General features: G+C 42.2%; 2 protein-coding genes across 12 annotated transcripts; both read left to right on the top strand.

Annotated features, from left to right (window-relative positions):
* Positions 1 to 2,154: 2,154 nt before the first annotated feature.
* On the top strand, positions 2,155 to 74,868 carry dgkh (diacylglycerol kinase, eta). 6 transcript variants are annotated; one of them, XM_061723240.1, is made up of 30 exons: positions 2,155 to 2,394; positions 3,577 to 3,750; positions 17,347 to 17,457; positions 25,368 to 25,448; positions 36,765 to 36,869; positions 38,212 to 38,344; positions 45,857 to 45,963; positions 47,071 to 47,196; positions 49,363 to 49,465; positions 51,894 to 52,056; positions 52,196 to 52,304; positions 52,480 to 52,701; positions 52,901 to 52,992; positions 54,589 to 54,688; positions 54,817 to 55,138; positions 56,733 to 56,864; positions 59,842 to 59,976; positions 60,179 to 60,296; positions 60,498 to 60,608; positions 60,830 to 60,926; positions 62,308 to 62,415; positions 63,863 to 63,976; positions 64,064 to 64,198; positions 64,365 to 64,525; positions 64,617 to 64,722; positions 66,371 to 66,463; positions 66,566 to 66,685; positions 68,142 to 68,247; positions 69,331 to 69,461; positions 73,396 to 74,868. In XM_061723240.1, exons 1-30 carry the CDS (start codon positions 2,347 to 2,349, stop codon positions 73,480 to 73,482), a joined length of 3,750 nt encoding a protein of 1,249 aa, XP_061579224.1. In that variant the 5' UTR covers positions 2,155 to 2,346; the 3' UTR covers positions 73,483 to 74,868. The 6 variants fall into 6 exon arrangements, with proteins under 6 accessions (XP_061579224.1, XP_061579222.1, XP_061579223.1 ...); XM_061723238.1 differs by lacking the exon at positions 2,155 to 2,394 and having other exon boundaries at positions 3,453 to 3,750; XM_061723239.1 differs by lacking the exon at positions 2,155 to 2,394 and having other exon boundaries at positions 3,453 to 3,750; positions 68,120 to 68,247.
* A 7,160-nt stretch (positions 74,869 to 82,028) lies between these two features.
* Positions 82,029 to 113,291, top strand: akap11 (A kinase (PRKA) anchor protein 11). 6 transcript variants are annotated; one of them, XM_061723230.1, is made up of 12 exons: positions 82,029 to 82,349; positions 90,454 to 90,584; positions 92,139 to 92,249; positions 92,347 to 92,400; positions 92,560 to 92,691; positions 93,643 to 93,907; positions 94,214 to 98,612; positions 98,821 to 98,961; positions 105,033 to 105,116; positions 107,956 to 108,002; positions 108,440 to 108,639; positions 110,868 to 113,291. In XM_061723230.1, exons 1-12 carry the CDS (start codon positions 82,238 to 82,240, stop codon positions 111,051 to 111,053), a joined length of 5,862 nt encoding a protein of 1,953 aa, XP_061579214.1. In that variant the 5' UTR covers positions 82,029 to 82,237; the 3' UTR covers positions 111,054 to 113,291. The 6 variants fall into 6 exon arrangements, with proteins under 6 accessions (XP_061579214.1, XP_061579213.1, XP_061579217.1 ...); XM_061723229.1 differs by having other exon boundaries at positions 105,030 to 105,116; XM_061723234.1 differs by having other exon boundaries at positions 82,233 to 82,349; positions 90,477 to 90,584; positions 105,030 to 105,116.
* The last annotated feature ends 10,538 nt before the right edge of the window (positions 113,292 to 123,829 follow it).

The following is a 123,829-nucleotide window of genomic DNA, read 5'->3' as shown; positions in this document are numbered from 1 at the left end:
GGACATAAAATAGCACAGAACGATTTTTGTCAACAATGTGGAAAAACTGTAGGATGAAAATTACAGTTCTTTGTTCGCTGACCTATTTTTACTACTAGTCCATGCTTGAACAGAAGGTGGCTGGACTTAGTGTCCCAGATGCTTTCTATTTGAGTAGAAGAGTGGAAAAGCTGTGGGATGTAGTTCTGAGAATCATCACAATGTTTTTTTCTCAGCTACTTCCATCCATTTATTTTTAAACAATATTTAATAATACAAAATACCAATGTACAATAATGAGCAAAGTAGGTTAAAAACAAATGCTTCCAAATTATGGTATGAAAATGGGCCTTTGTTTGTCAAATGGTTTTAATTGCAGTTGAATAAGCGTATGGTTTTCTCAAAGAATATAAAAAAACATTACGCATTTAAAAGAGACTGATTGTCTGCTTAACTTTCCAGGTTGTCCTACCCCCACCTGCATATGTGTAATCTTTACATTTGTCTCAAAATGTAGCTTACTCATTAAACACAAATTTTTCTAATGAGCTTTTCATTACCTCGCTCTGCTATGATCTCAGGCCAATCAAAAGTGTTGATCATTGTCATGGTGTTGAAGTAAGAATCCAGGATCAGTTAATGCTGCTGTCCCCCAACTTTTTAGGGATTGCTGTTCTGTTCTCCCCTTCCGACCGATATGCCCAATTGAAACTCCTTGACGTGCTTTGGCTAAAATACTACAGATTGGAATTATAGCAATGGATGTTTTTAATTTTTAAAACTCAGTCTTTATTTATAGAAGCCCTTTAAGAAGGTGGAGTCAGCCGCAGGTTTGACTCCACTCTCTGATCTGGGGTGACCACCTTTTAAAATCGGTGTACTGTTAGAGGAACAGGGAATAAACATCATGCCAAGTTGGGTTAATGATGAGTTAATGAGGCTGTGGCTGAGTGATTGTAGCCTCGTATACAGGTCTGTGATGTCACAGTACCCTGCTCCTCTGAACAGGTCAATGAATTGCATATTTTCAGACTCAGCCTGCCCAAAGTTACTGACTGGGCTGTGCTATGTCAGAGTTTTGATAAGGTAGTTACTTCAGGTATCCAAATAAATGCAATGAACACCCCCACCCCCCCTTTTTTATCCCCATCATACATCATATCGGATTTAAGAGCTAAAATGGCCCAAGTTTCCTTATTTTATCCAATGGTCCGCTTTATCTGATTTCGCCCTAAAAATCAACACAAATGTAAAATAGGGACCCTATTCTACATTTGTGTTGTGATTGATTGGTTGATTGATTGATTGATTGATTGATTGATTGTATGATTGATTGATTGAAATCTTTATTTCGAGTATATTAATGTATATTAATATGAGGTCCTACCCCTTGTTTCTTTTTCAATTTTGCTTGAATACAAAATAAAAATAAATATAAATAAATATAACAGCAAGCTTTACTTTCTCAAAAAATATACCTGTTATTACATTATAAAAATATTACAGCACTTCATTGCAATATTATACCTGAGCATTCTAAATATTATACCTAATTAAATGATATAAATAAATGATATACCAGAGCACTTATAAATAATATACCTATACAGCACACACACATATACATATATATATATATATATATATATATATTATATACACAATCATTATCATATATACCATTTTATATACGTATATTATCCTGAATCCCCACACAATCACTACCTCATGTCTCCTCTTCCCTGTATTTGGCAAAAATCTTTTCTTTGTATTTGCTTTTGAACCTGTCGATGGTTGGACTTTGTTTCAGCTCTTTACTCAGACTGTTCCATAGCCTCACTCACTCCACTGTTTGAAATGCAAAATGTTTTGCCTTTTAGTTCTACATGTCTTTAATTTAAAATTAATTGATTCCCTTAATTCATACATTCATATTTGTGTTGTGTGAAAAAAGGGAATCAACTGTTATCAAATTTGATTTAAACATTTTTTTGGGAGATGATGGTACTACAACATGAGACACGCGCACGCGCACATAGTTGACCTATGCAACCCGTGCGCGTGACAAACCGCTCGGAGCCGCGCGCGCTTCTGAGAGGGTTTGACATTTATCACGTGGAGCGGGATTAGCTCGGCCCTTGGAAGAAAGAAAGAAAGACAGAAAGAAGGAAAGAAAGAAAGAAAGAAAGCGAGAGAGAGAAGCGGAAGGAGAGCAGGGGGGTGTGGGGGGAGAACACGGCCACTTCCACGTCCCATCACCTCCTCGGAGCGCAGAGTGGCGTGACGCCAGGGCGGCCAGGCGGCTCTCAGTTCTCCATCTCCCCCGACCCGTCTCTCGTCTCTCCGGAACGGACGCAGGTCTGGACTATGGAGGATGTGTACCATTACAGCCGCAGCCCTGCCTGGGAGGAACTGGTGGGTAACATCCGACTATCAGCCCGCTACCCGTCCACACAGATCCCTCTCCGTTTGCCCAAAAGAAAAGAAAACGATTCAGACTCGCGACATTTATTTGGTGCGTTTTTGACACTTTTGGAGATGTTTCTTCCCGAGAGGTCTCGTGCGTAAAGCGTCTTTTCCTCTATTTCCTTGACTTGTACGCTGCGGTGGCGTTTTAAAAAGACTGTTAAATTTACTTTTAAACCATTTCAGTGTTATAGGGATAGTTAAGCAAAATAATGCAAACAGCTTTGACTACGAGGACTTAAAACTGTTGCGTTTTCACGGATGATTCATTTTCTTCTCGTCTGCTGGGAAGTGAATTGACGTTTAACTATTAACGTCAAATGAATTGAATCTTTCAAGTGGGTCTAAATCAGAAACCACTCATTACCAAGTGATAAAGTCAGATTTTTATACCTCAATTGTACTTTAATTTGTAATTTATACCTCCAAATCTTTGATCACATCAACCTTTTTGTGCATTTATCTAATAACTTTCCAATTGTAAGAAAACAGGCCTCTAATGTTTTTCGTGCGTTAAGCGTCTTTTTTTTTAAATTAAGTATAAACAAATCCAATAGCCAATCGTTTTTTTAGAGTTATGTATTAGTGAAAAGTAATTTTTTCTAAGCGTAAATACTTAATAATTTGTAATATAGTCCCGCAGCATGTCTAATAAAGGCTGATTTATGGTTCCGCGTTACACCAACGCAACGCCTACGGCGTAGGCTACGCCGTACCCTACGGCGTAGGCGCTGCGTCGATTTAACGCGGAACCATAATTTAGTCTTAATAAGCATCATTGATTAGAAAACAAATGAAAGTGGTGTGCTTCTCCATAATATTTTCCGTGTGTGGCACCGGCCGTGTGACTCGGATGTTTAAGTGTAAAAGCAGCCACTAGGGTCCGTCGTGGCACGGCCGGGTCCGCCGGTCCGCGGGGTGGATGAGGCGGTCTCTGCTCGCCTCTGGTCGGAGCCGCAGACACATGCCGAGCAGCGGGGACGGGGAGCCCATCCCCGCCGCACCGACGCACGCTGCAGACACGCAGAGATGACAGCGAGGAGGAGAGACGCTTCCTCCCAGCCGCTCGGCAGCTCTCCCCCCCGGGATCGGGCCAGCAGGGCTAATAACCCCGGCTGGTTCTCTCGACAGGAGCCGGAGAAGGGGCCTGCGGCGTCCGCGGCGGGGATCCATGCCCATGTGCTGGGCGCCGGCACCGGCACCGGCCCCGGCGCCAACGACGAGTCCTCCGACAGCGAGGCGGAGCAGGAAGGCCCCCAGAAACTCATCCGGAAAGTCTCCACCTCAGGACAGATCAGGAGCAAGGTAAGACACGGCTTTTTTTTTTTTTTTTTTTGGCGTAAATGGGTGTGTGGGGATCGCTTGTGTGATCGCGGGTGGACCGTGATTCCCCCCGAAGGCGCACGGAGCTCCGGGGCTTGTGCCCGGCCGATCTGCTGCTCTGCCGGCGGGGACATTCAACAGATCCGTGCGGGCTTTGTTAGTCTCTAAGTTGTGCTGATGTCCAGGGCAAAGGGAGAGCACTGGTTGCTGTGTGTGCGTGCTCTGCAGGCTATACTGTTCTGCATGTTTAAAAAGCAAGATGCAGGGATGTTGAGCACTGACAGTTAGAAATGGGAATGACTCAAAACCCTTCCTCAAAACCTGTTGCTCCTCTTAAATACAATCTCAGTGCGACCAGATTATTCAGCGTTAATAACATAGCTTTACCAATGTTTTAATGAAATTGAAGCAACATTGCACCATCACCTTCAAATCAGGAACGTATTCTTGCATTTTATACTTAACTAACAGACCATTTTTGCCGCATGATTTGCTGCTGTTGTCCTGCTTCTGGCACACTGGACTGAGTAAGAAGATCTCCAACACCTAATCTCACTTATCTTTTACACTCCAAATGAGTGCGATCCTCCCACATCCATGGATTCACTTAATTATTGACTGCTCCTCTCTTCTCAACCTACATTATTTAGGGTTGGGGGGTCACTTGGAGACCAAGATTTGCTAGTATGCAAACGTTAATGCTCTTTTAATCAAACAATTGTTGGAGAGTTTAAAGAGCAAATTGAAAAAAAAAAAAAAAATTTTCCAAAAGTGACAGAAGACAATAATATAAAATGGTCTGTTTGTTGTGAATATATCACATACTCAATTTCCCCCAGAAACCCCAAGAAAAGTTGGGAAGTTTTCTAATAAATGAACAAACAAAATGTTTTAATCAGCTTCAGACTTGCTTCAACACAAGAACGTACGAAGAAAGGGATTTTCAGTGTCTAGATTGATCAACTTTATTGTATTTAGGGAAAGAAAACTATAAACTGATGGCAGCAGCACACTAAAAGGAACCATTATGTTCCATCAGTCTTTCGTTTTTTTCAATTTGAGGATGCCAGTTGTTGCAGATTGCAGTCCATTTTGGCTGAACACCAGACTTAATCAGTCCAACAATCTGTGGTCATACATTTTTTGGTCATACATTCATACATTTTCAGCAAGAGTCACATTTTCACTGCAGGAGGTCAAGCACAGATGCTCCGTGTTGACAGTGTTAAGCTGGTGGAAGTGAAGCAGACTGAGGTTTGATATCATCTTTCTTAGACAAGTATGGACCTCCTAGGAAAAGACGCCATCTTCACAGTATTCCAAAACTTTTGCACACACTTGCCACGACCCACTGACACTCTAATACACCCTTGTACATCCCGGGTGTTAGCTTCTGACGCTTTCGCCGATATCAAACTGGACGGTCTTTATCATATTTGGTGCGTAGAATCTGACATCTGTTTTCCCCAAAACCGGACACATGGACTCACTTGACCACCGAACATGTGTTCGACATCTTTCTGACCATCTGAGATTAGCTTGTTTCCAGAGAGCTCAGTAGTGTTTCTGTACAGTTGATATATGGCTTCCTTGTGTAACTGAGTTCCAGGTTACATTTCTGAACACAGCAGTGGGCTGTTTTGAATAATAACAGTTATCTAAGGTACTCCTGAGCTCATGTGGCTTCAATGATAACAGTGGCGTGATGGTTCTCATACGGTGCGGCCTGGAGACTTGAAGGTTCAGAGATTTTTCACGGACTCTCAGAATATTTTCTCAGTATTATGGTCTATAAATAATGAAAGACCTTAGTTCTTTTTTATTACCCTCACCAGCCAACACCCTCACTTCGTCTTTGTTACTTGTGTACTTTTAAAGTTTCCATCTTTGTTTCAATTGTGCTCTGGTATCAAATTATATGTTTATGTTTATATTTTATAAATACAATTATACAGTGATATAAAAGTTTTAAACACATACTGTATGTGTGTATATATATATATATATATATATATATATATATATATATATATATATATATATATATATATATATATATATATATATATATATATATTTATTATTATACACATCACAATACTTGAGTAACGATATGATACTATATTGCGATATCCAAATTTTGCGATATATTGTGATACATAGTGTGATAAATTATACATAGTTCGCTGAAAATTGTAAAAGGCATTATGTATCTTAAATTCCGAGTTGCAATATATATATATATATATATATATATATATATATATATATATATATATATATATATATATATATATATATATAAATATTATATATATTAACATTTACTTTTTGTTCTATTTTAAGAATACTCTCCCAAGTTTTATGAAAATGGAATTCATAAAGGAAAAAAAATGTTTTGAAAGATGATAAAATTAGAGTCTAAAACAGAGGACATGTCTTTTGCCAAAATTCCACATTTATATGTTGGAGTCTACAAAAGGATCATAAGATAATAAGTGAAACTTCTGATATTTATTCAAATTTCCTGGAAAAATTGTTAAAGTTGGTTAATTCTTACGTGCAAGCAGCGATTCTGCATTCACTTGTTGCCTCTGCATTTACAGCAGGAACTTCAAAAGTGGTTAAAAGTCAGGTTGATATGAGTCACGATGTACACTCTGCCTGCAGCAATGCACATATACCGAAGGGATGCTAATTACATTGGCTGGAAGAGAGCCCAGGTAGATGTAATCTGTTCTGCACAACTATTTACAGCATGTTGCAGGTCACCATGGAGTCACTTCTTACTCCTTTTTGCAAAAGTATAAACCACTTTTGCTGCAACTGTATCAGCGGCCTTAGCATGTTGACTTTGCGCTGACAGAGGTCTCCGACTTATAGTGTGCATGTGTGTGTGTGTGTGTGTGCGTGCGCTGAGAGTTACTAATGGATCATGCAGGCACCGACTCACTGAGTGTTGTTCCACTGGGTTGTTTGCTTGACTCTACATGCATGTGTGTGTCTGCATGAGTGTGCATTGTTCCTGCCCCTCCATCTCTCTGGTTCTCTGGTTGCCACAGACAACCACATCATCCATGTCTTATTGGTCGACTGTGTGCAGGCCATCTGGTTTGCTTGAATGGGCACATATGCCACACAGTCCATGTCATCTATGGTCTTCTTCTCAGATACGCCCTCTTTCTGGGTTTCTATTTAAGTCTGGCTGACAGGTTATTTTGTAAACAAACATGTCAAAGCAAAGGATGGGAAGGATAGGACGGGCACTTTACAGAAATGTGCAACTCATCTAAAGCAACCTGAAGTTTTTCCTGATTGATGAAATACCATCAAAAACACCCAGGGGAGTTGCTTGCATATTGTTGACATTCTGCAGAATTAGACGAGCTTAGAAATGAACATTTAAATAATCTCATAGGCAAAAAAAGTGCAGTTGTATAATGGATAATGATTGGAATAAAAGTGATGGCCACAGATAGAAGTGAGGCCCTTAATTATTGTGATTTGTAGTCAACTTTTCAATCTGTTTGACTGCTGTCAACCGCTGTTATGAACCTTCAGCGGAAAATCAATATATTGGCAGCTGTAAATAGTTGTTGTTGAGCTGCTGCCTAATGCAGAGATGAGATAATGGGTATCATTTTTTGTCTTTGTCTGCCTGATGAGTTGAGATCTCTTCTCATGCAGAGAGAGGATAGAGGATATATTACAAGGGCATTTTCCCCCTTACTTTCTTATCCAGGAGAGTCCGAAACTAGTGTCGTCATCATAAGTGCATTTATTAACTACAGGAATCACGGAAAAATACCTGTTAGGCATGGGCTCCATATTTGATTTCTTATGAGTAAGAGTCTTTTCATAGCCCGTGCTCTCCCGTCACCTCCACTGTCAACCCCCTCTCTGTCACGCTGCAGCTGAAGAGAGCTTATAAATTTGTGACTAATACTGTAGCTGTGTGATTGAAAGCAGAGCTAATGACGTTCCGGGGGTCTCTGCTGCTGTTGCTCGGGGTTTTTGGGAAAGCTCTGCCAACCTGACACGGAATAATTCAGTACAGATAGATGCTGAATTAGGGGGGGGATGGATGAGACGTTGTAAAAAGAGGTGACACACACACACACACACACACACACACACACACACACACACACACACACACACACACACACGCACACACTGTGATTTCCATTTATGGAAAATGTAGGACTGTCTTTGGGGATACATACTTTTGGGAAATCTGTATTTTATTTTGCAATTATCTAAGCAAAACATCTTAGGAGATGGGTTGTCTTTTATTTTCTAATGAGTTTTGACTACTGAAATTATCTTAACATTCATGTTTCAACATGTGAAAAAATGCATTAAGTTTTAGTCTTTCTTAAAGTGACTTTTATTCTCAGACTGAGCAAAAAAACAAACAAAAAAAACCTACTTTGCAATATTTAGACAGGAAATGTCTTCAGACATTGCTGTTGGATCCTTCCTTTATCAAAATACTCCTGTAAAAAAGTAGACAGGACACTCTTCAGCCTCACAAACAAGACATTCCTAAGCCCACTCGGAAATGCAGAACGGGCCATATGCCACAATGTATCGCAGTGATGAAGAACACCTCCTCAGATTGGGCGATACTTCCAGGGACCGTGTTGAAGATCAGAAATATAGCTTACTGAGTAAAATAAACTTCTCTTTTGTTTTAAAAAAAATCATAATATTCCAATATTTACCAAACTAACATGAAAAATAAGAAGTTACATTTGGATTGGAAGTTGAGGAGTGAGAGCTGGTAATGATGTCCTGCCCAAATTTGAAAAACCCAGTTGGAGTTTTCTCGCTGACTACACTTTTCTGCACGATAAAAGTGAATTAAATTAAAAAAAAGAAAAACACATTTTCAGTATGCATGAGGAAACAAACCGTGTTGGAATGTGTTGGTTGGCATTATGTATGTCACTGATATAATGAGCTAATAAATGGTTTATTACTGCACCTTTCACTGCTTTCTAGTAACCATCTTTGTGAGGTCCCTCTGCTTTTATTAGCCAGAACACAACTGACGTAGTGAGTACCCAGACACAGTCGATGCTTAGAGGCTAAGGACTGGTCGAGGTTTGTTTCCCGGATCTGCTGGAAGACATGTTGGCCAATCCAGCGAATTACCTAAACAAGTTGAGAGCCAACAGCTCTCCACTTGCTGATGTCTACTAGATTTGTGCTCACTGGCTCTAGGAATTCTTGAACTCGTGCATGTTTGTTGAACCTGCTCAAGACTTGAGATGATGAGAATTATAATCGTAAAGTGAGGCCTCACTCAATCAGCTAGAAAAAAAACTCTTCAGTGTCTGAGTGGCAGTGGTACAACGTATGAGATCGTGACATGGTTAAGGTATGTCATTAACATCCCTTAACATCTCCTATACCTATGAAACGGATGTCTAACTCCCCATGTTTGTGGTCCAGATGCACAAAGGAGATCACTGACTCTGGATCGCTGCCTCCCACTCTCTGGATTGCAATTTTCCCATCACTTCGGTTACATTTTAGCATGTGGTGGGAGTTGGAGGAGGAAGGTTACAAAGTGCAAATTACACTCGGAAGAGGAGACAATGCAGTCACGGGAACATTGCGGAGCCCAGGAAGAAATGGGGAGAGAATTTGAGAAATTCAGCACTGGTGTCTAAAAGGCTTGATTGTTCAGGCTCCACAGTCTTACTCGGCGATGATGAATGCCTCGGTAATGGATGCAGGACAGCGCCTAATTGCGTGGAATGATTGCTGAGACAGTGGACTCCTCTAGTCGGCCAGCGAGGACAGATGTGTATGCCATCTCCTTTGTGGACAGGCCAGTAGCAGCAGTTCGGGGTCATTGGTCACAAGCTGAAATCACCAAACAGGGAAAGGCTTTCTTCTGGCAAGCTGACATCCTCCACCACCAGGCCAAGTGCTGAGGGAGAGGTACTACGTGTTAACTGCCCTTGAATATGTCTTGTGAACAATGGCCTCTTCAATGTTGATCCCACGCACAGTTAATTGAGACACAACATGATTGAATATTAATAACGTCAGTATGTGAGGCGGCTTGGTGCATTTATCAGTACCGCTGAGGGGCCCTGCTCCCATCTAAGGCCTTTATTTAAAGAACCTTTAACCTTTGTTTTAGAGCACAATTAAGGTAAAGAAAGAGGTGGGAAGTCAAGGATCAGATTAATTAGACCGAAGTCTGAGCGAATCCAAGAAGGGACAGTAATTGGTTTAGGACACAGGTCTCTGAGTCTTTAAGGTAGGACGGGGAGGCTATATCATTAGAAGAAGGAATTGTTGACTTTAGTTAGCTGTAGCGTGAGTTCATAGATGGTCAGCTTGGACTAGATAGTTGGATGACTGCTTTTCTGGGTATTATCGAGGCCGGATGAGGGCCTGCTCTGCTATCTTAGGAGGGAACTCCTGCTCTGCTCGTGTCCACCAACCAACAGCTGCTAGAGTCATTTGAACTGCTGTGCGTTTGTCCATTGTGTGAACTTGTGTGTGTGTGCGCTCGTGCTGTTTCGAGCCTGTGTGTCACCCTGTCAGTGGCATGCAGAGTGTGGACGTAAGGTACACTGTGCTCAGGTTACTCATTTCTCTCCGGCACAGGATTTGCTCTCACAGTTTAGCATAAGAGAAGAGCAGTGCACAGAGGCAAGCGGCAGGCTATTTATAGATCACTTCTGGCCTACTTGGCAACAGGAAGGAGATGAAGACAAGGAAAGGAACTATGGAGGCCAAGGAGGAACAAAATAGAAATTTGAACTGGAACAAAGTGACTTCTGCTGCTCCGGTTGATCGGAGGGGATTAAAGCTCCACTTTGAGACTTTTCATGCATCTCCACCAACAGCACGCAGAGCATTAAGCCTGCCTCAGAATCTAAGGTTTAGGGAACACCAGACAAGTTAAGCAAGTTGATGTGTGATGCTCCTCCCCGACAATGTGAGTTTTGGTCACACAGCCCTCTTCAGAGCAGCCAAAACCACTCGTTATCCAGCCGTATAAACATCAAATCTGTTAATGTTGCACATTTCTACGGGCTGTGGGTGTTTTTATTTATGTGTTAATGCCTAAAAAAAGTCAGAAATGGCCATCCTCTTGCTCAGACTGAATCCTTTCTCATCCAAATTCGGAGCTCCTTTAAGTCCAATCTGTTGATCTGTTAATGCGACGCATTTCTACATGTTGTGTGTTTTATTTCTTCCTTAAAGGGAGAGCTTAATATTTCATAGCTTTAATTTTTCATAGCCTTTTTCTTTTTTGGTCTCAACTGTAATTCTCTCTTAATTATTGTAGAGGTGACGCCGCCACCGCAGTTCACAGAGTCCGCTGCGTCTTCTCAACCGATCGAAAATCACGAATGTCCAACTTTAAATCCTGTTTGCTAGCAGTGACAACTATTCCAGTGGGGCAACTTCATATGTGAGACGCGTTATACTTGGGATGATCGAAACAGAAAAGCAGGAATGAAGTGCTGGAAATACTGGAGCAGTCAGAAATGTTCAGCCCTGCAAGCCCCACCCTGGCGGATCCCAGCAATCTCAGAAGGGCTGCCTCCCTACCAGGGCTGCTTCTGGGGATAAAACCTCCCCTCTGGGACTCTGGCTAACCCCTGGTTCCTAGGATTGAAATGGAGAAAGCAGAGGAGAGGACCACCTCAATGGAAACGGTTCCTTTGGTGGAAACCCAACTTTTAAAGCCTCAAAGGTGCTTCTCTCATGACATCTTTTGATACCTGTGCACTTCAGCTCTGCTATGTGTGCGTGTGTGTGTGTCTTTTCCAGTTTTTCCAGTCATAAGGTGTTCTTTATATATCTCAGTCATCACTCAACTATTCTTGCTGGAGTATTCATCCAAGCAGCCGGTTTCCGAGCGAGCAACAAGTCACGAGTCCTACGTCAAGCAGGAACCATAAACACTGTTCTATATTGAGGTTCCTCATAAATGCTGGTTCTGGCCAAATGAGAAACAGCTGAGGAGGTTCCTGATCATGCTTTGTCATTTACAGTATGTGCTGGTATAGCCTAACTATCTAAATGAAGAGATGACTTCACCCACTGTGTGTGTGTGTGTGTGTGTGTGTGTGTGTGTGTGTGTGTGTGTGTGTGTGTGTGTGTGTGTGTGTGTGTGTGTGTGTGTGTGTGTTACCGTACTACGTTGATTGTAGTCACAAGCAAGTCGCCCAGGCCTTATACGGCAGTGAGCATTGAGGTATTTCACCTTAATTCACTGCAGGAATGTTGTCCTCAGGCTGCAACCTACAGAAACGCAAGCGAGGGAATTAACATAAGTGGACAGCTGTTCTGAAGAGTTCTCGCTGCGTCCTCTTCTCAGTCAGCACTCCCATCCACAACATCAACTATTTTACAGCCTACAAAGCTCACTGGGCTGATTGCGCACGTGTAACATCCTGAGTTCTGGTGAGTTAATCCTCACAGCTTTTGTTCAGATCTTCTGAAAGAGAGCTTTGCCTCCTCCTACAATCCACAGCAAAGCTAATCTTCAAGTTTTGCTCAAATTGGCTCGCTCATATTTGATGATCACAGATATGTTGGTCTGGTATTTGCATACATGTTTGCCAAATATGAGAAGTTACTTTATATAACTTAATGTATAGGGTAGATGACAAAAATAAGGTATATGTTTTCGGATGACAGAAAAAAGGGGAGAGGAAACTTTGTTATTTCAAGGGGAATAATTATTGCAATTATTGCTCCTGCTTCTGATTCAGAATGGTTCGATTGTGGTTGAAAATATAGAGGCATTTTTTTTACCCGTCTGTATTTCTGTCTGGTTTTTAAACCTCAACCGATCTAGGTTTACACATGGGTGCCACACATTTTGAAAGATTTCGTTAAGCTCTAATGAATGCCAGAAGATGTTAATGCTACTTTGATTTATTGATATTTTTGTAATTTTTCTCTTCCAAAAATAAACATTTTTGCGTGGTTTTAGTTGTGTGGATGAAACCCCATTAAACTCCAGTGTAGCCAACATGCCAATCAACATCTGGAATACTGATTCTTCTGACCAAAATGCAAGTTTCCACTCCGGATGCCTCCGAGCCCAGAGATGTCAACGGCATGTCTGGACAAGGTAAACAGAAGGCCTCCTTTCTGCACCATAGATTTAGGTTTGTGAGTCTGTATTGACGTGCGTGACAAAGGTTTCCCAAAGTAACCTCTTGTCCATGTAGTTATATTATATCAGCTACTGATGAATTGTGATTCTTGACAGTGCAGTCTGAGGACCAGTGATCACAGGCGTCCAGTGTAGGCTTGTGCCTTTGTTATCTACACACTGATTTCTTGATGGGTTGGAACTGAATTGCATATTTCTCCTTATTTAGTACATAAAAATGTACTAAATAAGGAGAAATATGCAATTCAGTTCCAATCTTTCTTAGAGCTACATTGTTTTTAACAAATTCAATGATTTTCACACAAATTTGAAGACAAAAGTGGCTCAGCCTTTCATGGATACCTATTGTTTATAATAACATTGTTATCTGCTTCTTTAACTTTATTATCATCGCCATAATGCCTTAGTACAAACTTCGAAATGTGCTACAGGCCTAAAATACAAAACTAGATGTATAATAATGAATGAAAGGACGTCGATGCTGACGTTCATACCATTTACGAGGAAATCATAATGAAAGTGACTGTAATTCTCCTTTAGTTTTTTAAAATTGCTTCTTTTATATTGCCCAAACCTCTTCTTCTTCCAAACCTCTTATGATTTGTGGTTGTAAATTGGACGAATCCAGGCCCTAAGTGGAGTGGAGTTTTCTTTAATGGGTATGATCTCCAATCACGTACATTTTTGAATCCTTATAGTGTGACTTACTCCATGTGTGTGTCCGTGTGTATTTGCACAGTGTGTCTCCATACTGAGCCGCTATTCTGCAGAGTTTTCTGTGTTTAAGTTGACACAGCTGGTGGGCAGGATGTCAGCTTCAGGCCTCTGTGTCTGTTTGTAATTCTCCCCAAAGAGAGCAGCCTTCCTTTGCTATAAATAGCCTCAACATGTGTGTGTCTGTGTGTATGCTCCCCACCTCACCTCGTCTGCCCACAGAGAATGTTGTTATATCCATGTGTGCGTTCGGGTGTGTGTTTTATCTTTTGTATTTGACCATGAATCTGCGTGTGTGTGGAGGATGATGATGACTGTGTGCATCATGCTGATGGATTTGCTGCGACGCGCTCAAACGCTCTGTAGAAGAACACCATTAGCTCCTCATAAAAACATCCCATTTCACTGTCTTATCTGTCCACCTTGGCGCTATCGTCCATGTATCTCATCCTGCGCTACACTCATCTTTATTTTATCTACCACTCGTGCGGCTTTACTCTTAAAAATGCCCTACATCTGACTTGCCTCAGAGAATATAGTGATGCATCTTTTGAGAACTGTCAAGTCAAGTTTAATTCTGTTTTCCTGCAATAATCAAAACAAAAAACGAACTAGTTATGTTTCTCAATCTTAAGCCAAGTACCACATGCAAAAAAAACAACATATCTTCAGATAAGTTGTGAAGTTTTCAAAAATTTACGAAAATGTCCATCTGAATTTATTTTTTTTTGTAATTACCAGGAATACACCCAAGAAAAATGAAGGAAAGAGGCCTGCTTACTCTCAATTTTCCCTTTCATCAGCATGAGAAATCCAGATCAGCACATTTTATAAAGGTTATAAATGAATTTGATCAAATGAAAATAGGAATTGGAATTGGGTTTTGAGGCTGTTGTTCAGCTCAAAGCATCACGCTCCCTCCTCAAGCTTTCTGTAGGTTTTGAGTCTGGCCAGGCCACGCTGGAAGACCGATCAATGACCCATACTCAGTGTTCTCGTTTAGGAAGGGACGTTCATGTCTATGATTTCTCAGTGTGGTGAAGTTGCCGAGTACTCTTACCATTACCCAAAAGCATGATGTCTCCACCTCCGTGCCTGACAGTAGGGTTCATGTTCATGGTCATCTGACCACATCACATTCTCCCTAGCCTTTTCTGAATTATTTCCATGCTCAGGCCATCTTCACATGGATCTCTTGATGACTGTGGCCCCACCTGCTCTGGGCTCTTTAACAGCCATCAATCATATCCTCACATTTGCACGGTTCATCCAGTAGACGTAAAGAGAGGTTTACTTTTGTTAAATGGTTTAATGGCTGCAGAGACTTGAAGTACTTTTATTGACAACTGAAACACCAGAAAACCTATTTGAGTACTTTATGTTTTTTATTTTAGTGCAGAATAATACTTTCTCACCAGAAAAACACCCCATGCCCCCTTTTGTTTCCTGGTTTTTCATTCAGTTAAAATGTTTTTTTTTTTTTTTTTTTCTTGCTGCAATGTGTGATTCTTGTTGAATTTGGAGGAAACATTTTTCATGGTGAGGTTGTTTACACCTGGTATTATCATTGATCATCAATGAATTTTGAAAGCTCACCATGCGAATAAACACATACCCAGTACTTTTATAATGTGATCTGTGAGCAACAAAGATGAAAGATAAAAAAAACAAACTAACAACAACAGTATGATTACTGATGGTTTTAATTATTTCACTGGCCTCAACAATGTTTATCAGAGTCAGATATTTCACTGCAGTTTTCTGAAAAAGAGAGCTGCGAGCAAAGCTTACTTTGATTGACATGTGGTGGCCGTGTTTCCATCGGTTTCTGAAGCACTATGGGCTGCAGTCCACATGAAAAGAAAAGGGTTTCAGAACCGGTCTTCAGAAACCAATGCTTCATCATTGTTTATAGTCTATGGCTGCAGTACAACCGTGTTGATAGGGAGTGTTGCCACATAACAATAAAACAGAATAGAATACACTTTATTTTCCTCATACTGAATACTGAATAAACAGATGGCCGAGGCCTGGCCAACTCTGGAGAAACAAATATATCACTGCGTCTTTGATTTTCTCTCATATTGCAGCCATCAAGTGAAAAAGTCTGAAAGGAAATTCAATGAAATTGAATAAAGTTTTTCAGAATACTGCGGTAGTACTGCGGTAAAAATATCTGCAGAGCTGCCATCACACGTTTGCAGCGGGACACACTGTTTAACATGGTGAAATCAAAAATGACCATTGCCTTTAGCCGACGCTGGGTAAGTGGAAACGTCTGGTTGGTTCGCTAAGCGTGGTAGCATGATGATTACAGATGAGGAAGTGACACAGGTGAGCCATTGGCTGGGCCAACTGTCAATCGGTCATATCAGAAAAACATGCAAAAAAATTCACCCCCCTCAGAGTTGTCATGGATGTGAAATGAAACGATTGAGCCCAAACTGTTTTTTTTTTTTAACCAGGCTGTTTATTTCTGCTCTGAAGTTGTATATTTTAACATGGAGATTGATTGATTGATTGCTTTTGTAGCCAGCCTCTAGCGGTCAGTCAAGGAACTGCAGCGTGTATTTGCTCTGCATGAACCTCAGGGCAGAAGTAAGACGGTTGGCGCCTGCTGTCAACCTTTGCAGAAATATAAACCCGTAAACTGCTCTTGTCATAAAAAGTAACTTTACACCCCAGTAATGAGCAATAAAATGTTCCCCCATCCCTGGAGCTCAGCACCTTTTTTTTTCTGTTGTTGCAAATTTTGAATGTAAATGAAGAGCGTGAGTGTTTCCGTGAGTTATACATCCCGAGTGTCTGGTTCAGTTGAGCCATTGTTAGTTCCCTAGAACAAGGAAAACACTGAGCAGAACCATCACTTCTCAAGTGGAGTCACATCAGGTGTTTTCGCTTTAAAAATGCGACCTTAAGCATCTCAAATCCGCATCTCCATTTTTGTTGTAAACACTCCATACAGGATATAGAGGTAAAAAAGTCATTGAGGTATTTAAATAGTCAGAATTACAAGTTTAAGATGCCTGAAATAGACTAATCTTGGCTCATCTTGTGAGATTTGTTTCTCTTCAGCTGGAGCTAAAACGGATACTAAATTCCTCCCCAACACAAATCAAGAGCTCTAAACATGTCTATTAAACACGTCTGGCTTTCTAAACCGCCATAAAAGTACCTGAATTATGGAATATTCATAATTCAATTGGCATATTATGATGCAGGTCTCTTTCAAACTTGGAAGAGACACAGTGTTTGCATTTAGCTGGAAGGGCCGCCGTGTTCCTCAGAGTTCAATGTTTGTCCGAAGCAGTTGGAGCTGTCTGTGGGAAACAGTTGCTGCCTTCTCACTCTCTCTTTTTTCTCTCCTTCTCTGTCCATCACTGCGGGTTTCGTGGGTGATGTGTGTGCTTTAAAGCTCTTTAGAGAAATGGGGGGCGTTGTGTGTGTGTAATGGATTTCTTTCTTCTCTGCTTTTTTGGCTAATTTCTTGTCTCCCAAGCGTAAAATTGCAGCTCACACACAAACGGACGCATAAACAGTAAGCACTTTTTATCTCGACGGTTTCCTGTAGACAAAAACGCGAGGGTGTTCTGCATCTGGGAGTGTAATGCGGCGCGAGAGTGGAGCTCTGTGTTGCTCTGTGACTGAGGGCGTCATGAAGCCGTTGTTTATTGCTGTTGTATCTCTTCTTCCTGCAGACCAGTATAAAGGAGGGATTGTTGCTGAAACAGACGAGCTCCTTCCAGAGGTGGAAAAAACGTTACTTCAAACTGAGAGGCCGAACTCTCTACTATGCCAAAGATGCCAAGGTCGGTCCACTCACAGTTTCCCTACGCCACACACACACACACACACACACACACACACACACACACACACACACACACACACACACACACACACACACACACACACACACACACACATGCAAAAGCAGCCACAGGAGAGCTGCATGTACAATGATCCACTCAAATGCTCTTAATGTTTAACCTCAATTCTGTCATTTAAAGCCACAAATGGCTCGCTTTAATGTTTGGAGACAAAACTTTTACAAGTTCAGACACACTAAGACTAATACCACGCTCCTATCTGTTCCTTGTCCTGCACAAATCCTGGAAACGGGGAAGGCTGTAGCAGCCCCGGGTGAATTATGGACCCCTGAAATGATGGTTCGCATAAAGCTTTGAGGTGAACACAGCGAAAACGGAACTGTGCCATCCAGTTAAGGAAATGAGATTCATTTGCTCTGATGTTCAGTAAATAAGGAGCTCAGCTCAAGCGTCTAAAAGTGGCTCCCATGAAACGCATTTAAACATGAATTCTTCCTTATCTGATCCTCTAAAGCAGAGTTTCTAAAGGGTCGCAAGATATTTGGTGGCATTTGCCTGAGGGCTCATAACTTTGTTAAGTTTGGTAACCACAGCAGAAACAAAACCATCTTTGCTCCGTCCAAGTTGAACTTGGGTACTTGCAGCTAGATGTGCACTGAGATGCGATGTTGCCTGTAGATTGGGATTCCCAGAGTTCAGAAGAGTTGTCGTCCAATCAGAAAGCCCGTGCTGGTGGTTCAGTTTCTTCACGGCCCGTTCAGTTCAATCCCAGTCATTGGACAAGACACTGAACCCCACCATGAGTCAAATGTGTTTGCTGCTCCGTGACAGATTAGGAGAGTGCTACATACGTGTATACGTGGATGAGTGAACGTAGCTTGCAGAGTAAAGCTGGCCACACTAAAAAATCCTGACTTAAATACAGTTTATATTAACTAACCTTAACTTGACAAAGAAAGTTAGCAGAGGCTGCAGGCAACTTTTATTTTTAATCTCTGTTAGTTTCGCAGTGTCCTAAATGTATATGTGTGTTATAATTACTGTCAATATTCCCAATGAATACACAAATTTCTACATTTCAAAGCTGTGCATGTGATGATAAAATGATAAACTGATTTTAGTGTCAATATAAGTTTATAACCTGTCGGAGCAGATTGAATGAAAAGTGAGCGTTTCTTACCGTCAGGCATCAATCTGTACCTGCAACCCAAAACAATGAAAACTTGTAACACCTTTTTGTCCTTTAGCTTCATTTAAAAAGTGCATTTGTGTTCTCCTCCTCGCACCAGCGCACTTTCTCTTTCAACGCTTAACATTACTTTCCGAATTAAAGCGTGAACTTCAAAATAAAATTAACAGAATGTGAACTTAAGAAAATATCTGTAAAAGGAGCAGGGATGAAATAAAAGAACAACTTTTTAAACAATAGTTTATGCCATCCTGAACGTCATTTACAGGAACCTATAAACTACTTACCTTTAGTCTTTTTGTTTAATCTTTGCAGGAATGAAAAATGAAAAATGTTGATGTTTTATTGGGGGCAATGCTCTACACTTACACTTTGCTGACATCACTAACTTCCTGAAGCCTCCGCTTGTTGCTTAGCAACTGGTGGCAGGCTGTTGTTAATTTGTGAGCTTTACGAGGTGTATGTAGTTACCTTTGGGCCGGGCCAGGCTCAGGGATTTCCCTTCTGTTTCCAGTATTTGTTCAACAAAAAAAAAAAAAAAAAACAACATACTAGATGGAATTTGAGATTCCTCACACAGAAATGAGAGTGGTATCAGTCATCCTTTTTACTGGACAGATCACATTTTCTGTTCAAGACTTCCCTTCCATAATCCCTCTAATTGGCATCTCTGCTTTTTGGTCTCCTGTTTCCTTTACTTTTATTCGCTATTAAGTTCTGAACTTTTCACTCTTGTTGACGACTCTTTCCCCTTTGCCTTGGACCTAACCCCGCCGGTGTGGAACGTTGTGTGTGTGAACGCTACAGTCCGGCAGTGCCTGGGCACGCTGGCAGGAGCGGGCGCTGCGCAGAGTGTCCAGGAGCCGCGTGTGCTGGCGACTTCTGTCCGTGTGCTGGTCGGGTGCACGGCGCTCCCCCCCACCTCTGGGTGTCAGCGGATCTGAGGAAGGCCTAGTGAGAATCCGGGTCAGCACAGCTCAGCCAGACCTGCCAAAGCTACTAACAAAATAGTACTCGTTCATGCCATATGGGTCTGATGGGTCAGGACAGGCTTAATGTCCTCTAGATTCACTTCTTAGGTTCACTCCAATGTTTCACGTAATAAGGTGTCTCATTAAATCCCTTGACATCCCACTTACGACTCCGTGCAGGTGTTTGCAAGTCCAAACCCTGATTAATACTATATGGCATGAATGTGTTGCATATAATGATGTAACTCCAGGCTGGAGCTTGAAAACATCTGTAGACACTAAAACCTTGATCATCGTAGCTTCATTAAAGTAAGTCATCTTCAGTGAAGAGTACGGTTTCTATGGTGCAGAGAGGGACAAACTTAAAGCACTTTTTTTTCTTTTACAAAGGTTAAGTGGGTGTCCTGAGGTCTGTTACATGCTTTGGCCAAAGTACCACAGATATATATTACCACAGCTCTGTTTTCACTGCTCTGTGTAGAGCAGCTACTTTCAGGGGCCGGAGCCTAACACCAATGCAGGCATCAGTTCACATCTTAAGACTGGTATTTGAGGTGAACTGAAGTGGAGAAAAAGGTGGGGAGGCAGGATAATTCCACTAAATTCAGTTTTGATGCCACAGTATCCAGTAAATATAAACATTTCAATTTTTTAATTACATATTTTACTTTATGCTAAGTGATGTTGAAGGGTCGGATTCAGTAAGACAGTCAAGACACCTAGAAAAGTTTCTTCCTTAACACCCCCCCGTTAAGACCCCAGAGGAGGAGAATATATCCTTGTCAAGCGAATGATCTGGCCAGGGATAGGCGAGTATTTGAATATGAGAAGACTCAGGTATCAACTTGTGCATCCAACTCAGAAAGCTGTTGCATCAGCTACTTCCTCAAATGGCCGCGAGCACAAAGAGGGAGGTCGTCTCACTGAATGAGATGGAAAAGTCAGCTAACATTCACGTCTCGTTGGTCAAACCAGCCGCCTCTAAATTTGGAGCGATGCTCTCGCAGCCACGTTCTGGTGAAACTGGTAATACCTCATTCCCAAAGCTCCTGCCGTGTCCCTGTCAGAGGTCCAAGCTTATTAATTTAATTCATAAATAATCTCATTTTTTCCATGATGATCAAAAAGGAGAGGAATAGTTGAAACTTCCTCCATTTTGCTCTCCCTTATTTTTCTACATTCACAACATCTCTTCTTTGATTCATCGGGGTTTAGAGTTTAAGTCAGTTTTTTACAGTACTTAGTCCTCAGAAAGCTGCTCCAACATGCAAACAGATTGTCCCTTTGTCATGGCTATTCATCATAATAAATGTTAACAACTGACCAGCAGACACTGTGTTCATACCAGGGATTTTCAATTTAAAAAATCTGTGTTTTAATAAAAAAAAAAAAAAAAAATCTACAGCAGCAAGATACAGCAGCAATACATCGTTATGACATCAAAATATTCATTGACAAAGTGTGTCACTTCAGTCTGTATATTCCCCCCATTTTGAAAGCTGAACACATTTATATTTATAGAGCTGCACTAATATAATCAAATCAGGTGCATACTGCATACTGGGTGAAAATAGGGAAATGAATGAAGAAAGTCACAAATTCTGGATTTCAGCTCAAAGTGTGTCATCAAATAATGAGCTTTTATTTCAATAAAAGCTATAAATCAAGAGTATTCCAAATCTTTGATTGGCTGATTCAACCACAACCCTGCCCGTATCGTCTAACTTCTCAGTGCCATCCGGTTTTATATAGTAAAGAATCTTCCAGTTAATAAAGGATGTTGGGCCCATATTTGGCCCTAGCTGAGCGCATTGAGTTGGGCTTTCTAAATTTAGGAATATATCCAGTAGATATGAGCCAAATCTGCATTTTCTTTTTGCTCTTCTTGCCCTTCGAGCCGTGCCTGGTCCTTTGTGAAAGCTGGCTCATGAGATGCCACAGCTAAATGACTCTTGGGCCACATCCGATTCCACATAACATTCCCCAGAGTGTGAATGAGTCACAAGTTGACCCGGATTTGGTTCAAATATGTCTGATGTCTTGAGTAGGTTGCCATTTCCCACTCATGACCTTTTATTTACCACCAGTGGTTTATCGCTGGTCGTTCAGCTTCAGTTGATTTCCAAGCAGCTTTAATTTTGTCCCTTTTACTGCACTGTAATCTTCTGTTGTGGAACTATTCAAATACCGTACTAAATGAAGTTACGGGAATGTTGATTCCTTGAAACCTCTTTCTGTCATGGCCGGAGAGCGACATTCGTCTCTATAGATAAGTACTCACTGTCTTATGTGTGCATTCACTCCGCTGCCGACAAGGTGGCCTGGCTGGCTGTGCTGCCGTGCGCTTAAGAACCCGACCTCCTCATTGATCCATGGGAGACGCGTCATCTCAGCAGCCCCTGCAGCGTGTTGTAGGAGCTCTTTCCTTCCTGACGTGGGTGGTTTAGGGAATGGGCCCGTTGGAGAACTAATACGACTAATCATATCAAATAAAATTGCTAAAAAGATGCTAAATCATCATATTTGAGAGCCAGATAGTCCTTGTATTCAATGAAAGCATTGTTTTTAATCCCTTTGAAGTAATGCAGGGGATTTCATTTGGCTCAATTGCCCTTTGCAGCATGATCTGTCAGTTTTTTCAGACTAAAAGACAGAAAACAGCTAAATAAACCGAGCACACTTTGAATTGAAAAGTAGTTCTGATGTGTTTAAAGAGAGGACCCAAACACGGGAGTCGCAAGATAAAGAACAAAATTGAACTTTAATAAACTTGCAGAAAGAAGAAAACAAAGGGACCACTTTAAGCTTTGATCACGGCATCTATTTCTGTTCTTGAGGTGCGTGACTGTTTTTTTTTTTTTTTCAAGCTCTCGTATTAACTGTGGCACCAAGTCCTCTCCAGCGTGAAGCTTCCCAGTGGGGTAAAGGTCCTGACACTTTGGTCACCAGTCCATCTGGGAAAACGATGTCTCATCTTCCCTGAATAATAACTCCTGACATTGGACTGGCCATGCCAACAGGAAAAAAAAAAGAAAAGAGAAATAAAGCCGGTCGTGCGTGATAGTCAGATCATCAAGTCAGCCGACCTGATTTTTTTAGACATTTAACATTGCTGAACCTATACTCAGCTGACTGAAGCAACCCCAGATCATAGTTCTACCCCTGCAGGCCTGCACTGTCCGTGCTAGGGGAGGAAATCATACAGTCTCACAACTGTTTGCAGCCATAACTATTTCAAAGCAACACCAGGTTATTAGGATAAAGTGACACGGACTGTACTTTATGTGTATACAGTAAATATAAATATGAGAAATTAAGAGTGATAGTAAATTTAACTCCACTTTAGACTAACATGCTCCGATAATAAAGTCCAGTTTTGTCTGACAGCCCTTGAGTTTGTTTTAATTCTTGTTGCAGCACGCTCATCTTTTTTAAATCTTTAAAAATGTTCCTCCAAAGTCTGACTGTATGAAAATGAGTGTCGAGTGCAATGATTTCATGGAGAAATTGTTTTAGGAAAATACTTTTTTGACCTTCCCCTGTGAGTCAAGGGCAGCGAGTGAAGCTAAGTGGTGCAGACAAGACACGGAAGCGCTTTAAAAATAAAATAGGAAGTAAGCTGAACCAAAGGGTGGAAGGGAGGAAAAAAAAATGTAAACAAAGTCAGCGAGAACACGGAGGATGGAGCAGGAGCACGGCTGATCCAACAAAACCAGACGACTTTAACAAAGCACAACACCGGAGCCAATTTGGCTCGTTCGAAGTTAAGGAGAGGACAACCCCAGAAGGAAGGAAAGGAGGCTGTCTGAGGTTGCTGAGATGCTGCCGCTGAGCTAAGCTCTGGATCGATGGGTAACAGAGGGTCTGGATGCTTGCCTTCGTCCAGCATTCACTGTCAGCTTGCATTACAGCTTCCCTCGAGACATTTAAGAATATGACATGGAAAGTGTGTGTGTGTCACAGTGTGCACGGGACTGGTAGTGTGGTGTATGAAAGTGAGTGAGAAGAAGTGTTGAGAGAGGAAAAAACCCCAAACAAACCGCCAAAAGTCATCAAAAACACACGTGACATAGCTGCAACTGGTATTTGTGCTGGCATGCCAGTCGTACAAAAGGCCTCCTGGCTGCCGTTCCTCAACACACACACACACACACACACACACACACACACACACACACACACACACACACACACACACTGGCTGGTGTCCCTCTGCAGTCAGGCTTGAGAAGAGCATCCTTGACGGGGGCATTCCCTGTGGCAGCTGCAGCAGCTCCTCCCACAAACAAACACACGCGCAGCAAGGCGGCATTCCTTTAACGCCGTCTGACTTTCAGCCCGTGGCACTTTAAAAGCTGCGTGCTTTAAACATCACAGCGCTTCACACATAACGTTGGTGGTTGTAGACAGACGGCGTCTCTCTTCTCCGTCAGGCTCCAGCTCCGACGCCACGCAGTGACAAGCACCGTCATGTTGGCTACACACGTCTTTTTTAGACATAAAGACCAACAAGGAGGGAAGAAGAGGTCTCACTACAATGAAGATGTGTTGTGGTGAAGTGGTTTTTACTGTCAGATGACCAAACTGAGTCATCTGTCTCTGAGCAAACACTTTTTTTCACTTCATCAACTTTTTTTTTTTTTAATTATGCAACACAGTTGTTGTGTAAGTCAGTTTTATGGGAGCAAGTGGTGAGAAGATATTGTATGCTGGAAAAGCAGTTCCTAATGCTTCAAAACAATGCAAAGGTCTGTATTATAGATGCTACATATGGGACTACAGGGAGCAGCTTCCTTCACGTTGGCTCTCTGGTATCTTTTGAAGTTTGATGTTGAGTTTAGACCAAACATGAAGCAGACTACCTAGATAGCAAAACTCAGCCCCATCCCTTGAGCCACAGCTGGCTTTAACAGCATGTGCCACAGTCCACCTCACCTCTCTCCTGTCATTAGCTGAGGTCCAGGCGAAGTTTGAAAGGGCTACCAAGATGTTGGTGGCGTAAAGTCGCATGACGTTGGTTCCAGAATGCTAACAAGATTTTTAGGGAGTGATTTTGCACTCATTTTACGGATTTCCTACTTATGCTTTGGTGATGTAATAAATAGCAAAGGGTGCTGGGCTCTCCGGGGGCCAGTGGGAAAAGCAAGCCAGTTCTTTGTAGAACCTGGTTGGAATTAGCACCAGCACCAGCACCGATTTTGAGTTGGTAAAATGGAGGTAATCCCTGCATGGTTACTGAATAATCAGTCATTGTCAAATATAGCTGAAAGTACGCAAGTATCACAAAGCGAATATTCCCTTTCAGTTTGGTCTGAACACACTAAAACAGCAAAGGTGTTCTGTTTTTTTTTAAGTAAGAAATAATTAAGAAAACAAGATCACAGTTTTAGACAAAAAGGCCGCAGAGGAATTGCCAAAAAGCTCAAGTCCCTGCAGCCTGGACTCCTTCAGCCTTGTCTCCTGCAGCAGCTTCCATTTTATACTGTAAAGTTTCATTTAACGTCTGCTTTGTGGCCATGGCGAGCCATGGTGAGCCATGGCGAGACATGACGAGACACGGCTCTCACAGCTTGTTAACACTGTCTTCATGGCATAGATAACAATAAGCTAAGTTCATCCCATCCCCTGAAAAGAGACGTCAGAAAGCTGATTTTATTTTCCTCCTCTGTGCCCTTTTATCTCTCCGGGATCTCCATCCTCCTCACACCCCCTCGTCCTCGTCTCCGCAGTCCCTTATCTTCGACGAGGTGGACCTATCGGATGCCAGCGTTGCAGAGTCCAGCACGAAGAATGTCAACAACAGTTTCACGGTAAGTGGATTTTAACACTCACTCAGCGTTGGAGGGCCGATGACAGACGTGGATCATGTGTGAACTGATCAAAACCGCGTTTGCACTTCTGCAGCCTGCACACCAGCTGCGGTTTATGTTGCAAAATGTTATGAAAGCTATGATTCTATGATTTCTTTATTACTATGCTTAATTCTGTAGCCTACGGTTTTGCTGAGTGGCAATGCGATTCCAATGCCGTCAGAAATTGGATCTTTGGCTCCTCATGTAAATTAAGTCATTGGAAGGTAAAGTGCCAATGCATGGGTGTAGGGACATCCAGAGGCACAATCTACCAATTACAAACAAATAAAACATATATCCAGGGACTCCCAAACTACTGTGGCTTGACTCAAAATGCCTGCTGCAAAAAATACTTAAGATCCTGTTTAGTTTGACGTATTTTATCTAGCTCATTGCCAAGAGGACGGGGCTTAGAGAGGGTATTTGTGAGTGCAGGGAATGGCTTGGATCCCATACATTGTCTGTGGAGGGTGAGCTCCTCTGTTCCTCTGCTCTGTGGGTTTTCCCAACAGTGAGTAAGAAGTAGAGCACCCAAAAAGATTTGCCCACCCTTATGCAAATGAAGGCATCCAGCATGAAAGTAGACGTTGTTCTCTATGTTGTTGTGACCAGTAAGACGTTTCTCCTGCCAGTTGCATTAGTAGCTGCAACAGAATGGAGTATGTGACAGCATACGTGCATGTGTTTTAGGTAGACGCCTGCGGTGCATGCCAGTGCAACAGTTTTCATTTTAGGATAAATAAATTGCAACTGTTTTATTTTACCAGTGAATAGACAGCTGTGAATATGTTATTACATTCCTGCCAGTAAATCGTATTGGAACCAAGTATAACATATTTAACTTGATAGACACCTTTTACCTATTTATCAATGCCCCAGTCAGAGTTCAGCTTATCAATCATTTTTTTTTTGGATGATTCAAACTTATATTTTTCAATATATATATATATATATATATTACAGGAGCTTTAGTCAATGTTTAAAGGAAAAGGCAGGAAGTAGGCACTGCTGCATTTTAGGGGAGCAAAACACTATTTAATAAACCTGTGCCTGTAGTTACTTCATCTCTCGCTGCTATAACCCATCTCAAGGTCTTTAGTTTTCACCTTCAAGGAAAACTATATACTGTTCAGTTCCAGTTATTCATTCAGCAGAAGGCCCATCAGGGTTAAAAAAAAAAACAAAAAAACAAAAAAACATGATTGGCTGTGATTAATAATCCACGTCACCGTCTCTCCCCCTGGAAGTACCAGTTCCAGTTATATTTAGATGAAATTTGATTACGACTCTCAGCATGGCTCCTTCTTCTTTTGTCACATGCTTCTCATCAGGACACACATCCTCTGGAAGGAAAACAAGAGACGATGCTGTGAATGGATGCTTGTTCTCAGAAAGATGGAGCAGCTGAGAATGCGTGTGTGTGTGTCTGTGTGTGCGTGTGTGTGTGTGTGTGTGGGAGCTCGAGGTAAATGAACATGAGGATTATGAGCAAGTAGGATAAAAACAGAAAGTGAAAGAGCCAGTGGTGCCCCCTTGCTTTCTATAAATGTCTCTCCTCTCCAGGGATGTTGCTATAAATAGAAACGAAGAGGAGGAGGAGGTGTAGGAGGAAGGGGAGCAGAGCCCTGAGGGGAGCACGTGGCCTTGAAACCGAGTGGCTGGCTTGGCTTAACGTCTGCCATATTTAAAAATGAGATTACGTGCGCCTGCCGCGTGTGTTGTGACAGAAACCGGGGTCTTATGTACTTCCTGGGAACAAATCTTTTTTCGATTCTGCCTCTGCAGTTCATGCGCACACATGTTTTATGTACACCGCTGCATGTGTGAACCGGGCCGACACACTCAAAGCCCCTTCTCTCCGGATTACGTAAAGGTTGAACACATACAGAAAATGCCCTCAAGAGCATCAGCATCCCGCTGGGAGGTGGGAGGGGGGTGGGAAGGAATAAGCTGAGGAGAGCCAAAAATAGCAAGCGAGGAACAAGGACGATGGAGACGGGAGAGTACGTTAGGATTGTTATTGGTGGGCAGATGCTGCAGAGGAGCTGGGGACGGTGAAGGTGGATACAGCGAAAGGTAGCACAGCTGTGGAAATCCTGGAGTGATGTCACTTGGCTGCTGACCGCATTTGCTCCTTGGGAGAGGAGGTGGGGAGGTGGCGGGGGGGAGAGGGGGATAGCGGGAGTGAGGCAGAAGCGAGCAGTGAGAGGAGGGAGAAAAATGGGAAATGAAGACGAGACAGGCGGCTGATGTGAAGGATCGGTGATATGCAGAAAGGTAATGTGACATGATGAATGGCAGTTCACTGTGATGCTCACACACACACACACATACACACACACACACGCTCTCACACACACACACGCATGGATGCGGATCTCTGTAGTCCACACAGTCGTTGGACCGCCGCACAGTTGTCTGGTCCCCGTCGTCCTCTGTGGAGGGCGGTTAAGTAGCTCATTATCTCAGTGCCGAGATGCTCAGCGCTGCATCCAGATTCACGTAGGCGTCCCGCAGAAGCGTCCTCGCCGTGTTTCATGAACACGCCTGTGTTTGAACCCCGTGGGGGACCAAGGATGTGTTAGATGCACCTTCCACAAATGGAATAATCAAACAAGAAAAGGACTCGCTCTCACGCCTCTGGTCCTGTGGGTGTTACGTAATCGCCATGAGATCCCCACCAGCAAGATGTTTATTTGTCAGGAGAGGGTTCCCGGTTAAGGGCAAAGAATCTAAAGGTGTGAAAAAAACTGACTGAGGTGAGTGGAGATGTGTGTGGCTTCCTCTTTCTGTTCATGCGTCTATGAAAGCGTACAACCAACTGATCCTTTGACATCTGTTTGCAGTCTTTCCACTAGTTTAGGCAATATTCCTCTGCTTGTGTTTTGGAAATGAGCTCGTGCATGTGCTGCTGCTGCTGCTGCTGTTGGTGTTTTGAGTACATGGAGCACCTTGAGGTCCACGTGAGCGAGCGCTCTGCCCAACCCGACAGGACTGGGCAGGAAAGACCGCCTCTCACACTGGCTTGTTTTTTTGGACCGACTCCGTTGTAGCGTCAGGAAATCCACACCAGTTCTGAATTGTGCACTCGCATTAGTCATTTGTATTTGAAGGAAAGTGGGGTTTTTTTTGTTTCGGGAGCGAGCCGCTGCGACTCTTTTCATCCACCTCTTTTTTCCCTCCCCGTTTCTCTTGAAGACACAGTGTCTGCGCAGGACTCCTGCCTGTGTGTGAGTGTTTAAAAGACGATGGGCGTCCCTGGTTTTCTTTGCTCTGTATCAGGTGGTCGCCGACTTCTTTGGCTCTTTTTTTGTCATCGCTTGTGACATCAGAACACGTGAAGACACGCACTTCTCTCGTGGTCAGTCATCAAGAGAGGTTTTCCACACTTGAGGGATGCCTAGAGCCATATTTGGAAACAGCTACTCCCTGTTTCCCCTGGCAACCGAGCTTATCGCTACTCTATTCCACACACGCACGTCAAAAGAGACACGCACACGGCAACAGTACACCAGCGTTGAGAGACAGGATGATCTGTGTCCAAAGGGATCAATTTGACTGCGTACATGCGAGGAGACACTCTACTGCTGAAGTGCAGGGCTGCATGCACACCAATCCCCACAGCTCCTGCTGGGAAAAGAAGGATGCGCTGCAGTGGTCTCTGAGAAAAACAAGGAATTCTCCGAAGAGTGAGGGAGAAGAGGGACATTCAGGCAGAGTAACGCGTTTACTTGTACACACAGAATAAATTAAAGATGGCTGATAGGCTGAAAGTTAAGGATGCTCTGCAGAGGCAAACACACACACACACACACACACACATGTGCACACACACACAGCCATGTGAATGCAGCGTCACAAATCACCCGCAGAAATTTGGGAGTAGTCGTCTCCACTTAAAAGAGGACGAAAAGGCTAATGTGATTAGCTTTATTATCGATGTAGGGTGAGGAATCATGTACAGAAAAACACACACAGACACAGTTGATACTCAAAGGGAGGGCTTTTTTTGTGCAGCTCTTTTTCTGGGCTTTTTTTTAAGGAGCAAACAAACTGATGGGGGACATTTATTTATGTATTTTTTTTACATTTTGTACAAGTCCAAGGGGTGGCAGATGCCGTTCAGTGGGAAACAGGAATACGAAAAAAATCCCAAAACAGTTAGATACAAATTATCTTAAAGGGACATTAAAAGGATCCTGGGTTTGTTATTAATTGATGAGTAGTGTAAACTGTCATTAGGGACCAAAGTGATGTGATGTGGCAGTTTTGTAAGTGTACACAAGATCTAGGATAAGGACTCGTTGTACCATATCTGACATTTTCTTCTGGCCCCATGGATGGATGGATGGATGGATGGGTGGATGGATGGATGGATCGTTGGGTGGATGGATGGATGGATCGTTGGGTGGATGGATGGATGGATCGTTGGGTGGATGGATGGATGGATCGTTGGGTGGATGGATGGATGGATGGATGGATAGATGGATGGATGGATGGATGGATGGATGGATGGACGGATGGATGGGTGGATGGACCGATGGATGGATGGATGGATGGATGGATGGATGGATGGATGGATGGATGGACAGATGGGTGGGTGGGTGGATGGATGGTTGGATGGATGGATGGATGGATGGGTGGGTGGGTGGATGGGTGGGTGGGTGGACGGACGGACGGACGGACGGACGGACGGACGGACGGACGGACGGGTGGGTGGGTGGACGGACGGACGGACGGACGGACGGACGGACGGATGGATGGATGGGTGGATGGGTGGATGGATGGATGGATGGGTGGATGGATGGATGGATGGATGGGTGGATGGATGGATGGATGGGTCACGGGGGTCTGCTGCAGCCTCTCCCAGCCCCATGAAAGGCAGGGGTTCACGTCATCACTTCCTTTTGGGGTCATGGACAAACAACCACACAACTCACCCATATAGGCAACTGAGAATCTGTGCTTAACTTAATATACATGTGTTTGGACTTGGGGTGGAAAACTACATGTGCTTGGAGAAAACCCATGCAGCCAGGGGGAGAACCAGACTCCCAACAGGGATCTCTCTGTGTTCGGATGTTCCCCCTGTGCTTTTGTGGATTCTTCCATTATTTTTATTAGAGTTTTAAATTAATCGACTGAGAACTAAGGCTACATTCACACGATCCAAATCAATATTTTGGCCCATATTTGATTTCTGTTCCATTCTGGTCTGAACAGCTCAAATGACACAAAATCGGACTTTTTCACATCAGACTTGGGTCTGAACAGTCAGATGGCATCTCATCCGTCTTTGATGTCACTCTTGTGCGAGTAATGTCACAATTCTGTACTGGTGGGAGTTTAGTTTGGATGAAATCTGCTTCGGGGAATCAATCCTCCAATCCCTGCTCCCATGCCTCATCCACACACGTCGTCGTCATGCAGATGTTGAAGCCATCGCTCCACACTTGGCCAATGTTGAGAAGTTTTGCTCTCCTTTTCCTCAGGTTTCTTGAGGAAGGTTAATAGTTAATGGATTTATCTACGTCCACTGCACAAAAATGTCAAAAAGAAATCCTACATGCTCCCTGATGCTGCATCTCTAAGTGTGAATAATTATTCATCCAGTCTTTAAAGTGCTTTTGCAAAACCTATGCCTGCAAGTCTCTTGTATTGTGTCTGGTGAATGTAGCCACTGGAGGTTTTATGTCATTCCTGCAGACGCCGTCCAGCTTCTTCTAGCTTGATGGGTTGTGCCGTGTCAGATTGAAAGCCATGCCAAGACAGTTAAATGTTTTCCTTTAAAGCACTCAAATGTAGGTTCAGCCGTAAATTCATGTCATCCTGAAAGGTGAACCTTTGTCTTCCACTTAATCCTATAAATAGAATTGGATGTGAACTATGATGTGCTGACGTCAGTTAAAATCACACACAGGTGGACTTAGCTGAAGTTCTACTTCTGAACGTACCTGGCAGTTTCAAGTTTCAGCTTCACAGAAACTAATTAAACATACAAATATATTTTATGAAATCTCGTAATGACGACAGTTTCAGACGTATAGACCAGTGGTCTATACGTGGGCGTGTTGGAGCTGGGAAAGAGACATGCTGGACACTGGGCTCCGAGGACCAGGGATCAATACCACTGCTATACGCCGTCATTCAAGAATGATTTTGAACAAATATAATAAATGTAAGTAGATTGAAATGAAAATTCTCTGAGGATATTTAATTTAGCAAATAGAGAACCTGGACAGAAACAGGTATTTCTGTGGTAACTTGCGCACACTTGATTCCTCTCAGCGCTCTGTTTTTATTCTTTTTTGGAAGCATCTAAGCCATGTCGTGTTTTAGATTAAATACAGTCATGTTCTTGGAATAATATTATATGGTTAGTAACATTTGTCTGGCGGCAACTTGTGGCTATAAACCAGATGGTTAGCTGGGAACATCAGGCCTCATGCAGAGAGGGGAAAAAACGCAATATACAGCAGATGGACCTCACTAATATACACAAACAGGCAAGCACTTTAGCCAGAATGTGAAAACTTGAGCACACAGTATTGTAGATGTGTGCTTTCTTTTCTTTTTACACCCCACGGATTCAACAGGTGCTGCTGCTTAAAACACGCCTGAGATCAGCTCGTGGCATCTGTGTACGTCACGGTTAAGGTTTAACTGTAATGCTGCATTTGTTATGACATGATTTGTTGAGCTGAAACATAAAAAATGAGACTTAACATTTGGCTTGGAAAAGGCAAAGTTTTATTAATGAAAACAAGGCACTGAGAAACAAACAACCCCCCTGTCCCCCCCAAAGAAACATGACAGCACGCCACCATAGAACACGTTTCAGCTCTTGGCTTTTCACTGCATTATCGATCCATTCACAGTTGCAACCATCTTCAGACAGAGACCTGCATCCTGCAGGTGATTAACAACCCGCTGATTGGATTCAATTAAACAAGTTCAAACCATGAGAAGAAACACACTGACCATAGTGTATGCGGACAATACCCTAGCTCATTATGAAAGAACAAACCATCCGATTAGCAAATGCCTTCTCATGCTGACCAACCATGGTAGTTGCTGCAGCTGTCACGGGACATATTCTTCCGTGCATCCATTTTCTAAACCTGTTTATTCCTATTTAGGGTTATGGAGATCTGCTGGAGCCTATCCCAGCCCTGTCCTAGCAGGAGGCAGGGGTGCACCAGGTCTCCACCATGGGAGAATCACATATAGACAAACAACTACACACACTTATCCCTACAGGCAATTTACAATCGCCATTTAACCTGACATATATCTTTTTGTGGTTTATGAAGGATAAGTGCTAAAAACCTTCTGCTGGATCAGAGATTCTTTGGGCTTCTTTGCTTATGCCACAGCCTCTGCTACCCATGGATGGATGGGTAGATGGATGGATGGATGGATGGATGGATGGATGGATGGATGGATGGATGGATGGATGGATGGATGGATGGATGGATGGATGGATGGATGGATGGATGGATGGATGGATGGATGGATGGATGGATGGATGGATGGATGGATGGATGGATGGATGGATGGATGGATGGATGGATGGATGGATGGATGGATGGATGGATGGATGGATGGATGGATGGATGGATGGATGGACATTTTTATCTCTGAAATGAGCACACAAGTTACCAGCCTTAAATTAATCTTCAAAGCTGCATATCGATGTTTTGAAGTTGCAATACCTTCTGCTGCCTTTAGGGACACCTCTACGCCACATATTTACGGGTAAAAAATGAAGAAGAATCTTCTTTAAGTTAGGAGGGAGTTAACGTAATAATGTAAATAGTTTGTTGGGTTTTTTTGGTTTTTGTTTTTCTTATGAAAAAAGGGTTTCTATAAGAGAAAAATTGTCATATTCCCTGCATGTTGCTAGTAAATGCAAAACAACAATTTTATATTTCCACTACCACTTATAAATTTGGGGAAATGGCTAGTAATGTAAACATAATCCACTTCAAACTTTCCCATAAATCATTTTGGCCAGCTGGGACTGACAGGATTGCAAACTGAAAACCTCTGTGAAGCGAAAGGTCTTAACCAAACGAAAAATGATTTTTTGTTTGGGTCTATTTTGAATCTCATAAATCTGTGGATGAAATCTGCTGTTCTCTTGTACATAAATAGTAGTATAATGACTGTAATTCTTCTTTATGGGGTACATTGTGTATCACAGAAGAAACATCAATTTCCTACAAACGGTCAGATTAAGAGCTCTCAAAGACCCTCAATTTCCTCAAACGTCAGATATATCAGATGTACAGGCGGTTGAGTTGCCAGTGATTTGATATGGAAGAATACAAACTGGGAAATATGCTCCATTCCAGAAATAGTCAATCTGAGACAGAGTCTTGACAACTTTAATGAATCTCTGGTAATAAATCAAAAATTATTGCATAAAATGGTCTCGTGATAAGAATGTATGTTTACGCTGTGATGTTTGCAACCTACTTAAAACCGATTTCTAATCTCTTTGCAGTGTTTTGTTAAATAAAGAATCATTGCACTAAAAGATAAGCATCGCACGTTGTAGTAGTCTCGTCATTAGCTGTTTGTACTTTCTTTCACACATATTTGGCTGGATGAGTTAACAACTGACACCAGTTAGTTTCTCTTTTCTAGACGGAGAAACAAACAGCCCCCCACAGCCATCTGGATCTGTTAGTCCGACAGGAGGAGATAATGCAGTTCCTAGCTATATGTGTAAATGCTGCATGCAGTCTCAGTTCTGAAACGGGCAGACTCTCATTTCAACATGTATTTAGCCCATTTTTAAATGCTAAAATAAGCATTAAAAACATACAGGGGGATTTTCCTTAATGGCGTTTGCACAAGCATCAGATCTTTATGGGTTGAAGAGACATAGTTATCTAGTCGCGTTTCCATTAGCCTTAAATTTGCACAAAACACAAATATCGGAAAAGAAAAGCTGAAATAGAAACGGCTCTAATTCGCAAACACTCCCAAATATCGCAAAAATATATTTAGGCGTTTCAATAATGTAGTTTATTGCAAAAGTGTCATGGAAACGCTTATTCTGCATTTCCATGTCTCTGGCGGTGCTGGATGTGATGTAGCCGGTTAATCTAAAGTCATCAAAATGTAGTTTCTAGCTGTTTTTGGCCTAATTAATACGATATATTTATATGAATTGTTCTGCATTACTGCATTACATAAGGGCTTTGCCTCTGAAAGATCCTTTAAATGATCCTCCACTGCCTTAGCCTTCTGACCATTTTCAGTTGTCGGTTGCGGTAATAATAATAATTTGTGAAAGATATTTGTGTCCATCTTCTTTAAGACTGAGATTTTCTTTTTCACTGTTTTTGAAGAGAAGTCTCACAGGACGAGATACAAAGATTTGCGGAGATACAGCGTTAGTGAAAGAAGACACAAAGCACCCACTTATTTTCAACTTATTTTCTTGACAAAAGATGTCAAGTTGCCTCTAAGGTCTAAAATCAGGAATCCACTTGCGTATTATGTAAACACTCAGCTTGACTATGATCTGTATGGTTGAGAATCAACAATAATGGAAGTTTCATAGGTAACTAAGGTTCTTTCTTTTAACATTTTTTTTTTTTCCCATTTTACCTCTGGATGGTGTCACAAGAGGGTTGTCGAGTTCTTCTTATACAGTCTAAGTGGCTTTTTAGTAGAAGGAATGTGTGATCTTTTTCCAACATGGCAATGTAAATGAAATGCCTTAACTTATGCAGTGATTGAGAAAGTTTTTTATGTAAAGTTTTGTCATATAACATAACTCTAAAGTTTTGAATTAAACAAAAAAGTAGACAAAGCTTTTTTGTTCTTTATCCCTACTGTCACACAGATGTACTCGCCCACAAAGTCCAATAATAACGACACCAGCACATACTGGCAAGCAGATGCCCAAACCTAATTACATCTACTCATACAGCTGACTTTTTTTAAATAATTCAAAGCCAATAAGAAACAACATATCTCAACACAATGACATGAGATGAAGCAGAACAATCTAAGAGATGTAAAGTAAGCTTGAGTTAGGTGTGTTAGAGTTTAGTGTTTCGGAGATTCTTGAAAGTAAAGGGGGTGCACCTGACCTGATGGCCTTTAGTTTTTCACCTCTGTGGAACCACAACTCAGAACAGTCTGGACTGAGACCGCCTTGTTCATAGGGACGGCAGAACCGGATGACGTTACAGAGAGGGTTTAGATGGCTGCCTGCAGCTCCACAAGTCCCTCTGTGGGCAGAATTAGTGTGTTAAATTTCAATCATCTGAAGAGATGGATGGATGGATGGATGGATGGATGGATGGATGGATGGATGGATGGATGGATGGAAGGAAGGAAGGAAGATTTTGAATTTACTCTATTTTCCCTGCAGAGGAAAGACTGCAGTTCCAAATGTTTTCAATTTGTATTTCAGCTGTTTGGTCCGCAGGAAAAAAATCTCACAGTTTTATCCCACTAAGGGGAAGTTTGGTGAGGCACTCCACCTAAATCAGCAAGCCATATCAACCTTCCTTTGTTTCTTTTTTGCAACACAGAGAACAATTATTCTGGTGTTGTCAACTGGTATAAGACCGCAATCCATCATAGACAGCATTCCTCAAAGAGAGTGAGAGACGTCACCTGTGGTACACGTATATTTTTTCAGGGGTGTGTGTTTCTGTGTGTCTGTGTCCGTGTGTGTGTGTGTGTGTGTGTGTGTGTGTGTGTGTGTGTGTGTGTGTGTGTGTGTGTGTGTGTGTGAGCACTGCGTTAGTCCAATGAGCAAAGATAACATGAGTTAGAAAGAGGAGAAGGAGGAGCATGAATAAGTGATGCAGGCTACAGGGATTGTCCATTAAACACACATGAGATGGGTAGGTGGAGGGGGTGGGGGTGGAGATGGTGACGATGGGGGGGAGGAGGCTCTTTTTCACCTGTCACCACACATCTGCCTCAGCATGGCATGGGAACAGAGCTGGAAACGGAGAGAGGGGTTCAGAAAAGGATGCTGAAGCGAAGACAGCAACTAACTCAGGAAGGTGTGAGTGAGCATAGTTAACGAGATATTGGCAGAGAAAGATGGCAGGGAGGGAGGGGGTGAAGAGAGGGGAGGGTCCCCTCTTCTCTCTGTTTTAAAGACCGAAGCGATCGCGCTCTCCGCTCAGAGGCATCCCAGACAGGAGTGGGAAAGCACTGGACACGCTCCTCTCGCTGCATCCACAGGTCCGTCTTCAGTCCCTCAACCAGATCGCTGCTTTTTCTCCCCTCCAGGTGATCACTCCGTTCCGTAGGCTCATCCTCTGTGCCGAGAACAGGAAAGAGATGGAGGACTGGATCAGTTCGCTCAAGTCCGTCCAGTCCAGAGAGCACTACGAGGTAAGAGCCCTCCACATCCACACGCTGCCAGAGCTGCATGACTGTTTTGTAGAAGTGTTAGTGGCTAGGATGGGAGATAAAAGACAAGACAAAGGGGGGTGGACTGAGAGAGCTGAAAGAAAGTATCACTGCACCAGCGCATCTGGCATCAGCCGCTCCTGATTGCGATTCTGCAGCGTTAATAGTCTCACTGTTGAATAAATGCTATGCAAATTCTGCTTGTTATCAAAAAAGAGCTACAAAAAGTTTCTGTATTGATGTGCAACGCATCAGAGCACCCGCAGGAGTGGGCATGGAACAACATGTGGATACACCTTGTTACCGCTGCACAAGTGTCGTATCTGCGCCGAGCGATCAGTGACAACACTTATTGACTCTTATGAGTAAATCTACAATAACCGCAGCCTTTTAGACAGAAAAAGACGAGATGAAAACGCGCGTTTTCCATTCAGTGACACCCCCTTTTAATGCACATCTTTATCGTGCAAGACTGAATCTGGCAAACAGCCCATCACCACAACAGTTGGCTTCTGTGAAATCCCGTTTTCACGAAAAGAAAAAAAAAGTCAAGCATCACTGATTCTGATATCCAGCTGTCAACTGAGACGCGAGCTCCAGGCTGAATGTTGACAAAGAGGGGATGTGCTGAGCTGGGAGGGGAGGGGGGGTGGCAGAGGCAGAAAGCGGCAGAAAGCGGCGCTGCATTTTAATGGTGCTGATTTAAGAGGGAAATCTTATATAAGACCCCATCCCTCACCCCCTCTCCGCACCGCAGTGCAGCAGCAACCCCCAAGCTCGCACACGACAGGGTTACACACGTGTGTGCGCACAAACACGCCCCAGCCGAGATGTCAACGCGACGGCACATCTTCTTCTCCCGCGCAGCGCTGTGAGAAACGCCAGTATCCCACTTTTTACAAGCACTTGTTCCAAGTCTTACGAAACACCAACTGTGTTTAAGGCTGCGGCAACTGCTGCAGACGCAACGCCCACGCTAGCACAGAGCTCTCACATTAGTTCCAGTGTCCATACAGCAGGGCTAAAGAAACTTCAGATAGTCCAATAGCTCTTCTAAACTCATGGAACAGGAGCCCTGATGTTTTTTTCTTACACTAATCAGTTCTACTGATGCGCCTCTGTAATCAATGCACTGAATGTGGAAAGGTGCTTTATTGTGTCTTCTGCAAAGAAAGGAGTCAAGTGTGACATATGTGCCTCATATTTAATTGCTATTAATAAAAACACAAGGTTGTGTATGTTGTTGTCATGTAGTGGACTGTATGTACTTTTCTGCGACTGTCATCCCAGAGCTGCCAACCTGTTTTAACTTCTCCTTTGCCAGACTGCACAGTTTAATGTGGAACATTTCTCAGGGATGCACAACTGGTACGCCTGCTCCCATGCACGGCCCACCTTTTGCAACGTCTGTAAAGATAGCTTGTCGGGGGTCACATCTCATGGCCTCTCCTGCGAAGGTGAGTCACGCACAAAACCAATACTGCACCTCCTCACTGCCACTCAGGGGAATTTTGAACTTTGAATGCATTTTTGTTTGTCAATCTGAAAACCCTCCACGTGCCTTTACTGATTAGAGGGTGATTTTTTATCAGGGAACAGTGTTTGGTGCAATCTCCAGACCATGTGTGCAAGCATGTTTAAAGGCAGCGTTCTGGCTCGGTGGTTAGCACTGCTTCCTCACAGGAAGAAGGTTCCTGGTTAAAATCCCGGCAGAGTTCTTTCCATTCGGAGTTTGCATGTTTCCCCCAGTGGTTTTGTGGATTTTCTCTGGTGCGTTGGGCTAGCTGGTACTTCTGAATTGCTAATGGGAGTGAGCTCTTTCAGGTTTTCTGGCACCAGATGATAGATGATGGTAAAAGAAAGACTAATTTAGCGAAAAGATGAAAAGCAAGTGATCAGTTACGGGAAGTGAAGCTACAAGAGATTTGTCTTCCTGTGCATAAACACAAATCATTCTTTTTTTTCACATTCCTAAAACTGATGATGAACGGGGACGTAAAGATAAAAGTGAAAAGAGAGCTTCAAACGATCTGATATTTTGCACCGGCAGACTTATCCTCGGGGGATCAGGACATTTGATCGGGTTATAGAAAAATCTTACCCCATCTATGGAAATAAAATGTTTTCAGCACATTGTCAGATTTTGTCGTTCACGTATGCATCTGAAGAGAATGACTTGGCGGTTGTGTTGCGGCAGATCGTTTGCAAAGCTAACGGGCCGGCGGCCACTTTGAGAAGGTGTACATTGTATCAGGACTGTCCGAACACTGCAGATTGGACCGACACAGATAGTGGGTTGTGGAGCAGGATGTCCATCAGGCTCACTGCTTTAGGTTCAGACAGAGCGGACACTAACACCACGCCAGCAGACGCGCCATCCTGCATCCATATGCTTTTGTGTCACGCCGTGTTAGATAAGTGTTGACTCAGACTTCTTTTCCAGCTCTCCTTTTATCATTAGTGGAAAATAAAGCTGTAAATGGATCTTGCGAATGACGACGCATCTCCTCACCTTACCTGTGAAAGCATTGTGAGGAGGGGTGTTAAGGAAAATGGGGTTGATAAGGGTGAATAGGACTATTTTTGAATCCTTTTAGCCGGTGTTAAGTGGCGGTGACAGGCAGCAGAACATAATGAGCACCATCTGCATATTCCCTCATGCTACTTTTTCTAATGTTCACCTGCGGGTGCGGGTAAGTGCGTCTCAGCCCTTGTCTGTGTGTGCAAGTGCGAAAGGACTGAGAGCCTCTCCACTCAGAGCTCATCATCATAAATGAGGCCATCTTTATTCAGGGGCGACAGCAAAAAAGGACCAAATCATTACAGCGGTAACTAACTGTTGTGATTTAAATGTGCTAATCCCACTCCTCAAATATACGTCCAAAAGTTGGTCCATTTATTCAGATAATCAGGCCTTGATCAAAGCAGGACTGATGCGTTAAGATGGACATGAAAGAAAACTCTGGAGCTGGTTTGTTAACTGGTTACACAACGGTTATACAACCTTTTTAGCAACCGCTTAAGTGTGTCACCGTAGGCGTGGCCGCACCTGAGAGCCGATGTGAAGTTACAAAAGCCTGCCTTCTTCTTCCATATGGACGTTTTATAAATCTGGTCATTTTTGCATCTTTACGCCACAGTCGCTTATATTTACAATAATCCATGAATGCCTTCCACCCATCACCTTACTTTCTTTCTTGCTTTCCTCTGTTTTGATTAAAAAGGGACAGACATAATATGAAAACTCGGAGCTCCGGAGCAGGTTATTGCAGATCCCTCTGCCCAGTTCCAGTTACACGCTCGTTTTGAAGAGTCTGCCTTTCTGTCGGGATACTTTTACAGAAACTGTGTTGTCACAGTCGTCATCATGCAAACACACAACTAGCTTGTGGACCAAAAGAGGAATAATAACCATATTAATAATGAAATAAGGGATGAATAATTAATAATGAACGTTTTTATTACAAAAAGATGCAGTGGGATTGTGGTTTTAGTAATCCCATGCTCCCAGTAAGAGCCAGAGTAGAAGACGCCGGGACAATCTTGGTGTGTTATTCACTGGAGAGAGGAGAAGGGGATATGATCTGATTTGAGACTGACCTACTTGTATTGAACTAGAGAGGTATGAGCTCTTTAAAGGCTGCTCATTAAGACGAGTAGAGAATACGCTGTTTTTTCTGTGCCATTGGGTTGTTGTATTTTGTACGCTACACGACATGCTTGTGCTGAGACTTGGGGTTTTTGAGCCGTGGTGGGTTCATACAACGAGACTGAGCAGCGACATCGGATCAAAACTAAAAATTGTACACTGGAAACAACAAGTGTTGGTGATGTCACCAAAGTTACGCCACATTCCACTCAGTCAGGCCGAGCAGCTTATACTTTCCTCACCATATTGTGTCTGTTCTTTCATTTTCTGGGCTTCCTTCTCTCAAGTCCCCTCCCCCACCTCTTGTGGGCTTATTGATTACAGATTATTGCAACCTTCTTTTAACGACTTCCCCCCCCCCAGCAACTCCTGCACAACACCAGCTGCATTATGTGAGGAAGCTTCACAAATCACATCTTTGACACCTTCACAAATAACAAATTAGATCCACTGATCAATTTACCTCCAGTCTGGGCCATTTGTCACCAAAGTCCAGATTATTACCGCCTTCAAATAGACGGTGGAAGTCACTGATTTAACCTGAACGTGGTTTATCTGGATGCATTCACAACACTGAAGCCGGAACAGTTCGCGACTCAGCATCCCCTTACGATCATGAAAGCAGAGTGTATGGCGTGCCGTGACCAAATTGTGCTGTAACGTAAATAAGGACCGACACATAAGAGCAATGTGGTGGAACAGAGCATTCAGTCAGGAGTGAAGCAAATTTGTAAAGAGAGAAAGCAGGAAACTGTAACGACAGAGACCAAGGAAGTGCTGCTTTATCATTCACAGGACAGCATTTCTTGGCACGTTAGTGATACTATAAAGTGATGCGGTCGTCTAAAGCGCCTTTTACATTGCCTGATAACCTGTGTCCATTACCCCTATTTCATGTTTCGCATGTCCATAGAGCTGGCCGCTTCAGTAACCCGCCTCCGAGGGTACAGTTAAACGCAGGTCAGGTGTTGATGTAACAGAATGATGAGGGATGGCTGGACCTGGGTGTGATTTACTGATAATAAGAGAGGAGGCCCGCAAGCTCCTTATCTTCAGAGCCGAGGAGCCCATAGGCTGGCAACTGACAATGACAATGACAGCAGCTTTGCAAAGAATAAAACTCAGGTCATTGACAAATTGGAAAGACACGGAAAGAAGTTATTTGCAGAGGAAAACTGGACTGGTCATATTTAGATTGGTGCTACAAAATTTGGGGGAAGCCACTCTCTGCAAATCCTGTTGCAATTCAGTATAGCATCTGGCACCTGCTCCAACTCTTGCGACCCAGCGCTGAATCAGCCACCTCTTCTGAAGTTGGTGAATCAAACCAAACATTTACATTTACAATGCCAAGAACATGAAGAACATGAGTTCTTCATCCAGGGAAAATTTTGGGGTCCAAAGCCGTTTTCAGAAAAAAACAGTTGAAAACTCTGGAAAAGAGGCAAAAATGGCAAGTGATTAATAAACTCATATTCGTCTCTCTCTCCCATAGAGTCTAGTCTTGAGTTTATTCTGCAATGGGAAAAATCAGGTTTAAGATCTTGTAGTGTAAAGGCTTTATATTTCACTTATGGGTTTGGCTGTGTTTGATTTTTTATTCAAAGTCGTTTCCTGAGATTGAATGTTCATTATGCTCTGCATTTAATTTACCTGCTCCAACCTTTCTCAGGGAAGCCGGTTAGGGTAAATCGGTCACATGGTTAGCTAAGGTGTGCTCCACTGTACAGCTTTCTGCACACTAGATGACTAGATGAGTTGTGTGATAGAAACTCTTATTTATTTCTTGTGTAGCTACAACGGTGTTCAGAGGTTCTGTGACCTGCTATGGTCCAGGTCTACATTTATGTGGGCATGGATACCTTAAATAGTATTTTAAAACCCATAAGAAGGTTCTCTTTTTTTGTTGCTGCTGTTGTTACTTACCAAAGCAAAGATGGAAACAATTGTTAAGCACAGACTAGCCAGATTGTTAGACTGACTTATAGCTAAATGTGAGGTGCGAGAAGTGAGGGATAAAGGCAGAGAATAGAAGGAACAGCATACAGGAATGAAAAAAGAATGGATGAGAAGAAACAACAGGGGAGAGCAGGACCATGTCTTTAGTAAACTTTGAGCACAGCCAAATGGTTCTGTAGCAATCAGCACAGCTTAAATTTCCACCCGATTTCCTGCACTGAACATTGAGTGGTGATTGATTTATTCGACCTAGCCTCACACACAATCACACAGATTTCTTCTGCCTTTCCGTCTGTATCGTGTTCTCACAATGACTCTCACGATCCCAGACGCAGTGCTGTCTTTCGTCTGGTCTGTGAATGCTCGGGGTCCGGCCCGGCCATTAACAGCCAGCCGTATCGTGTCGTCTGACTTCTCCTAATGCTCTGCTAATGCCCTCTAACAGCATTTAGTGGTGGACGAGATTGAAACATTACTGTTGCTCCCGGATATGACTTTGACTCGTAGTATGTGTATAAACTTCCTAACGATAGCATTGTGTGTCAGTATTGTGTGTGTGTGTGGGGGGTGGGGAGGAGGGGAAAAGGTTCCCAAGGGTGCAACAGTCCGATAAGTGCCATCATCTCTAATGGAGAGCAAGGGTGTGCAAACCATCTGTCTATATCAGCATTAGAAATATTTGCGTGTTATTTAAATTTCGCTCACGTTTCTTATTCAGTTGAGCCGGCTTTAAGCACATGCAGGTCTGGGCTTCTTCAGACACGCATAGTAAACCTTAATAGAAGGGTGTGGCAGGATGGATGTCACTGTTTTTGAAAGTGACTTTGTGACCAACTGACGTTGTCTTTATCCTCAATATCCTTAATTAAGATGGATCCTGATTGTAACTTAATCCTTTACAGAACAGAAGCATGTGATTAGAAGACTTAAAGCACCTCGTATCTGTCCTTGAATACAACGCTTGAACCAGAAGCTCAGCTGTAGCACATCTTAGAGCATAAACACTGGAAGTATGGGGAAAGAGTGGGCATGGCTCCATGCAAAGGTGGAAATGAACTACAAACCAGCACAGTTATGCTTACTTACTGTAGTATTGGCTACCTTGGATTAAAACCAAATAACCACGAACTTCTGATACTTTCACTGGGAAAGTCTGCTATGAAATGTGCATGATGTGATGTGATGTGATGTGATATGTGCACCGTTCTAAGAGAGCTTGTGGTGATTTAAGATATTTACTTTGTAGCAGCTCAAAAAAATAAAGCTCTCATTTAACTGTCATTCGCAAACCAAAACACATTTGGATACAAACACAACCGGCAGCTATTCTAAAACAGGTTACATTGTACTTAAATTCTTACAGGTTTTCTAAAGTCTCAAGACGTGTTCCACAATAAATAATCCACCAGTTTTTCTCAGAGTAGCTCTACATTGCTTCTTAAGCAAATGGGCCATTCTTTCATTTATTTATGTTGCTTCTACATTTAGAAGTGTATTATTTGGGACATGAAACACATCTGCTAACTTATTTCATGCAAATCCATCCACGAGTATATAAATAATCCTGCTTGACAAAGAAACAAGCCACACCAGTCCCATAACCACCTTGGGACTCCTGCTTCGGTTCTTTAAAGAGGGGATATTCTATTTTCTTGGCCATTTGTTCTTGCTGTCATTAACAGCAACCTTTCATAAGGTGTTGTCCCAAATATTTTCAAACAGGCAACAGTGCAACCATTGAGCAAAAAAACCTGGCCTGGATCCATCTGTGTTATCCAACTTAAGCCTTATTTCTAAGCTTCCTTTTTTCTCAAAAATTTAAGCAAATTGTCTCTATTTTAGGTATCTAAATTGAAATGTAATCTTGAAGGTTTTCAGTCTGGTTTTAAATCGCTTCATATCATAGAATTAGCGTTGCTGAGGGTTTTTACTGACATCTTCGTGGCTACATATCAGGTGGACTGTGATCCTAGTTCTTTTCTAGTAGCCGCCTTTAACACAGGGGATCATAATATTTTAATATCTTGTTTAGAGTACTGTGTAGGGATTGTCTCGGAGAAACCAATGTGTTAGTCTACATGCTTTTAGATCCTCATCTGACATCTGCTTCATTGTCATTTGGGGTCCTGCAGGGCTCAATTCTTGGGCTACTGCTATTTTTCTCTGTATCTGTTGCCCCTTAGTTCCATTCGTAGAAATGACAAAATTGCTCTCCATTGTTATGCAGATAAGAGTGTTTATGTGCCCCTAACACAAAATGATGGCTAAATTCCAATGAAAAGAAGACAGAGGTTATTGTTTTTGTCAATGTATCACCAATGGGTCTTCTTCTCTGGCACAGTACGGAAAGCCAGTTGTCACAAACCTGGGTTTTGAGATGGACAAGGGTTTTAGCAGTGGTGAAATCTAGCTTCTTTCAGCAAAGACAGTTGGCGAAAATTAAAAACATTCTGTCAAGAGATCACTTATACCAATGATTGATGGTTTTCTGTAACTTAGCTGGGTTACTGTAATTCTTTGTATGTTGGTGTTAGCCTGTCCTCCCTGTCTCATCTTGAGCTGATGCACATTTGCTGCTGCACACCTTTTTACTGGAACATAAAAGAGAGTGCACATCATTCCAGTCCTCATCCTTCCTGCACTGGCTGACTGCCCATTTTACAGTTCATGTTCCAATTATTTTATTTGTTGTTTAATCTTTAAACGGTCTTGCCCCACCCTACCTCTCTGAGCTGCTGCGCTTCCACTCCCCTTCTGACTCTTCTGGATGTGCTGAGGACACAGCAGAGACTCAGGGGGTTAAGGCTTTTGCTATTGTGGCTCCCAGATTGTGGAATATGTTGCTGTTACACATTAGACAGACCTCTTCATTGGCCATGTCTAAATCTGCTACTAAGACTCCCCTCTTCTGCTTGGCTTTTGGATTTTTGTTTGGAGCCGGATAAACCTGCTCTGGATGTCCCAGTGATTATTTCTTTCTTTCAACCTGCTGCTGTATGCAGCTTAATTGTGCTTATTATTGTGGAGCTACAAAACAAGTTTATGAAGAGTAGTAATTACAGTCACTGATATCTAATTAGGGCTTGATTCATTACAGGATTGTACATTTTAGGGTGTCTCTGTTTCTGAGTTACATAACTGAGTCACATAGCCATGTTTTTAAGCTTGTAAAAAGACATTTCTTCTACAAAAGTAATTTTACAGTGATAAATGTTGCTAAACTATATCACAGTTTAATCATCTAATAATTTTTTCCTCCAAGTGCTCCAGGTGTGTTTATCATATATGTCCATCAAGGGCAGGATGATGCCTCCCATGGATGGAAAACATGGTTAGACTCATGTGTGTTTGTGTTTTTCAGTGTGCAAATTCAAAGCTCACAAACGCTGTGCTGTCAGAGCCACCAACAACTGTAAATGGACGACTCTGGCCTCCATAGGGAAGGATATTATTGAAGATGAGGATGGGGTGAGTTTCATTAAATTGGATATTTTGCTGAAATAGATTTGTGCGTTATAATGCAGCTGGTTTTTGCAATCTATTTAACTCTTAACTTGCAAAGAATGATAAGATTATGGGAAATAAATCTTCCAGGTACGGTGACTCTTGCATTTGCATTGACGTTTTTCTTGTCAGTGTCTTGGTGCAACTTAGTACTGTAAAGGAGGTAAAAGAGGAAAAATCATATTATTTAGAATGAGTGATTGTTTGAGTTGGTACAAGAGCAGTATCCATAGAAGGCGGAGCCTTTGGTGAACAAGCGTGGAAAGAAGATCTCCACTTTGTTGACAAATGCATGAGAAAATCATTTAAGTGGGATCCTCAATCACTCAGCACTTATCAGAACCATTACTCATCAATAGCTGATATAAGCACGTGAGCAAGAGATTACTTTGGGGACCTTTCGCCAAGCAGTGCACTATAGAGCTACAAGCACTAATCCCACTTAAAATGTTACTGTGAAAATGAGAAGCCTTATGTAAACTTTGTCCACTATTTAGGCTTTTATCACCAACAAGTCCAAAAGTTGTGTTCTGCTATGGTTTCAGGTTTTATTGGTGCCCTTGCAAAAGTTATTTCCACCTCTGTGTTAGCTGCATTGGTGCAGAAAAGTACAGCGAAACATCTCTTTCCAGGGATGTCCGTGCATTTTCAATAATGCAATACAAAACCATATTCTGCAGACGAAAAAAAAGGCCTGACCGAGGAAGGAGAGTGTACAGGTAGTGCCTGCAGTCCTGATCTGTCCCTAGCAGAGAAGGTGTGAGGAACTTTAAAACCGAAATATCTGACAATGACATCGTTCTGTTGCAGACCTTAATAAGTGTTTGCAGAATGACTGGGATGGAGTGAAATAAATCTTGTGATCGAAGCCCATAAGAAAGAGCAGGAAGATTGGACATGTGCAAGAATAAGCTTGCATTTTATAAGCCGGACGTTTCCACACTCACGTCCAGGACAGGTGTCATGTTAGTTGTGCACTTCTTCAAGTGATAGTAGGTGATTGATAGAACTAGATAGTGGAAAGTCTTTGGCATTTTTTAACCTGTGTGTCTCTGTGTGTTAAATCTACAGATCGCCATGCCTCACCAGTGGCTGGAAGGCAACCTGCCTGTCAGTGCCAAATGTGCTGTGTGTGATAAAACATGTGGGAGCGTGCTGAGGCTGCAGGACTGGCGCTGCCTTTGGTGCAAAGCTATGGTAATGCATCTTTCACACGTACAGACGAGCTAAATGGTTGACATTTGACTGCTAAACTACGGTAGCATTTATTCAAGGTTCTGTTTGGCTGTTTGGAACGTTTCATGAAACCAAAAACAGAATCTCAGCATCAAATACAACTCAGTTATTATCTGGACTTTATTACCTGGCCCATAATAACATCTCTGTCCTTAATCAACCACTCTGCGTGAGGTTTGCTGGTGTGTTGATGATCCTTTTGCCCTATTTTATGAACCACTTTCAGACATCTTTACCCGTCAGATCGCTCTGAAATACTCTGGTATGCAGAGATGGTCATGGTCAAGGACTGACTGGCTGCATCAAATCATAACCCCTCCACCCCCATGCTTGACAGTTGGATTGAGGCGTTTGAGTGGATATGCTGTGTGCCCGCTTTTCAACCCTGGCGCTGTGATCTCCATTGACAGGAAGGCTAGAAACAGCCTGGAATATTTTCCATTTATGATTAATCCTCCTCTCCGTGGAATGACGGTTTCCAGATCTTTTGAAAATGGAACCGCTCCCAGTTTTATGAGGAGCAGCAGTTGCCCCCCCTGCTGATGATCAATGACTCCAGCAGAGTTGATGAGTAACACCTGGCTGCTCCTTACCCTGACCGCCACTTACACTCTCACCGTACTTAGTTTTTTGTGCATTTTTGTCCAAAACATACACACAGTTTGGAATGTCATGTTTTTCTGTTTGACTGAGGTTAAGAAATTGTAAGACCTGGTAAGGACCAGATGATTTTAGTTTTTATTATTCAATTAAATTCAGTTCAGCTTTATTGATATAGAACCGAATCAAAACAAATGTTATCTCAAGGCACGTCAGCAATGCAGTATATAGTATTAATATAGTAATTATGGCTTTACTAAGGAAACCAACAGGTTGCATCAAAACTTGCTCAGGACGGGGGATTGTTGGATATAATCCCCCGTCCTGAGCAAGCACCAGGCAACTGTGGAAAGGAAAAAGTCCCCTTTAACAGGAAGAAACCTCTGGCACAACGAGACTCAGGAAGGGCAGCTATCTGCCGGGAAGAAGAACCACAGGTTAATAACAACAACAATGATGTCATCAAGACAGTTGGAGTAGAAGAGAACAGAGTGAGGAGAGGTGCATCATGGGAGGTCCCCCAGCAGCCTAGACCTACCACAGCATAACTGTGCCTCTCCTGTCTCTCTTCTTGATTGTCTCTTTCCTATATCCCTTTTCCTCAAATCAAATCAAATCAAATCGAACTTTATTTGTATAGGGCTTTTCATGCATAAAAATGCAACACAAAGTGCTTTACATAAGACAATACACAAACATAAAACGTATTAATGCCCTGATGATCCAGGTCCTTGGTCAAGGTTTCTTCCTGCTTAAAGGGGAGTGTTTTTTGCCACTGTTTGGCTTTGGGTATTAACTTGCCATTGTTTATGTAACAATTGCTCGGTCATGTTTTAAGTCTCTGGAAAGCACCTGGAGACAATTTGGAACAGACACTATGCCAATAAAATGGAATTGAATCGAATTGATGAATGAAGGTTTTACTTCCCCTTCTACATTTATAAACTGGGAACCTCTCTGTCTGAGCGATATGGTGGCGCTTGTTCATTTAGCACTTTACATGTGATGGGAGGAATTTAAATTCTATTCAGGATTCAGTTAGTAGCCAATGAAAAAAAGCTAAAACTGGGGAAATGTGATTTCTTCTCCTAGTTCTCATCAGAACTCTGGCTGCAGAATCTTGGATAAGCTGGAGTTTTTTTTTTTAGATTTTTTAGGACGGCCCAATAATAAAGAAAATAATAAAGAATCACAATTGTCCAGTCTCAAAGTAACAAAGACCTGGATTTGTTTTTCTACATCAGTCGAAGGCAAGGAAAGTCTGTTTAATATGTGACTTGAAGTGAGAGATTCTGTACAAAAATAACTCCTAGGTTCTAACTGTAGGACTAGAGGCCGAGGTAAGGCCATATGGAGTAACCACATTGCTGGACAGCATGTCCCTGAAGTGCTCAGGTCCAAATACAATGTCTTTCAACTGGTTGGTTTTGCCTGGTTTCATGGACAGGTTTAGCTGAGCTATAGCTATTATGTCTCGAACAGAGTGCTGTTTTTTTACTTTTTACGTTGTCTCCTTTATTCCACTAGGTGCACACTGCTTGCATGGACCTGTACCCTCGTAAGTGTCCTCTAGGTCAATGCAAAGTCTCCATCATTCCACCTACAGCGCTCAACAGCATCGACTCAGATGGTAGGCAGCACACACACACACACACACACACACACACACACACACACACACACACACACACACACACACACACACACACACACACACACACACACACATGCACATGAATCCTGGCTGACTCTCTCTGAACGGTCAGAGGTCCGTGCCAGACTCCACCTGTGAGCATCATTAAATCTCAGAAGCAAACACACGAGATTTCACCCCATTTGGTCAGCTGATGTCTTCTCCCTGACCTGTGACTTCCAGCTCCGTCACACGGAAAGGTGGTTGCGAGGGCTGTGAGGGAGGGAGACGGAGAGGATTTGCTCCGATTGGGTCAAGCCATCAAAACCATTCAGACGAATGTTATCGTTTTGCCATTCTGGGAACTGCTGACACCATTAAATCCATACTTTATAAAGGGTTTCTTGCGGGTCATTAATGCTGTTGAACAGGCCTGTTTTCTGGGAAAATGATCGTCTCTTCCCGGTGTAGTGAAGCAGTTTAAAAACGACCCCGTCTGACAGGTCGAACGACAGCTTTCTGAAAATAGACTGCGTGACTAAGAACACGCTATTTAAATGGTGCTTGACGGCTACGTCGCAGAGTCAGAGGAGATGTGCAAGTGGCTGGCAGCAGCCCCCGCCCTCTGCGCGTGAGCTTGTATTTATCTGTTCATATACGCTTCTTGTGTGTGACCGTTCCTCTTTAGGAGGGGTAATTGTTAGCCAGAGCTCACTTTAAAACCATTGTTGATGGAGATCAGCATCTGCGAGGCAGAGCCAGATAAGCATGTGCGATTGGATTAATGTTGTCGAAGCCAGGCGGCTACGTCTCGCTCTCTTTTTCTCTGTCACACGCACACACATCGACACTCGCAAGCGGTCCACACACAGAGCCCACTGAGTCTGTGAAAATCTGGCATCTTCCAATTGGTAGTGGGGATGAAAAGGGCAGAGTTAGACGGAGGATGGGGCATCCACATGAAAGGGGGAGGACAAGACAAGAGCAGAGAAAGGATGGATGTTGAATAAGATAGTAGACTTGTGCTTTATCTCGCTTTTCTTTCTGTGCCTTCAATCTCAACGCCTCTCCTCGTGTGTTCAGGAGCCCCTCTGCCAAAATGTGGGATGAGGAGAGGGGGCTGTTTGGTTGTAATTGGCTGGGGGCGAGCTGTAACACGTGCTCCAGCATCGTGACTCCCTTCCTCCTCTTCTTCCTCCTCTTCTTCCTTTCCACTCACCCTCCCTCCCTCCCTCCATCCATCCTTCCATCCATCCCTTACCGACAGTATCACAGAGACGGTGAAGCATAGACAATAGGAGGGTGCAGGTGAAGACATTTAAGAGCAGGATGAAGGGGTGACTGGAGGAGGCAACAGAGGGAGGGGATCCAGGCACATGCAGAGTGGAAACTGGAGGATGAACAAAGCTTTCAATGCAGTGGTGGTTCACAACATAATGCTGGGAGGGGTGAAAACTTGCTTTTACCTCCCACAGATGAGCGTACAGAGCACCACACGTACTTTTGGCATGCGCTGTCCTCCCATGCATTAGCACATTCAGCTTCACATTAATGTAATACATTTGGCTGCTCCTTCCAGCACGGCTGGTCGGTGAGCTCTGAATGTCAGCTGATCGCATCTGGAGCCCGGGTTTATCTGAGCCCGGTTGGTGGTGGAGGGGGGTCCACTGTTGCTGACAGCATCATCTTCTGCATCATCCCTGTTTTTCATCTGAAGCCTCCTGCTTTCCCTCGAACGCTGATCCTTCCACGTCTTTCACAAAATCTGAGCACTAGCTTTTGGGTGTTTTAAACACCTGACACACCGTTCAGCGCAATAGCAGGACTGCTGTGTTTTACAACTCTAAATGTGTACACTGATAATTACACTGAGGCTCTCTATCTGTCGTCTTACCGTCTCTCGTACTGCAGCTGCGTTTTTTCTGATGACACCATTAGGAAGGTTTTTTTTTAAGCTCATCACTTCACTCTGTGTGGATTTCCAGTGTGACTTCCAGTGTGAGAAAAGTTAGATTGTGGTCATACAGTATCTGAGGTATATAGACATGGAAACATGTTGAGCGAGACACAGCCAACCACTATTATTCCGTTTAGTTCAGCTTTATCTACATACCAGTGCCAAATCATGACAAATGTTCTCTCAAGGCCCTTCAAGAATACAGTTGAACTCATTTCAAATGAGTCAAATTATTTTTTCAACATTATTTTTTCCTCGTCCTGAGCAAGCACCAGGCGACTGTGGAAAGGAAAAACTCATTTGTAACAGGAAGAAACGTCTGGCAGAACCAGACTCACGAACAAGGAGAGAACTATAATCTTCATCAAAAAGGACGTTTCAAAGCTCGATCTACTAATTTATTCAGTTTAGTTTCAAAACATAAGGATGTGCACATTGGTGTACAATCTCATGTACTTGTTTCCGCAGGCTTCTGGAAGGCCACCTGTCCCCCAACATGTGCCAGTCCCCTCCTGGTCTTCGTCAACTCCAAAAGCGGCGACAACCAGGGGGTGAAATTCCTCCGACGCTTCAAGCAGCTCCTCAACCCGGCTCAAGTCTTTGACCTGGTCAACGGTGGGCCGCACCTGGGGTGAGGGATCCCGACTGCTCCATTAATATTTACGAGCCTAGGCCATCTGGGAGCGTACGCAGGCAGCACACTTCGTTAAATAATAAATTAAAGGCAGCGCTTTGACCCTACAGCGTAAGTAATTCTGTGTCTCTGTCAGTCTGCGCCTGTTTCAGAAGTTTGACAATTTTCGGATCTTAGTGTGTGGCGGTGACGGCAGCGTGGGATGGGTCCTCTCAGAGATCGACAGACTCAATCTACACAAACAGGTAGAGCAGACATGGACAGAATATATGAAGTAAAGAGATAGAACCAGTGGTGTGTTTGTCGCTTTAGGTCTTTACCTACTGCCAAGTTTACATAACGACACAAAGTTGTTGAACACAGAAATACACACATCAGTCTGAGTGCAGCTGCCAAATAATCCCTCTATGTGCCTTTCAGTGCCAGCTGGGGGTGTTGCCCCTGGGCACGGGTAACGATCTGGCCCGGGTTCTGGGTTGGGGCCCGTCCTGCGATGACGACACCCAGCTTCCCCAGATCCTGGAGAAACTAGAGAGGGCCAGCACCAAGATGCTGGACCGCTGGAGCATCATGACCTACGAGATTAAGATCCCACCCAAACACAGCTGCCCCACCACGCCTGAGGGAGCCGACGACTGCCAGGTACTCGCAGGAGTTGACAGATAATCACACGCATCAACAGACACATTCAAACGCAGCAGGGCTTCCAGACAGGCAGGCGTGGGTCGGAGCGCGTAGCACCTGACATTTTTAATTCGGCTTCACCTCAGCTCAGGTTCGCAAGTGGGCAGACGAAAGCACATTATTTTTTTATTCTCTTTTTTTTTTTTTCTTTCCACAGTTTCACATTTCAGCCTATGAAGACTCAGTAGCTGCTCATCTAACAAAGATCCTCAACTCGGAGCAGCACTCTGTGGTCATCTCCTCCGCCAAGTATGTGTTCCTCCCACGCTCTCATGCCTCAGAACAGAATAACTAATAGCTCCCTAAACATACAAACAGCTTTCACTTGTTTGTATGTTGTTGTTTTTTGTCCTTGAGAGCATATATTTAGGTGGCACCTACTGATGAAGGGCAGGTAGAGCCAAGTCAAATGGATCGGTCCACCCGGAAAAACAGCTGCTGTGAACAGAGCTGTAAAAGCATGTCGAAGGCGGAGCTGTGTCCGGCACCTCTGTGGTGTTTTGATCAATTTGACACAGACTGGTCATTAACACCTCAGGTTATAATACGTGACGATAAAAAAGGGTTTTATTTCATTGCTTTTGCAGCCCTGCACATGAAGACGTGCAGGTGTAGAAGTGATATCAAAGTGGGCCAGTGGGCCAGTCGTATTTCAGACCTCAGCCTGATTAAAAGGACTGAACTTCAAAAGAGCTGTGCAAGAATTAACGCATTCGAACCTCAATGAGCTGAAGCAACTTTGAAAAGAAATGTTCAAAATTCTTCTACAATGATGTGACTAACTGATAATATAATATTGTTTTTAAAGGCGGTTCTACAAACTATTAAACCGTGTGCATGCTGAGCTATTCACACACCCTCCTATTTTCAGCTAATTTTAGTTTATTAACTAGGATAAGCAAGGGTGTAGGTACTCCATTTTATAACCTGGTAGGACCAGATCACTTTTTTTAAATCAATATGTATCATGTTATTTGATAAAAAATCATAACTCAGAAGTTAAAGTGGGTGTACTGACCTTTTATAACTGCTTTACGCTCCTGGATCAAGAGCATTTCTTTCTTCTTTTTTTAAGTAGGGGTTTAAATACAGCAGCTTTAAAAGCCTGCGATACATCTCCTGCCTATAAAGACAGATCAATTAGATACATGACAGTATCGATTAATGGAAAAAGCTCATTGAGCAGTCTGGTTTTGATGGACTCGGACAGACACAAGGAGGCTGAGTTGTTTACCGTCTGTGACCAGTATCAGCCAGTATTAGCTGCTCCAATCATCCGCATCATATGCAGAGCCTTGAAATATTTCATTTTCCTCATTTATGTATTTATTTGGGGGGGTTGTGGTGAGGCGGTGAATGTATCGATAAAATATAAGTTTGGAAAACTGAGAAATCCTCATTTCTTTTCCCCCATCAGTGAGTACACTACGATGACACAGTCCCTGGGAAGCATGTTGTTGAGGTTTTTACACAGCTGGTAAATGTTTGGAGGCTAGCGAAGGTGAAGAAGCTAAAAACAAAGCCAGCAGTGTATACATATTGTCTTTTACCATTCAATAAGTTAATGTATAGAGTCAAATATATTTGTGAGAAAGAATAACTGGAATCAACATGCCAGGCCTTTAAGAATATCAGCAACCATAATCAGCCAAAAAAACATAGCAACGGAGACATTTCTGGTGTTAGATGTTACTTCAGAAATACAAATATATGCTCTCGAGTACAGAAATAACTTTATTTTTTCAAGACATGTCCCCTGTAAAAGGCACCTGAGCTTACATCTCTTATATGTAACTGATGTGCAAATACTAAAACGTGTAATTACATTTTTGTTTGTTTTTGTAGGATCTTGTGTGAAACAGTGAAGGACTTTGTTGCCAAAGTGGGGAAAGCGTATGAGAAGAGCTCTGAAAATGCGGACGAGTGCGACACAATGTCTCTCAAAGTAAGCCTGAAAGACCACCCAAAGCCTCCATCATCCGCCTGTGATCAAAACAACCCCCTTTTTTATTACATTTCTGCTCTTTGGCTGCTGCCTAACCTCTCACGTCTGTTCCCCTCTGCGGCCACCAGTGCGCCGTCCTGAACGAGAAACTGGACTCCCTCCTCCAGACCCTCAACGCAGAGTGCCAGGCTCTGCCTCTGCTGCCCCACTCCACTCCTCCCATTGTGGAGGAGGAGCAGGAGGAGGAGGAGGAAGAGGAGGAGGAGGCCAGTGAGGAAAGCCTGACGGAGCTGAAGGAGAAGCTGGAGGAGGAGGAAACGGAGAAGAGAGGAGGAGGAGGAGGAGGAGGAGGATCCCCACACCAGCTGTTCAAAAGCAGGGAGCAGCTGATGCTCAGGGCAAACAGTCTGAAGAAAGCGGTCCGGCAGATCATAGAGCAGGCTGTGAGAGGTAAACGTGATGGGAAGATCCGGTTCGCTGAGCCTCTCATGTAAAAGGCAATACTGCCCCAAATCTGAAAAAAACTTGAGATGATATGGAAAGTAGAAAAAGAAACTCAGCGATTCTGTTCCTACTTGGATCTTTTATGTTTTTATTCTCATTAACTTAATTTCATTTCAGTACATCCATTTTTACACGTTAAGCCTACGAATCCTTCAAAGAACTATTGGGACATTCGAGCTTTTACCACTTTCTGTTGTTGCCATTCCTTCTCTCAGCATCTAAAATCACATCTGGCATGGAGACCAAGCAACAAAGCTCTTCAGTTGTAATTTTGCCCCATTCTTCTTGAACAGATCTCAAGGTTGTCATTGCTTGCCATGCCTTTGTAATGTGGACACTATGTGTTTTTGCATTGTCTTTTTCAAAAATGCATGCACGTCCCTGGAAAAGACGTTTCCTTGAAGGGAGCTTATGTTGCTCTGCAATCTCACTGTTATGTTCTGCATTAATGCAACCATCACAGAGGTGGAAATGAGTTTTGCCAAGGGCATTGACACGACAATTCCAGTCCTGACTTGATACCTTTTACCTGCTTGGCATCAATGCACCCTGTACTTCCAGTCCAACCTTTATGTTTGGATCACCCTTTTGATCTTTTGTCCAGGGCACATGGCACGCATTCCTAAAAACAGATCTGGAATACCTATTTGTCTGACCAAAATGCACTTTTTACTCCATTCTCTATTCCTGTTTAATCCTACTCAGGGTCACGGGGGTCTGCTGGAGCCTATCCCAGCTCATCACAACTCACACCTATGGGCAATTTAGAATCATCAATCAACCTAGCATGCATGTTTGTGGACTCTTGTAGTCCACAAACTACTCCTTCCTGAGAGCTCGGGCCATCCTCGCTGTTTCCGTTCACCTAAACTGGTAGCTTGGTTCAAGTTCAAGTACACCAACAAACTTGCAACTACTTCTTCCCTTCATGTTGTATTATGGCCGTTATGTTGCTCGCTACTGCCACACATGACAGAAACTGGTATTGAAAGACTGGACGGAAAGAAGCTAGTTATTTAGTAGGCTAACTCGATATCTCGATATCTCAGCAGCCAAAAACACAGTCATCATTGTTGTATTTCCTCTCAATCTCTTGCCGTTTCAGGGTTATTTTGGGATATTTTAATCTAAAATCTTACGCATTGCTCCTTTAATCAAAGATGTCTCTGAGTCTAGACACGTTGATATAAGTTCAAGCAGCGTTTTTTTTATTTTTACATTTTTTACTTTTTGAAATATAATCTTTTAAACATTTCCATGATTTCCTCACACATTTGTTCCCAAAGTGGAGCTTCTGAGCCTTTCATGGATGCTGCGCTTGTACCAAAACATCATTACAAACACCTGTTTGAAATGCCATTCATTTTCTTTCCTCTTTCATTTTCTTTCTTCCATATTGTCTCAACTTTTTCTGATTTGACATTTTGATAAACCACTATCTAATGAGGAAAGTGCAGATGTCGCTGCTTTCATTAATGCAGGAAGTGAATGTTACCGTATGTGTATTTTCCTCACTCTCCTCACGTTTCTTCGTGTTCAGTGGTCGATGAACAGAACGCCCACATGGAGGATACCGAACTCCCGTCTCCACTGGAGTTCAGAAAAGACAGCGAGGAGGAGAACAGAGACAGCGAAAAGGATGAGGACACCAAGGAACTGGAGATGGTGTCATGTGAGTGTTGCAGCTCCAGTACAGGACCGGCTTCCAAACCTTTTTCATCCGTTAATGCCTTCTACATTTTCATCACACTGAACTTTCACATCATTTGCTGTGTAAGATCTTTTCATTTTATCCACAGAACCTTAGAGAAAGGTCTTCAAAGACAGTTTGCCTCAATATAGGTTGAAACCTGATTTGAGAGAGTAGAGGTTGATGTAAAAAAGCCCTATTCTCTCCCTGCCATGCCTGTGAGGTATGCAAACATAAGCATAGTCTAGGATATGAAAGCCAGGTTCATTCTTGAAGTCTTTGGATAGGTTGTTGCGCTCAGGATTTATGTTGCCACCTTGTGGGAATTGTTCTCCCTGCACCACACACAACCAGAGACATAAGCTCATGGAAAAAAAGTTCTGCTGACGCAAATGGTGTTTCCTTTCATAAATAAACTCAGGGATTAGCCCTAAAAGTGAGTGGAGAGACTGCTATTCCACCTCTTGCCTCCGGCTGAACTGTTTATCTGCTGGTCTTCGGGCTTCAGTGTCCACAGTCTGTTGAGAACTTATTTAATGGTAAACAAGAATACCTGAAGACACGATGCCACTGCCATGAGGAAGTCTGCATGCAGCTGTTTATTTGCATTTGTGTATGTGAATGCGTTGGCAGGTTACGTTCAAGTGTCTGCGGGCGGCGTGGTTCGTCCACAGGATGTGTTATTGTCTCAGCGGCAGAAGTTCTTCCTGTTTATTTCAGGGCCGCTTCCTTCCTTCCACACATTTTCCAGCAGCTAGAAGGCGAGAAAGGATCCGTCAAGCCCTCTGCTTCGTGTCCTTTCTTTATTTCCTTGTAGTGCCTCCTTACGTCTTCCTGATCTGGAAGCGCAGCGATCTGAACAATGAGGGGTTCTTACACGTGGTCCAGCTCGGTAAATCAGCCAGTCTGGGAAGTACTTGTTTCGTCATGGAGGACTCACACGCCGGCAGTATGAGTCTCTTATGAATATCTCTTAAAACAGGAGCAGAACTTGAAAATACAAGTTGTCCACAAAGGGCGTGCACAAATCAAGCCGGGCATCTTGAGGAGGAAATGAAAAATAAGGCGAGAGAGAATCTAAACAGAACTTCATATCATAGACGGGTCATAAACAAACGCCTGTATTAACAGTTTGGACCAGACTGTATTACGCCTGCTGTTATGTTTCCACTAGATGGAGGTTATATGATCCTTGTCTTTTGATAGCTGAAAAGATTGTGCGAATAAGGTGAATTTGGTTTTGGGTTGGCAAAGGAACATACTTTTGTTAAAACTTCAAACTGATAAATTTTCCTAAAAAGTAAAAGTTGCGGGCAGTGAGGTCTTGTCTTATTGGAGGAGCTTGAACCTCTGAACAGTTTTAAATCTGATGACCGCCCTCACAAATTACCACTGGTACTTCCGTGACCTCGTCCAGTAGTTTATGGTGCAAACAACATGAAAATTGTGCTTTTGGAACTTTACAAAAGCTCCTTCGTCGGGAGACATGAGCTTCATCTGTACATCTGTCCATCTCTGCCTTACAAGGCTGAATGAGGCAAAACACGAGCTATGCAACCATCCAGTGCAGATAGAGAAGGATTTCCACTCCAGCTGACTGACCCCCCCGAGGCCCCCCATGTTATCATTCATCTGTCTGTTGTCCAAGAACGATAACTAAATTATAGGTGGATGCTTTTTTGTGCCCAAAAAGTTAGCGGTTTTTCCACCTTCATTGAAAATAATTGTGAAATTGAGGAGGAGTTATCTGCTCTTAGTTGAGTTTTTTTTTTAATTGATTACGTAAAATGTTTGAAGAGGGTTTGAATGGTGAAATGTATAATCATTTTACTAAAATATTGGGAGTGGCTGTGAGGACGCCGGATGAGGACTTGGCCTGAGTGAGAGATGTGGCTCACTGATGGATTCTTATTTCGTAAAGGCCTACGTCACCACTGCGCTGCAAAAACATATTAAGTAAAAATACCTTGTATTAAGAACACTAGAAGACTATTTGACTAGTTTTAATAAGTCTACTCAAGAAAATGCTCTTATCCCATTTGTGGAAATATTTTTGCTTAAAATTAAGATTATTTTAAAAAAAATCTTTTTTTTTGTTGCTCTAGAGGCCTTTATTTTGAAAATGGTTAGAGAGGAAACGAGTATAGGTGTGAGGTAAGCAATAAAGAGCGACAGGCTGGGATTTTGAACCTGAACCCCCTGCACGAGGGTGAGAGCCTCTGCATATGGTGCATCATCTCGATGGGAACTCTGGGCCCCCAAAATAAGACAATTTTAACGAGACTTGGGAATATTTGGCTTCATTTCTAGAAGGTCCATTTTTGGAGTGTGGCTTTCCAGTCCTTTGTTTTAACCTCTGCAGGTTCATTGACTCTAAATTTTAAAGAGAGTTTTGCTTCTTACGATTCCAGAAGAGGAGATTACTGAATAAAACTTTACATGTTCACATTTAGTAAAAAGTACACTTGCTGTTTCACTTGTAATAATGTCTGTACATGTACTGTACGATTCACAGCGTGTTTTACATACTAAAAAGTAATTACAGCGCCAGCACCCTGATACGTCTAAAATTGAGGGGAAGTCAGCCTTGCAATTGTGCATAAAATTCATGATGGATGAGATCCCAGCTTTATAAATCTAGTAAAAAGAATCATTGTGCACCACTCTTCCTTTGTGCAAACATGGTTTTCATGAATTTATGATTGTAGCCACAGTTGTTGTAGACTTCAGTGTCCATTCAGACGGCTTGTTCCCCCTGCTGATTAAGTCATGCAGTCATGCCCACTGACAGCAGCTTTATCACATTTTATTACTCAACCCCCTCCCTTAAGTGGAGCTAGAAGCTCTATATCACATGAAAAAGGGATTATATTTAGTAGCCCCAGTTCTACTCGACCTCAGGAAGCATGCAGTTCCCTGGAGGAACGGTACTGAAAAGTTTTTCTCTGTTCGTGTCCAGCTGCTAAGAGTCCCTGTTCTCCGACGGAGAGGAAGGTGAGCCGCAGCACCCAGTCGTACGGCTCCTTCACCATCACCCCCTTCACCACAAGCAAAGAGAACCTCCCCGTGCTCAACACACGCATCATCTGCCCCGGTAAACACAAACACACACACACACAAGCAAGGCCTTTGCACAATGCATCAACAAGGGCACGATCACTCTGATATTTGCAGCACAGCACTATGTGACAGATGTGTGTGTGTGCGTGTGTGTGTGTGTGTGTGTGTGTGTGTGTGTGTGTGTGTGTGTGTGTGTGTGTGTGTGTGTGTGTGTGTGTGTGTGTGTGTGTGTGCAGGCTTGCGAGCAGGGCTGGCTGCCTCTATCGCTGGCAGCTCCATCATTAGCAAGATGCTGCTGGCAAACATCGACCCCTTCGGTGCTACGCCTTTCATCGACCCCGACCTCGACTCGCTGTGAGGGCCGCTCCTCCTTTATTGCCTTCCTCCGTCTTTGTCACTGTGGTGTTGTTGTTGTTGTTGTTGGTCTGATTGGTTCATCAGTGTTTCTTCATCATCTCTGCAAGTTTATAAGCATGCCTCTGTCTTCTTCTCTCTGGTTCTCCTCAGAGAATTTACTGACTTTCCAGATGTTTATGTTCCTGTTTCTCCACGTAGAGAGGGCTACATGGAGAAGTGTGTCATGAACAACTACTTTGGCATCGGCCTGGACGCCAAGATCTCCCTGGAGTTTAACAACAAGCGAGAAGAGCATCCAGAGAAATGCAGGTGAGATCTCCTATCGCCTAGGGGCATCGGTTCTTATTGATTCAACCTGCCTTGTAGCGTTGTTAATGGGAAGCATCGGTTTCTTTGTGGTTTTGTAACTGCCGCCTCAGTTTGTAGACCTGACGCTTCTTGAACTAAACTGAGAAAAAAAAAGATCCTTTAAACCAAAGACACGTAAAGACACAGGTGTTCATCTCACCTTCTGCATTTTCCTCATGCAGGAGTCGCACTAAAAATATGATGTGGTATGGAGTTCTGGGTACGAAGGAGCTCCTGCAGAGAACATACAAAAATCTGGAGCAGAAGGTGCAGTTAGAGGTGAGACAAGGAAACACTGCAGCTTTAACTGTTGATTTGTGATGATTTGTGGAGTGGGAGTCAGATCAAACAGCCATCAGTGCTCATGTTGAAGCTCGCAAAGCACTATGAAATGTTGAAGATGTAGTACATGAAGCCTTTTTTTTCTGCTCTTAGATATACTCACATGTTTAGGAGTGGCAGTAGTTCTCCATTATGTGCTCATTTAGGCTGTGTTCTGGTTGACACTTTCCCCTGAGGTGAAGGACTTCTGAAGGTTATTTCCTTGACCACTTGCATCTCAAAAGCAGGAATCGGATCCTTTTACAATCAGGAAACGTTGTCGTTTAATTATTTCACAACCATTGCATTCCAACCTATCTAAGCACAATCCTCTTGGAAATTGCAAAACTGCCACATTTTTAGTGAACGCAGCTCAAGAACACTCGTTTTCACAAGTTTCAAGCTAATTTTCCTCATCTTTCCAGAACTGTAAACCTCAGTGAAAACGCAGAAAAGTCTGAAGAAATCTTGTGGAGAACTTCTCTGCTTCCTTGAAAAAAAAATCTTTGTCCAAAAGCCGTCTGTACTTTCAGTCCAAATACGTTATAATCCTAATTTACAGTTATTTTCAGCAGTTTAATTCCTAGATAACTGCAAATGAATACGTTCTCTGCAGTTCAGACATATTTAATCCAGGTGATGAAAGAGAAATATTTTATCTGAAGACAAAATCCTTCTGAGACATGAATAGAATATTAAAACCTATGTCAATGCGTTTTGTGTTAGATTCTTCATTAATTCCTCAGGTGTATCGTGCTTGAGCTTTGGTTATGTCTTCAATTGGACATTAGTGTACAGATTATGGACCACTATGTCTCTTCAATTCTGTCAGCTTTGCTTGCATCAAACCGAGTTTCAGTTATTGCCATCACATGCTTGTTTGTCCCATGTGGGTCTAGTCTAATCTCCTCCACTCTAAGTCAGCAAAACAATTCAAAACTACAATCCCTTCCCTTCCAACCTTCCTCTGAGGACACACGTGTAAAGCACACAAACATACTTTTTACTGAAGAAAATGACAAACCAGCGACCCAATGACTGCCAGCCACACTCACAGTGATACAAGCTGTGTTTTTGGAGCCATGGTGCTCTCAGAGGCGATTTTGAGAGCATTTAATTCTTTATTCATGGCTGATGTGTAAAGAAAATTTCAGGCAATAACGTAAGTAATGCTTTAGAAAAATATATTCTACTCATCCTTAATAGTCTTTACTGTGGACGTCGTGAAAGACCATGAAAGGAAGCAGTAAAATATGTTAAAACTAACAACAGATCTGTTATATCTGTTACGGTATATATGTTAAGTCACAGTCTCTCCTGGTTGTTGTGCCTCTCCCAGTGTGACGGCCAGTACATCCCACTGCCCAGCCTCCAGGGGATCGCAGTGTTAAACATTCCCAGCTACGCCGGTGGAACCAACTTCTGGGGCGGCACCAAAGAGGATGATGTGAGTACATTTACGCTCCAACAGTCGCGCGCAGTGAAACGACTCTCAGCGCCATGCTCCATCCTGCTGTCATGCCCTTGGTAGGCAACTTAGATCACCTCTGGAGAGGAAGTGGGGTGTTTTCCTCCACAGGCAAGAAACTGGCCAGACTCCTGGAGGCTTTTTTTTTAATTTCTCCTCTATTGTTAACTAATGAATGACAGGGAGGACGCTGGTTTTACATGACCCGGCTGACCTAGAGGAGGGATAGCTGGGGAGATATGCGCGCTTGTTTGTTTAAGGCTCAAAGCACAAGGGCTGCTGAGGGATTACAGTGTCAGTCTGCACACCGCACACCCCAGAACGGGCCCCTGTGGAGGACACAGATATTATACATGTTAAATGTGTGTCTGGTGTTATGTAACTGGTGCACCAGAGAGGAAGAAACAGAGACACGGAGAGGGCATTTAGATAAACTTTGTCATTGTTTTCTTAAACACAGACTCATAGAATGTAATCAAAGTTTCCTCTTTTGCTTGAATAAATCAGAGGCGTCGACACTCAGTGGCTCATTTGTGGTTTCGGAATGAAATCAAATAATCACCTGACAACGAAGACGAATGCTAGAACGAGTGTTTAAGCTCGGTTTACAGATACACTTCTCGTTTCCATCTCGTGGCTTGAGTCTCACTTTTCACAGAGTTTTTTATACCCTTTTCAGAGTTTCTTTTCTTTTGAGAACCTGTTAATTCCTTTGGTCAAAGACTGAGATTTAATTCTTCAGTTTATACTAAATGTTTATATTTATTTTAGCTATTTGATGAAATTAATTTGTTTTTAATTTTGTTTTATTTTTAGTGAGTACATTTTATCAGGATTCTCTTTTTTAATTTATCTTTCATTTGTCTTGGAGGTTGCAGTTATTTATTTAAAATTTTCTTACTTGTTTCTTTACTTTAAGTTTTATTGAACTAAAGGGATGGATAGCCAATCACTCGAGTCCCCGCCCCCTTCCACATTCCCAGTTAAAGAAATAAAACAGTTTTGAACTGCATTTCATTAACGTCCTCTCATTTTTTCCTACATCGACTTACTGTTCAGTATTTGCAGGTACTTACTATATCATATAAATATTAGCTGAGTTTAAGCCAGCTTTCAACACCTCTGCTGCTCTTAGGGGCTTCAAGACGTGACAAATGTCACTTTGTCCTTTAGTGACACACGTGAAACATGTGATCCTTCACAGCCTGAGTGATACAGTGTAACATCATCCCTATCCTGGGAGGTAGTTACTGGATGTGACCCCAATTCTCTCACTATATTGTCACCCTAAGAGGACTGAGAGGAACACTTCGTTTTTTTTTAGGAGAATGACCATGTCTAGATTCTAGAAATGCTGCACACAACATTAGCTTGTACTACAAATCTAACACCGACGTCTCATGAATTTCTTTTTGCTGCTGTGCAGATCTTTTGTGCGCCATCGTTTGATGATAAGATCCTGGAAGTTGTGGCCGTATTTGGGAGCATGCAGATGGCTGTGTCCAGAGTCATCAAGCTGCAACACCACCGCATAGCACAGGTGAGCAGACACGCAAACAGCATCCGGAGTTCACAATGCAAATCGGTATCCAGGAATCTGATCCGATCCCTCTGCCTGAATCATCAGTGTCGGACGGTGAAGATCACCATCCTGGGGGACGAGGGGGTTCCAATCCAAGTGGATGGGGAGGCCTGGATACAGCCTCCTGGAGTCATCAAGATCCAGCACAAGAACAGAGCACAGATGCTCACCAGAGACCGGGTGAGGAGGATGGTGGAGTGGGGAGGATGAGTGGGCTTTGTGTGGAAAAGGCCTGGAAACTTTGTATAATAGAGATAAAAGAGACCGGAATTTCTCGAGGGTTGACGATCATGCTTTTTTTTCTTCATTTGTTTTGATCCTTTGTCTGCTCCGTTTCTTCCTGCAGGCGTTTGAGAACACGCTGAAGTCATGGGAGGACAAGCTGAAGTACGACAAGCCTCCTCTGCGGCCTCACCTCTACCCACAGCAGTCTGTGGATCTGGCTACAGAGGAGGAAGCTGCCCTGGTGCAAATGTGTGCCCGAGCTGCAGAGGAGCTCATCACAAGGTAACTGTGTCCCGCCATCACTGTAGGCCATCAGTTTGAAAATGCTCAGGCTTTGAATAAAGCCCGCTGACTGCGCTTTGTCAAATCACAGGATTTGTGAGGCTGCAAAGACCAACGGGCTTTTGGAGCAGGAGCTGGCTCACGCTGTTAATGCCGCGTCTCACGCCATCAACAAAACGCACCCAAAGTTCCCAGAGGTGAGCCATCAACGCAAATATGACAACATTCTGGGCTTTTTTCAATGGGTTGCATTTTGGAGTTCATAGGCCATGAAGTCTTAATGGAGGGTCTATGATGCTCTTTGGCAAAAATATTACAGAAATAAAGTATAGCAGCTCTCTTTTCAGCATATTTTTACAGCTCCAGTTTTAGTAGGTGAGGCCAGCAACTCACCTTGACTCTACCCATTTCTTCTGCAGAGTATGCATTATTTGAAAGCGGCGTTGCAGTGTTGTGCTACCCACGATTGTTAGATGGATGGACGGGGGTAAAACAAATGCTGTGGCTGGATAATTCTCCCCTAATCTTAGTCTGTGATGTCACAGAACCATGCAAATCCCAACAGCCTACTGAATGACATATTTTCACACTCAGCCTGTCCAAAACTAAGGTTCCAGGTTTGAGTTTATGTTAGAGCTTTTATTTTGGTAGTCACGGCAGACACCCAAGTATATCCAATCAAGCACAGAAAATGTTTATTTCATTAGCTGTCCCCTCTAAAATGAGTTTAAGTTAACACAATAACGTTTTCATCCATCTCCGCAGCTATTTGAGGCCAACCAATGGCATGTAATGCAATACTACAGCATAAGCTACAACCACGTGTCCATTTTCATTGCTGCTGAATCTTTCTTTTTTGACATTATGAGAATTTACATTAAAAAAAAGAAATGACAAAAACAATAGCAGTAATAGTAATAGTACTATTGCAACAACACTTTTAGGACATGACACACACACATACTGTACATGAGGTTGTTTCTTCTTAATACAGTTATTCATTTAAGAATTTCCATCAGTCTTTCTGAATAATTCTTTGTCTTTCAGATTTGCTCCAGATGTAATATATTTCCTAATTCATTTAACCATATATCAGATGTTGGGGATGTGAATAGGGAGATGGGCTTCAAACGCTTGGGTGGTTCCAAACAAGGCAGCTGCAGGGGAAAGAAGGCCTCGGACGAACTAATAAATAAATAGATAAAAGAGGCGGGTAACACTGTACAAAAAGGCTTTATTCCGAAGTGGCTAAATGTGCATTTTTTTATTTCACATAGAGGCAAAGCTTCTGGGAATACAGTGTCTTATGTTACCTCTTTGGACAAAAAGATAATCTGTGAAGAACTTTGAACTTTATGAATTCATGCTTGGCTTTTTTTATTAATATGATATTTTTCCACACTTGCGTCGTAATTTTGATACCCACTTCTATTAGTGAATTAGACAAAGCTCTGCAGGAAACTGCTGAAACGAGGTGTCTCTACGGGTTCGGAGGGAACTAGAATGTTCACTGTGGTCAGCAGGTGGCGCTAGAGGCCACGTTTGAAACCAATTGGCACAAAGTAAACCAGTGGTTCAGGGGTTAGTTTACATTAAGTATGAACAGTCATCAAACAATTTTAACAAACTAGAAATACACAAAAAAAAATCCACTTCACGATGAAATGTTTTGTATACGTGGCGTTCTACAGCTTGTACCTTTTTTGTGTTGTTTGATATTAAAGCTGAGTGATTAAAACAGCTACTAGCACTGTTTTATAAAGTATGGGGGTTTTTTCTGCACGTATTGAACATGTGGTGTGATGTTTATACTGGGACTGAGTCATGGTTGTGTTTCCTCTCCAGAGCCTGACGAGGAACACGGCCATTGAGGTGGCCAGCACCGTCAAGGCGCTCTACAATGAGACCGAGTCTCTCTTGTTGGGCCGAGTCTCTTTGGTGAGTCCTGATTGTTCATCACCTGCTGTTAAGACCTTGTTAAAACATTAAAGGGTTATTTTAGGACTCTATTGTTGACTTTTTTTCCTGCTCCTCCTGCAGCAACTGGACCCACCGGAGGAGGAGCATCTGTCCAGTGCTCTGCAGAGCGTGGAGTTGGAACTGGGCAAACTGGGAGAAATCCCCTGGCTCTACCACATCCTTCAGCCCAACGATGAGGAGGTAAGCCATCTCAGAGAGCACACATGCACGCTCCATTTCTGCATCAACGGTGTGTCGCATTTTATTTCTGTCTCATAACTCAAATCTGTCTATAAATGTCAACAGTGATGTGAACAACTAAAAGAGCATCTTCTGCTTTTAGTCATTATTTATGGTCAAAATTCTTCAAAAATGACTGAGAAAGTGAGAAAATAGAATTTCCAAACAGGTTTTTATAAAGTTATGGCAAGGATTCAATTCAATCAGGTAAGGATGTCAGCAAGCATCTACCAGACATCCATACAGTCACCAGTCAAAAGAAAACTGGGACAGAAGTCCAGAGACTGCTAGAGCTTAGACAACACTTCTAAAAAACGATAAATATTCCTTCAAATAAAATGAATAATTTAAGATGAAAAACTCCTTTATGTGTAAAAGGGGATTGTATTTGTTTTCTAATCAGTAACACAGGAAAAAAAAATGAAAGTGAAATTTTATTTTCTCACTTGACTTTCAGGATTCAGTTGATCTGCGTCTAAATTAAAATCATGAGCTTCTGCTTTCACAAACAAATCAGAGGCTTCTTGTGTCCATCATTCACATGTTGACAATGTTGGCTGGAAAAATTAAGTAAAGTCCTCCTTTAGACCAACGCCTTCACCGAAGGTGAAGATCTCAGAAGAAAGGTCAAGAGTGGAGGATTTGAATAAAGCTGGGGATCTTTAAAGTGATCTCAGAGAGGAGAGGTCTTCATCACTTCACAGAAAGACAGAAAAACTCAGCTCTGAATATCAGTTAATATGCATTTGATTATTTATGTCAAATGCTTTTGCTCTGAAGCTTTTTTAACTCATGAAATTGATGTTGTTTGGCAAAAACATGAGCCACAACATGTAGCTTAATATCCACATGGAAGCATGTGAGGCATGGTGGAAGCAACACAATGTTTTCAATAAAAACACAATAAATGGGTAGTGTTATTGGCTTAAACACAAAACGCCTGTCTATCTTTGTGCTTAGATGAAGGTCAGATATTGTTTAATGACAAATGAATGCAAATATACAGTTACTTCCAAGGAACTCGCATCATTTCTTCTTCAACTGTGTTTGATGCGTGATTCGATGCAGGTTGTACGCTGAGGAAAAAGAGCCAGATGATTGTAGGTTATTGTTTCTAAGCTGCATCGGTTTTTTTTTTTCCTCCAGCATTGTCAACTTTTGGGAGGTTTTGTTGAAAGAAGTCAAGAAAGATTTGTGTATGAAAAGCTGAAGAACATCATGATTGCATGTTCCTGTTCCTCTGACTGAGATCACGTTATCAATGCTAAAAATAAATACAAATGTTCACATCCTGGGTTATTGTTTTTTTCTTTTTGATTTTTTGTCTACAAAACACTGTTAAATGTCGCATGGCTGAAGGTGTCGAGAGCTGAGTAGCTAAATGAAAGGCTATAGGTTCACTCTGCTTATGTACCAGGACCACTCTCTGGGTTACGGCAAGAGGAACAGTCGCAGCAGCATGTTCCGCATAGTTCCCAAGTTCAAGAAGGAGAAGGCGGCCAAGAAGACGAGCCCTCAGTCAGGTAGGGCCACTTTACCGTCAGTGCTGAGCAGACAGGGTTGCTGCACCTGCTCAGGAAGTCGAGCTGGGCAGGTTTCAAAACAGAAAACCGAATGGCACGGATTTCATTTTTTTTCCTTTCTTTAGCAAAGCAGTTAAACCAACTCTCACACGACATGTTAAGATTTTGAAAAACTTGCTGGAGGTGCTGCCATCCATTGTTCTTCCATTAATACCATGAGGCAGTGGAAGACCAATGCCTGGACTAAACCTGACATGCACCAAAGCAAACTGGGCTCTTTCGATCCACACAATCAAGGTGTTACTGCACTGTGATCCCCTGAGTCAAAACGCAAAGGATGGATGTGTGTTTGAGGTGTTACATCCCACAGTATGAACCCAGCCTTCAACTTGCACCCTCTTTCCTCCATCCATGCCCCCATCCAGTTGCCAACGTGATCTAGGAAGGCACAGAGTCTGTGCAACATGGAGAAGCCTGCAGGGATTCGTCGGTTCTAATGAGTCAGAATGAAACCATTTCTTAGAACGTCAGCATCGTCCTTCCAGAAGACCGAAATGCTGCAGCATACTGGGTGGCTTTAGATCTTAAATCTGACTTTGCAGGCTCGGCCCTGCTTAGTCAGGCTGAACTTCCTGCAGACCACACAGGCTTCCACCTTCCTGCACCTCCTACTTTTTCTGTGTTCTGACAACGGTTGATCAAATGCATGACCCCCCCCCATCCAAGTCTTCCCCAAACACGGCCTTGTTCTGACCAACTTTAAGTGTCTTCCTCCTCCGCCAGCTGCCGCCACTGCTTTCTCTCTTCCCTTCTTCCGATGCCCCCCCACCCTCCTTCTTCTCCACCCCGTGATTTTCCACAAGTTGTGCCCATCTGTGAGGTTGCGATGACACATTCACATCTGTGTGGGAAAGAGCATGTGTGAGTGGGTCTGAGATTCAGGTGGAGCTGTACGTGGTGGTGGGCGCTCTGAGCCTCTCTCTGCTCTGCTTTGTGTGTGTGCACGTATGCGTGTGTGCGTGTGTGTGTGTGTGTGTGTGTGTGTGTGTGTGCGTGTGTGCGTGTGTGTGTGTGTGTGTGTAGTGGAGAGATGGGGCACAGAGGAGGTGGGCGTCTGGCTGGAACAGCTGAGTCTGGGGGAGTACAGAGACACTTTCATCCGACACGACATCCGCGGCTCGGAGCTCCTGCACCTGGAGAGGAGGGACCTGAAGGTACACACACACACACACACACACACACAAACACATACACTTGTTAACTCCCCTCAGTGAATTGGTGTGAAACCTCTCCTCCAATCAGTTCTTTCTCTGTGTCTCTTGTCGTGCTGCGACGCTCTTGCCCTGTAACCCATTCGATGCCTCCCTGTTTCTGCCACCTCTCGTGCTGCGCTGCATCGCTCTGCTTGGCTTTTACCGTCTGGTTGTTGCTTGGTGAAGGTGACTTGTTCTAACCCACTAACACTGTGCATCTGCTGAAGAGGAGGGAAGCCTAGAAGTGGGAAGTCCAAACTGAGCTGGACTGGTTGTAGAAGTTCAAAATGATGTAGCAAGGTGAAACTTGTGCTTCAGATCAACCAAAAATATTTCATTAAATTACTGTGGGTATGGGAGACGTTTGGGAAATGACTTCCAATAATTTTCTCATCACACAAGAGAGAAGAGCGTAATGTGTGATGGATGCAAAACAGATTGGTGCAACTTAAAACAGGCAAAAAAAAAACTTTTGTCTTCTACCACCACAGTTTCCCAGAAAATGAACAGTATGGAAGTGTTTACTTTCTACTTTTATGTTTCAGAATATGCTGCCTGTGGACAACATAAAACGTTTACATCCAGATACGACAAAAACCACTAACAAGAGACATACTGAAGCCTGACAGAGACCCATTTTTTTAAGTTATATTTTGTGCAATTATTATATTGGACTTCTCTTACAAATGGATTGAATTAATTTCCCTTTGGGAAAAATAAAGTATTTTTGAATTTAAAGAATAAACAACAAAAGAAATAAACAAGCAAAAACTAAATTCAGAATTTCAGAGCATAGATTTGCATGTCCGAAGTAACTACCAACTCAAACTCCTAATATGACACAGTTGTGCCACTTTGTTTTGGACAAATTTGTCTGAAATGTTTCCAAGACACCCAAAGTAGTTTTACAATGTCCTCATCTTTATGGACACCTGGCTTCATTTTATGCAGCACTATCTGTTTTTTACAAGTGTGTGGTGGGAAATTGAAAAGCTGATTTAAAAAAAGGCATCATCCATGGAAGAGTAGAGTGGACTGGAGGTGAGATGCTAACTGCTGGGAACGGAGCCGAAAAGACATGGTTGTAAAGGTTGTTTTACTACTGTATTCCTGAGGTATTTCTGTCAAAGTAAGCCAGAAACATTTCATTAGAAACTCAGGAAATGTTGTTAACTTTTGAAAAACAAACGTCTCAATTAAGTCTCCTTTGATTAAATTGTTAAAGTTGTAGGTTGTTCAGATTAACTGGTGAAAGGTTCATGTGAAGTACATTTCCAAATTTTACAAACATTCTCACCCCTCACAATCTATGAGGTAAAATTGGGCAACAAAACAATGAGCTCCCCATTATTATTGAACATTAAAGTTGTTGTGCACAATCACCACGACCTGATTTTTTTTTTTTTTTTCATGGAAGAACTACTTAGAATAAAACTGTAACAGCCTCCAGGGCCCCTCCCACTCAGATCACAGACCCTTTGAAGTGTTGCCATGAGGCAGATGCAGATTGACAATAAACTCAAGAAAGAACTTGCACTTTTTTTTGCCAGAACGTCATATTTTGCGGTAAATGCTGCTATAACTTATTTACAAGTACAGTATCCTTCATATGCTTTTACATCATTACAATATTTGTTTGCTTTTGCTGTTTTATGGATGTGGATTCATCTGGTTTATATCACTGTTTTATTTATATCATTAGAAATGTACAACTTTTACAAGCGCTTAACTTTTTTTATGTTCGATTAATGTACAAATAGGAATGACATACATGTTCATTGCAGATGTACAATGATGTTAAATTAAATGTACAATTCTTATAGGCACAGATGAGTTTTGGATGATGAAGTTAGGATTAACCCTGTAATGCTGCATATATCATATTTGATACATGAATTTTTGAGACATCTCTACCAGCCCCATAATAACAAATAAAAAAACAAACAATAAATTCAAAAGTACATAAAATTATCCAATGTATCCATAATGATACAACAATTATTATTTAGAAACTGTTATAGAATTGGGAACTATTACATTTTAATTTCAATATATAATAAACACAAAAAATTGGGAATTTATGTGTATGATTTTGAATGCAAGGCATAATGAAGTGGAATCCAAAATCTCTAGAACATTTAAAAGTACATTTAATTTTCCAGACTTGTAGAGGCCTTTATCATGCTAACGTTAGTGTAAGTTTCAGTCCACAGCCACAAACGCTGCTTAAGCATATCAGTAGCCTGACATATTTATAAATCCATCCATAGTGTTGGCTTGCAAATGGATTTATAATTGCACCCTTTTCTCAATTTTATTCAAATGTAAATTGCTTCTATAAAATTTGATGCCGGTGATGACGGAATATTTGCAGAATAGTGTGTAGAAAAAGATTTCTAGAGTAACCTGAAGAGTTATAACGTAGCATATTTTCCCCCTGGGATATTAAAGTTTTTTGATTGATTGATTGATTGATTGATTGATTGATTGATTGATTGATTGATTGATTGATTGATAACACAGTGCAGAGACACGTTTTCACACCAGCGTATCCAGGATGTCACTATAAAGGAGTGTCTATGCACCCAAATATTAAATGGACATTTCTTCAGCAATGTTACTGTTTCATAATTGTTTTGTTCTTTAGGTCCTCCACAAAAAAATAGCCTAAATAAATGTGAATTCAGTTTGTGGTGGTGTGGGGTTTCTGCTTGAAGGCCGTTTTTAGATACTAGTTGTAGCGACAATATTTATGTGACATTTTATTTTCAGTTCTTTCACAGACAGACACAACAAGTGAAGCAAATGTTGATTTATTTGATTCTTTTCCAAGTAAAACACATGGCAAGTAAGTTTCAGGTCCTTCCCTTTTTGGTTCCCAGGGTGCTACTCTGTGAATAAGAGAGGACTTATTAGTGATTTTGTGCAGCTATGATCATTTTTGTCCTCCTGGCACTGTTTCCTGAACTACTCCCTCACACCTCCCCCTGCAGCTGAGCAGAAACCACACACCACAACACAGTTGTTTTAAATCAATAATCCTGCAGAAGCCATTAAGATGTTTGCTGCTGTCTCATGGACTGTCTTGAGGAAAAGGGATCCATCTAGTGAACATCATTGACATTAGTTAGGTGTCTAAATAGGCTTTAAAGAAGACAAAACCCACACGTCTCACACCCTGCTCACCCGATTCGTGACTTCTGTACTGATTAAAATTATAACTCTCCTCTGACCGTGAGATATCCAAACAATCAGAAATAATATATGGATCTGAAAAAATAGTTAATTCATTCTCTTAAATCTTTTAGTTCGTTTTATTAAAGTGAATGAATTAAATGCCTTAAATATGAATGAGCTGTATTCTGTATGAATGAAAGGTGGACTGACTGGACATGGGTATATGCTTTACATGACTTTACCTCAAAATAAAAGCTTGTAAACCATATTTGCAATGCTGCAGTATGAAATGCTTTGTTTTAGTTCCTGTCTCGTCTAGGTCCCTCTGGAAAGTCCCACTTTCATCTGACTGATTATTTCTGACCCAGAATACAGTAGTTTAATGCAGTTGTTGAGTCTTTGTTTGGCACATGCAAAGCAGCCATTCAAGTATTCACTGTAAACGATGATGTCATTAAGTAACAGAGGAAAATACTGGACCGCAAAGAAGTGTTTTTTGGAAGATCACAAACAACATACTCACATAGGATAAGTTAATTTGATGTTTTTCTTGCAAATATTTTTCCATCCTAAAGAGCAATACAAGACAGAAAGAAATGAGAAAAAAATCATGATATGACCTCTTGAAATGCCCTAAAGGTCGGTGTTTAGTCATTGATGTGGAGCAGAGCTTTCTCTGGGTGTTTATAATGTGTTGGTTTTTCTTGTTGGTTCTCAGGATTTGGGGATATCGAAAGTGGGTCATATGAAGAGAATTCTCCAGGGAACTAAGGACCTGGCCAAGGCCTCAATGGTTGACCTCTAACCTGGAAGCAAAAACTGCCAGAGATGACAAGTACTCCCTTAAGGTGACTGGACGCATTTGGTAGCACAGAAGACAGTGAGGAGGTTTTCAAGGAGAGCTGGATTTTTAATCCCTCTACTGAGAAAAGGTGAATGTGGTGCGGTGAACAAGATCCATTTGCGTGTTTGTGCTTGGTGCCAAAATGACACTCAAGGATGCCGATGGAAGTGTGAAGGGAAGTCATGGATCTTCACAGCAACAAAAAAGCCATTTCTAAGTTAATAACCACTCATAGCACATGACCAGGTATGCAACTAATCATAAGTGACGACTAGATCTCTGAGTTGTAGTCACAAACTAGTAGCAAAACTAAAACTTCCATGATTGTGGGGTTCAGCTTCAGTCCAGTTTGGCAGTGCAATCTGCAGATGCAATAAAGCATTTAAAGCAGCCTTTGGGTTTCCTTACAGAACATGAACATCACCATCTTATTCTTGGTGTTAATGTTGAAGTTATGGGATGCTGTCGCATGCTATGCTTGCTCAACTTTAAGTATCTTTAACTGCATGATTAAGTGACATGATTTTTTTGGTGTGTGCGTGTGTGTGTGTGTGCGCGCAAAGTAACACTTGAACAAGTTTTACATGACTTAAGTATTATGATGCCATTTGCTACTACTGAAAGCATCCTTTTTGGTCAAAATCAAATCTTTATTTTGTTTTGTTTTTTTTTTTGCTTTAAAGCTTTATTTTGTTTGCATGACAATGATGTGTCAAGTTCTTTTGTCAAGTGCCATACTTTGAGTCATTTAGTGTAAAATGTGCTTTATTGGTAGTCATAAGATTTAAATGAGATATGGCTAAATGGAGTTAGTATCTGTAAGTTGACATCTTTTCTGTGGATGTGAAATCAGTACCAAAATGAATGTCTAAGAAAACACATTGACCAGATTATTTTGTTCAGACTCTTATTTAATAGACCGGTAAAGTCTTAAGTCTTACTTCCATATAAGACGGGGAAAAGATTAGTTTTAGCCAAGGAGAAAGTATAATTGTTGGTCAGGCGCCTACCACACATATTGTAGGGTTCTTAAAATTTTTAAGGAATACTTTAAGGCACTTTTCACTTCTTGCTTTATGCAAGTGGAAATCCTCATATCATTACATAGAATTTAAAAAAAGAAATTCACCTCAACTTTGTACCTTTTTGGCAGTTTGACACAGTATTTAACACTAATAGCTGTAAGATATCAGTTTTGAATAAGTAATGGGGCAGTTGATCTGCAGCCTGCATCGCGTCGTTCAAGTGCAGCTTTTCTTCAATTTACAAATGAGATGTTGATAGGACACTACTTTTACCTGTTAGTTTCTAAGACTGGTGGCATTACAGGGTATATTTCTATGTGTGATGCTAAGTTTATATATATATATATATATATATATATATATATATATATATATATATATATATATATATATATATATATATATATATATATATATATATATATATATATATGCACTGTACATACAGTATACAAGTGTATGCAAACAATGTTTGTAAGTGTTGTAGTCTAATACAATTGTAGTTTGCTGACATGGCATGCATTGTCAACAACTCACACATTTGATTGTGTATATTACACCATAACAATTGTGTACTTTTGATTTTGTTCCAATCTCTTGTACATGATAACTCTGTTGTATTCTAATGATGGTGCAATATTTGATCTCTTATTTTGATACTGTCTGAAGCTTTTTGACATGTTGTTTCTCAATGGGGGGAAAAATATATTGAAAGGGGTGGGGTTTTATTCTTCTCTTCTTTTTTTCTCCCTTTGTATACGAATAGTCCTCAATGTTTGAACATTTTCAACGCTAGACCCACAGACGCTAGACTGCTTTTTCTTACAGACCCAAATTTCTTCCATATGGTTCCCACGTTTGTAGTTTTGCTCCTCTGTGCTTCCAGGATGATGATGGATAGATTGGGTTAGATGGTTAGATTGATGACGGGACTGTTGTGCGATTGTGTATCACTGTGTTTTTGTGTGCATGTACAACAACAGTGAGATCTTGTAAACTATCATGCAAATATGAGAAAAAGTACACCCTTATTCACTTTTAAAGTGTCATGGATCAGGAAGTCAAAAAAGGTCCATATCATGTCTTTAAAAATGAGGTCAATAAAACCTCAGTTTGACAACACAATGACAAAGACTAAGCTAAAATGCAGAAGCAGTGTGTGGAAAGCCTAAGTACACCCGTACTGCTTCTGTAGGAACTAAGGTGGTAAGTAGCAGCCAGATCATCAGCAAGTCAGAGCAGCTGTATGAAACTGGGATTTTTAGCTTGCAGGTCTGGAGCATTCCGGTGTGTTACATCAATTCAAAGGAGGAAATACGTGAGCGATGTTATTAGAAAAAAACATTTGTACAAGCTTATTCGTCTGGGGAGAGTCTGTGAGAATTGTTATTTACCGGTAGAAAACATTTAATATCCACCCGAGCAAGTTCACCCTGAGGTGCAAACTTCCAGTTCTCAGAGAAGTTGTATCAAAACCCAAGAGTGACCTTTCAGACTCTTCGGGCAATTGTTTGCATATGAAATGTAAAAGTACATGACGGTAAAAACACAATTACAATCGTAAATGTATGGTCTTTTTCGATGGGGGTTTGCGAGGAGAAGGCGCTCTCAGAAAAACGTGTCAACATGGCTTAGGTTTGAAAAGTTAGATCTGAATAAACTACAAGGTCTCTCTAACCATTTCCTTTGGACCAAGGGGAGATGTTTGGCCACAAAACACAGCACCATGTTTGGTGAAAACCATCCAGAGCATATCAGCACAAACACTCATACAGATATCAGATTATATCAGATCATCTGAGGTTTTTTTTACTTTTGCAGCCAGAGGTCCTGAGCACCTTGTAGCCATTTAGCTGATCATAAACTCTTCTATATGCCTAAGTATTGTATAATCGAATGTGACACTGTCAGTCCAACATTAGTTCATGTAATAGAAGAATTTGAATCCCAAAAACACACAACAAACCTGCAAAAGAACATCTGAAAAGAGTAGATTTCCAGGTGTTGTGAAAGCCTTTCCAAAGTCAGGACCTCCACCTGATTGAAATGCTGTGGCGGGACCTTAAAAGAGCTGCGTAGAACACAAATGTTGGCAAACAGAAGCAACTGTCTAAGGGTGAGAAACCCAAAAGTCCTCCACAAGGATGTGGGAGACTGATAAAACCATCTATGAAACAATTAGTTATCTTAATACTATTAAAGATGGTTCTGCAAGCTTCTGAATCCTGAAGCGTTTTGAGTCTTTCATGCAATGGTTCTGCACTATGGCATAGTTTTATTTGATAAAAACAGTTTAATACGTACTGTGCTGTTCATCTTAGGTTTTATTTATTTCATTTTAAAACCTGACTTTTTTTTTGTTGTTTCTTTTTCACATAACTCAACAATCATATTTTTCATTCAAAAGAAATTTTTCACTTTGGCCTTTTTGTTTCATAGTTTTTTCTCCCCAACCTGTTGTAAAATCTAACAATATGAAAGAGTGGAGCTTTTAAAGTAGATGCAGGATGTGACCGAATCAAGGGCATGTAATGTTTCTAAATCTCCACAAGAGGGAGAACTCGCATATCTCATGTTTTAAAGTCCCACATTGAACACCTTTTATCTTCCAGTTGCTTATGCCGACAGTCACTTCATCTTGTCATTCTGCTCATCAGCAGGAAGAAATTAACAAATCAAATTCCAATGCAAGATCAGTACTTTCATGTACGTATGCATGTGTGCTGTACTTAATCCTGCAGCCAGAGAACTGTTCAATCTACCAATTTATAATCCACTTCATCGATTCGCTCTGATCCTAGTGAACCTCAAACTCACAGAGTACATATGGTCCCATGCTCTTTATTAGTTCAGATTTTATTACATAATCAAACTTTTAGCATATGTTTAAATGTTAAAGCTTTTCTGTTGTGTCTCCGGACAGTTTTGAACTGCTCTTAACCTTGCGTCGCTCATGAAGTTTAACCTCACATCACATTACTCCATCACGCCAGACACCAAAACTGAGCAAAACATCGTTCTGCAGCTCTCCAGCAGAGTCACTCTACATTCTGCATGTCTTAATGATGCGCGAGCACTTCAACTTTCCGTTAAAGAAAAGAAAAAAGAAAAAAAAAAAGGAATGTTTTCCAGTGGTCTGTAAAAAAAAAATACAAAATAATGCTGCAAACTGCCTGGTTTTCTAAAACCACCAAAACCCATGCAAGGATCTCAAAAAGACAGATTAACTCGTAGTCTTTGACATGGTTTTCAAAGTGAGGGGGGAGTTTAATTTGTTTACATTATGTTTACAATGGCACAGTTTTAATTTTTAAGAATATATATGTAGCTATAGACAATATTTGCATATTTATTGCCTAAGGTTAATGATTTGATGTGTATTGTGTTTTCACATTTGGGATATAATGTTACAGTTGTCACCTGTATTATCTGGATGATTTTGGTAAAGTAGTTGATCATTTTTATGACTACTATAAGTGACTGTTTTCTGTGCCTTTTTATGGTTAGAATGCATGGTTAACTATTTATTACAATTTGGAGTCACCAAGATGTGTATTTTTGTATTCTGAATAAATAAATGGTTGAGCTTTTGTTGTACATTTAAAGGTGCCTTAAAACAGGCTACCTATTCATATCTCTTATTCAATAAAACCCAAATACATATGCAGTGTATTTCTGTCTTGTTTTGATTTCACCTTCAAGAATGAAACTAAATAAAATAAAGGAGGCTTTAAAACCACTCTTAAGAAACATATGGGTCATCCAGTAACTTTTATGGTCAAAGAAAAACTATCCAAAGGAAATGTTTTAAGTGAAGGTAATAAAGGCCTGTATGCCTCCTGAACCCAAACTAGGACATGGTTCCACATGAGATGAGTCAGAAAACTGAGGACTCTGCCTCCCATTCATTTTTCTTTATGCAACTCCAGAAACCACAAATAAACCTTCAGTCGAGGGCAGAGTGGTCCTTCGGGAAAATACAGCACTCATAAGCTCTGTAAGATACAATGGAGCTTTATGTGCGGGGATCATGATTTTAAATGATACAGTGGATTACACAGGACGCCAAAGAATAGAGACTCAGAGAATCAGACTTGAAATGAAGAAATGTGATCTCCCACCGCTTATCCTTTAGAGAACTCCCCCCACACCATTTTGCATCATCTGATCGTAACTTTGAAACAGCCCAAGAACAAGGAACTCCAGTGGTCCAGTCTTGAAGTCACATGTGCATGGATCACAGTGAAACGGGATTTAGTTTCAGCAGCATTACAAATATGAAAGAGGTCAGTCTTAGATTAGAAACTCATTCAATGTAAAAGTTAAAGGACAATTATGGCTCAAAAACAAGTCAAGGGTCCCTACAGGGGGCAAAGGCGATACCATTGAGAGTATCAACATCATTGGATGTTAATGAAGTGTTTGGATCCTAAGACAATAACATCTGTTCTATCTGATTTTACAAGCCAAAAAAATGTCATTGAGGCCTTTATGTCTAGAAGACATGCTTGAAGTAACTGAATGACTTCGGTAGCTGGTTAAGACTTCTTGTTTCATCTGAATATGTATCTGTTGGCTAAGATTAGATCAGCTATAAGATGAATATGATGTACATAGTACAAGTACAATCAATGACATAAAACAAGTGGAAATTACAGAGATAAGGTGAAAGGTATCGCATCCAGACTCCATGGCCGGTGCTGATCTCTAAGGAGACCCCTTGTTCACGTGAACACATTGGAATCTGGACATATATTTCTAGAATCAGATAAACATGGTTAACTACGGGTTAAAGAGGTTCCTTTAATCCCAATAACACATCTAAGCCTCCGAACAAGAATGTTGTGATGGACTGTATCGAAAGCATCGATGACGCCTAAAAGGATGAGTAGAAAGACGAGTCAAGACCACGATGAAATCAAAGGTAATTTAGAACTGTGCTGTTTTAACATGTCTCCCACAAAGAGTGTCTTCTTTGCTGCTGTGAGGGTTTTTTTTTTCTTTAACAGCGAACCATGAAGAAAGCACACTTCCAAACCAGGAAAACCTGAGCTACTCTGGCTTCAAAACTGTGTTGGGCTAGTTGCTAGGACCATTTAGAGTCGGTGCCCATCCCATCTATGCAGAGCTAGGAGAAAAGAAAAAGAAAAAGGAATTAACAAAGAATTGACACCAAATCAGGCCACAGCCATCCATGAAGGAGATAACTGCTTACTCTGCAGTAAATGACCAAACAGAAATTACATAAAATAATGATAAAATAAAAAGAATTAGAGCCACTGCAGCCTATAATCTGCTTGAATAAAATAGGGGTGCAACATTTTAAATAAGGTGGAAGCAGCTGTGCAAAAACAACTTTTAGTGTTTTCAAATTGGTTGCGAGTGTTTGTGAACACTATCCGGTGCATGATCATCCTGTCCAAAGCAGCAGGTAAATGCAGAGCGGCTTTATTGATCTGTGTACAATGTAATCTGCTTCCTTTGTGGACTGCTGTCCTCTACAATTCAGAGTACAGTAAAGGAAGCTTCAAACAACATCGGAAGAGCCGTAATGACATGACTCTGTAGTAATCCTTTGTGTATGCAAAAGCAAACCAGTTCTTAAAATGTCCCAAAGTTGATCCAGCTCTGAACTGGCTCCAGCGCCGGCCCGGCACCTGCTGGACGTTTGTTAATAATGGACATCAGTCTCTTCATGTGCCTGATATTTCATGTGTCTGCTGCTCGAAATCAGGGAAGCAATTCAATTCAATTAAATCTTATTTATGTAGCGTCTATTACAACAGAAGTTGTCTCTAGGATCTTTCCAGAGACCTAGAACATGACCCCGAGCAACTATTACATAAACATAACATAAACACCTGCAGGTAAAAACTCCCCTTGTGGGAGAAAAACCTTAAGCCAAACAGTGGCACTGATCGAAACTGGCCTGTTGTTAATTGTTGATTTCAAATTAAAAGCATTTGTAGCAAAACAAAAGCTTAACCACGGCACTGTGACAGTGAGATAACTGTATTTCCAGTCTTGCTGTTCCAGTCTTTTTTATGATCCGTATTTTGGTTTCTCAGGGTGTCCCTTCTCTTATACCTCTGTGGCTTCACTTCACAGGAATGAGCCAAGTCAACTTTTTTCTAATGTCCAAGAAGCTGCAACCCACACATAAACTATCCAAACTTTAAATGTTGTAGCATACATACATGCATACATACACACACACATGCACACATGTATACACGCACACACGCGCACACACACACATACATCATGCACGAACGCATGCACGCATGCACGCACGCACGCACGCACGCACGCACGCACGCACGCACGCACGCACGCATGCATGCATGCCAGGCCCGGTTCTACGAGGGTGCATAAGCATGCATTGCACCCTCAGTTTATGTGTTTGCATGCTCAGTTGAAAAGACGAAAAGAAAACTGCCAAATGCGCGCGCGTTAAGCCTGATTTATGGTTCCGCGTTAAATCGGCGGCGTAGCCTACGGCGTAGGGTACGCGGCAACGCGCACTGTACGTTCGCGTCTCCGCGTATCCTACGCCATAAGCTCTGCGTTGGTGCAACGCGGAACCATAAATCAGCCAGTGTACGTCACTCATCTGCGTCCAGCAGTTACGTGCACCAGAAAGACACTGCTCTCTGCTGCTCCGTTAACACAAAGTAACGATGGATATTCAGAAGTGGTTCAAGCACAACGACGCAAGCAAGTTTATATATAGTTATATTTATTTTTCTATGTTTTATTTTATGTTGCTAGATTGTCTGATGGGTGAGGTAGCCCAGACTAAATGTAGCATTTTCTTTGTTCTGCAGCGATATTGCTGCAAAAATGCACTTGAAAGACACTTTAAATATTATTGTTTGACTGGTATCATTCCACTTGAAATGACTGTCATGTTTAGTGATGGTTTTGAGCTGTATAGATAAAATTAGTTTGAATTTCTATGTTTTATTTTCAGGGTCAGAAACATCTGTTGCTAGATTGTCCGATGGGTGAGGTAGCCCAGACTAAATGTAGCATTTTCTTTGTTCTGCAGTAATATTGCTGCAATAAAGCATTTGAAATACACTTTAAATATTCTTGTTTTGCTAGTATCATTCCGCTTGAAATTATGGGAAAATGCATAATTTAGTGTTGAATAACGTGCCAGGCATGTGCACCCCCTCTGATCTGAGATGCAGCCCTAGTCATCATTTTCTAGAACCGGCCCTGATGCATGCATACGAATCAGAATGTCTTATTGATCTCTCTCGTGAAATTATTTTGAAGTGCTCCAATTTACGAAACAAAAATAAAAAAACAAAACAATGGATATCAGTAAAATAGAATAAAATGACGCTTATCATCAAGAATCCTTACTGGTTTGGTCATTTCCCACCAGTGTGCTTGTGTGATGTAATGCGGCAGATCGAGTGTTCGTCGTGCCACTAGTGCTGCCTGGCGCTGTTTTCATCAGCCTGATCGTCAGGCCGGGGACTGGTTATTCTGGGGGGGGGGTCATTAAACGCCTTTACAAATCAGAAAAAAACATTTTTTTTTACATTTTAATTCAAATTTTTTGTATTTTATTTTGCAGTGAAGAGTAAATGAATGTCGTATTTTAACTAGGTATGAACTGTCGAGGCTGTGCGAGGCGTTTGTAGGTGTATTGTTTCTCCGGTCGGACGTGCAGCTCCATGTTGCCATTTTGTGGTCGGAGGAGAGTCCCGGACGGACACGTCTCGCTCCGGCGCCGCTCAGCAGACCCTGCGGCCGCTGTCAGCTCTGCTGGAGCCCCGCTCCCGGGAGGTGAGGCCCCGGTACACACACTAACGCTGGTGGGTTGGGGTCCAGCTCCAGCTGGACGGGTGTTTCTGCCCCATGGTTCCCTGATGTCACCGTTAGCAACCGTTGCTAGCCAGCAGCAGCTGACAGCTACACGGACCGACCACGGTGCTGGTGCTGACGGGGAGGAAGAGATCACACCGTAATGTCCTCGTTTAATGACCTCCAAAGGGCTGCTAGAACCGACTGGATTGCATGGTGTTATGGCTGAATTATGGTTCCGCGTTAAATCGACGCAGTAGGCTACGGCGTAGGGTACGGCGTAAGCCCTGCGTTGGTGTAACGCAGAACCATAAATCAGCCTTTACGTGGTGTAATCAGTACTGGAGTTGAGGGGGGATGAGGGGGGATGGCATCCCCCCCTGAAATAAAAACGGTCAACATCCTCCTCTCTGTAAAACTGCCATTCCCCCTTTCCATCCCTTATGTCATTTCATCAATGAATGTGGTTTTACTGCTATTTCAACATTTAGAGTCATCACCAGAAAAATAACACCAGAAAAATAACTTATTTGACAATTTTCACCTGTTTCAAGTAAATTTTCACTTGAAATAAATAGGAAAAATCTGCCAATGGGACAAGATTTATCTTCTCATTACAAGCAATAAAATCTTGTTCCACATGCAGATTCTTCTACTTATTTTAAGTGAAAATCTACTTGAAACAGGTGAAAATTGTTTTTTTTTCCAGTGATGAGTCTTGTTTTAAGTGTAATGAGATTTTTTTTACTAAAATGAGACATTTTAACTAGAAAAAAGACAAATATTCTTGTTAAGATTGTGAGTTTTTGCAGTGATCCATTGTACTTATCCTGTGAAGGACAGAGTCATATTGATAAGTTCAGAAAACAGTTTTTTATTTTTGTGTTTTGATGTATTTGATGTAAGCCCAGTGGATATTTAAAGCTTACAGAAGGCTGCATTTAACTGCTGCTATGTCATTCCTGCAGTATTTCTGCAGGTGTTTTGTTCAGTGCTATTATTTGTAATATATTATATTATTTGTAATCAGCACAAATTATCTGTCCCCATATGATAAAATCCACCATCCCCCCTGATTTTTTTTTTACAACTCGAGTACTGGTTACGTGGGCTGACCAACCTACGCGTACCCTACGGCGTAGGCTCTGCGTTGGTTGAACGCAGAACCCTAAATCCAGCCGTAAACATGTCTAACCACAAAACAAGTAAATCAGCATCTTCAGCCTGCTCGCTTCCAATGTGCTCTGTTGCGATGGAGGATGTGTATGGCAAGCCGTTTTAACATTTAATGGCTAAGTTTGACTATCCAGAATTAACCTTGCAGATATCTACAACTGCATTTTGACTATAGTCGTAATTACATTGTGTCTAGTCAGAATTGTCATTCAAGATATCTATTAACGTCACTTTGACTGGTCAAAACTCTAATCCAGGGGTCACCAATCCTGGTCCTCGAGGGCTGTTGTCCTGCATGTTTTAGAGTTTTTCTCTGCTTTAACACACCTGATTCTAATTAATCATCGTCATCAGCTTGTCATTGCGATCTGCACAATTCTCTTAACGACACAGTCACTTTTATCACGGTACAATGAAGCAGCAAAACATGCAGGACACCGGCCCTCGAGGACCAGGATTGGTGACCCCTGCTCTAATCTATTCAAGATATCTGTAATTACATTGTGACTAGGCAGAATGGAAGTTAACGATATCTCCAATTTGACATATCTCTTTAATTAAAATCCATTTTAAGATATCTATAACTTGATTATAGATATCTACAATTAAATTATGGCTATCCGTAATTCCAGTTTGAGATATCTACAACGTCATTTTGACTAGTCATAATTCCAGTTCAAAATATCTACAACTTGGTTCTGACTAGTCAAAACTTAATTTAAGATATCTAAAAAGGATGATGTAGATATATCTAATTGAGGGGAATTAAAGATCTTAAACTGGAATTATGAATAGTCAGAATTAAATTGTAGATATCTGAAACTGGAATTACGCCTAGTCGTAATTCAGTTGCAGATATCCGTAATTCACATTGCACATTCACATATCTGCAACTGAATTGTAGATATCTGTTTAGAAACCCCACACACATGACTGGCAAAAGTGACGTCATTTGTCCTAGGCAGAATGACGTTGTGGATATCTGAAATGACAATTGTGGATAGGAAGAATGTAATTGTAGATATCTGAAATGCTCTTTTTAACTAGGAAGAATTGAACTGCGGATATCTGCAACACATATCCAGTCTAGCTGTTGAATATTAAAACGGCTTGCCATAGGATGTGATATTCAGGCGGCTGCAGGAAGGATGTCAACAAGTCACGGGGGATAAAACAATAATCATAGAAATGCAGTTGTTATCACATGAAGGTGTTTGCTGCACTGATTCGTGACACACAGCTATGTCCGTGTTGTTCTTCCTGTTAGTGTTTGTTTACACAGCAAAACCTGTCACTTCAAGTAAAACACGACCCTCACAGAAAATCACCTTGTGGTGCAAGGATTCACATCAGGATTCAGTTTAGCTACAAGACTATTTCAATACCCACGTTTTTTTTAAACATGTTACATAAATGCCTCTACCTTAAACTACTATACTATTCCTACTTTTATGATTACAAAGTAATTACTATTGCAGATGTGTGGCAGACATGTTCAAATCTGGCTTCAGGCCACTGCACAAATATTGGCTCATCTCCAATAGGCAGAAAGATGTTTTGCTTCCCATCTGTCTTTAAATAGCCTTCCCTCTTCATTTTTTTCCCTTGTAAAGTGTTGTTGCAAATCCATGACTTAATAAAAAAAACTGTTGGAGGAAATAGCTTAATATTAGATACCGCCACCCACTGGGTACAGGCAGGAAATTAAATCAAGATGTATGGTAGAACATCTCGTGTATTTAAGTCTAAAACAGTATAGAATTGTGTTGTAAATGCATAGTTGTCTTTTGTGTGTTTTCATGGTCAGATAAAATAAAAAAACGAGGGCTGGATGTGGCCTGCAGGGCTAAAGTTAGAAAACATCTGTTGTGGTGGTTTTAGACACTGTAACTAATATTCACATGTGACAGGCCGAGATTCTGATTTTCTGCCTTTTATTAGTAAGAATATTTGACATTTTTATTAAAACACTTTTTTGTGTAATTAAAACACAAAAAACTTGTACAATGCTAGGCCACACCTGTATTAAAAGAAGAAAAGGTGACTGAGATTTAAATAAGTAAACAGATAAGAGTGTCCCTTTGGAGCAATACTGCTATGATGAATATGTTTCCGCTGGTAACTAGTTATTCAACCTTAACTGATGAAGTTAAGGTTCTCAAACAGCCATGTCTGAAGATGTGTCCTGTGGTCCTTGAAAAGATGCTTTTCCATGTTGTAAGGGTCATATTTTTGGTTTTCATCAAGCAAAAAACTTCTTCAAGGAAGAAATCAGGTTGAAAAAAGATCTTAAATGAACATGATCTGCAGTTGCTTAAATATTAGGTGAAACCTAATCAGCAGCAGAAGTCATGACAATGTGTAATAGTGAAAGTAAGAGGATGCTTTCCTTGCTTTGTAGCTTTGTAGCTTTAAGAAAATCCTTATCAGTGAAGCTAATCAACCCAAAGGTTTCACTTTTGCATACCGGTAATTTGAATCAAACAATGGAAAATGTCACATGTTTGAATGATTCTGGATTATCCTGCTCCACAGTGATGGGTGCATCTGAGTAAGGATTACAGTGGATTAAGGCATACAAATAACAATGTAAACAAGCAACATTTGAAAAATAACTACAGCAACCCACAGGCAAGGCGAGTAGTCAGCGATTTACATGTGACTGGAACAACTCACAAGAATGAATGTCCCACAAACAGTTTATACACCCGGAGCTCCTCAGCAGTCTGCTGGAGCTGAAGAATCCTCTCAGAGTATGCTAGAACCAGCAAATCGTCCACTTGCCTTCTACTTTAGATTTTTAGGTTTAATATTTAAATAAATTAAAATACATAATTTCTTCCCTTGCAAGATGATACATTAAATCACTTTTTATTTATAGCCAAAGTGGGCATGAGAAAATTCAGCATGACACTGTTTCTTTGTTTTTTCTATCCAAAGCTTTGCTGTTGCTTCTGTTATTACTGCTGTTCATGCTTCACTTGGGCTTCCGTTGCTAAATTAGACACATTATTAATGTTGATAACATTTTCAAGATGTTGTGGGGGGGGTTTATTGCAGGAAAAGCATTACTCTGATTAACACGACTAGAATTAACTGCATTACATTTAGTTAAACTTTTGCTGCAGTCTTTTTGTTGTGTGTTTCATTTTACTCTTATGGCTTAAGCCTGATTTAGGGTTCCGCGTTAAACCTACGCCGTCGGGTACGCGGCTATGCGGGAGGCTCTCCGTAGCCTGCGTCGTAGCCTGACGTCCACCTCCCAAAAAATGTGCTGATTGCCTGGAATCCGTGCAGCTCAGCGAGGTCAACGGACCAGACGAAGCGAGCGCGACTCCCATTGGTCAGTCTCTCGCTAAGCAGAGACTGGTTATCACATTAAGGTAAATGAAAAAGACACAAGCTTTAGATAATAAGTTGTGAAACTTCCAGCTCCCTGGCGATCTCCCTCCAGCCAGCTGCCACTTTATTGAGGTTTTTGTAGTGAAATGAGGAGGAATCATAGAGATAACTTCTCATTTCAACTAACTGGATCAGCCGTTCCTCATCCATGACTGTTTCCTACAGCGCTTTCAACCGGCTTTCAACGCGAGCGACAGGAAGAAAATAGAAGCAGGGCATCCGACAAATGTTCAGCAAAAAAAACGGTGCGCCGCGTCGCAATGGAATTGATTTTGTCGCTGATGCTCGCTCGCATCGCATGCAGTTATGACACGGTGTCAGGCTTTAGTTGTATACTTATTGGTAATTATTTATGAATTTTGCTTCACTTACACAGTTGTAACCAGAAGTCTTCATACAATTCAGGAGAAGAAGAAAAAACTACTTTTTTCCACTCATATTTGAAAGTGAAGTTGAGAAAACTTTTCCATTTATACAGTAGCTCAGTGAAGACAAATATGTTTTTATCGGTGAAATGTTGGGATCATGTGAGAGAACTTTTTTGGTTTTTGTTTAGTACTTTTTGAAGATCAGAGGTTTACACCACATACATTACAAAAAAATTCTAAATTATGTTTAGCACTCTCACGTGAACATAAATCATGTGACCACAACTCATTTGAACTATTTGGAGCAGAGAGACTTTGCTATGAGTACATTTGATGAACAGTTGGAGATTACAAGAAAAAAAAACATAGTTGGACCGGCAAGTTGGTTAAGGTCTTGTTGGTGTATGATGCCAATGTAGAGGTCTGGCAGGAGTTTTCTTTAAACTCAGTTGCTGTGACCACAGTGTATGTTTAAGAAAAGCAAACCAAACAAAAATACAAATAACATCTATTGTCTATTGGCTGGCAGTTAATGCTGGACCCCAACCAACCGTAGTGAAATCCCTGGACGGGTGCTACACCAGGATGTTGCGTGCAGTGCTTAACATCAGCAAGAATGCACCTGTAACCAACCGTGTCCTATATGAAGGAATACCAAGAGTGAGCGAAAAGGTTGCTGTAAGGAGAATGAGACTTGCAGGGCACTGCCAAAGACACACAGAACTGTCAGCCAGCAAGCTGGTGCTGTGGGAGCCAACAGGCGGGCGCCGGTCAAGAGGACGTCCTACACCAACATATGTGGACATACTCAAGAAGGATGTAGGGGCCCAGAGCACCAGCGAACTGGAAAGATGTATGGAGAATCAGGATGACTGGAGACAACGATGGACAGCTCGTCTGAGGACGACCTAGAGAGAGTCTATGGGTTTCTTCTTGTCATTATTCTTTTGCTGCATTTATCCTTTTCATCTCCTTGGATGCTGCTGGCCATTTGCAAACAGCAAAAAATGTGCATTGCTCCCACCTTGTGGTTGGCTGTGCTACTTTTTCAGTCAAAGGTTCTAGTGTGGCGCTACAATGGAGACGCCCTGGCTAAGGCGCTCAGAAGATGGTCAGCCGTGTGAGAGGTTCCTGTTTGGCGGGTTTACTCTGAGCGTCTGCTAGTGAAAACGCCTCTCACGTTGACTGTGGTTTCAATCAACTTGGAGAATCCACATGATGATGTTTTAGCCGCAGAAGCTGCTGATAATCTCACTGACATTTGAATCAGTTTGAGGCCTACATTCAAGCACAAGGGAAGTTGCTGCACAGCATGATGAGGGAATTCATAGACATCAACAGAGACATGAGGAGAACTGGATATTCTCAAGTCTGGATCACCCTTGGGTGCAATTTATAGATGCCTGAAGGTCCAATGTTCATCTGTTCGGACAGAATATGAGTGCACAAACACTGTAGGACCACACACCCATCAAACTGTTCACAGCTTCTGTGTCCAGAGATGATCACGCTGATGTGTGAAATGTTCAAATGATTCCCAGAACAACAAAGAAAGACCTTGTAAATATTATGGCTGAAACGGAAGAGAATATTGGTGTATAGCAAAATACCTTTTTTTTTCAACTGAAATGAGCTGGAATTCATACAAAAAGTAAATATCTTACAGTTTTCAGATGCAGATGGGGCCAAAGATCTCATGATCCCATGACACCTGCTCTACTGCCATTGGTCGACTGCAGACTCACCTTTGGCTTATTACAGGCGGCTGTTTGGTCTTGTTGCCAGAATACTCTTGTCTCCCTTGTTCTCGGTTAATCTATCTGTCTGGCCACCCACACTTAAAATCTTGCCCACATCAGCCCCCGACCAAACAGGGTTTCAGACTACACAGTTTCTACCTCTGACGGGTTATTTTCCTGTCTTCCCTCTGAGAAGACAGTTGTTTGGCTGGATCTGATGAGCTTAGTTAGATTTCTATACCAATGATGATAAGAACTTACGTGAATCAGCCCTTGAAGACTTGTGTAAGCCAGGACTTAGATGCACTAAATTGCACTTATTGATCTCAGGGACTAACAGTAAAGACATAAGTCATTATGTGACCACATTGCTGAGGATTTAGCCCTATGGAGTTGGTTCTCACAAATTGTATCACTGAATGCCAAAGCTGTCAGCAAAACATGAAAATTCCCAGGATTAAAAAAAAAAAAAAGTCCTGTCTTCATGTTCCTCATTGTTTTACAAGTAAGGCACAGCACTAAAAGACATCATTGTGCCCGCTTTCCTTGTGAGAGCTTGTGGATGCTTTGCATAGTTGAGGTTAGGCAGCAGTGGCTGCTGGTGTTGTTGCACAGCCCACCAAAGCACCCATGAGAAGCGAGCAGGTCCTGGATAACCGGAGGAAGCTGATGTGCATATAGTCCACCCCACTGCCTCTGAGGATCCGGGATGGGCTGATCAATCAGACCACCTGCTTGAATCTAGACTCGGTGAGCTGCTTTGGATCGCAGCTCAAAGGAAAGGCTTGGATTTCTTGGGAAACTTTTCCTTCTTGTACACTATAAATATTTAGCCTCCTCTCCTCGCGCTCTCATGCTGCTTACCGAGTGTGTTTCCCCTGCTCAGAGCACACACGCCCCTGTTCTTTTGTTTGATCTTTGATGCAGGCCTGGCAGGGTTAAGAATATCAATGAAGCCGGGCCCACAATAGCTTATCCTTACCAGCAGGGCAAGTTTAGGCCTACTTTAAAAGCTTGATTCGTGGTGATTTCACACAGCTTTGAGGTCATGTGTAATGTGTCTCACAGATTCACTGGAACACAGGTGCAGTGACTTGGCTTTTTTTTATTAGTCGCGTATTGCCACAACGTGAATCTTATTTTTTATAAGAGTAGATAGAATTGAAGTATACTGTCTGAATTAACACTGCATTGGGGGTTGTTGCCGTGGTTGAGGGATACAATAGCAAGTGGTTAATCAAAGTAAAAGATCACATTGATCAAAGTGGATGATTGTATATTCATAAAAATAGAAAAATCACAGGGAGTGAAGATGTCAGTTGGACTCTTTATTTAGCCCTTCTATATACTGTAAAGCTTCCTTTGCCATATCATTCACTTTGTTCTTTTCTGTCTTTGTCGTTTGGATTTTTGTCTGTTTACAGGTGAGCTGTGAGCCGACAATCAGCCGTGTGCAACTAACTGTTGCTATGGATGCCTGTGCCCGTATAAGAGGGGTCTCGGTGAAGTCCAGGGCCTCCGTACGGAAGGAGGTCTGTCTGCCAGAACACTGTTCAATTTTGCAACAATTTTCTTTTTCTTTTTAAGGCTGTGCTATTGAATTTCCAAATTATATCCATCAGTCGAGTTGGAAATATGTCCCTCTGTTGGTTTTTATTTGTTGGATACTCTTAAATCACTGCCATGTACAGTATGTACTGAAACAGCAGGACAGAATCAGGCAAAGGTTTGCGTGTTTGTTCATGTTTATTACCTCATTAGGATCTTTTTTCAGAACACGCACCAACCTTGGGACCAGTATGTTCAACCAAAGCCTTGTTCTAATGAGGCAGAGGCAAACTTTCCTTTTTGGGGTCTTGATGAGCGTTTGAGTTAAAGTGTACATTTTTATTTGGTTAAGGTTGAAAGCGACCTACCCCTTACGACATGAAACTGTCATGGAATTTGTAAAAATATTGCAGACGTGGCAGCAGCATGGTGGCATTGTGGTTAGCACCTCAGAGAGGGAAGATTCCTGATTCAATTCTCGGCAGGAGTCTTTCGTTGTTCGTTGAGTTTGTATGATCTCTGTGCTTGTGTGGGTCCAAAAACATGCATGTTCAGTTGTTCGGTTGTAAGTCACTTTGAAAAGCGTTTGCTAAATGTGGTGTTAGGGGTGGGTATTGCCAAGGACCTCGCGATACGATACACATCACAATACTTAAGCTATGATACGATATTGCGATATCCAGATTTTGTGATATATTGCAATGTTATACATAGTTTGCTGAATGTTTTTCATATCATTTAGATAATATGAAATGAACATTAAAAATATTATTCAAGCCCATCTATAAAATAAACTTGTACTGGATTTACAACCCATCCGAAACATGATTTATTATTTGTAAAAAAATAAATAAAATCGATATTCAAATTTTGAATATCGATATCAACTTGGCCGGCAAAGTGAAAGCCAAGTCTTAAGTACTGTTGCTTGATGTCGCGGCCCTGTTTGAAACGGACAGAGGGAGAGATGCAGCAGGGGCGGTACAGAAGTGATGAAGCTCAGTCGGTATGGAAGTTTAAAACATTTAGATATGATTAGAGTCTGCCATGTGCATCAACAAAATGGGTAAATGTGTCAATTTGAAATTCAATTAGCAAAAAAGTTAGTAGAAAGAACATTTAAACAACTTGCTGTCGTCATGCATAAAAATATTTGGTCATTATGAATGAATACAACTAGCATGATGGAGGTGTCATCTGTGCAGCAATATTATACAATATCTGTCTGAAAAGTTTTCAATGCTTTTGCAACAGCCGCAGGATTGTGTGTTATGTTAAAATGCATAACTGTTTGTTCTTTTTATTGCATTTGATAATCCAATACAATATTGAGCTTACACTTATTTTAAGTCCTTGTGATCTGCAGATGTTTTCTTGCTGTGTTAAATGTGGCAGTTGTAATTTCTACATGATTTCCTGCAAGATGCATGCCAAAGTTCCCTAAGCGTCCTTCTGTCAAGCATGATGCTGTGAAGAGCAAATGCATAAACTCTGGGCTTCTCATCAGGACTAACCCTGTAATGCATGTGTGTTTGTAGACTGTGCGTGATGGTGGGGCGCAGTCTGCAAAAAGCCTCTTTAGGAATAAAAAAGAGCTGTGCAGCATTGCCCTGGAGCTGCCAGGCACAGACACCTCAAAACTGGCAGAGGTTTGTCACACAAACGGCAATGCAAATTCACCAGCAAAGGTCAGTGACATTTAAACGTGAAACTCATTAATACTAACCATAAACCATGTTCTTGCAGGTTCATTTTGTGTGCTTGCCTGGACAATGTGATGGGGAGGATGTCACGCAGAAGGTATGTGTTCTCATGTAAACTTTGAGAAAATTCAGAAAAGGTCTTGAGTCGTTTTTTGGAATTTTGAAAGGATGATTTTTTTTTTTTTTTTTTTTTTTAATGATTGTATTATAATCTAATATCTAAAAGAGAGTTTGTCTCCATATTTTTGTCCTTCAGGCTCTATCATCTCTGCCAGCAGGGCTGTGTGAGCTGCTCAGGTCTCTCAATGTTCACAGCCTCAAGAATGATGAGGTTCTGCTTCTCAAAGACTCCCGCCGGCTGGCAGAGCACAGAGACGCCAGGCCTCCAGTAGGTGTCAGACCTCCCATTTTGAAGAAATTGTCTCAGCATGATTGGGGAACAGTAAAGAATACTTAGCCAAAATTCCTCCACAGCGATGTGAGACACTGATAACATGATACAGAAAATAATTCAGGTTATTTATGATTAAGGTGGTCCTACTAGCTATTAGATTTTGTGCTGTGTATTTACTTTTTAAACTCAGTAGTTTTGAATTATAGTTTAGTTTGTGTTAAATGAAAATAAAAATATGATTTATGTGTTTTTTGTTCCCCTTTTGGAGAAATAACTGAAGCTGAAAGTTTAGATTATCATGTACTAACAAAAAAGCTGTTTGCTTTAAGAAAAAAAAAGTGTTGTTTTCAACTCACTAGTTAAACTAAACGTTGGCGGTTGTTGATTAAATTGTTTTCCCACATCTTGGCCTCATTGTTCCAACGGACGCATCAAATCTTTCTCACGCTGTTTAGGAAATGCAGGTGGGATAGTCAGACAGATGTTTGTGCAGCCCACGACTGCAGCCTTGTCTTTCCATGTCCTTTCTGCCTTGTTTTTCTTCACATAGCTCCCTGCAGCTCTTTCAGTGTTTTTGTTTCTTTTTTTTCTTCCTTCTCCATTCAAAACAGCAAGACCTCCCACTCGTATGAATTCTAAAATGTGCTCTTGCACAAAATTATGTTGTATTCTGAAAAGTTGCAGCCTAGGTGCAGACATAATAATGCATTTCCAGCCCACTTCCTCCCCTTGTGAGATTAAAAAAACTGCATTTTAATTCTGTTTACTTTGTTGAAGTTCAGTGCTTTTACAATAACAGCTGGTCTGTCCATGCAATTGCAAGACAGGATCACTAACTCAGTGTATCAAAAGATATGTGTGTGTGTATTTAAACACCTGCTAGGCAGAGCAAACTTGAAACATTTCTCATCCCCTTCCTGTCTTTTCCTGTATTGTTTTTTTCAGTGTTGGCTGAAGGCTCTGTGCGTGCTTAGGCTAAATCCCAGCACGGGCGTCTACCCTCAGGCCACCGTCATGTCTCTGATGGGTTTGCTGGGGTGCTACATGGCGGGGGTCCGCTACGTTCTGGACCTCCAGGGTCTCCATAGGGGTGCAGCTGAGCACAGCCACCCTGAAGAAGACGACACCAACCAGTCGGTTTCTTCAATTGAAGATGACTTTGTCACTGCCCTGGAGCATCTGGAAGAGGACGATACTGGTGAAAATTCACGTAAGTTTATAGCTTTTAGGGTCTTATTCACATGTTTAAAAAAGACAATGAGGACTGTAATTTCTAATATATGTTTTCTCATTATTTGTGCATGGTATTGGTCTTACATGATATGCTATAAATTTGAATTTCGAGGTTATTTACAACTTGGAATGCATTCTTTCAACCTGTTAATTTGTCCAAAAAATAAATAGCTTTTGCTTTATTCTTGGACACTTCTCCACGGTGCTTGTGTTATTACTTCCCTTACCATTGTTTTAATACCACCATTTTTCCCTTGTATCTTTTTCCTGTCCATTTTCACAGCTGCAGCTGCGTACTGTCATTTTAAAAAGCGTGATGTGGCATCACAGACAATCCCAGCCCACAAGAGAAAAAAGGAATTATCAGGCTCCCGCGTTATCGTCAGCTCATCTTCCAAGAAGTGTTCGGGCAAACATAGGCTGGCCCCAGATGTATCTGTAACAGTACAGAAGTCCTCTTCAGGTGTTGAGTCCCAGTGGACTTACTGCAGTCCTGGAGCTCGTCTGCCCTCCCCTTTGACCCATGTCAGTGAGTCTGAAGAGTCTGACTGTTCCAGCCCTAGCCCCATCATTTTCTTGGATGAAGTGGGCTATCAGAAGAGCCTGTTGGCCAAGCTGGACATCCCACAGGTTCCAGGGGGGCCCAGGGAGCGAGTCGAAGACTCTGACTCTGAGGTCAGCGAGTTCTTCGACAGCTTTGATCAGTTTGATGACCTGGAGGAGCTGAGCTCAGAGAGCTGCACTCTCACGTTGCCTCTGGACCCCATCAGTGCTTCAAACCCCCAGAAAAAGTCTGCTGACGCCGGTTCCAATGGGTCAGCATCCAAATATGTTTCCAGAGGTTGTTCAACCAAGGTCATGAATCCTCACCGCTTCGACCAGCCGACTCTCCCAGCCAATGTGAAAAAGCCTACCCCTCTGAAACCAGGTTCTCCTTACTCCATAAACTCTGAAGTTCCCGACTCCCCGCGGCTGGCGCATAGTCCCTCTGAGGAGAACGGGGGTCCTCTCTTCAGTCCTGTGAGCTCCTCTGCTTTCAGTCCTCTGGTGGACTCTTGTGGATCACTGGAATACTTCTGGAAGACGGATGAAGAGGGAGAGGACAGCTCGGAGCTGCGTAAACCTCAAGATCTCTGCTCTCTATATAAGACCTACTCAGACTTTGCCAGCAGTCTGTCCAAAGAAATTCTTGGGTCTGTGTGTGGCTACCAGTCCGCTGTTGACATCAGTGACAACAAGAATCTCAGTTGCGTCTGCCACAAGGAGTTTCAGAACCCTTCAGGCTATCTGATGAAGCTCTCAGAAATACAAGAGACGGTAACGGTTGCCAAGCTGCAGAAGAAGTCCCATTCTCTGAAGGATGGCATTCAGAGGTTTGCTACTGACCTGGTTGAGATGAGCTTAGGCAGCGCCCTGCGAGACCTCCAGAAAGGTGTTTCCTCCTGCACCACCACTTTGTGTCACCTAGCTGCCAGACTCACCTCCTCAGTTTTTCAGATGGCCTTCCATGAGATTGGGATGAGACATGCTTTGGTGTTGAAGGAACGGGCTGTCAGTGGATTAGCTGGCTTCTTGGTTGGCGAGGCCATTTCTGGGGCACTGAAAGATTTCCTCACGGTGAAAAAACAGATTTTTCACAGTACAGTGACACAGTTTGCTGCTGATCTGGCAGAAGAGCTGGTGTTTGAAGGCATAATGGAGGTATGCCAGTTCTCCCATCCCTCCACCCCTCTTACGCCTAGTGACTGGTCTTTCGGCCACGGGCAAGAGGAGGAGGAGGAGGAGGAAGAAGAGGTGGTTTCTTCCTATGCTTCCGACCTGTCTGAGTCTGTAATCCAGGAGGCTTTTATAGAGCTGTCTCAGGCTGACGTTGCCTTCACTAGCCAAGCAGCTATTAGTGTGTCCTTGGACAACATCTGCTATGTTAGTGCAGAGAACAGTGGCGCTCGCACCTGCAGTACCTTTGCTAACCAGCAGCTTTTAAGTGCCAGTTCTGCTGCAGGGGCCCCGGGGCCCTCAGGAGAGGATGCTACCTGCACAGTAAAGAATGCTCTGTTCACAGTTTCAGGCATGGCCAGCTGTGTCCCTGTGCCCCAGGCAGGCCAAGCTCTCTCACACTTCCAGAACACAGATGATATCTGTCAGAATAAGTCTGGATTGTTAGATAGCCCAGAGACCAGCGCCAACGGGGTAGCGGCTTTGTCATATGACTCTTCCCAAACGCACACATACAGTCCTGGAACTCAGACATCCATACCTGAAGAGGAACCCTCCCAACGGAAGTCTCCATTCCAAAACTTCTCTGGAAACATGGTAGACATGATAGTAAGTGAGGCCTGCGAGCTAATAACCACCTCAAAAATGAAGAGGAGTTTTGGTGAATGTGCTGATTTCCTTACAAAGACAATCGGAAATCGAAGGGACTCTCAGCAGGAGAGTCCTGATTCTCCATCAAAGTTGGGAGCTGGCGGGGAAAGTTTCAGGTATGATGGGTGTGTCAGGCAAGGTGCTCCTGTTGATCAAGCATCTGATGTCCACATTCCTCATATTTCCTTTCGAACGGGCTGTTCAAACCAGGGAAGAGTTCACTGTGAGACAGACCACAGGAGGAGAGGTGTGGTTGAAACACATCCTGTAATGATGGATACCCTTGATGTGCCGGATACGGCCATGGGTGGACAAAATAGAACATCCATTCCTGCCGATGACTCAGCTCCAACTACTGGCCAAAAATCGGTTGGGACACCTGGTACTCCTCCCTCCACCCCTCAGCAGCCCAGTGAGGTCTCCAAAGAGAAACAGATCAAACGGTTCTCCAAAAAGCTGAAAAGCAAGCTGGCCAAAGAGTTCTCTCCGGCTACGCCGCCTCCAACCCCTCACTATCAGCCTGAGCCGGGCCCTGGGCCAAAAGACATAATCCCAGAGGCAGACAAGAATGAGTTTATGCTCAATCTGATGAGGTCTCTCTCTGAGGAAGCAGACAGCGCAGAGGATGTGGATGAGGAAGAAGCAGTTGAAGAAAGAGGTATTAGCACCACTAACAGATGTTTAGAGGGAGAGGTTGGCCGGCATGATCCAAACCAGATGTCCTCACGCAGGATGTCTAACAAGGAAGCTCTCCACTATGCTGAGCGACTGGCTTGTCATATTGTCTCCATGGCAACAGAGATGGATACCCTGGGAGTGGCACAGGAAGAGGGAGAGATGAGCAATGGCAGTGAGAGAGTGAGAGACAGTGTGGCTCAGTTCTCCGAGCAGACACTGAACACCTTGTGGGTGTATGCTGGCGAGGTGGCAGGGGAGGTCATAAATGATGTGAAGAAGATGGTGAGCTCTGGACAACAGTGTCCATATCACAAAGGTCTCAGGAGAAGAAGCTTTGAGAGATCGAGCTCTGAATGTTTGCATCACTTCCACCGACACCCGTTTCAACCCAATACCGATCAGAACAGAGACTGGAGGTTAAGGAAACTGGCTGAGCAGTGGTCTCATGACCTGATAGCCTCAGTTTCTCAGTCTACCACTTCCACTTCAAGAGCCATTTCCAGCTCCAGCTCTGGTCTGTCCTCTGAGTACCCCAGCTGTGAGAGTGTGACGGATGAATACGCCGGCTACCTCATCAGGGTGCTGAAAAAAGAGGGCGGCAGTAGGGAGTTGGTCCTAGACCAGTATGCAAGCCGTTTGGCTTACCGCTCTATCAAACTAGGCTTGTCTCACGCTAGTCGTAAAATCAAGAAGAGATCTTCTAGCAGCCAACTTCACTCCTCCAAGTCTCTTCCAGATGAGTGGAAAGCTTCTGGTAGTGACGGAGTGTCGGCCAAAGATAGAGCAGAGACGGGGGTCTTTCAGTCCGGTGACCATGGTCGGTGTTCTTGCACAGATACTGGGGGCCAAAGTAAGAGGGGGTACAAGGATCTGGTCAACTTTGCAGAGTCTCTAGCTTACAACATCACATGCGACGTCACACGCAAACTACATCTCTCTACTGGACGACTCCCCAAGTCTCTCACTGATTCCTGTCTCTATAAGAAATCCAAACTTGAAGACATGACGGAGAATCTCATCAGAAACTCGTTCTCCTGCCCTTTGTTGTCCGGGGATAAAAGCAGACATTATCACAGCACAGGAAGCCTACACGATGGTGGCTACAGCGGCAGGGTTATGCAGGTCGTTGAGCATTATGCGAGGAAGATAGCAGATGACACACTGAAAATGAGCCTGGCTTCCGTTGGACATTCATCCTGGGAGTACCTGCGGACACAAGGCCATGACAGGCTCTCTCACGCTCAGAGGCTTTCTGAAGGGCCGTCTGGGGTCCAGGCTTTGGGAGAAAGGACCTGCCGCTACTGCCTGGTCCAGGAGTGTCCATACTGCACCAAACACGGGTCACACCAACACCAGTCTCTGTTACAGAGGCGGAAACGGGAGCCAGAATATCAGGCAGGAGCTGAACGTCTGTCCGGCGTGGAGATTCCCAAGATCCACATCGACCCAGACCACAGAGCAGTTTTTGCAGAGGAGATGGTTTCAATGGCAATGGAGACAGCTAAACGGGAGCTGAGTAACACCAGCCTTAATGCAGACAGCGGGATCGGCCACGACGGCACCAGCTACGCCGAGAGCCTCACTGCCGAGATCATGACATCAGCGCTGTCAAACGTTTGTCAGGTTACCAGCTTAAGGTACACATGCACACACACATATTCACATACAGTAGGTGCAGTGAAGCTCATGGCTCATTACCTTAAAGTACATTGTTGTTACCATGCAAATCTAAAGCATTAAATTGATGGTGTACAAACTTTGACTACATTTATCAGATATCAATTATGCATTTCTAGAGATGAATATTTGTATGACTTTTCAGCCCGTGTGCGTCCATCTCTTTAGCTCACCGGGGAGGGAAGCCACCGAGTCCACCGTGTCCCAGCAGCTGAGTGTTGGAGAAGACAGTTTGGGCAGCTGGTCTAACCTGAGTTTTGAAGATGATCACCCAGACGACAACAGCAGCTTTCTCCATCTCAGTGACAGGTAGAAAACAAAACAATCTTTTTAAGCATTACTGGATTAAAATGCACAGTGCTTGTATCTCGCCTCGTGTCGGCATCAGACTGAAGTAGTGAAAGGGAAATATTTATATTCTTTAAATCTTCTAAAGTGTTTCTGTCATAGTCAGGTGTGTTGCAGCATGTTGTAACACAAAGTTACAAAGTTAAGGAGTTTAGAATTTCTGTGAACATGATTAAGTTTTTATTCCCCAGTGTTTCTTGGATGTGATGAAAGCTGTTGTATTCATTTTTCTCTGGGGGACATCAGTGTATGCGTCCAGTGCTTGCAGCGCTTCAGTTCTTCACTTAGAAGCACCAAGACCCCAGAGCACGAACAGCTACCTATGTTTAGCAACACTTGTTGGAGAAATTGCAACTACATTTTATAAACAGACATACTATTAAGACATGAGAAAAGTGCACAATTTATAATTCCATGGATATAATAAATAGGGACATCGTGAGTGTTTGCGTGTAAGTGCGTCTTAAAACGAAGTACAGTAATCCCTCGTTTTTCGCGGGGGTTATGTTCCAAAAAGAACCCGTGATAGTTGAAATCCGCGAAGTAGTAACCTTTTTTTTTTTTTTTTACAATTATTATACAAGGCTTCAAATTGAGGAGATCAGCACCGCCCCACCGTGACCCGATTTAATTGGATTTGAATGGGAGGAAATGAAAAATTATCATAAAAAAAAAACAATAAGTACAGTGACTGGCGTGTATTTCACTGCTCTTCTGACTGTGGCTGCATCCTGACTCGCTCTGTAGCGTCTTTTTCTTCTAAAGCCCGAGGTGCAGGTGTGTTTTTTCTACAGAAGAACATAGTTATGGGTAGTTGTTGTCCGCCTTTTTTCTTCTGGGCAAAAAGATTCTTATAAAGCCGACATGCCACCATCCATTATGTTTGAGAACTGTAGCGGGGAGACTGTTTAGCCAATCAGAATGCAGAACACGATGCACAATGCAAATCCGTGAAGCGCAGAGACCATGAAAGGTGAACTGCATAGCAAGGGATTACTGTACATACAATCTCAAATGAGTTACAGCAGATTGCACCACATCTTTATTTGTTTAACAAAGACAAAGTCAAAATGCCGAAAAAGCTTTGTGAAAAACCAGATTAAACCCTGCACCTTTAGGATTTACTATAGCAAATAGCGAGGAGATACTTCTAATGAAATGCACTTGATTAAATGATTAACGGAAAGTATGAACACCTCTATAGAAGCAGACGTATGGGCACTTTGTCAGTTTGATAGTCAGGTGTGTGTTAACACAACTCCAAGGAGAAGACCAGTTTGTCATTCTCCAGTGAGAGAGATTATTAACAAGTGAGACACATTGAAGATGGTTGCCAGTCTTCCCAGGAGCAGATGTCGAAGCAGGTTCCCCTGTGGTCAGATTGTGCAATGCTCATATAAATTGTGAAGAAAACTTCTTAATCTCAGACTGGACGGGCTTTACTGAGGATGTGAAATGTTAAAATGAACAGCGGCACAATTACAAAAAGATTCAACAACTATGGCTTGTTGAACCAGGTTTGAGTCCCAGCCTGTGGCGTTTTGCTGTGTCTTTTTTTTCTCTCTCTCACTCTCTCTCTCTCTCTCTCAGCCTCCATTTCCTCTCTCACTGCAGTCTCAATAAAGGCTGCAAAATCTCAAAATAAAATTTAAAAATAAGAGAAGAAATGTCATACAGTGTGAACCTGTAGGGGTAGAGAGGTAATTGGGGTGTTTTTTTTTTTGTTTTTTTGGGCCTCTTCCTCTGTGTACCTGAAGTAGTAAAATGTGAGACCACCTGTCTGACAGCTAAAGGTTGAGTGGCCTGCAATCTCAGACCACACAAAGACAGTTAAAACACAGGAAACTGATACGATGCATAGGAAAAACAAGCTGGGCACTGATAAGATCGCCACTACACCTCTATTTCATTTTGCTAATTCTTGACAAAGCAAGCAGATGTTCGCTGGCATATGGAGGTTTAAAATATCCACATCACCCCTCTAGAGATGTAGCAGGTTGTCGTCCTCATCTCTGCACAATGTTGCACCCCTGTGTGACTACAGTAGACTGAATGGGGCAAAATGAATACTTGTTTTAGAGTTAAGCCTTCTGGGTTTTTGCATTTACTGTAGTTTTTTGATCAGTGAAGTATATTCAGTTGTTCTCAATTTCCAGATTTTCTTCCAACAATGTACCATTTAACAATTTATTGTCTTAAGTTGCAGTGTATTTGACTTCAATATAAGTGTTCCTTGTAATCAAGGCAGCACATTGTCTTTTCACTTAATAGCTTAATATCAACAAGCATTTATTAGGAATATTGTTGAAAAGACAAAAATATATCTATAATTATCTTATATTCTCATGCTAAATGGTGTACTTTCCAGTCCCAGTGTCTAAAGGTTTTAGGCAGAAGTGCAACCAGCAAGCAGTCAACATTATTTCTATTTAGTGAATAAAATTGAAGCGTAATAATCAAGCTTAGCAAGTTTTTGTCAAGTTGCAAAGCAAACAAACTGACATGTCTTTCAAGTGTCTTCACAGGTTCAGCTTCTGTGTTTGGATCTTTTAACATTTCCAGCGATTGTAGTTTCTTGGCTTTGGATGATTGTAGATATTTGTAGAGACTGAGCTGTTCAGGCACTCTTGCTCCAGCTCTACTTGTTTTTCAAACATGCCACTCCTGTCGGTTTACAAGAAATGAGAGGCACACCACCTGTGGGAACTGTACAGAAGTGCCCACAGTATCAAGTATTAAGGCATTCATTGTGTATGCGTGACCATGAACTTCGCTTAAAGACTCCTGTTGTTGAGTCTGCATTGGTCAGCATGTGGGACTGTTTTTTTGTCTCTTAATCTCACCTCTCAAGGGCAATTTTGATTGATTTGTGCAAGTTCTGCACTAAGCTCCAGAGATTAAGATGGTTTAATGTCACTGCACTGCCAGGTTCTGAGTTGTGACAGAATGGACTCTCTCTTACTAAATGGACATCACCACGATTTGTCTTTGAAAATACAGAGACTGTGGTTGAAGAGTGATGCACACTTTATGATTGCACCCACACTCACCAGCTACTTTATTAGGTACATCTGGTATGCCTGGCAAAGCGGCCGATGAGTGTACACCTCTGTCTGTATTGATCTAACCGCACCCAGGGTGAAGGTTCTTTTCGGTATTTAACCAATGCATGTTGGAGTCATCCAAAAACCCCACAATCCCGACATTACAATCCTGCAAAGACCATTTGTATGTAGTTTAAATCCCGATTTGCTGAAAGTTATCTTAAGAAGGTTGTGGGATAGCAACAACAGATTATACGACAAAGAGGTTAAATCTTAAAATGGGATAAGCTTCAGCAAAGTATGGCTGAAAGGGTCAAATTATAAACCTGACCCAGAGCAACGGGATTTGTGACAGGGCTTCCCGAAGTCTCAGGCTTTTAAACATTTACAGCAAAGACTTATCTCTTTGAAAGCAACGCTGAAAACAACCTTAAATCTTTCCCTGCAACTGAAACAATACATTATGTAAGTGGCTTGTTATTTTGGACATCAAGGCCAAGTTAATGTATAATAATATTTTCTAAAGGTGTGTGCCTTTTGAGTGCTCCCCTCATTTCAGACACCGTTTCTGCGGAGGCAAAGTCCATCATGTGTAATTCATTAGATTCTTCAAAAGGCCGCTGTAACAATTTCCACTCAAAGGATGAAGGGACGGAAGAAGGAAAAACCCTTCATGACCTGACTCGAGCACAGTAACTCACCGCAGCTATGTCCAAAAGTTATAGGCTGCTGTGAAGAAACGCTCTGAGGTAAAAATCCTTTCAAAATTATAAAATGTCTTCTTTTCAAAATAATAAAAGTAACTGAACAGATTAGTATTTGATTTGTGACCCATTCTTTTACCGCAAAAACATCCGTTTTGGAAGAAACGTGGCAGCGAGGTTGTTGCAGACCTGTGGATTCAGGCTGCTTCAAATCCTTCATGTAGTCCCAGATAGACTTTGTGGGGCTCATACCATCATCCCCAGGACTCCTTATTCTTTTTCAAGCTGAAAACTCTTCCTACTGACATGGTCTGCATGTTTGGAGTCATTGTCCTGCAGCAGAATACATTTGGGGCCGATCAGATGCCGCCCTGATATAAATAAGCATTTGCCTTTTTTTCCCGCATTGAGGAAACTATAAATCCTAACCAATTCCCCAAATGCGTTTGCAGAAATGCTCTCCCGGACGTTAACCTCCACCATGCTTTACTGTTGCCTTCGAACACATGACTGTACCACTTGTCCAGTCCTCCAGAAAACAAACTGTCTAATGCTACAGCTACAGGACTGTCTCAGAAAATTAGAATATTGTGATAAAGTTCTTTATTTTCTGTAATGCAATTTAAAAAAAAAAAAAAAAAAATGTCATACGATTTAAGATTAAGATTACCAGAATATTCAAATTCTTTGAGATAGGATATTTGAGTTTTATTAAGCTGTAAGCCATGATCAGCAATATTAAAATAATAAAAGGCTTGCAATATTTCAGTTGATTTGTAATGAATCCAGAAAATAAAAAATAAAGAAAATAAAGGACTTTATCACAATATTCCAATTTTCTGAGACAGTCCTGTACATATTTCAAATTTGGACTCATCAGTTCGGAGCACATGCTGCCTTTTTCTGCACTGCACGTCCTGTGTTTTCAGACAGTTGACTGGTTTAACCTTCTTTCAATATCAGACGTATACAGTCACTTTTTAGCCACAATTGGTCCATGGAGGTGACTTCTGGACATGCTTCTTTGGGCTGTAGATGGGTGTACCTGGGTCCCACTGGTTTTTACCAGTTCAGACCTGATGGCACTGCTGGACATCTGCACATTTTGGAAGGAAGTAAGCTTTTATCTGCTGCATTACGTATCTTTGGCAGACCATCTCATCTACAGTCCCCAAAGGTGATTATTTTTTGGGAATTCTTCAAAAGAGCTTGAAGAGCAGGTATTGATAATCTTTATGATTATATAAAATCTTTATGATGCAGCTTAACTACGCTTTGTCTTTCTGCTGTGCTCAGTCTATCCATGATGCCACCTGAAACTGTCCGCCACTAACCCCAACTCGGATGTTCCTCACCTACTTTGAAGCCTCCAACAAAAACGTTTTAGTTTTGTGTTTTAAACCTACATTAAAATATGGATGCTCAGAACCACCCTACTTTGTGCACGTGGTCCTAGAAGAAGTGATGCTGTCTTGAAGACAGATTTGATTTAGACTTGTTTTCTTCTCTTTGCTTTTTGATAAAGATCAACAATTACAGTTTAGATTTATGAAAGTCCTCCAACTTTACAGCGTTTCTTCACACCTGCCCTCCGACCCCCCCGTTCTGCAAATAAAGCTATCATGTAATACAGTAAAACTCAGTGAACGTTGAGGTAATGCAGATTAATGAAGGTATTTTGGGAAATGAGAAACGTTCCTGTTTTCATTCTCGGTGAGACTGTTGCATGCCGCAGTGTGCAGGTTCCAGCCAGCAGGCTAATCATTGACTAATTATAGTGTGTGTGTGTGTGTGTGTGTGTGTGTGTGTGTGTGTGTGTGTGTGTGTGTGTGTGTGTGTGTGTGTGTGTGTGTGTGTGTGTGTGTGTGTGTGTGTGTGTGTGTGTGTGTGTGTGTGTGTGTGTGTGTGTGTGTGTGTGTGTGTGTGTGTGTGTGTGCACGTGTGTGTGTGCACGTGTGTGTGTGCACGGTTTGTTTCTGTTGCCAGCTGACTTTCATGATAAACCCACAGGATTAATGCAATTATGTCTGGACAAGAATGTCATGATCTCACATCTCCGGCTTTTAGCATCAAATTGTGGGATGTACAGTGGAAAAACCTGCATTATTTAAGGGATCCTCCTCTGTTTTGACAGTTATAGGATTATTCTAAATACCTGAAATTGACTTGTTTATTGAAAGTATGTGATGGATGGCAAATGGGTGGAAACTGCTTATTACATCCTGATCTTTTGTTCCGTTTGGTTTGTTGTAGCGCTGCATTACTTGCCTTCTCTCCTCAGCAGCAATGGGAACAGCAGTAGCTGGAGCAGCCTGGGCCTGGAGGGGGAGGCTTGCGAGGAGCGCATCTCATTCTCCCCCTCTGACAGGTTGGTCAGAGACCAGTTGATTTGTTTTTTGTTTTTTTTTTAAATCTACTTTTAGGTTCACCTAGAATGGGACAAAGAATAAGCTGAGTTGCTGAATTTGCTGTGAAACGAAGCATGTGACACTTTCCCCAATGGAAAACCAGCCCATAATTGGAGAATTGCTTCATCATGTGAAAAAAAAGCTCAGCATTTTACAAAGGAATTTAGATTTATACTTTGTCTCATACTAGGAACCGCCAGTGTCTTGCATGACCGCACTGTAGCTGCAAGTATAAATAGATTTGACATGCTAGGCTTGTGATAAAAATGTCTGCATGCAATGTGTTTCTCATACTTTTTCTCTGCGTTAAATAGATTTATTTTTTCCGTAGTGTTAGACGTTAGTTGCTGCAGTTGCTGCCCTCCCAAAATCTTTAACCCAAAGAGCTTCATGTTTCGTTGTTCTTTTAACAGCGGATACAATGTTGGGCCTTATTTTTCATCAGCAAACTGTTGATTTTTTACTAAAGCTAATCAGTGACTCATCACTGTGTGATCAATACTGAACCAAAAAAAGGTCAAAATGACAAATATCCTCTGTCGATGGACTCGGGCCACATTTTACAAGTTTAAGACTTTTTAATGAACTAGAAAAAGTAAATATTGATTACCTGAATGTAACTTTTTGAACTGCAGGTTCTTAAATCCTCACACCAAAACCAAGGACTGGAAATACTTAATTCCCTGGGCAAAGAATAAAAAATATATACTCCAACAAAGCAACCTTCAGTTACGTTATAGGTAATAAGTGCACATTTTAAGAACAATGACTTGTTTGAACTATAGCAAAAGTGAACATTGCATATTGGGACATTCAAACAAAAGTCCAGACTTTGAACTCGACATGCATGAAAATGACTCAACTCCACTCCCAATTCAGTGGAATTGAGCAAATATCATTGTGCAAAATCGAACCTTTTGAAACACAAAAACATAGAAAAATAAAATGCATCCATTAAGGACTATGGTCAACAGTTCTTGATTCGAGTCCAATCTGCCGATTTTTAAAAAGTAAACCCTTTGGACGGGTGACAATGCCGCTGTATATCCTTTGGTCTCACTCTCCCGGGAAAGGCGTTTGATACAAACCAGTCTAAAGTTATCAAACATTACATATTAATTTTAAACTAGTAGTGTAAAGCACTTAAAGTACCAAATTAAGGTCAAGCTGATATTTTTAAGTTAGATTGAAGCTGCTGTGTACCGTAGCCAAGAGGACTTATAGCACTAGAAACAATAATTATTATTATTTAAAAAAAAAAGGAAAAAAATCATTTTCAATTTTTCAGAGGTGGATATAACAGCGGAAGAGTTTTCTGACACAAACATTGATGTACCATACTGGAACATAAAGCAGAGCTTATAGTGTAGTATCCAGTATGTACTGCATACTGGTCATTATTACATAGTATGCAACAGTAAAAGTAACTATGATAAGATAAGAAATCCTTTAATAGTCCCCCAGAGGGGAAATTTCCAGATTACAGCAGCAAAGGGGATAGTGCAAAACACAAGAGGCATCAATATCACACAATATCACACAATAATAATAATAATAATAATAAAAAAAACACTATAAACAGTATATACAATAATAATAATAAGAAGAAGGAGAATAAAAATAGTAATAAATAAAAAAATACTAGTATACAAAAAGAAAAACAGATGGATATTTACAGATGTTATTTATGCACGTTGCAGAGAATGGTATTGCACATTATTTTCCGGTTGTATATTTATTGTCTATGCTACTGAACATCATGGTATGGGATGTAAAATATGAAATTGACTGTTCATTAAACATTTTCCCAGAAGTACCACACAATTGGGGACTTCCATTGACATAAAAAACAAACTTCTAGTCAAACAAATGGAAATTGAAATGCCAAACATGAAATGATGAGTTCCTTCTGTGTGGAAAGAAACAAGTCAGAGTCGATATAAGATGTTGCTCCTTTAGTTGGTTGGCAGCGAGGACTATCAACGAGCAGGGCCGCCTCAGCGGCCGCCAGAATTAAAGACAAGTTAATGAAGGAAAATGGGAGTTTCACTGTGCAACATGTGGTTTCTGATCAAGACTCCAGCATGTCACTGTGGGACTGATTCGATTACACTCTGCTTCGTCGTCTCCACACACTCCACGCCCATAGGTGAAAGATGAAACTAAAGTTGCACTTTAACTGTGCTTTCAAGCACTGTGCCTGTTGTCCCTCTTTGCTGTGCTTCTGTTGCTTGGCCTCTGCTCAAACGCCGTCACTGCTTCATGAATCTTAACGGTGGATGTAAAAAGCCTTCAGAGACTTTTTCCTTTTGAAAAGAAAATGATATCCTTATAGCGTATTGAGCAGAGTCTGAGTGTCTGTAGCTGCAGGCTGTGTCAACAAGACTGTGATTAACAATCTTATAAAGTGGAGAAATGACTGTTTACCCCTTGGCACGTCACACAGCAAATATTTGCAGAATTGACAGAAAGGATATCGAGTAGATTTTCAGAAGGGGAAAAATCAACTTTCACACTGATCAAAATTTACTCTTCGTCATTGTGTCTTAACTGACAAAAGACGCCGAAGCAGAAAGGTAAATTAACTGGAACACAGAAGAAAGAAAAACCCTGACTGGAAATGCTTTTCTAAGTGAACTATGGCTGCTTTTGATTTAGATTGCTCTGATACCCCGCTGGGTTACGTCAAAGGCGGGTGGCTAAAGCATGCTTATCGTCACTTGTGTGTCTCTTTGTGTAAACTCCCACTCAGCCGTTTCTCCTTTCTCACTGAACTGTGTGATATGTGTCGTCCAACAGCGACAACACAGAAGACAGGGAGACCGAGGTCAAAGAGGACTCCAGCGGTAAGGACGTTTTATTGTTTCGTCTTCTGCTGCTGAGTGTGTGTAGACAGCCCCAATGTTCGATTATGGTTAAAGGGAAGTCCAAATCAAACAGTTTAACACATGGAATCGGGGCAAAGGCGGCCTTCTCATCTAATTCGAGGTCTTGTTCTTTCCACTCGTGGAGTTTTGAGTTGGCTTCCATTTGTCTGTGCTCGTCTGTCTGACTGTGTTGTTGCTGGGGATTTCACCACCCCCATATTCAGTCACACTGATGCATTAAGTGTGTGTCAGACTGGAGCAGCCTCGGCGTGAGGGGCGGGGTGTGGGGGGCAGCTAATTGGGTCTGTGAAAGCGTGGGAATCCAGTTCTGTTGTGCATTAGCCCGTAGTGGATGTGTGTGTATCATGAAGTGTGAGGCTGATTAATGGAGCTCGTGACACCGCTCTGTGCTGCAGGGACGCTCTGTGTGGAGAGGACTCCAGCACAGCCTCCCAGAACCACGCTGCTCATGGTGAATTCTGACGTCAGGGAGCCGGGGCGGGGCCCTCAGCCCGTGACCCTCGACCCTCAGCTCCGGAGCATGCTGCAGTGGGTGGCGGCCTCCATGGCTGACGTCCCCCAGATCCAGCTGAGTCCCGACAGAGAGCTGCAGCAGGTGATCCGCCATCTGTTTGTTTGTTATTCAACACCTGAACGTCCTTTAGCTCTGCCACGCTGCTGCTCCAAGTCGCTCTTTCTGCGATGTTGTTAAGCACATTTTTAAAATGGTGTCCTGTTTTCCACCACAGTTAACTTTGTTGTAGAGACAAACGTCAGAAAACCACCAGCTTCTGTAGTGATGACATAAAAACAAGCCGTGTAAAGATCCACAGTCGCACGGGCCTGTCTGATCCCGAGGCTCGGCGTCGTTGACAGAGGTGTCAAGTAACAAAGTACAAATACTTTGTTACCTTACTTAAGTAGAAATTTTGGTTATCTATACTTCACTGGAGTAATTATTTTTCAGATGACTTTTTACTTTTACTCCTTACATTTTCACGCAATTATCTGTACTTTTTACTCCTTACATTTTAAAAACAGCCTCGTTACTCTATTTCATTTCGGCCTTAAAAAAAACTATCCAGTTAAATTGCTCCATCCGGATAGAGTGAATTTGGTTGTGGTTGTTTCAGATGTTCTTGTCCAGTTTTGTTCTTACATCCGTTCCCTCAGATTCCTGCAACTAAACTTGGATGTTCATTCCAATAAAGGTTAGGATAAATGATGACATGCCTCTGAAGTTTGACTTTTTGCACCATTACAATACTTATAGGCAACTAGTCATCATATCTGCTGCTCTCTGAAACACATGTTAATGTTCAATAGTACACATATATGGTTCTTTAATATATTTGCATTATACTAAGATACATTCATTTTCAATGACTTTTGTCCTTAATGGTTTTTCCCCCGTACATTACTTTTACTTTTATACTTTAAGTAGTTTTGAAACCAGTACTTTTATACTTTTACATGAGTAAAAAACTTGAGTTGATACTTCAACTTCTACAGGAGTATTTTTAAACTCTAGTATCTATACTTCTACCTGAGTAATGAATGTGAATACTTTTGACACCTCTGGTCGTTGAGCCCATCCAGCTTGTCCCTGATGTTTATTCTAGAGATGTTTCAGGATGTTAAGGAACTGCTTTGAGGAGTTACTGAAATATTAACCAATACGACAAAAAGATGTGCACTTTAACTGTGGATTATTTATTCATGACCATTATTTTGCCAGTACCTGGTTCCACCACCAGATGGCACTAGTTATTATTTCAAGGTTGGGAGGTAGAGATTTTTCTGGCAGCCTGTAAAAGAAGCTCAACTATCTTCCATCCCAGTCAGCAAAGATGATTGCCCGCCTGGTTCTAAAGTTGTGTATTTGACTACAAGAAGTTAATATACTTCCAAACTAAGATTATCTAGCCAGGGGTCTGACTCCTAAGGCGACTAATGGAGAGGGCTCAATACATGCTTCCAAAAACAATAAAGTGTGGGCGACAGTAGATTTCCTGGACTGACGCACAGTATTTTTGGACATCTAAGCGGCTGTTTCCAGCAGCTGGACTACTGTTAGCTATGGCACACCAGTGACTTCATCATATAGCCAGAACTGCAAATCTAAATGAAACCTCTATTACTTAAGTGTAGAAACTGCAGCCCGTTTGTTGCTTTGAACAGTTGGGATTTGGTCCACTGAGTCATTAATACCGGTTGGAATGAATAGAGATGCTCTCAGGATTTTATTGATGCTGCCGCCACTGCTCGTCTGCATCAATGCTTTTATCCAATATTACGTAAATGGGTTTCAGTAGTTATTAAACATTATGCCCAGACTGAAATTTGTTCTGTATTTTCTGTCATATACTTGTTCTAGATATTAATACTGATTCCATTCGGATAACGGTTGCTGCTGGAATGTATTTAACCACCTCAGACACATTTGTTGCTGGTCTTTAATCGGCGTGAGCTGCTCACTATCCTTTTACTTGTCTGTTCGTATGAACTGATGTCATCATGTGCGCTGCTGCCACCATTTGAAATCCACTATCCCACTTTCCACAGCAGAGTGTCCCAGAGGGTCAGACAGCCCATTTATTCCTAGACTGTTGCAGTGTCTTCTTCTCTCTTCAGTCATATAAATGTAAAATCACCTCATTATTTCATTTGACTCACCATTGACTTCTTTAAGGTTTCCGGTAAGTGATATTGCCTCTTAAGTACAGCCGGGGCTAGTGGGAAACCAGGAATCATTAGCCCCATATCCCTTTTCAGCCAGTGCACCATTCATATGAATGACAAAAGATCCCTGAAGTAAGTGTTTGTGTTTGTGTGCCCCTGCAGCTGCCGGTGGTGGTGCAGAGGCTTCGAGAGAGGAAGTGGAGGGTGGGTGACCTGCTGCACACGCTGCTGCACTACTGTGAAGAGATGCAAACACAGAGTCCCCCCGCAGCCAGAGAGGAAACCCTGCAGACGGGCAGAGAGCCTCACCGCAGCCCCCTTTTCCAGTGGCTGCTGGAGCACGCTTAAAGGCCTCCGACACACTCCACAGGCACCAGAGGGCGCCACACCAATCACATCATTTATCTCACTCTCATGAATGTGGGTGGCATGTATTTTTGCATCGCATGCTGTCACTAAGAAGCACTTCTGTTGTGTTTTGTGTTTTCTTTCCACTCTCCGTTTTGTTGTTTCAGAGTTATTTATCTTGCTGCTTGTAGCACCCATTGATTTAAAGCCGTCTCCTGCAGCCGCCCACGCTGCTGAGCTGAAGGTGCTGCCATCAGGCTTCAGCTGGTGGGGCCGACACACAGACCCGCCCTGGGAAAGAGAGTTTTTTTATTTTTTTTTGTCAGGGAATCCCCAGAGCTGCTAGCCAGATGATGTCACCACGTCCACAGCTCACCTCTGTGGTGGTGTTTCCACATGTTGCAAGACCAACAGTGTGCACACACATCACACCACACCCTTGTGTTATCAGAACCAATTCAAGACCACAGTAATGCCCCCAAAGTATTCCATAAATGTGTTAAAAACTCCCAGGCATGTTACACTTGTGACACTTGCCTGGAGTTTATGTTTTACTGCCATACACATAGAAAGATAAAATGCTGTTAAAGGTGTAAAAACACATCTGTCCCCCACTTTCATTTTGCATTGATGAAGAAAAAAAAAAAAAGAAATGAGCCATACATTTTGCTTCAGATTGAAGTTGCATCTCGAAAGTATTCTAGTTTAAATTTGCTTGCTTAGCTACAATCTCTGGTTGTTAAACTTCGTAAGATAGCTACTGTGGATGTATTCTAGTCGGATAGTGGGTTTAAGATATAAAAAGTATATTTTTTTTGAAGGGAGAGTATCTAATCTAACATGAAATGCTGCTTAGTTATTAAAAGAAACCTTCAGACGGGGTTGAAGCTGCCAAACGGATCTCAGAGGGTGACTGTCCACAAGTCCCGCCGGCAGCATTTACAGAAGATGACACGCTTGTTATCTGTGTCCAGTTTGGGGAAGATCCCGTGACGCAGGCGGTGGATTATAATTAAAGCCACCGGTGTTTTTCTGTGTCTCCAGGAAATAAAAATAAAACTAAAAAAAAAGGAAAGAAAATCTCCAAACATGGGGCAGAGCTGAAGCCGCGACTCACTCGCATTCTGTCACCCACGCTCCAACGTCACCTTGCGGAAGTCGGGGAGCCTGATCACCACCACACACGCACACATGCACGCACGCACGACGAGCACGGTGACTCGCTGAGATGCTCACTCCGCTCTCCACATGCACTGTACCCAAAGTCCAAAGAAAGGTTAATGGGATATGTTTGTATTTATTTAAATCAGTGTCATGTGATTTTATTTTTATTTTTCCCGAGACAGCGGCGAAGGCCGGCGTTGCGTTGAGAACACTGTAATATACCACAGCCTCACATCTGTCAATCATTTCAGCGTTGCCGCTGGTGTTGGCCCGCATGGCTGGATCGGACCTTTGGCGCGCAGCATCACTCTTTCTGTGCGGTGGTGCGTTCAGGGAGCTGCGGTGGTGCGTTTGTGTGCACGCCGCCTCTCGGTAGGATGCAAGCCTCGTTCCTGCTTGATCTCTTGGCTGCCAAATGCTCATATAATCTTAAAAGTGTTTGTTCTCTATGACTTGTTTACACACTAAAGTGTATGTGTATATACAATGGTGCACACTAACATCCAAATTAATACCCAAGTCATTATTCAATACAGTGGCGACTGATTAAAAAAAGAGGGGGAAAAAAGTGAAGTATTAATCTGGGAAGTGTGAGAGTTTCTAGGTTTACATTGAAGGAATGTATTAAGAGTCACGTGCGCACACACATTCCCTCCCCAGGTTTTCCCCAGCACTCTCCTCTTTCTGTATCTGCTTTCCATTCCTTCGCCTCCCCGATGGTGCTGCGTCATCGTTCTGTGAAAGCTGAGTGTGATGAGACTCCGTGTGGAGGCAGACGCGTCGTAAATCTGTCCCGCTCCCAGTGTTGCTTTCTGCCTCACTCTAATCATAGCGAGAAAAAACATTCACTGAATAGATATAGAAGTATAAGTACCTCACCTCCTCTCACCTGTATTTCCCTGCTTTCTTGTAAAAGCCTGCCAAAGGAGGATATTTAATAAATTATGTTAAATTATGTAACCGTGAGTTGTTCTCTTCTGTGGCATTGCTGAATAGTTTCCACACTCTAAGCCTGAACTCTTGAACCGTTGTTTATCTCAAAGCTTGATGTGACAATAAAGCTTTTTATGTGCTTTACTGGCTTTTTTTGTCTCCTTTTAAGAAAGCAACCTATTAAACATTGTTCCACTTTTAAAGATGGAGTCCTCTCGCGTTCCCTGAGTTGCAGGAGGTCCACTGGTGCAGAAGGAGTGGAGTATTTACAGCATGCTGAGGCTTTAAGTAGCACAGCTTCAAGTATTGGTTAGTTATTTAACCTTTATCTTTTTAATAAAGTCCCACTGAGATTCTTAGTCTCCTTTTTAAGAGATTCCTGGCAATTTAGTTCCCTTGGGTTGTCTTGTTTTATTAGTATGGATTTTTCAAATATAAGGGTTTATATCAGGCATTTATTTATCAGTAAACATTTGGTTTTACAAAGTTAAACATCCTCTCATAATGCTAATACTAATTAGCCACTTTTATCTATATATTTTCTGTATATTCCTTGGTGATATCCTTTACACGCTGTCATCATTTTGTTCATCACTGGATTTTAGAGCTAAATATAATTATTACATCACTATCATCTGAAAAGCTGGGTTTCTATTTACATAGAAAAAAAATCCCCAGACAATTAAACCAACATTTTGAGGCGGAGTGGATTTAAGATGCAGATTCCTCCCACAAGTCCAACCTCCCAAACTGGCCACTTTAATTAACGTATAAAGACATGTTGTGAAAACGCGGCTTTTAATTAATACATTCATTATAATTATTCTTTACTTTAGAAAGAGACCTCAGGAAATTGTCTCCTTTAATGCAAATAAGCTAATTCACCAATAATAAAACTTTTTTTCTTTTTCTTTTAAACAGTGTATGATAACCTAAACTTTAATTCATAAACTTCCAGTATTAAGCTCCACAAACTAAAGTAGCACTAAAACTGATGAATTGCACCACAGTTTGAATAGTATTGTGCAACTGTACTGCACTGGAAGCAGAGATGAGACCACATCAAAAGCGGGCTGTGAGTGAAGCGCTGTAGGAATTTATATGAGTGTTTTAATGAAAAACATTTAAATGATGATGATAATGGCCTCTTGTTAAGAACAAGGCTCTTTCCAGAGCCATTACAAGGCTTTCACTTTTCCAGGTAAGCCCCCCCCCCCCCCCCCCCCCCCCACCTCCTTGATGTTACCTTTGCTGCAGGTAGGAAACAGAGGGGCAGTGTCTGCAGCTGTGAGTGATGCCTGGATACAGCAGCACAAAACAGCCCTTGTTGCTGTGTGATTAGACTTAACCACACAGGCACAAATGTATGATTAAATAATGCTTGCTACAATGGCCAGCGCCTGTCAGAATACAGCTCTGTGCACTGGATGAATGGCGGTGTCTGTTATGCAGGGGGGGGGAAAGAAGAGCGACAGTGGGAGGGGGGAAGGTGGGAAAACCTAATTGCAGGCTTGTACAGTACAGTGATACAGGAGACGAGGAATGTGTCTGACAAGCAAGCCTTTGATCTTCCAAGCGCCGGAAACCTGCTGACGGAGGCTTTTGGATGAACCAGAAAAAGACACAGTCACCTCAGCTTGTGGGTGACCTGTGTCTCGGTGAGTGGGCGCAGGCTACCGAGAAAAAAGATGAGTGCAGTATTACCAACCTGAATGTGGACAAATCTGTTGGTATGCTTACGGTATTATGGTCACATACGTGAAACCTGAAACTGACCAAAGTGATAAATGATAATTTACTGAAAATCGACCAATGAAAGTCAGATGTTGCGTTCGAAACTGTGGTTCAGTGGAATCATTTGGGAAAAAAAACGAATGAACGTGGTCTGGACAAAATAGTTAGCGTCCCTTGGAAAGATGAGGAATAATTGGACCATAGTGCAATGATAATCTAAAGTATGTCCTGTAATTAACGTCACGGGTGTCCTCAGTCAGTCTGACCATTTAAAAGTTGAAAAGTTGCCACTCTGCTGTTTGGTGTCATGTTGTTCACCACTCTGAACATGGACCACACAAGGCAAAAAAAAGAGTTGTCAGGGTTTGGCTAAATCCATATTGACAAGCCGCAAAGTCTCGCCCTTTTTGGCAAAGTCACATCAGCATGTTCGCAGATGTAAAAAACGAACGATTTAACGAAAAGAAGACCGTAGCCACTGTGAAACACGGAGGGAGGCTCGGTTATGTTCTGCGGCTGCTTTGCTGCATCTGGGACTGGAGGGTCTTGAATCTGTGCAAATGTACTGCCCGGGGACAGGAAGCTTGGTCTTGGATCCTCCAACAGAATGATCACACAAATCACTACAACTGAAAACACTCAAGAATCACTAAGAACAAACATTTGTCAGTCTATGAGCCCTGATCTAAATCCTCTTCAACCACTGTGGAAAGATCTGAAACATGACGTGTGGAGAGGAAACCGTGGAGGAGGCAACTAAGAGATGTGTGATAGTAACAATGGAAGCACAAGCAACAAAATGGAACAATGTCATCCGCACTGAAAGAGCTGATAGGGATGACTTGAACTCAAATTGCATGACGAGACAGATAAACATCGACACTTGCCAAAAAAATACCCAATACACCAGCCTCCACCCAGCAGTTTTTGGCACCTTTGTCGACTACCTAACCCAAGCCAGGGACTTGTTTCAGCCCTGTGGGAGATCCAGAGAATTCTTGTTGAAAAACCATTCCTGATCACGAACACACGCCAGCAGTGGTGGTGCGTTTACGGCCGATCCTGGACCCCACAGATGGGATCCCGCCTCAGTAGTGGTGTAATCCCGGATGTGCTGTCACTGTTAAGGAGTGTCTCCCTGCTTGGTTTATTAAACCGTCATGATTTTCCACCCATGGTACGCTCGCCCGTGTTACCTGATCACCTGCTAATGTGGCACCATCCACTCAATGGTTGCTAGGCGATAAACACAACACCCCTATGCATGGGGAGATCTCTGGAGATAACATTCAGAGACAAGCAATTAAAGTAATGTATTACTCTTGTGGTGAAGGACAAAAATAGATAAGAAATCAAACCGAGGTTTACCCCCTTCTCCACAATTTTCATTTGCATTTTATTTATGTGGTCTTAAGCAGCCCAAAGGAGCTTTCATTTTTTGTTGAGTTTGGCTGTGCTTGTGGACAAAAGCAGTAGTGTTTAACCTGAAGGAAGGTTCCATTTTTATTTATTTTTGTTTTTTCAGTTATATTTATTTTTTTTATTTAGACAGACAATGTTGAGTGGTCTTAAGACAAATGTTTGTTTTTTGCATTCTGGATAGTTAAGAGATTATTAATAAGTACACTTAATACATTTATTGTGTATGTTAATATAATTTAAGTTATGTTCAAATATTGCAATTTAAATTGCTAATAAAATCCTGGAATATTCTGGAAGTTTTCAAAATGTTTCTTTAGTAGTTTTTGAAAACAAAGGTTTGAATGGAACCGTGTATCAGGTGAACCAATACACATTAGAGTTAGTATAAGTCAATACAGATTTTTTTTTGCATTGATCATTTAGCCTATCAATTAATTAGGTTCATATTCGTGACAAATGTAGCCCTGACCCCCGTTCACCCAATCTGTTTGGTCTTTTTAATGTCCCGTCCCCAGCAAAAAGTACATGCAGGTTATGCTGTTATATCGTCCCTACCAATGTTGAGACCAAACCTACGCTCTTGCATTCATAACTCTTTCTCTTCACTTCCAACTATGCAAAAAATGTATTTCATTTGATTGATGTCATTATACTGTATTACTATAATTACCCATTTTATTATCATTCTGGGTAACTAATGAGTCTGCCTCATTTGTCCTGATCTTATATTGCAGCTATTAATGTCAACCTAATGTAACTTCTTTAAAAAAGAAAAAAACAACAATAAACAAACAAAACAAAAAAAAAATATATATATAATTATATGATTATATATATATATATATATAATTATCTTATTTAAACAATTTTATCCTCTTCTTGAGATTTGAGTCAGGCTAATTTGAGAAAGCATGACTACGATGATGCGTGGGGGTGGGCGGACCATCGGCTGACGCTTTAGGTGCCTGGAGCCGAGCGAGTGGCCCGGATGGAGCTTGGCCCGGGAAGATGCTCATACTAAAACATGACCACAGAAACCCCTAATCGAAGACTGCAACAGCTTCACAGAAGTGCAGCCGCAGGAATGCAACTCTGACACAACAGCAGTTTACGAGGAAACCAGACACTTCTGATAATCTGCTCTGACAGGCGCGAACACATACACACGTACACACACATCCGCAGACTCACACACACACACACCCACACACACACACAAGGGTTCACTTTGTTGTCAATACAAAAAGTAATGTATAGGAAAGATTGTGCAGACAATCTCCAGTGAGAAGGGAGACAGACGAGGGCCCGGCTCCATACCACCCTCAGTCTGCTCCAAAGTTGCGTGGGCTAACGTCGCTGACACACACTCATGCACACACACACACACACACTCTCTCTCTGACATCAGATGGGCTGGGTTTTGGCTTGATGCATCGTCCTGCTGCCTCCCCCCACTGCGCTTCACTGAGATCACTTCCCTCCCAACAGCAACAAACGCTTGGGTTGTTGGGAGAGTCCTCTGGATAAGGGGAGAGGAAAGGGGGTGTTTGAGTCAAGCACTTGGAATCTGTATACTGTACCAGGCTTTGTGTTTGGAAGGGGAATACCAACTACATCATCCCTGCAAGTCTTTTGTTTACTCCAGCCTGAAGAACATATCCTTTATTGTATTTCTTTCCCCCCTAGTTGATCTGTCTGCTCTCCCTTTCATCACCAGGGTCTAATAGGTGTATAAGCAGTTAATGAGCTGCAGGGCTGAATCATCACTGACTCTGAGGTCATGCTTGTTGACCTACTGCACTGTAGCATGCAGCGCAACGAGGCACTGCCACAACTCATAACGGAGAAGGATTGTTTGATATAACAGCTCAGGATTCCTGCTTTTTGTGATCATCTGGCTAGAGTGCAATAAAAATAACAACTCACAGTTAAGCTGTTTTACTGACAAGGCTCATGGTAGAAAAATTCCTTCGTGTGTTTTCATTGTTTGTTTATTTTATCCACTTGTCTGCACTTTGCGGTTGATTGAAAGTGTTTTAATTCTCACTTACTGCTGTGTAAAACCTTGCACCGCCATCATTTTCGCAGGTATGTGTTCTTTTACAAACGAACTGTAATGGCTATACCTAAAGTACAGTAAAGTTTATTTGTACAGCGCCGTTCTAACACGTTCTAAGATAAAAAAAAAAACATAAAGTACTTGGCAATAAAATGAATCATAAAACAGAGATAAAAGATACTATGAAATAGAAAGTGTTATAAACATGGCATCAACACCCTCACGAGCTAAAAGCTTGCCCGAAGAAAAACGTGTTCACCATCCAGACCACAGACGTCAACGTCCTCTTCGTCTTTGTCGAAACCCACCGGCACCATGGGCCCATGGCCACCAGGTAGGTCAGAGTTTGGCTCCAGGGACCACTTTAAAAACTTTCTCTGGCACTGTGTCAAATAAACTGTTAGCAGACACAGGCCCCGTTTACACATAGCATAAACGGTGGTGTTTTCATGCGTTTTGGCCGTTCGTTTACACGAAAACGAAGCTCAAAGTCACCGAAAACGATCATTTCTGAAAACTCCGGCCAAAGTGGAGATTCGCAAAAACTCCGTCTTCACGTTAGCTTGTAAACAGAGAGAAACGGACATTTAGTCTTCAGAACGTCACATTATGCAACAGAAACGTCACCAGCGTCATGTGTGCGACCTGTGTTTACAATTTGTTTGGCCACCGTCAATATTTTCTTGTATTTTACTTGTTTTATATTCTAAAGTCACACTTAAAAGTAACTCCACTTCTCTGTCACTCCAAATGAAAGACTCTCGTTCATCTTGGAAGTAACTGGAAGTTACTCGTGTCATTTGTTGATGTTTTTTTCCAGGATTCTGATTGGCTAGCATGACTTTATGCTTCTTGTTACACTGCCCCCTGTAGGTTTGGCTGCTCATAACACCTTAACAGCGTATTTATGCGGGTTTGTGTAAATGATGGTATTTTTCAAAACGTAGAGGGGGAAATATCTGTTTTTGTAAATACCCGTCTATGTGTAAACGTGGCCAGAGTTTACATGTTGTTTTTTTATCCCCTGATCTTTTCCCCCCATTTTATCACCCAGTTCTCCTATTTAGTATCAATCCTGGGCATTGCTCTCCCTCTGCCAACAGGTCCCCCACAGCCCCCTCGGGTGCCCCGGCTGGCAGAGGGTGCAGTGTACAGCCCAGGACCGCTGCATGTTTTTGTGAGGGTAGCTCACATTAACTATACCCAAGGGAACACAGGGAGAAGCTGCAAACTGCACACAGACCCCCAACCACGGTGAGGGCCCAGCAGCGTGGATGACCTCAACACCCACAGCATCCCCGGCGACAGTTGAACCCAGAATCTTCCAGCTGAAAAATGCAGACTAAAAATAAAACACAGAGATCTCCACTTTTCAAAACGTGTCTGAAAATCAGTGAAGCGTTTAAAGATAACGTTCCTCTTTTGGAAGATTGTCTGCATTGGAAGCTGTTTGCATATTTCCTCCTCTACAGTGCACAACACGATTAAACGATTAAAGAAAACCGGAGAAGTTTCAGTGCATAGAGGATAAGGGTTCAAGCCTTAGCTAAACATTCACATCTCTGATCCCTCATACTGAAATCAAGAACCATCAATCTTCAGAAGCTGATATAATCACATTGGAAGTAATCTCTTTAAAACTTTCTCAAGTTCTACAATATGGCGCCACACTAAAAAATACAATTTATAACCTTAGGGTACACTTAGTAAGCTACATGCTAACCTTGTCCAGAGATACCATAGACATATCTGGGCTTAGAGGGATTTGAGTTGGACCAGCTTTCGATCAAAACTCATTTCTACTTTTGGGATGGCAACATTAAGGCAAAAAACTACATTTTAGAGCAACATGCTGCCTTCAAGGGCACAGCCCTTCCAGTGAAGTCCATACATTTGTCCAGACAATGCAAAATCTAATCCTGCACACTTGAAGTCAAAGCTTGTGAAGAAGAAGGTGCAGGCAGCGAACGGACCCATTTGCAGTCCTGATTTGATCATAATAAAAAAATTCAGGGAGAGTTTTGAGACGTACAACAACAAGCCCTCACTGCTGCACGTTTGCAGGAGGAATGGGAAAAAGTGACAACTGAAACTCTTCATCATTTCGTATTCTCAATGCTCAAGTATATTAAGAAGGAATGGCAAAATGACAAGTTTTAAAAGATTTTCTGTCACGAACTTGTGTTCCAGGCCTGAAATACAACTGAAGTGATGCCAAAAAGAACAGAAACCATGAGCTGTTGTCTTCATTCTGTCTGTAATGAAATAAAAGTTGGATTAAATCTTGAGAGGGGTCATATGACAAAGGTAAGAGTTGGTTATTTAGGTCTCACTGTACCTGCCAGAATGATTTCAGGTCACTTCCAGGTGAACCTTTTGCTACGACCCTGTCAGTAATCTCCCAGAACAGGGGAGTCGGTGTAGTTTCATTCTATTAGTCTGTATATTTCGTGACCATTCAACGTTTAAAAAGCTGCCCCGAGGAGGTAAGTACTTAACATTTGGATAACCGATATGTTGTTTTGGCTGTTATGGTAACAGAAGCTGCGGTGGACTTCCTTAATCTTGTTGTCTTTATGAGCGTGGCCATGACTTAATGAGCGATCTCACGGAGTCACTACCAGGGAGTGGAGCACACAAAACGTGAGGAGCTCAACCCCTGACATTTCCAAGCCATTGTCTGCTTGTTTCCATGAGTGACCGCACAGAATCACGGCGATGCTGCAACCGGGAGTGCGTGTGTGTGTGTGTGTGTGTGTGTGTGTGTGTGTGTGTGTGTGTGTGTGTGTGTGTGTGTGTGTGAGAGAGAAAGCCGGACAATAAGTCAAGGCGCTCCAACTCCCAGGGCAACTCAGAGCCTGGCACAGTGAAAAGTATCAGCGTGGGAGAGAAAAGGGGAGAATATCAAGAGATAAGAGTTTCGGTCAGTGGGGACACTTGAGTCATGTTGAAATCATAAATGTTTATCTGAAAATGAAGTACAAGAGTGAAGAAGAAAAACACAGTCAAAAGGGGTTGCCGGTGTTTCCCAAACTAACAACTCTGTTTTGACTCTTTGGACATTGAAAACAGAAGTAAGAGCTTGGCGTGGACCTGGTAACGTGGTGAATAATATCAAATATTATCTGTTAATATGACTAGTGTTCCTGTCTGACTCACAAAAGCAACAAATATCCACTCAGCTGGCGCTCGCTGCACAACCATTGTCCCCACCCAAGACGCAGGGAAAACAAGGGGATTCATTTTTTTTTTTTTACCGATCAATCCGACATGGGTTGTCTCATCTTGTGTTGTGTCTCTGCTCATCTCAAGGCACTTTACACCCACTGCCGTGTTGACTCAGGTGTGCGCGTAGATTTGGGCTGGACAGGCAGCGCTCAGAGTGAGCTCAGAGTGTTTCCTCTCCATCCACGCCCACCCCCGAGATGACTGCGTGCTCTGGGTTTTGAGCTACTTTGATATGAGAGGAAGTGCAGGTCAGGTCTGTGCGACCCCGACACAGCCAAGCGAGCAGAAGATGTCTCCCGGTGATTGGTCCAGCCCCTGTGTTTTTCCCTTTCACTCCATCCTACTCCCCATCTCCGTCCCCGCCCGTCTCGATGGCAGTGATGATGGTAAAACGTCTACTATTGTAGGGGCTGAATGCTTCACAGGAGAGATGCGGTTTGGAGATGAAGGAAGTGCTAAAGGTCATCCAAGACGTCAGACTGACATGACTAACCCCTCTTCGAGTGAACTCTTACAGGCACATTTTTATGCAACCAGTATGGGGATTTTCTCTCTTTTTTTTTTTTTCTCTTTACATTTTTTTCCCAGTTTTCGTCCTGAAACTCAGGATTTTCTTTCCAAACAATACCTGACCTTTATGTCTAACAAATGGCGTAGGATTGCTTCTGACTGTCATGGTGAAATCTGAAGTTTAATATCTTGTTTGAACAAAGAAATCTGTTTGCAATCTGATGTAATAAGGAGACAAGAGAGGAAGAGAGGAGGCAGGGGAGAAAAGAGGAAGGGGCCAGGGGTGAGAGGATGTAGGAGCAATGGAGGAGTGCTGACAGCTTGTTTAACTTTTGGCGAGTGTGTTGGGATCCATGTGGGGAGTAACATGTGTGTTCACACACACTTTAAACAAGGGAAGCATGGCTCACACTGACAGGGCATCGTTGCTTTGCAGCTGTGCATGACCACACGAGTGTGTGGAGTATAAACACTGGGGTATTTTTGTGAGAGTATTTGCATATTTGTAACCATGTCAGCAGCATAACTGCGGGGTTGGCAATGTCAGCCGGTCAAGTTCTCGTGCCATCGCAGATATCGGATGGACTGGCATGGAGATTTTTATAATCACCAGTTATCAAAGGAGGACTGGCGAACGGTAAATGGACTTCAGTCCTGCTCAGACACATATAAGTGCAACGGGGCTGGTGTGTGGCTCCGGCACAAACCCACATGTGGAATGAGCTCACCACTCAGCAACTGGTAGCCTTGTTCAGTTTGAATCTCACCCCCGGGTGCTTTGGTCTCCTTTAGACCGCTGGTTGCACCTGGTCTCTGTTGCCCGGTACAGCTGCAGATGCATCTGGATGAGAACATGGACACAGCATCTGGCCGCCGTGCAGATGCAACGGTTAGTCAACATGACTAGTGCAAACAAAAGGCACAACTGAAGAAACGGACCGCCTTGCTTGAACCAAACAATAATCGACGGGGAAAACAGAAAGAAAACAATCATGTGTGAAGAGGTGTCTTAGGAAAAAAACACGCAGCCATACAACCAGTGTCAAAAAAATACGCTGTATTTCTGGCTGATGTATCATGGTGGTTACCTCGCTAAGCAGCTGGGTTTTCTCAACAATCACAATTAAAATTAAAGCTGCAAGCAGCGATGAACGGGCCCTCGCACTCACCGCCACCGCCCCCCATAAGCATATCAGAAATGACACCACCCACGACTTTCTATATCAAACCATTCAAAAGTTATAGCAGAAAAAAGGGACAACCAATCAGAAGAAGGGGCGGGGCTAATTTTCACCAATTATGATCAAGGACTCAATACCAAGTCCCATGACACCACCCACGACTCTTTATGTCAAACCATTCAAAAGTTATGGCACAGAAAGGTATTCTATGGGGCGCTGTTGAGCCATTTTGCCACGCCCATTAATGCAAACCATGAAATATCAAATTTATCGCCAGGCCTGGCTTGCATGCAAAATTTGGTGACTTTTGGAGAACTATCAAATATGGACCAATCAGATGAAGGGGGGCGCACTTTTTGGCGTCTAGCGTCGCCACGGTAACACCTTTGAAAGAGAAAAGTAATGCGTGTAGTCGCAGGATAGAGACGCATAATTTGATGTATAACACACCTGGGTGCACGTTACGGTTCGGGCCGTATTAATTCTCGAAGGAATGGCTCATATTGCTCCAAAATTACGCGATTAATTCAGAATGTTCAAAAAGG

This window comes from Cololabis saira, chromosome 6 (assembly GCF_033807715.1).
Source record: "Cololabis saira isolate AMF1-May2022 chromosome 6, fColSai1.1, whole genome shotgun sequence".
Taxonomy (NCBI): Eukaryota; Metazoa; Chordata; class Actinopteri; order Beloniformes; family Belonidae; genus Cololabis; species Cololabis saira.
This window is presented reverse-complemented; position numbering and strand designations above follow the sequence as displayed.

Bases quoted from the DNA above. Each gene is read 5' to 3' on its own strand.
- akap11 (XM_061723229.1), top strand. From the start codon at position 82,238: ATGTTGCCATTTTGTGGTCGGAGGAGAGTCCCGGACGGACACGTCTCG. The intron at 93,908-94,213 runs GTAAGTTTATAG...CCATTTTCACAG, and splicing joins CGATACTGGTGAAAATTCAC to CTGCAGCTGCGTACTGTCAT. The intron at 105,117-107,955 runs GTTGGTCAGAGA...GTCGTCCAACAG, and splicing joins TCATTCTCCCCCTCTGACAG to CGACAACACAGAAGACAGGG.
- dgkh (XM_061723238.1), top strand. From the start codon at position 3,475: ATGACAGCGAGGAGGAGAGACGCTTCCTCCCAGCCGCTCGGCAGCTCT. The intron at 60,297-60,497 runs GTGAGGGCCGCT...TTCTCCACGTAG, and splicing joins GACCCCGACCTCGACTCGCT to AGAGGGCTACATGGAGAAGT. The intron at 64,526-64,616 runs GTAACTGTGTCC...GTCAAATCACAG, and splicing joins GCAGAGGAGCTCATCACAAG to GATTTGTGAGGCTGCAAAGA.